Below are 144,179 nucleotides of genomic sequence, written 5' to 3'. Positions count from 1 at the left end.
GAGGGAACCATTCAATAGTCTTATCACAGCGGAATAGAAGCTGTCTTTGAGACTGGTGGTACGTGCTTTCAGGCTTTTATATCTTCTGCCTGATGGGAGAGGGGAGAAGAGAGAATGTCTCAGGTAGGTGGGGTCTTTGATTACGTTGGCCGCTTTACTGAGGCAGCGAAACGTATAGACAAGAGTCTATGGAGGGGAGGTTGGTTTCGTGATGTGCTGAGCTGCATCCACAACTCTCTGCAGTTTCTTGTGGTCATGGGCAGAGCAGTTGCCATACCAAGCCATAATGCATCCAGATAGGATGCTTTCTATGGTGCATCAATAAAAATTGGTGAGGGTCAATGGGAACATGCCAAGTTTCGTTAGCCTCCTGAGGAAGTAGAGGCACTGGTGAGCTTTCTTTGCCATGGCATATCCGTGGTTGGACCAGGACAGGCTATTGGTGATGCTCATTCCTAGGAACTTGAAGCTCTCAATGCTCTCGACCCCAGCACTGTTGACACGGATACAACCATATCCACCGTCCCCCTTCCTGAAGTCAATGACCAGCTCCTTTGTTTTGCTGACATTGAAGGAAAGGTTGTTGTCATGATGCCATGTTACTAAGCTCTTTATCTCCTTCCTGTACTCTGACTCATTGTTGTTTGAGATCTGGCCCACCACAGTGGTATCATCTGCAAATGTAGATTGAGTTAGCGCAGAACCTGGCCATGCAGTCATGAGTGTATAGGCAGTAGAGTACCAGTTAGAGCTGAGGATGCAGACTTGTGGGGTACCAGTGTTGAGAATAATCGTGGTGGAGCTATTGCTGCCCTTCATTACTGACTGTGGTCTGTTGGTCAGGAAGTCAAGGATCCAGTTGCAAAGGGAGGTGCTGAGTCCCAGGTCCAGGAGTTTGATGATGAATTTGCTTGGAATTATTGTATTGAAGGTGGAGCTGTAGCCAATAAACAATAGTCTAACGTAGGTGCCTTTACTGTCCAGGTGCTCCAGAGATGAGTGTAGGGCCAGGGAGATGGTGTCCTCTGTAGACCTTACAGTTAACTGAATTTAAATTCCATAGCTGGTATGGTGAGATTTGAACTGATGGGATTTTTAGTTAAGGCCTCTGGACTGCTGGTCTGTCAGTTTAACCACTGCACTATCATCAGGCTGTTGCTGCAGAGACATTTTATCACATCTATTACAGGGGTGAATTACAGAAAGGTCTAAAAAACCAGGATGTTATGATTTCAATCTTACCAAAACAAATTGTGAAACCAAATTCAACAAATTTGATAATTTAAGGATATAGATTTTGAAAGCTGATAATGTTGAGGGAAGACTTTAAAAATTACTAACAGAAAAAGAAATCTGTCACCCCAACCTCTACTCAGTCCAGCATTTATGACTAAACTCAACAGGATGTGGTTGAATCTTAATCCTCTCTTAAGGTGTTTAGCAGGTTAGTTTTGAAATGATTATGCAAGAAGATATGAAAAGCAATACAGTAGCTTTGTAAAGTATGCCACTGTGCTTCAGGGGCTTTTTATTATAAAATAAATTGTCTCACTTAATGAAATATTATGGCAGATAATCAAAAGATTGGTCAAAATACTAGATTTCATGAAAAGTCTCAAAAGGGGAAATTGGTGGAGGGAGGAATTTCCAGAGTTCAAGGTCTTGGCAACCGAAGGCGTGGATGTCAATAATGGAGCAATTAAAATTTGAGACCATCGAGAAGCCAGAATTAGGGAAGCACAAATATTTTGGAAGGATTTAGGGAGGGAATGGTCGGGAGAGGTTTGAAAATAATGATGAGAATTTTAAAATTGAAGCATTGCTTAACCGGGACACAGAGTAGTTCAATAAGCTGTGGGATGCTGGGTAAAAAGAATGTGTTGTGTATGAGAAAGGTGCAGCAGAGTTTGTAGGATCATTACTTTGCTGAGATTAAAGTGAGGATTAGAAGTGCTTTAGAATAGAAAAATGTAGACAAAGCTGTGGAGGTAGGTTTCTGTATTAGGTTAGCTGAATAAAAGATTGAGTTGGAGCCTTATACCACTTTTTAATGGGAATGGAGGATACACAATGAAGTTACTGATGCTAAGGGATTTCCTTACTAATACACCCTTGTTTGTAGAATCAGTATGAATAATTTCCGTGTGTTCTTACTGAGTTCTCAACTAGTACATCATAACTTCTTGTATGCTAATTATCTTTACACAGACCATTCAATACAAATTTTGTCCTTGATTGAAAACTTATGGAAAGCATTTGACTAAATACCACAGACATGTGCTTATCAAATCAATGGATTGCTTCTCTAGGAATTTACCTCTGGTCAATAGCAATAGCAGCTGGTCATTCTATTCTGCTTTTGAAATTCAGTTCCAAGGAAATTTCAGAAGCAGAATAGAATGTGCACTGCCACCGAATGCTATTTATCAGGGATGAATTCCTTCACAAGAGACTGTTCATTTCTCTCTGCTAAAACCAATCAAAAGTTTATGTTAAATGATTAAATTATAATCATCCATATGTAAGTATCCCTCACACCTACTCTCTAGGTTTGGCCTGAAAAAATCTGGGTTTGATAAAACTAATCAAGGTTTATAGAGCAGCAGAACCCACAACTCTTTTAAAAGTTTATTAAGATAAACATGCTGGCAGAGGTTGTGGGGGCAGATACATTAGGGACATTTGAGAGACTCTTAGATAGCCACATGAATGATAGAAAGATGAAGGGCTATGTGGGAGGGAAGGGTTAGATAGATATCAGAGCAGGATAAGATGTCGGCAAAGGGCCTGTACTGTGCTGTAATATTCTATGTTCTAAGATAGAATAAACATTACAAATAAAATAATACAAAAAGCACTACAAATAATACAATATAAGATTTTACATGACTATTGTGGAATTCAGATCCTTATTTCATCCAATATTATTTCAGATAAGAACAGAGAAAAGAATCAGAAATAAAAGAACATGTGCTGAAAACAGAGGAAAAAACAAAATCTGGGCTTGTGCTTTCCTTCCTCAGAAATATCTGCAAATGTTTCCATTGTGAAAAAAATCTTGAAGTCTCATGTCAAAAAACAAAGGAAAAGAGGAATGAAGGTGAAGCCTCACACAGCTCTCCCATTCATTCACACAACTTCTCAAAGAGATTCTGCCTCGTGAAATATAATAGAACTTGTAATTTTATTTCAGATTACATAATACAGAATCATTCCATTAGTCACATTCTAATCCTTGGCACATTTTAGACAGAGCAATGATTTAATGCAAATATTCTCCCAACACAGGTTTAACAAACACCTAACACATTTTCACTTCCTCTCTCTCTCTCTCTTTCTCTCTCTCTCTCTCTCTCTCTATCTTTCTCTTTTGTTGTGTAGCTAAAAGGGAACTCAGATGTTGCTAGATTTCATGCAACATTTTAATGCTCACAGAGCATTCACACAGGTTAAATTTGTTCAGAAAATATAACAAGGTCCCAAGGGTTAAACAGACAAGACTGCTTGAAACAAAATTATATGATCTTTAAGGAGACTTTTAAATTTAAATCTTTTAAAGCAAACAAATGCTGTCAGATATATTAATCATTCACACACACATATATTCAAACACCCCACAACAACTAAATATATGGCAGCTTTCTGTCTTTCAAATCTCTGTTTTATGACAGATTATAAGACCTGTTTGTCCTACAATCCCAAACTATGTGTCCAGTCTTGCCACATTTAAAACACTTCATTTCAGGGCCATCCTTTATTTCAGACCCTTTTTGATTCCATTTACGTGTGGGTTATGTGTTGAGCTTCTCCCTTATGAGACTTACTTCCTGATGATCACTCAAATGGGTTTGAAGTCTCCTTCCACTTCCGCCTACATGAGGGCTCCCAGATGTCTTGTGGTTTCCTTGAAGCTGGGGGAGTAAAATCTTCATTATGAATCAACACTACTGGGTTTTCCCCATTCACTGGTATTGTTTTCATGTGCTTTACCCAATATCTTACTCCTCCCTCTGCACCCAGTTTTTTTTTCACTTCCCACCAATTTCTCTTCTATCCTCACCCACTGCTCCTCTAAAATATTCCCTTCCTCCACAGCCTCTCCCAGAAGGGTTTACAACTCCCAGTCTTTGTAACTTCTGCTGTGACTGCTCAATCTCCTCTTCACCTGGTGAATGATCAGCATGTGTTTCAGATTCCTTGTGTTGTTCTCACAGTACTTGAACAGCTGGCTTTATATCACTGCACTCCTCACACACTTGGTTATTTAACTTCCCATTCACTAACCACTGATTTGCCTAACTTGCCACACTGATGTTCTAATTCAGCTGTTTGTGCTTCTAAGAAGTTGTGCCTTTTCTTAATTCTTTTCTTCTCTGCTCTCTTGTCTAATCTTTTTATTTTCTTCATCAATCTCGCTATTATTCTATCCTTCTCTGCAACTTTTCATCCTTCATATTTTCCTCCCTAGATTTCTGCACTACCTATCATGTTTTCTGCCTCTACACTAACACAGATTTTATGCATTTTCAGTTTTTTGTTAGCCATGGGACTTTTCCCATTCATCAGCCTCTTTGATGGAATTGGTTACAGCTACAATGACGTGTACCCATTCCCATTTCAACAGCAACTTACCACCTAAGCGTTGCTCTGACCTATTTTCTATTTTACCCCCTATCAATACCACACATTGGGTGTGAAATCTTCAGGTCATTGTCGCTTACACCTATCCTCTGAGTTTGGGCTGAACTCCTTCAGGTGGGGTAGAACCAGTCAAGGCTCGCAAAGCAAAACAACCCAGAACTCTTTAAAAGTTTATCAAGCACGAGAAAATGTCACAAATAAAATAGCATAAATACAAGACTTCAAATAATATACCATTGGATGTAACAAGAAACTACTGAAGATACGATGTAAAATATCATAAAGCATCTTGCACTAATGTGACAGCTGTACTCTAACAACCTGACAAAGCTTTAACCCTTAACTGTAACTTCAATTTACACATACTCTTTAACCCTGAATGTAACCACTGCTGGCAATCACTCAAGGAGCCCAAATATACAGTTGCTCACCCCTGTCCATCTCCCGTCACAGCTGCTCTTTAATTTTAAATCTTACTCATGAGTTAACTCAAGGCCATTTTGAACCACACAGTCTGGTGATCACTTGGAGGATTGTGTTTGTTCATATGCAGGGTCATTCTTGCTCATAGTTTCTTGCAAGTTGCCAAAGTTAGTCCTGAACTCTCTTTATTTTATAACACAAAAATTACACTCATAGCAACTTGATTTGTGTGTACCAACCTTTGATTTTACCATCATCTATACCTTTGCAGTCAGTCCATGAAATGGGCAATTTAGAAATGTCATTCTATTTGATGTTTGGCTTTTATCACAACAAAGGTGTTTTGATGGGGAAAAGTATGAGTTAATAAGCAATCTGAAAAGTTGGCGACTGGGTTTTATGCTCATTATGATTCTGGTGTTTACATCTTTCGAAAGCTGTTGGAGGAACAGATCAGACTTAGTGAGATCATCTTTGTCACTTCTGTGTTGACTTGTAAATCTTGTTGATAGTCAGAGGTTGAGAGAAGAACATCGGTAAAGTTCTAACTGCATTTTGTTTGCACGAACAATGTTTTCTCTCAGCTCACAGCTTATTTTACAAGTCCACTTGGTTTTTCATGGCAAGTTAGGACATCAATTTATAAGTTTTTATCAAAGTTCGTTTACCATAAATTAAAGGCACACTTGATATAAATTGACTATTATGTGCATGTTTTCTTTTTTTATATTCATTTCCCAGTTTGACGGGCATCGCTGGTTGGGTCAGCATATCTTGTCCATTCCTCATTGTCTTTGAGAAGGTGGTGGTGATACACTTCCTTAAGCTGCCGTAGTTCTCCTGGTGAAGACACTCTCACAATGCTTATGGTAGGGAGTTCTAGGATTTTCACCCAATGACGATCACAGAATGAGGATATACTTCCAGGAGGGGAGAATGTGGGACCTAGAAGAGAACGTGCAGGGGACGGACTGCCCATGTACCTGCAATCATTGTCCTTCTAGATAGTTAGTGGTTGTAAGTTTAGAAGGTGGATGGTGTGGCAATCAAATGGACAGCTTTATTGTGGATGGTGCAAAGCTTCCTGAGTGTTTTTGGAGCTGCACTCATTCAGAAAGCTATGTGGTATCAAGGAACTCTGGTAAAACCGAGATCAAAGTGCATCAAAAGGAAACACTCCCATGGTTGGAGTCATACCTTACGAAAGGAAGAAGTTTGCATCTGTTAAGCCCAGGTGTTATGAACCAGGTTGCTACTTGGTGAATGTCCCTTTAAGGCACCTGGATGGTAGTGTAGTAGTGTGTGTGTGTGGTGTTATCTAAGGACTAGAGCGTATGGCTATTGCACAGAGTCGGAGAGAGAGACAGAGAGAGAGAGAGAGACACTGACTGCCGGTCTCTGTATCTATGGATGAAGAACAATAGCTGTGACTGTCACTATACAATCCATGTATGGATTTTTGGAGCAATCTGTGGAGTCCACTTTGTCGTTAACCTGTACTGGAAAGCAGGTATTTCTGTGGGCGGCCACGTATCGAATGCCCTTGGTGTGGCAGATACTTCGGAACAAAGCAATGGAGATCATCGGTGATTGAGGTGTTGTGTGAGTTCCATCGTGGAACATGTGGATTTCGTAAATTCTCTCTACATTCTCTCTACAATCTACCTCGTTCTACCTTATGACTTGCTGAACTGAACTCTGGGAACTATTCCTAGTCTTGGGGTTTGGGAATTTGCCACACACACACACTTCGAGTTTATATTTTTGGGGTCAATGTTTAATTCTCTTATTATTACAAGTAGTTATTAATAAATAGATTCTAACACTTATACATGGCTCGTTGTGTTTCTGTTGTTGCTGATACGTAACACAGGACACCACTGCAAGAGTTCCTCAGGGCAGTGCTCTTGGCCCAGTCATCTTCAGTTGTTTCATCAATTACCTTCTTTCAATCGTAAGATCAGAAACGGGGATATTCACTGATGATTGCACAATGTTCTTTTCCATTTGCTGTTCCTCAGCATGTGAAGCAGCCCAAGCTTGCATGCAGTAACACCCAGAAAACATTCAAGCATGGACTAATAAGTGGCAAATAACATTTGTACCACAAAAATTCCAAGCAATGACCGTCTCCAAAAAGACAGTCTGACCACCTACACTTGATATTGAAAAACAGAAACATAGAAGAATAGGAGTAGGTTATTCGACCCTTTGAACCTGCTTTACCATTCAATAAGGTCATGACTGATCATCTGCATTCAGTATTCTGTTCCAGCTTTCTCCTCATATTCCTTGGTCCCTCTAGGAAAATATCCAACTCCTTCTGGAATATGCCTAATGATTTGGCTCAGCTACTTCCTGTTGTAGAGAATTCCATCAGTTCACCACTCTCTGGGAGAAGAAATTTCTCCTCATCTCAGCTTACTCCTTATCCTTAGACTTGGTCCTGAAGTCCCTGGCAATGGAACTCATCCTCCCTGCATTTAATCTATCTAGTTCTGTGAGAATTTTGTAGTTTCTGTGAGGTCTCCTCTCAGTCTTCGAAACTTCAGTGAATAGAAACTTAATTGACCCAAATCGCTCTTCATATATGTGTCCTGCTATCCCAGGGATCAGTCTGGTGAACAGTCTAGCATCACCATCAGTGAATCCCACACCATCTATATCTTGGGTGTCACCCATTGAATAGAAACTTATCTGGACAAGCCACATAAATGGAGACACATTGAGCAGGACAGAGGCAGAGTATCCCATGGTAAGTTATTCAGGTCATGATACTCCAAGACAGTTTTGAGTGGTTCCACAGATGTGCATACTAAAAGTAAACTGCCTTTCATAACTATCTTTTCTGTAATTTGCAAGAATTAGGTGTTTTCAAACATCTGGTGTCCTTTCTGCAAAGTATGTTAAATTTCTAAATACAACTTAATCCATCACTTTACATTCCATCCGAAGAATAGATTTTAAAAATTTTTACAGTTTTCTATTTCATTCTCTCTCCCTTTATTGGTTCTTCAGTTCATCACCCTCCCTTTCAGCCACATACTAGTTAATGGATTTACCTGTGCCAACAAAAACGATTAAAGCTAAGTACCATTCAAAAATTCCAAGTTTTTCTTAAATGAAGATGACGCAGATGTGTTCAAGAAGTTATGTGTGGAATGAAAAAATCATGGAGAAATTGGGAAAAGGAATAAAAAACTGGGAAAATGGGAAAGAAGAGGCGATTTACAGAAATCAGCAGACGGGTAAACAAACTAGGAATTTATGCCAATAGATTATGTATATAAACTAGTTAGAGAGAAAGGTTATTGCATAATCAAAAATGTTGGACATAATTTATCAGTATGAATGAATAGGGATGAAAATATTAGATTGAATTCCAGATATTTATAGTGGATATTTGCACAGTTTTGTTTTATACAGACAGCCTTGGCTCAATGATAGTTTAAGATGGTGGATGAGGTATATTCAAGTCTCAAGTCAGGTTTAAGCATGTAAGAAGGACCAGCTTTACAGTGCATTACTGAGGGAATGTTGTTTTCCAGGCTGCAGGAGTACATGCTATGGGATACACTGAAGCTCAGTGCAGCCAATGCAAAAGCTCTGTGGGGAAGCACCCCAGTCTCGGTTCCTTCCCCTATCAAACATGGAGGGGCTGAGTCGGGTGGGGAAGCCCCTCAAACAATGAAAGGGTGTATCACCCCAGGGGGCCACGTGAGTGGTAATGGTGCTTTGGTTTTTAAAAAATAAGTTAACAATACTGAATGTAATAATCATGAATGTAAAAGTTTTGCAATGTTTTTTCCTTTGTACATATATATTTCATTATGAAAAAAGTTTATTTTTGAAATATTAAAAAAATGTTGTTTTATTGGAGAGAATTGACTTTGTAATGAGATACTGAAATGAAGCTCCACATGCCTGTTCTCGTCTGCTCAAAAGATTTACTGGAATTATGGCCAATCTCAGCCAAAGAGATTATCTGGTCATTCACCTCATTTCTGACTGTGAAACATTTAAGAGTGAAAATTGACTGAACCACAGTGCCTGATCTTTAAAAGAACTCTGTTGACATTGAATTGCTTTGGGAGGTCCTGAGGGGAGAGTGGTATTGTATAGAAGCAAGTGATTTATGGTTTGTCTATGTAAATGCTGGGGTTGGGTAACAGGGTGGTACCGTGCCCTTAAGTATAGATTTTCACTAAATGCACAGCCTATTCTTGGAAAACTGTAATGTGAGAAGAAACAGATAAAATTTTAGTAGCAGATTTTGAATTTAAAACGTAGAGCCCAATGATATCATTCATATAGCAATGTAGAATTAACTTCAGAGAACTTTTCACATTTTCAGCTGCTGAGCAGCAGATCCAGACGGAGGGTGTTGATTGCCCAAATACTATCTATCTACTCCTTTTAGAATTTCTTGAAGGTCAATGGGAGCAGGAGTGTTCTCTCCAGGTCCACCTATTACCTACCAGCCTCTTTTCCACCCCTCCCCCACCTGGACCCATCTGCCCATCATCTCCTCCCCATCTGGTTCCACCTGTCATCCACCAGCCACAGCCACAGCCCCACCCCTCCCTCAGACTGCTATGGACTGACCGGCTGCTTCTTGGAGTCTAAACAGTAATTTAAATAAATGAATGAGTGTCCTTTCCCAGGCTAATATCCCCACCATAGAGCCCTCAGGTACAGTTAGTTGGCTCCAGATGGCTAAAAATTAAGTATCTACTCCATTTAGAATTCCTTGTCGGTCAATGCTGTCTATATCAGGAGGAAGAGGGGAGCCAGAGAAAAAGTGGGACCCCCTTAGGGACCAAAGGTTAATCTATGTGTGGACAGGTGATATGAGTCAGGTCCTAAATACTTCTCATCTGTATTCACCAAGGAGAAGGATGTGGAAGATAATGACTTCAGGGAGAATTATGTGGATAAGTTGGAGTGAGTCAGTATTAAGGAGGAGAAGATGTTAGATGTTATGGGACACCTAAGGGTTGATAAATCTTCAGGGCTGGGTGAGATCTATTCCAGGTTGCTTGGGGGAAGCAAGGGAGGGCCCTGTTAGAGTTTTGCGTCTTCGCTAGTCACAGGTGAGACACCAGAAGACCGCAGGGTAGCTAATGTTGTTCCTTTACTTAAGAAAGTCAACTACAAGCTGTTGAGATTTTCGTCAGTGGTTGAAAATCCTAAGGGATCTGACTTATGTACACCTGGAAAGGCATGGGCCGCTCAAGAATAGTCAACATGGCTTTGTACGTGGGAAATCCTGCCTCACTAATTTGATGAATTTTTTGAGGAGGTACCTAAGAAGATTGATTAAGACAGGTCAGTAGATATTGTCTATATGGACTTCAGTAAAACATTTATCAAAGTCCCTCATGGTAGGCTGGTCTAGAAAGTTAAGGCACATGGGATCTAAGGTGAGTTGGCTAACTGAATCCGTAATTATCTTGGTGATAGGAGGCAGATGGTCATGGTTGAAGGATTCTTTTTTGATTGGAAGTCTGTGACCAGTGGGGTACTGTGGGGATCAGTGCCGGAACCCTCGCAGTTTGTGATTTATATCAGTGTCTTGGACGTGAAGTATGATTAGTAAGTTTGCAGATGACACAGAAGTTGGTGGTGTTGTGAATAGCAAGGAAGGTTCTCTAAGGCCACAGCAAGATGTAGATCAGATGTAAAGTTGGGAAGAGCGATGACAGATGGAAGGTGATGCAATTTGGGAAGTCAAATAGGAGTAGGACATATGCAGTAAATGATAGGTCACTCTGGAATTTTGATGAACAAACAGAGACCTTGGGGTTCAAGTCCATAGTTCCCTGAAAGTGGCAATACAGGTAGATAGGGTGGTGAAGAAGGCATATGGAATATTTTCATAGGTCAGGGAATAGAATCTAAAAGTTAGTACACACGTTGCAACTTTACAAAACACTGGTTAGACCGCATTTGGAGTATGGTGTGCGGTTCTGGTTGACACACTGAAGGAAGTATTTGGTTGCACTGGAGAAAATGCAGAGGAGATTCACCACGGTGTTGCCTGGATTGGAGGACTTTAGTTATGGGGAGAGATTGGATAGGCTGTGTTTGTTTTCCCTGGAGCAAAGGAGGCTGAGTAGTGACCTGATAGAGGTATATAAGATTATAAGAGGCATAGCTAGGGTAGATCTTTTCCCCAAGGTAAGAGTATCAAAAATAAGACGGCATAGATTTAAGGTGAGAGAGAAGGCGTGCTAAAGGGGATTTCAGGGGAATTTTTTTTTAACACAGAGTTTAGCCAATATCTGGAACTTGTTGCTAGAAGAGGTGGTAGAATCAGATATAATCACTGCATTTAAGATACTTAAATAGGCAATGCACAGCAGGGTACAGACCTATTACAGGCAAATGGGATTAGAGTAGATCAGCAAAATGGCTGGTGTGGAGGCCCCTTTCTGTGCTGTATCACTCCATGACGGGTTACATCATTTGTATGCCCGACACCAAACTCTCAAAACAGACTCTGCAAACTTTCATTTGAAGAGATTAGCAGATGGACAGAGAGGAAGATTCAACAATGTGCTCAAAATGCAATGTCCCCATTGACTCTTGAGAATCCCTGTCCAATGACCACTCAGACTTGAAGAAGAGCATTTAGGATTGTATTGAGGACCTCGAATTCATACACTGGGAGCACTCTGAAACCCTGTCTGTGTTGTTGGCAGAAGGAGTGTACAAACTACTCACCCACCCATCCAGTGATAATATATGTGGCCTCATCAGTCACCTCACAACAGCAAAACTGGATTGGAAGCAATTCTTGGCCCCAAGAGACTAAAGGAGAAAATTTAAAAGAAGCCCTGCCATTAAAATTGGCAAGGCTTCCACATCCCCCTACCAGCTTCTCATTATTTGTCTAAATAGGCCTAACATCATTCAGCTGGTTTTGGAATGTACAATATCCAATGGCGTGTGAGTCTTGGAATTCAGGCCAAATGTTTGAAGTTATAAATTCCCAAACTAAAACAACAAATCCGCCTCTTCTAACCAGGTAAAAAATGTCACTATTTTCACGCAAGCTAGATAATTAGTTTTCACAAGCACTTAGAACCTTATTAACTTCAGTTCTTGGATTCCATTTGAATTGCCATGACAACACAGCTCTTAGAAAGATCCTACTTAACTATAACCTGACCCAGTTTTAATGACAGTGCTTGGTAGGAGGCCAAAATTAATAGAATATCTGATTTACTAAGTGCTCTAGCTACAGTTTATAAGGAAGTTGGAGCAACAATGATTGCAACACCCTTTTAAACATTGGTGGCTGCCAGAGTCATATTTCTTTCAAATAAACAATGTAGATGTTTTTTATGGTGCATGTATATTTAGTTGATGGTCTGCCTATGATTCAAGGTTGCATGTACAAGAGATTAAATTGCTCTACGCATTAGTTGTTCAGAGCCAGGTCCATTGATAGCTTGCTGGAAGCTGCTTATTAGTTACCTGCCCTATTTCACCAATTTGCATTTGTAAAGACCTTCAGGAGATATCATTAGAAAAATTGTTCATTATAATGAGTCAATTGAAATGCTAAATCATTCCGGGACAGTGCCCATTATTATCTGGTTGAAACACCTCTGCTGTACGTTTTGATATCAGAGACTGCGCCCATCTACCTTTATTTAACAGAGTGAAAATGAAGACTGTTATTAAAGTATAAACATTCTCTCGATAAAATAATTTCCTTTCATGGAAAGAGTTCAGAGGTTGGTAGGCCAAGGGAGGAGGCGTGTTGAGGCAGAGATCCACTACAAGATGTGAATCGGGTTTGCTAACAAGAGGATGGGAATACACTAAAACAGAAAATGCTAGAAGCACTCAGCAGATCAGGCAGCATCTATGGAGAGAGAAACTGAGTCAATGTTTCCCATCAAGGATCCTTCATCGAAACTGGAAAAGTGAGGAAACATTTAAGTTGCAGAAATAGGGAGGGGTGGAGAGATTTCCAGTAGCTGCAGTTTTTTGTTCAAATTGCTAGAAGATGGTAATAAATACTCAAACTCGCACTGGTAACTTATTGGTGCTGAAATTACTTTTTCCCTCTCTTCCTTTAAAGTACCCTTCAAAAGCTGCCTCTTCCATCAGCCTTTTAGTCATCTGCTCTAAAATCTCTGCCTATGTTCACTGCTATTTTTTCTTTAATTAATAGTCCTATGAAGCACCTTGGCAAATTTTGCTGTGTTAAAGGTTCCCTATGAATATTGCTGTTGCTTATCCTTGCACTCAAAAGGACTACATCCAAGCATGAAGAAAATTTTTCAGTCACAATCCAACATCCAATGAAATCAAGGAAATGGAAACCTTTTGGGAAGAGAAAATTATTTACCCCTGGTTAAGGTACTCTTTTTGATTTTATGTTGTGGCTCTTTGCTTCTGAATATTAAAACATAAGAAAATAAATCTATGTAAATTAGTCTATGCATGTTTAAGTGTGGTAAGCTGCTTTCCACTTTTAGAGATGACAGGTGAACATTGTGAACATACTGTTAAGCAATGGGGGATGAGTGGACCAGGGATTAAAACCTCAAGAGGGTCTTCAACATCAGCACCCAGGTCTCAACTGGATCTCCAATGCCTGCATCCTACTACAAGGTCCTGTTTGGGTTTCCCACTGCTGGTTGCCTCTTCCCTTATCCCCTCCAGATCTGGCCCAGGATGCTGCACTTTCCTTTGAATGCTTGGGCATTACTGAACTTTGATCAAAACAGCTCACAATTCAAATCATTGGCACAATGGGAGTACCCACAGGGTGGGCTTCTGATGACATCCAGCAACTTCTAGGCCCCAGTATCAATTGATATCAGAGTATGAAACAGTGGCAGAGTGGATCATATGGTTTACAGCAGGCAGTCTACTGAATAGCAAAAGATGTCAATTTAATCAGAAAATATAGTCTATTTAAAGAGCAGTGGAAATGGTCACAATAGCTCTTGTCTTGACAAATGCAAAATAATTTCTCCAGAAAACTGCAATGAGTGGACAATAATTATGTACAAATTATGTGCATAAAATCAATCTCAGTTATTGGTAGCAGTGTGGGTTCCAAGCTTCATTACCCAATTCAACTACCCAATTATCTCCACTCTGGCTGGCTGGTGCTGACACCACATGCAGCCTAAACAGTCTTAATGTAATGAGCACAAAAACGAGCATTATGGAAGAAGCCCAAGTTACATCAAAAGGAGGTTTCAGACTAAAGCAATTCAGTTTAGGGGGAGACTATGTACCCCAGTTTCTCTATTGTCATCTCACACTTAAAGAAGGGATATTGCAAACTGTCATCAGCTGTGACTCCACAACCAAAATAATTAAATGAATTCAATAAACTTCATAACAGAGTTAGAGGATCCAACTAATGTGGCTTTTCAAAAAAAGTGTATCCTTTCAAATGAAGAATTTGAACCTTCCATCACTCCAACAACAATGCCACATTATTAATGATCACGTCGCCATCTCAAACACTTTTGCAAATAAATTAATGAAATGAAAGACCTGGAATTACACAGGGCCTTTTATGTCCCCTCCCTATTTTTCCAAAATTGCTTCACACCCAGTGAAGTACAAAGCCAGTGCAGTTGTAATGTAGCAGCTAATTTGTGCATGGAAAGCTTCCTCAGCCAGCAATGAAAATGACCAATCCAATAATTTTCAGTTATATTGATTGACAGATAAATATTGGTCAGGGGATAAGATCCCTGCTCTTACTCAAGGTAATACCAGGTATCTTTTGCTTCCACCAGAGAGAGAGTTTGTTTCAGCTTGATGCCTGAGCATGGGTACAATAGTAACTTTTTCCTTATTCCACAGCTTACATCAAAAAATCTGTAATAAACTCAGCATCCTTATAATTATAAACAAATTTAGACCGGAATAAATGAAAGCCCTAGAGAGTTTCAATGCTGTATAATCAATCAAGGGCAGATTGCATGCGTTTCAGGATGTGGGATATCTAGCAATAATTTAAATGACATTGTAACACATGCAGGGGAGTGAGCGCAGAGAGAGCCAATGGTGTATAACTTATAGTAATATATGTTACTCTCACTGCTTCTTAAAAATCACTTATAGTTGAATTCCCACCAGTAACTAAGCTCATTATTCATTTAATAGCCATTATTTTTAGGCAAATATTTGAACACTTTGGGATTTATTAACATCCACAGGCATGGTAGATCCCACAAGAAACCTTCACACGGGAGAGAGAATTCAAGGCAGTTTTTTCAGGCATCATCAACAGATTAAACCAGGCATGTATGACTGTCAGTAATTGATTTGAATAAAATGAGGGAAGAAGTCAGTTTTCATATTCAATTTTCTGTCACTTGCTGTCACTATAGTCGACCAAGTGCAGCCATGGTCTGAAATTTAATTTCTAAATCTTACAGAAACTGTGTTATGTAAATGTCACAGTTATAGACTGGCTAATGGTCTGTAGATTGCATCACCACCAGTAGCACAGTCCACACCAGATAAATATTAAAGCCTATTTTCTCATACATCTCCAGAAGTTCTTGAACTGTGCACCTACGGTTGCAGTTGGATTAACCATTCCATTCAGCGGAGAACACACTAACCTTGTTTTACTTTTCATGGTATATTTCTCATTGTGTATTACTTAATCCATAAGTAAAATGGATAGCACTTTGATGATGCTGTCAAATTGTAGAAAAAGACCTTCAATATTCAGGCAGGCACGTCTGAGAGAAATCCTCTTTGCCACAGGTATAATTTAAGATCACAATTTAATATTGTAATAATTTCTACAAGATAAACCTAACAAAATGCATAGAACTGTAAAATAAAATTTCTTGACAACAGTCAAGAAAATGACAGCATTTAGTTAAATATGTCAGAGTTTATGAGCTGAAAAATCTAGGATAATTCTTTTTAAAAATAGGTGACATAAGTCAGAATGTAAACCACCTTAATCTTCTTCAAATCCTTTGAAACCTTCTTCAGGACCTTCCTTAATATCTGGCCCTTTAGCTGTGGAGAAAGTAAAGGCCTGACAATTAAGGGTCACTTATTTCAGCAAATAGGAAACCATCCAACACCACGTAATAGAGGATGAAACTGAATTACTAATTTTAACGGAAGGAACGTTTTATTCTTCAATTTAGTTCTAATTACGGTCTTACACTGACCATTATAGAAACCCATAAGATTTTTATAATGCCCAATAATAGTGACTGCTTAAGAAAAAACAAAAACACAAGTTGCTGAAAATACTCAAAAGATCAGTTGGCAAATGTGGAGACTGAAACTGATCGATCACCTTTCTTCAGAACTGGGGGAAATGAGGAAATAGAGAAGGGGGAGTGGTGGAGAGAACAATGGGAAAATCTACGGAGACCAAAGAGAGGCTGAATGACACTGATGATTATTTAAGGAACAATGGTCTTTACGGTATTAATTTTGTAATATTAATTTTGTTGAGAACATGGTATGTTATAAGGGCATGCAGTGGACTAAGTCAGACTTGTCCACAAATTCTTAATCTAACAGTTGTAAAGCAAAAACACCCAGCACTATATACCATGTTAGAGAGTACAATTCAAAAAATCTTTCTGAATTTCTTTTGAAGATGAATCTTTTCCAGGGTTAAGTAAAATATAATATTTATAATTGGCTGCTCTAGTGAATTCTTAAATTCTCAATGTGGAATAGGGTTTGTACCCATTTCTGGAGCAAGAAATCACTGTTGCATTTAACACCAGCCCAAGTCAGGTCTCCCTGAAAAGATCACAAACTTGGTCAAAAGTATGTTTGCAATGGTACTAGTCATTTATATCTGAAAAGAAATGTTAAAATGCAACCTTCATGGTTAGTGACCAGAGCTCAATAAGTTCAGTGCAGCTACTGACACCATCCAATCAGAGAAGGGCAGTTGCCCTCAAATGCACTCCCCATGGCAGCTTCCCCCCAAAACCCACCACCACCCCTCCCCCCCCCCCCCCCCCCCCCCCCCCCACACACACACACAGACTATTTGCCACAAAGGAGAGAGGAGCTGCATGGGAGAAGCAGAAGACCCTCAGATGCACTGAATGACACATATAAATTCTAGTGAACCAGATACTCCAAACAAAGAATACTTTATGCAGAAGTCATTATGCAAGGTGCCACACATCAGGAAATACAGAAGTGTTGTGAAAAGTCATTCAGATTGTGGGATTAGGGATTCATTTTTATTATGTTGCAATGATTGTAGGTGGACCTGTACTGTAGGATGTGAGGAAATTTTATGTTCCACCCAGGCTCTCCTGGTAGGTTTTTTGTGTAATGTCTTGGTGCTAATGGATGGAGTGTGGAGAAGGTCAATTGGTTTGTAGTGGAGTCTATTACTTAGCAAACTCTTTAGCTATCTCTCCATCAGGGAGTCCCTCCCCCAAAGTAAATATAGAAAATTGATGACAGTTTCTGTGGAAAAGTAAAGAAAGTTAACATCGTGTGTCAATGACCTTCATCAGGAATTCATGTTGCCTGACCTGCTGACTACCTCCAATATTTTCTGTTTTTATTTCAGGTTTCCAGCATCTGCAATTTTTTGCATTCCAGCTGCTTCCTTTCTCTACACGGCTGGGAGATGAGAGAGAGTGGCCAATGGTTGTCCAGCAGAATGTCACATAGATAGATCTGTGATGACAGCCTTGCCAAACCAGAACCTTTGAATACATTGGCCATTGTACACGTCCAGTTAGAACGTGATGTCTCCGAGGAGTCTCTGAAAGTAGGCTCTTCACAGATGGGTATGTCTCTGGCTCCTGCTCAAGGTTCTCAACACACCCTGAGTGATTTGCCACACCTTTTTTGAAAGCCTCCAGCAATGGAATGTTGCCAATTACCAAGTAATCCATTGAATGACTAACTCAGCAGATGAATGGAGAAAAAGACACTCCCTATGAGTTCATACAGAGAATTGTGAAGAAAACGTGCCAAGAGATCCTTCTGAGAAAAAGAAGTCAGGAAATATCAGTTATTGCACACACTGTGGACTTTATAACATGTGTGAGCAGTTTTGAACTGTCCTGTCAGTTCTCCCAGTATTAGCTGAGCCACCCTTTAAAGAGTAAGAAAAGCAAGAACCCTTCTCCTAGTTGTATGAAGACTATTCCATGACGGTTTGGATCTTTGAGTTTAATTTATGTCTGTATAGACAGAAGCACATACAGACATAAATTAATGACCTCACTAGGATGCTGGGAAAATATTAGACACTCTAACCTGGATTGTGCACATTAGTGCCCAGTTCAATTTTGCGATCGTCACAATTTTACCCTGAAATGATTGTTAATGTAATCGTCTCTAGGTAAAATTGATTTTGGATTACATATTTCTTAATAAAACAGCACTACACTATCCATTCTAGGTTATGACACTTGGCATTTGACCAAAATGATTCTTTCTGCATAGATGCCTCAAAGATATCTTCTTTTTTCCCTTAACCATGGCTTCCATTGCAACCCCATTCCATCCTTGGTCACAGGCTTGTGGCTGAGAAACTCCTCTGAGTCCGGACTCAACTGAAGTTTGATGCAGTGGAACAATGCCTCAGCCCATTCTAACTCACACTATATGGTACACTAGAATTTCTAAATAAACTGAACTTGCCCTCCAGATTTCTTTAGCCTCGGCACTGATGTATGTTTTAGCTGTGCACCAGGCTAAACTGTCATCTGTTCAAAGTGACTGTCCTAATTACAAGAGACAATTAACAATTTCACACCAAAGCGAATGCAGATGATGTTCTCTTGCAGACATTCCTACAACATCCTAACATTCCATATAGCAGTCCATTTCTGATTATTACAGGGAATTCAGAATTTCTCCGTTAACCTACTCACAAGTGCTAATCCCAAATTTGCTGTAGGTTTCACCGTATTAAGTTTGGTCATGCAAAATTCTAAATGCAAAATCTTTGCTGGTTTCTCCTGAAGTAATGATCAAAGTTCATAAGGAAAGAGAAAAGTCATCCTCTCTCGAAAGTTGTCTGATGTACCAAGCTGTAAGACAGGGAATACCACACTGGTCTTTCAGGCCACTTAAGCTTAGGGACCGCAAGGAGACAAAATCAGTCTGGAGTCCTTAGACTAAAACCAGTTAATTGTTTCTCTGAAGTAAACTACGTAACATGTTTGTTGCTTTGAAAAAGAATTCAAAAACCTTTGTTTGGTATTTTCCTTTTGATCAAATAACATATTAAAGAGTACCTTGAAAGTAACAGCATTTTTGAAAGAACATTAACGACAATAAAAATCAGAAATGAAAGCATTGCTCAAACCTATAGATCAGAGAGAAAAACTGGAAAAGAATTCAAAGGATGATACTTATTTTGTAATGCCTTGTCCTCTCTCTATGGGATTGGCTACTTTCTGTGTGATGCAATTTGCACAATACTTTATTCTGCCTTCTTTATTTCATCATCTTTGTATTACACAATCCAGGATTTGGCAGATATTTGAGACCTGGAAGCTTATGTTGATCATAAATCTGTTGTGTTAAATGTTTTCTTCTGTGCTGTAAATTGATTGTCAATTCTTTTCATTAATCTCAGACTGAAACAAGGACAAATTTAGCAGTGTTACTGTGAGCATTTGCAGCTGCAATTTGTGGAAGACAATATTTTTGTCATGGTCCTTCCAGTATTCTCCACTTAACATATATATTGACCATAATAATTTTTAGTAGCATTTGATTCATGTACAATTTATGCTTGGTAACGGAATTGTATATAGTTTTCTGTTAAGTAGAAAATGCATTTCCATGTAAATTAACTCAAATTGAGCTCAATGCATTTCCATGGCAACGGAGAGTGTATTAACTCTCTTCATTAGGCTATCTACAATAAAATCTTTACAATTTTTTAAAATGTCCATCTAATTTTGCTTCTGGCATCTGTATTGGAATCATCATCTCCTGGTGCAGCTGAGAAGTTTCAAATTATAAATTTAAACAGAATGCTTAATGAAGATCAACAAGAAATTTTGGGATCGCTAACAAGGGAATAATTTGCAAATAATACCAGATTACACATTGTTTCAAATAGGCAGCTGTTGCCACTGCAGAGGAGATGTTTACATGTGAGGTGAGGTTTGATGCAGATATTTTAAGGGGGAAGAATGTGATTGGCTGTCTTAATTATTAAATGGGAGCATAACACCTTTACCGAGTTTCAATTCTGAGCCTAGAAAGGCAACTTATTAATGCAACTATACACTGTTGATCTGAAGATTAGGTAAAATGCAAAAATTTTGTTCTTGGTATTCACCAGTTCTGTCAATATCATTGAGCAAGACCCATCATTTAGCATGGGTGGTAACATCTCCTATGTAATATTTGTTCTTTACAGGTCCAAGACTGAAGTGAGTACTCATATTCTATCCTATTTCCATTTTGACAAAGGATCCAAACACCTTGGACAAAATGAGATGCAAATTTCTAACCTTGTTCCTGAAAGACCTGTTCAGCTAAATGGATAAATGTTTATTAAACTATACAACTAAGAAATTTACAAATTATTATAATTAAGCAGTGTCACATCTAGTTATTATTCAACCCATGAATAAATCCATATGTTAACTTTAGCATATGTACATTCTGACATGAAGCATTTTTGGCCTTTTTGAAGAATCAGAAACTGGTGGCAATCCACAAAACCTCCAGCATATACCACAAAAAGGGCAATTTTTAATCCTGGTCATTCTACCCCATTCATGGGACAAGGTAGTTTGAATGTTATGGTTCAAAGGAAACATTGCTACTGGAATAATCTTTTGGCTGGATCATCACAAGCTGAAATTAAAAATCTGCTTAAATCTGCATAAAAGGTCCTACAGCCCTTCTTGGAGAGTCCAAGATTCATGTGCATCTCCTCCAACCATGACAACTTCATTCAGTGCTCCTGATGTGGCCTCCTCTACATTGGTGAAACCAAGCGCAGGCTGGGCGACCGACTTGCAGAGCACTTACACTCTGTTCAGAATGGCCATCTCGAGCTCCAAGTTGCACGCCATTTCAATTCCCCTTCCCATTCCCATCGTGACCTGTCCATCCTCAGCCTTCTCCACTGCTAGGGTGAGGCCCAACGCAAACTAGAGGAACAACACCTCATATTCCACCTGATCACAGATTCAATCCTGGCTTTGTGCTAAGTTGATATTAGTTTGAAAAATTGTAGCTATACCCCTCTTGGGCTCAGCACCCCACACTGAGGGAAGAAAGACAGTTGGAAACCTGGACACATTGTGAGTAAGTTGACTTCAGTTTTGATACCCCACTGTGTCTAAATAAATTGTCAACGCTCACTCACTAGACTCACTCACAAAGAGTGGCCATTTGGGAAAGGTACTGCAGGAAATAATTAGCATTATTTAATATTTTCAGCAAAGAACTAAAGTATCAGTTATGGCTCAGTTGGTAGAACTCTTTGCCTGAATCAGCAGGATGTGGGTTCTTTCAGGGACTTGAGCACAAAAGGCTAGGCTTACAATCCAGAAGATCACAAGATCACAAGACAAGGGAGCAGAAGTAGGCCATTCAGCCCATCGAGTCTGCTCTACCACTTCACCATGAGCTAAACTATTCTCCCATCTAGCCCCTATTCCCGGCCTTTTCCCCTTATCCCTTGATATCCTGACTAATTAGATACCTATCAATCTCTTCCTTAAACATCCTCAATGATCTGGCCTCCACAGCTGTGTGTGGCAAAGAATTCCGTAAGTCCACGACCCTCTGGCTAAAGAAATTTCTCCTCATCTCTGTTTTAAATGGGTACTTTCTAATTCTAAAGCTGTGCCCTCTTTTCCTAGACTCACCCACCAAGGGAAACAACTTAGCCACATCTACTCTGTCCAATCCTTTCAACATTCAAAATGTTTCTATGAGGTCTCCTCTCATTCTGTACTCCAATGAGTACAGTCCAAGAGCCGACAAATGCTCCTCATATGTAAGCCCTTGCATTCCAGGAATCATCCTCGTAAATCTTCTCTGAACCCTCTCCAACATCAGTACATCCTTCCTAAGGGGCCCAAAACTGCACACAGTATTCCAAATGAGGTCTCACCAGTGCCCCATACAGCCTCATTAACACCTCCTTACTTTCATACGTTATACCTCTCGAAATGAATGCCAACATAGCATTCGCTTTCCTTACTGCCGATCCGACCTGGTGGTTAACCTTTAGGGTATCCTGCACGAGGACCCCCAAGTCCTTTTGCACTTCCGAATTTTGAATTTTCTCCCCATCTAGATAATAATCTGCCCATTTATTTCTTCTTCCAAAATGTACAACTGCACATTTTTCAACATTGTATCTCATCTGCCATTTCTTTGCCCACTCTCCTAAACTGTCCAAGTCTCTCTGCAACCTTTCTGTTTCTTCAATACTTCCTGCACCTCCGCCTATCTTGGTGTCATCTGCGAATTTAGCCACAAAACCATTTAATCCATAATCTAAATCATCGACATACAGTGTAAAAAGAAGCGGCCCCAACACCGACCCCTGCAGAACACCACTAGTAACCGGCAACCAACCAGAACAAGATCCCTTTATTCCCACCCTTTGCTTTCTGCCTATCAACCAATGCTCCACCCATTCTAACATCTTTCCTGTAATTCCATGGGCTCTCATCTTATTAAGCAGCCTCTTATGCGGCACCTTGTTGAAGACCTTTTGAAAATCTAAATACACAACATCCACAGCCTCTCCCTTGTCCATCCTACTTGAGATTACCTCAAAAAATTCCAATAGGTTGGTCAGGCAGGATCTTCCCTTCATGAAACCATGCTGGCTTGGACCTATCTTGTCATGCACCTCTAGGTATTCCATAACCTCGTCCTTGAGGATTGACTCCAATAACTCTCCAACCACCCATGTCAGATGAATAGGCCTGTAATTTTCTTTTTGCGGCCTCCCTCCCTTCTTAACAGCGGAAACTATATTTGTAAACCCTCCAGTCCTCCGGAACCATGCCAGAGTGTATTGATTCCTGGAAAATCATTTCCAATGCCTCCACAATCTCTAAAACCACCTCTTTCAGAACTCGTGGGTGCACTTCATCCAGTCCGGGAGACTTATCTGTCCTTAGTCCATTTAACTTCCCAAGCACCTTCTCTCTAGTAATCTTGACTGTACTCAATTCTATTCCCTGAGACCCCTGACTATCAGGTATATTGCTGATGTCTTCCACAGTGAAGACTGATGCAAAATACTCATTTAGTTCCTCTGCCATCTCTTTGTTACCCATTATAATTTCTCCAACATCATTTTCAATTGGTCCTATATCTACCCATCCCTCTCTTTTACTCTTCATATATTTAAAAAACTCTTAGTATCCTTTTGTATGTTATTTGCCAACTTCCTTTCATAATTCATCTTTTCTTTCCTTATGACTTTCTTAATTTCTTTCTGTAAGTTTTTAAAAGTTTCCCAGTCCTCTGTTACCCCACGAATTTTTGCTTCCTTGTATGTCCTCCCTTTTGCTTTTATTTTAGCCTTAACCTCTCTCATTAGCCACATTTGTGCCATTTTTCCATTCATAATTTTCTTTTTTCTTGGAATATAGCTATCCTGCACTTTCCTCATTTCTTGTAGAAATTTCATCCATTTCTGCTCTGCCATCCCTGCATCTAGCTTACTTTTCCAATCAATTTGGGCCAGTTCCTCTCTCATGCCACTGTAATTTCCTTTGTTCCACTGAAATATTGACGTACCTGATATCAGCTTCTCCTTTTCAAATTTGAAACTGAACTCAATCATATTATGATCACTACTTCCTAAGGGTTCCTTTACCTTTAGTTCCCTAATCACCTCAGGTTCATTACACAGTACCCAATCCAAAACAACCGATCCCCTGGTGGTCTCATCAACAAGCTGCTCCAAAAAGCCATCCCGTAGGCATTCTACAAACTCTCTCTCTTGAGATCCAGTACCTTCCTGAATTTCCCAATCCACTTTCATGTTAAAATCCCCCATAATTATCTTGACGTTGTCTTTCTGACATGCTTTTTCTATTTCCAGCTGTAACTTGTAGTCCACATCCCGGCTACTGTTTGGGGGCCTGTGTACAACTGCTATTAGGGTCCTTTTACCCTTGCCATTTCTTAACTCAATCCATAAGGATTCTACCTCTTCAGATCCTATGTCCCTTCTTTCTAGCGATTTAATATCGTTGCTTACCATAAGGGCCACGCCACCCCCTCTACCTACCTGCCTTTCTTTCCTATACACTGTGTACCCTTGGACATTCAGCTTCCAATCACATCCTTCATTAAGCCATGACTCGGTGATGGCCACAGTGTCATATCTTTTAATCTGTAGCTGTACAACAAGGTCATCCACTTCATTTCTAATGCTACATGCATTTAAGTACAGTACATTTAGACCAGTATCTGTTACCCATTTTGCTGAATTTCTATTGCACAGCAAATTATCCTGTCTTTTCACCTGCCTGTCCTTCTTGCCATCTTTGCTGCACACTACCTTTGGCTTGTTTCTAGTTTCCTCTTCCTTAACCCTAACACCCTGGTTTCCTTCCCCCTGCCAACTTAGTTTAAACCCTCCCTAACAGCTATATTAAACATTCCACCAGGATATTGGTACGCTTTGAGTTCAGGTGTGACCCATCCTATTTGTATAGGTCATACCTCCCCCAAGATAGATCCCAATGATCCAAGAATTTGAAGCCCTGCCCCCTGCACCAGTTACTCAGCCACGCATTTATCTGCCTGATCCTCCTATTCTTGCCTTCCTTAGCACATGGCTCAGGCAGTAATCCTGAGATTCCTACCCTGGAGATCTTGCTTCTCAATTTTCTTCCTAACTCCCTGTAATCTTCCTTCAGAACCTCTGTTCTTTTTCTACCTATGTCATTGGTACCAATATGCACCAAGACTTCTGGCTGCTCGCCCTCCCCCCTCAGAATACTCTGGACCCAATCTGAGACATCCTGTACCCTGGCACCAGGGAGGCAACACACCATCGGGGTATCCTTATCAGGCTTGCAGAATCTCCTGTCTGTTCCCCTCACTATGGAATCCCCTGTAACTACTGCATTTTTCCTTGCTCTCTGGTCCAACTCAGGTGACAATCCCCTGGACTTTGCGGATTTTGAGGGGGAACTTAATCATGGACTCAGAACAATAAGGACGTTTTTTTGTTTTCAAAGTCCTGCCCACCAACATGAGAAACAGATCCTGGGGGTCTCAATATCATGGGGCTGATGGAAACAATTTTTCACACTGTTTCTTCTGTTTCATCTAAAGATGTAAAAGCAGTGCACTGCCTCCTGTCTTATTCAATGTACTGGTTAAAGTACAATGAGTGGCTTGCTAGGCCATTTAAGAGGCAACCATGTCGGTGATCTGCAGTCACTTATATGCCAGACCTGGCAGACTTTCTCTACTGCATAACATACGACAATCTAGTAGTTTTTGCTCTTATCATTACTACTGCCAATTTTTTCCCTAAAATTCCAGATTATTAATTGAATTTAATTTAGACAGCTACAGTGGTGGGATTTGAATGCAGCCCTCTGGATTACTATTAAAAAGTCGAAAGTCAAAGTCAAGTTTATTGTCATATGCACAAGTACATGTGTGCACAGGTGCAATGAAAAACTTACTTGCAGCAGCATCACAGGCACATAGGATACACAATATTCACAAGAAAAACGTGAATTATAATAAACTGTAGCGACTCACCGTCTGGGCGAGCGAACCAGCTCGGCAGTCAGGTCGCACGGCGTTGGAGCAGCGAGGCCCAAGACGGCGGCAGGCCTTCGTCTTCCCCGAGCGACGGGCAGAACCCGCGCGCGGGAAAGACTTGATGATGTAGCATCTACATCATTGCCGGTTGCATTGGGCGGGAACAGTCTCCCTTAAAAGGCCCGCACAAGGCGGGAAAATAAACCAGTTCTTGTTTGGCAATCCTTCGACTAGCGTCTTGTTTTATTTCACGGTAGCAATCGCTACATTGGTGACCCCGACGGTCCAAACGGATTTTGGACCTGCACAATGGACGGCAACGCAGCATCCAACGCAGTGGCACTCAAGCTGCCCACCTTTTGGACGCTTCGTCCCAGCGTCTGGTTTGACCAGGCCGAAGCACAATTCCACCTTCGGCGGATCACCTCCGACTCCACAAAGTACTACCATGTGGTCAGCTCTCTGGACCAGGAGACAGCCGCCCAGGTCAGTGATTTCATCCAGTCCCCTCCGGAGGAACATAAGTACCCGGCTTTCAAAGACCTTTTGATTCGGACCTTCGGCCTCTCCCGTCATGAGCGCTCCACCCGCCTGCTTCATCTCGATAGCCTGGGGGACAGATTCCCATCCACGCTAATGAATGAGATGCTGGCATTGGCTGAGGGGCACAAGCCCTGCCTAATGTTCGAACAGGCCTTCCTCGAACGACTACCCGATGACATTCACCTGCTGTTGGCCGACGCTGATTTCAGCAACCCTTGTGAGGTGGCTGTCCGGGCAGACGTTCTATGGAAGGTCAAACGCGAGCACGGTTCATCCGTCGGTCAAATCGCCAGGCCGCGAGCCCAACGCCCGCCTGAACCAGTCCCAGCAACCGGGCGACCACACCCCAGAAACACAGACGACGACACTGCCAACTGTGTTTCTACCATCAGAGGTGGGGCACGGAGGCCCGTCGATGCCGCCCACCCTGCAAGTCAGGGATATGCCAGCGCCAGCCACCGCTAACAGCTACGGCGGCTGGCCACTGACAAAGCCTCCTATTCGTTTGGGACAAGCAGTCTGGGTGGCGTTTCCTCGTCGATGCTGGAGCAGAGGTCAGTATTTTGCCCCCGACCAGCCGCGACACTCGTAACAGGCAACAAGGTTCAGTACTCAATGCCGCAAATGGCACAACGATACGGACTTTCGGTACCCGTACACTTCAGTTACAATTCGGCGGCAGCCGTTTCACCTGGACCTTCACCCTTGCCACTGTTGCCTGACCACTCCTAGGAGCTGATTTCCTTCGGGCCCACAACCTGTTAGTCGACCTGCAAGGGAAACAGCTAGTCCACTCCACAACCTTCCAGACCTACGCCCTGGGAGAAACCAACCTACCAGCCCCACGCTTGGACTCCATTTTCCTGTCTGGCAACGTTCACCAAGCTCCTAGCCCCAATTCCTGTCAGTTTTGGTACCTCACTTTACGAATTCTATGCCCAAACATGGGGTCCAACACCACATCATCACCACAGGGCCACCACTTCATGCCCGAGCTCGACAACTACCTCCAGACAAGCTCCGCCTGACAAAGGAAGAGTTCCGTTGCATGGAGGAGCTGGGGATTGTTTGCAGGTCAGACAGCCCTGGGCTTCCCCCCTGCACATGGTCCCCAAAGCCACTGGCGGGTGGAGGCCCTGCGGTGACTACCGCAGGCTGAATGACGCCACCACCCCGGACCGCTATCCCATCCCTCACATCCAGGACTTCACAGCGAACCTACATGGGGCTCGCATCTTTTCCAAGGTGGACCTCGTTCGGGGATACCACCAAATCCCGGTCCATCCGGATGACGTCCCCAAAACTGCAATTATCACCCCATTCGGCCTTTTCGAATTCCTTCGAATGCCATTCGGCCTTAAGAACGCCGCGCAGATCTTCCAGCGGCTGATGGATGCGGTAGGCCGAGACCTGGACTTTGTGTTCATTTACTTAGATGACATACTAATCGCCAGCCGTGACCGCCAAGAACACCTTTCCCACCTCCGCCAGCTGTATTCCCGTCTCTGTGATTTCGGCCTCACAATCAACCCTGCCAAGTGCCAATTCGGGCTTGACTCTATCGATTTCCTCGGCCACAGAATCACCAGCGACGGAGCAACACCCCGACCTGTCAAGGTGGACGCTATCCGCCATTTTGCCCGCCCCAGCACGGTCAAAGGTCTACAGGAATTCCTGGGGATGGTCAACTTTTACCATCGGTTCATCCCTGCAGCAGCCCGTATCCTGCGCCCTTTGTTCACGCTGATGGCTGGGAAGGGCAAGGACATCGCCTGGAACGACAAGGCTGCGGCTGCCTTTGTTAAGGCCAAGGATGCCCTAGCAAACACCACGATGCTTGTACACCCTAGGACAGACGTCCCAACTGCCCTCACGGTGGACACATCCAACACCGAGGTTGGTGGAGTACTGGAACAACTAATCGAAGGCAGTTGGCAACCCTTGGCATTTTTCAGCAGGCACCTTAGACCATCTGAACTGAAATACAGCGCTTTTGATTGGGAACTTCTAGCGCTGTACCTGGCGGTCCGGCATTTCTGGTACTCCTTGGAAGGCAGGCCTTTCACCGCCTTCACTGACCATAAGCCTTTGTCCTTCGCCTTCTCCAAAGCCTCTGATCCCTGGTCAGCTTGTCAGCAGAGACATTTGTCCTATATTTCCGAATTCACAACGGATGTCCAACATGTCTGAGGCAGAGAAGGAATGGCAGGGTGAAGGAACCGTGGGTGACGAGAGAGGTGGAACGACTCGTTAGGGAGAAGAAGGTAACATACGTGAGGTATAAGCAGCAAGGTTCAGACAGGGCCCCTGAGGAATATAGGGTAGCGAGGAAGGAACTTAAGAAAGGGCTGAGGAGAGCTAGAAGGGGACATGAAAAGGCTTTGGCTAGTAGGGTTAAGGAAAATCCCAAGGCCTTTTTCAAGTACGTGAAGAGTAGGAAGATGGCTAGGGTGAAGGTAGGTCCGATTAAGGACAAAGGTGGGAGAATTTGCCTGGAGGCGGCGGAAGTGGGAGAAGTTCTCAATGAGTACTTCTCTTCGGTATTCACCAGGGAGAGGGGTCTTGATGATGCGGAGGGGAGTGTTGGTAGGGGTAATGTTCTCGAGGTTGTTGATATCAAGAGAGAGGATGTGTTGAAGTTGTTAAATAATATTAAGACAGATATATCTCCGGGGCCTGACTGGATTTTCCCCAGGCTGCTTCGAGAGGCTAGGGAGGAGATTGCTGAACCGCTGGTAAGGATCTTTGAGTCCTCGTTGTCTACGGGGGTGGTGCCGGAGGATTGGAGGGTTGCGAATGTTGTCCCCTTGTTCAAAAAAGGTAATAGGGATAGGCCAGGGAATTATAGACCGGTGAGTCTCACGTCTGTGGTGGGTAAGCTGTTAGAAAGGATTCTAAGGGATAGGATTTATGAACACCCAGAGAATCATGGACTGATTAGGGACAGCCAGCATGGCTTTGTGAAGGGAAGATCTTGCCTCACAAGCCTGATAGAGTTCTTTGAGGAGGTGACCAGGAAGATTGATGAGGGCAGTGCAGTGGATGTGGTTTACATGGATTTTAGTAAGGCGTTTGATAAGGGATCCACACAGCCAAGGGATCCAAGGAAGCTTGGCTGTGTGGATTAGGAATTGGCATGCATGTAGAAAGCAGAGGGTTGTGGTGGAAGGAGTGCCCTCGGATTAGAGGGCAGTGACTAGTGGTGTCCCACAGGGATCGGTTCTGGGACCTCTACTTTTTGTGATATTTATAGATGAATTAGATGAGGGGGTGGAGGGCTGGGTTAGTAAGTTTGCAGATGACACTAAGATAGGCGGCGTTGTGGATAGTGTGGAGGGCTGTCAGAGTTTACAGAGGGATATTGATAGGATGCAGAGCTAGGCTGACAAGTGGCAGATGGAGTTCAATCCGGAGAAGTGTGAGGTGGTACACTTTGGAAGGACAAACTCCAGGGCAGAGTACTGGGTGAATGGCAAGGTACTTGGCAGTGTGGAGGAGCAGAGGGATCTGGGGGTTCATATTCACAGTTCATTGAAAGTTGCCTCACAGGTGGAAAGAGCAGTTAAGAAGGCCAATGGGATGTTGGCTTTCATAAATCGCGGGATTGAGCTTAAGAGCCGCAAGGTGATGATGCAGCTTTACAAAACTCTAGTTAGGCCACACTTCGAGTACTGTGTTCAGTTCTGGTTGCCTCATTATAGGAAGGATGTGGAGGCGTTGGAGAGGGTGCAGAGGAGATTTACCAGGATGCTGCCTGGATTAGAGAGTATTGAATATGAGGAGAGGCTTAAGGTGCTAGGGCTTTATTCACTGGAAAGGAGGAGGATGAGAGGAGACATGATAGAGGTATATAAAATGTTGAGAGGAATAGATAGAGTAGACAGTCAGCGCCTCCTTCCCAGGGCACCAATGCTCAAGACGAGAGGTCATGGCTTTAAGGTTATGGGTGGGAGGTTCAGGGGAGATGTCAGAGGGAGGTTTTTCACCCAGAGAGTGGTTGGTGCATGGAATGCAATGCCTGGGGTGGTGGTGGAGGCAGATACATTGAACAGGTTCAAGAGCTTGTTGGATAGGCATATGGAGGAATGTGAGATCGAGGGATATGCGGGAGGAAGGGGTTAAGTAGTGTGAGGGTGGTCTGATGGACGGCACAACATGGTGGGCCGAAGGGCCTGTTTTGTGCTGTATGGTTCTATGGTTCTATGGTTCTATGTCTCTGGGAAGGACAATGTCATTGCTGACGCACTTTCCAGACCAAAACATCCACAGCTTGTCCCTGGGTATCGACTACAAGGCCCTGACTGACACACAGCAAGCCGACGACGAACTGCCCAGCTACAAAACCGCAATCTCGGGCCTGCAGCTCCAAGATTTCTTGGTTGGTCCAGGTCAGCAGACCCTCTTTTGCGACATCGCAACAGGTCAACCCCGCCCTATAGTTCCTGCAGCCTGGCGGAAACACGTTTTCGATTCGATACATGGGTTGGCGCACCTGTCCATCAGATCCACTGTCCGGCTGGTCGCCAGCAAGTTCATCTGGCATGGCCTGCACAAACAAGTCAGAGAGTGGGCCAGGAATTGTCAGCACTGCCAGACATTGAAAATCCAACGACACACCAAGGTTCCGCCACAGCGATTCGAGCCTACCCGTAGAAGGTTCGACCACATCCACGTCGACCTCGTAGGCCCTCTGCTGGTTTCAAGAGGGGCTCGGTACCTCCTTACCATTGTGGACTGGTTCATGAGGTGGCCAGAGGCAACCCCATTATCTGACATCATGATTGATTCCTGCGCCCGGGCGCTGCTCACAAATTGGATCTCATGTTTTGGTGTTCCAGCTCACATCACTTCAGACAGAGGCACACAATTTACCTCCAGCGTCTGGTCTGCATTAGCGAACATGCTGGGGATGCAGCTGCACACCACCCACGGCCTACCACCCTCAATCAAACGGGTTAGTGGAACGTTTTCACCGCCATCTGAAATCAGCCTTGATGGCCCGCCTGAAGGGTCCTAACTGGGTTGACAAACTGCCTTGGTCCTGCTCGGCATACGCACTGCCCCCAAAGAAGACCTCCGCGCTTCGTCAGCTAAGCTTGTGTACGGGGCATACCTAGTTGTCCCAGGGGATTTCATACCTGCCCTTCAAGACCAAGGGGAACAACCCCCAGCAGTCCTACAAAGACTGCGTGAGAAGCTCGGCAACTTGGCCCCGATCCCCACCTCGCGGCACGGTCAAGCCCCATCCTGTCAGCCCAAAGAACTACGAGGCTGTAAGTTTGTTTTCGTTCACAGGGGCACACCTCGGGCGCCGTTGCAACGACCATATGAGGGACCATTCCGAGTCATCAGGAATAATGGTCCACCTTTATTTTGGACGTTGGGGGCAGGGAACAGGTTTTCACGACGGACTGCCTCAAACCGGTCCATTTAGATCTGCAACAACCGGTCGAGGTTTCAACGCTGCGACGCAGAGGCTGACCCCCTAAGCGGCGGCTGGCACAGCCCGCGGACCTTGAGAACTGTATCGCTGGTTCTGGGGGGGGGGGGGTTGTGTAGCAACTCACCGTCCGGGCGAGCAAACTGGCTCGGCAGTTGGGTCGCACGGCATCGGAGCGGCGAGGCCCTAGATGGCGGCGGGCCTTCGTCTTTCCCGAGCGACGGGGAGAACCAGCGCGCGGGAAAGACTTGATGACGTAGCATATACGTCATTGCCGGTTGCATTGGGCGGGAACAGTCTCCCTTAAAAGGCCCACACAAGGCGGGAAAATAAACCAGTTCTTGTTTGGCAATTCTTCAACTAACATCTTGTTTTATTTCGCGGTAGCAATCGCTACAAAACCATCATTGCACCCACTAACCTCCACCAAGCTGTTCCAGATCAGTTACAACAGTAGCATCTACCCAACAATGTGGGAAATTGCCCAGGCATGTCCTATTCACAAAAAAGGACAAGTTGAATCTAGTTAATTATCATTCAATCAGTCTACTCTAAATTACCAGCAAAATAATGGAAGATGTGATTGACTGAGGCCATTAAGTTGCATTCACTGTCTGATAAGCTGCTCACCAATGCCTGGAAGGACCACTCGTCTCCAGACCTCACCACAGTGTTGGTCCAAACACGGATTAAAGAACTGAATTCTGGAGGTGAGGTGAGATTGACTGTCCTTCACATCATGGGTAGCATGTGACTGACTTTGGCATCGAGGATCCTTGTTGAACCAGAAATCATTGGACATCAGGGGAAAACACTCCTATGACTGGACTCATACCTCACACCAAAAAGGATGGCTGTGGTTGTTGGAAGCCAGCTATCCCAGCCCCAGGACACCAGTCCTGGAGTTCCCTCAGGGCCGTGTCCTAGGACCAGTCAACTTCAGCTGATTGACCAATGACTTACCTTCCATCATCAGAAGTGGGGATGTCGCTGATGTTCAATCGCATTTGCTACTCCTCAGCAAAAGAAGCAGTCCATGCCTGCATGCAGCAAGACTTAGACAACAACCAGGTAAAAGTACTGGGCAATGGCCACTTGCACCATATCCTTGTCATTCTATGGCATTACCATTGTCGAGTCTCCCACCATTAATATGTTGGGTGGTCACCATTAACCAGAGACTCAACTGGATCAGCTACATAAATACCATGGCTGTAAGACTGGCTGAAGGATCTCAGCGTATCCTTCATCAAGTGACTCACATCCTGACAGAGCAGAACCTTTCCATCATCTACAAGTCAGGAGTGTCATGGAATACTCCACTTGTCTGGATAAGTGCAGCTCAAACAACATCCATGACAAAGTCACCCACTTAATTCAAACCCCATCCACCACACGAAACTTTCATTCTCTATCGCTAGAGCACAGTGGTTGAAGTGTGTATCATCTAAGTAATGCAATGCAGTTACTCCTCCAGGCTACTGCGACTGCACCTCCTGAACCCACAACTTCTGCCATCAAGAAGGTCAACAGGTTCAGGTACCTGAGAATACCGCCACCTGCATGTTCCCTTCCAATCATATGCCATTCTGACTTGGAAATATATTGCTGGCCCCTGTTTACTGCAGTGTCTAAAACCTGGACCTTTCTCCCCAATGACATTGTGAGGGAATTTTCAATAGAAGAATGCATCAGTTCCAAAAGGCAGCTCACCATCACCTTCTTGAGGATAATTACAAACAGGCAATAAATACTGGTCTTACCAGCAATGCCGAGATCCTGAAAACGGTATAAATAATAAAGAGATTGGTGCTCATGCTTTCAGAGTGATTATTGAACCAGCCTTTGGATTATACCAGGAATATATCTGAAAAAATTTTTTTGTCCGTTTTTTGCCACTTCCTTTTTGAATGGCTGCACTTCTTATGAACAACCTTTTCAGAACTTAGGTTCTCAGCCCCAGGCCTAGTGAGGGTTGAGACTTTAACCGCATAAATTCTAATATCATTCAGACAGCGACCACAGAAAACTTCACACCATAGAGCTCAGCAGGTGTTGAATTTTTGCACCAAGAGTTGTCCTCAAGTGTGTGAAGGAGGAAATGAATTATGTTTACTCATTCTCTTTGTCCCATATTATGTTGCACATAGATGACATTATACCAATACAAAACTTGACTGCTTTTATGGCCTTTATTTGGAAGTAGTTTTTATGCACTATGTTTACACCAAGCTTGAAGTACGATATTGACATTCTTCTATTAATAGATTGATAATCTACATACAACAGTAATATGTGATCAATGCTGCTAATTAAAATAAAGATGTGAAAATAACTTACAATTACAGCTAATTATACAAAAATAAAGTGCAGCAGACATCCGAATAAGGATAAAAATGTTGACCTGAAATTTAGGGTAAGCAGCAAGCAAGCTGGTTAATGAAGAACATTTGGAACTGCCTTGTGTGGTTCCTCCTGGCAAGAAGCCAACTCCATCTACCAAGGTGATGTCCTGTGAGGTGCCGGACATTTTACAATATTATGCATCACATGTGGGTGATGCTTTGGCCACAACACCCATGGAAAGGTCTTTGACAGTGAGATAAGCCTTGCCCTGTGATCTTCAAAAACTATTAACTATGAATATTCAAAAACTATTGTGTATGTAAACAAAGGAAACTAAAAACATTTGAATGAAGTTTTATAAGAATCCGGAATTACTAATACTTATCACTTTGCTGCTGTTCCTCTTCAGTGAAATCAATGGAGAATCAGTCCGTGTGGCTCATCCATCCAAGCACAGCTGATTGAACGGTGATCCAACACAAGCTTGCACTCCCCATGGCTCCAGTGTCAGATCACATTTTAAAAATGCCGCAAACTACTTACTGAAACTAAGGGATGCCGAAATCCCAAAGCTGCCACCAGTCGTGCGAGGAAATGTTGATTGCTACTTGCTTTGCAGCATAACTGATATCGCAACAGATAATCTGAATCATGCATTCCTGGAAATGAATACAATCAGCTCCTTCCTTAACTGATGGAAGCCTGGATAAGATTGACATTCATTCTCAATAAGTGACATTCAAATCATTCTTATTTGAGGAAACAAAGATGGGACCATTCATTATTTTTTCAAATACATAGGGGTCACAGAGTCATACAGCGTGGAAACAGGTCCTTTGGTGCATTGTGCCTGTGCTATCTATCAAGTACCAATTTATATGAATCCGATTTTCCAATAATCTGTCTCTGCTGCTCCAATGTGGAGACAGAGAAGTATTTGACATGTCTTCCCTTTCCTTTAACCATGGCTTGTCCTCTACCATAGTTGACAGAGCCCTCCTATTCTTCTCATTTGTTTCCCCTGCCACCACTCTCACCCCAGCCAAGCAGGGGTGAGATTTCCATGGTCCTCACCTTCTACCCAACAATCCTCCACATTCAGTGGATCATCCTTTGCAACTTCCACCACCTTCAATGAGATTCCACCACCAGACACCTCTTCTCCTCCCCTCCCATTTCAGCATCCCAGAAGGTCTGTTCCGTTTGTGACGCCCTGGACCGCTCTTCTGTCTCCACCAGCCATTCTCCTTCTCGTGGCACTTTCCCTTGCAACACAGGAGGTGCAACACTTGTCCTTTTACCTCATCCCTTCCCACCATCTACAAACCCAAAAAATACCTGACAGGTGAGGCAACACTTCACTCTCACTTCTAATTTCATGTATTACATTCGGTACTCTATATTGGAGAAGCCAAATGCAAATTGAGTTGAGCCCCTTGTAGAACAGGTTTGTTCAATCAGGGTAACCCTAAACTTCCTGGCACTTTAATTCTCCATCCCATTCCTTCCCTGACCTATCTGTCTGTGGCCTTCTGTACTGTTCCAACAAACCCAATGTAATAACGATTCCAACAATTTCAAATAACTTCTGCTATAAGGTCATCCACCTGTAATATTAACTCCTCAGGTAATGCCTGATCTGCTGAACTTTTTCAGAATTCTCTTTTTGGTTTCTGATATCAGGAACTCTGACTGTCTCAATGGGGCACTTCATTTCTTGGTTTCTTGCTGACTTGCTGCAATTCTTTGCTCCCTGTTTCACTGTGAACTCAGATTGTAGATCGTGCCTTTAACACCAAGTTTGGGATGGAGAATAAAAGTGCCAGGAAGTTTAGGGTTACCCTGATTGAACAAACCTGTTCTACAAGGGGCTCAACTCAATTTGCATTTGGCTTCTCCAATATAGAGTACCGAATGTAATACATGAAATTAGAAGTGAAAGTGAAGTGTTGCCTCACCTGTCAGGTATTTTTTGGGTTTGTAGATGGTGGGAAGGGATGAGGTAAAAGGACAAGTGTTGCACCTCCTGTGTTGCAAGGGAAAGTGCCACGAGAAGGAGAATGGCTGGTGGAGACAGAAGAGCGGTCCAGGGCGTCACAAACAGAACAGATGATATCAGTAGATACGCATCTGATGCTGGACAAATGTCAGACAGGCAAAGGTGAATCATGAGAGGAAGTGTCCTAGGCAGATTTCTTGATAGCTGCTAATCAACCCAGAAATGATTTCAAGTGTGATCCGATGACACAATATGACCTCTATGGACAATTTGCATAAAAAGTTCCAATTTCTTGGCTATACTGTCTCATGTCATAAAATTTTAAAAATTGTCTTTTTCTTAACACGTATCAGTAGATAGAAGTGAAAAGATTTCATTTTACTCTATGGCATTGTCCTGAGCTAAGCTGGTGACATGATTACTTATTAAGCACATGGCTATCCAAAGTGAATGAAACCTGATCAACTAACCAAAGTTCTTCAGCAAATATCATTTTGTGTTTCACCGCTCAAGATCTAAACAGGTAACAGGGTAAAAGCAGTACTGGTAACAAAATGAGAAAGTGTACCTGAAGTAAAAACAGAAAATGCTAAACTCACTCAGCAGGTGAGCATTTTCTGGTTTTATTTCAGATTCCAGCATTTGCAGATTTTTTTGGTTTCCATCAAGAAAGTCTACCTGCTGGGTGAGGGTTACAGCAAAGGCCTGATTGTTCAACTTCTTTTGCTTATGGATTTTTTTTGCCATGGGACATCTAATCCATCATAACTAATCCATAATTCTCTAAAATGGCAATTCACTTCTCGGAAGAAAATCGAGAAATTGGATTTGCCCATTGCCTTTCTCCCTGCCTCTCCAAAAATCTTTATCAGTGGTTTAAAAAAAATGCCATTTCTTGCTTGTGAAGGCAGCTTGCCCCTCGGAACCAGCCGTCAGAACAGTTGTAACATGAAAGTGGCAGGAAGCGAAAGCTCAGGCAATAGAATCAACCAATAAAGAGGAAGGGGAATATAGTTTCAATGAGAGAATGAGTACACTGTGGTGAGACTTGAGTTAAAGTCATCAGGTGTTTTCTTTTCTGCAAAGGATTATTTGTTAAACCTTACACTGTTGGGTCACTGTTTTCACCCACTATGGTAAAGGTGAAAGACATTGTTGCATTTTCTGTGAGCAGAAGTAGTGATCTGTTCATTTTTCTGTAATCCCACATCAGCATCTTCAATCTTTTTGAAAGACAAAACCTAGGCCAGGATAATTATTGGTCAATAACAGTATCTTTTTCAGCAACAGCTGCTCCTTCTTACTGAGAAACATAGTAGAAGCCTTTCATCACCTGGGCATCTTACTGAAACTCAGCATCAGGTCAAACTACTGAAAGGAAAACGCAGGTATTTTTGTTTGTCTACAAGGTATGGACATCACTGGTAATGCTGGCATTTATTGTCAATCCCTAATTGTCCCCAAACCAGTTAAGAGTCCACTTCATCGGTGGCATCTGTAGTTATATGTAAGCTACATTGTGTAAGGATGGTAGGTCTCCTTCCTTGAAGACCATTTGCATACCAGATGGGTTTTTATCACAACCAGTTGTTACCAATGTCTCCAACTTGTTTTTAAAAAAATCTTCATGATGAGAGTGCTTGAGTGTAAAAGTGAAGAGAGCTTACTGCAATTAAACTGAGCGTTGGTGAGTCCACGCTTGAAGCAGGTGTACAATTTTGATTAACGTACCTAAAAATGGATATAGTTGCCATTGAGGAAGTGCAACAAAGATTCACCAGACTTGTTCCTGGGAGGGCAGGTTTGCCTTATAAGGAGATATTGAGTATACTTGGCCTGAATTCTCCAGAGTTTAGAAGAATGGGAGATCATGCAAACTTACAAAGTTCTTACAGGGCTCAACAGGGTGGATGCAGGGAGGATGTTTCTCCCAATGAGGAAACTAGAGCCAAGGTCACAGTCTCAGAATAAGCAATTGGTGATTTAAGACCGAAATGAGGAGAAATTTCTTCCTTCAGAGGGTGGTGAACCTTCTGAATTCTCTACCCTGAGGGCTGTGGAAAGTTAAACATTGAGTTAATTCAAAACAGAGGTTGATCAGTCATGGTATTTTACTGCACAGGAGGAGACCTTTTGGCTCATTGAGTTATAAGGAGAAACTGGATAGGTTGGGACTATTTTCCCTCGAGCAAAGGAGGCTGAGGGGTGACCTTATGGAGGTTCATAAAATCATGAGGGACACAGATGAGGTGGATTGTCACAGTATTTTTCTTAGGGTAGGGGAGTCTAAAACTAGAGGGATTAGGTTTAAGGTGAGGGGGAAAGATTTAAACAGAATCTGAAGGGCAAGTTTTTCACACAGAGGTTGGTGGGTAAATGGAATGAGCTGCCAGAATGACAACTTTTAAAAGATATTTGGACAGGTATATGGTTAAGGAAGGTTTGGAGGGATATGGGCCAAATGCAGGAGACTGGCTCAGGAAGGCACCTTGGTTGGCTTGGACGTGTTGGGCTGAAGGGCCTGTTTCTGTGTTGTATAACTCTATGACTCTATAAGAAGCTTGTTAAACTGCAGGGAGGGTGGAGGAGGAGAGATGTCTTTGACAGGGTAATACCAGGGTGACCATGGAGATAAGCTGCAAACAAGGTTATTCCCTGGATTTTGTGCTCAAGCCTTGGATGGTGCTGCCTCCATTTTACAGGGAAAGTGAGAATGTTAACAGTCAAAGGTAACAACTAGGTTGAATTGCATCTACAGTTCCACCTGAAATCTATCTTTCTCACCTCCGGTACGCCTTAATCAACGATGGCTGAACCACTGCAAAAGTTCTCAAAGTTTGGGCAGTCATGGGTTGTTGAGCAGATAACCACAGACTCTCTGAGTGATGCACATTCACCATCCTCCATACCATGCCTTCATATTTTGTTTGCATCAGCTGGAGGTGCAGAGCCTCAGCAGCAGTCTTTTGCTGCTTTGCAAACCAGTGATTGTAAATGAGATAAGGGACTGAACTTCAGCTCAAATTAATCAGTGGGAATGGGTGAGACATTTGGTTAAATGTGCTAAAATTGATTTACTGCCATGTTCCCACTGGAATCTGCCACATTGGCTGTGGAGATGACTCATGTTGGAAAAGCACAGATAGAAAGGAGGATTGAATTCCAATCGATTTTAATTGGATGGGCCAGGAGTTCTAGTCTGACGAATAATGCATTCTAATACATTTCTACCCCTCAGCATTTTCAATACTATTCACAGTTTTGTGAATGGAGATTAGAGACTAATAAAATTTCCTGAGCCACTTAAGGATTGCCAACGTGGTATCTGATGATTTCAGATATAATATCGGCTGAAGTATCAAGTCTCTGTTTCTCACTGCTTAATGACATGGTTCAGATTTAGAACTGACTTTCAAATTAAAACTAAGGCCCCATCTAATCCCACTGGTGTACTAATAGATCCTGTGGTGCTATTTTGAAGAGGAGCCCTGTAGTTATTCCCAGTAACCTGGCCAGTAATTAGGTGGGAGCCAAGTCTAGAGATGTGTCACTTTTGGCCAATAATTATCCATCCCTCAGTGCTACTAAAAGAGCAGTTAAATGATCGTGTTCAAATTGTTACTTGAGAGTACTTGCTCTGTACAAATTTGCTGCCACATTTCCTGGATTTTAACTGCATCCTGAAAAGAATTTAATTGTCTGCACAGCACTTTATGAATCCCTGAAAGGGACACTAAAGGTGCTATATTAATGGGCCTCTTTCTTTTATATTACTAAAGCCTACCTTGTAAACAAAACATCAGTCAGCCAATTCAACATACTTCATTATTTGGACTGTCATTCAGAATCTGCACAGAACACAAGGTACTAATGAGGAATCTATTCAGCTTGTATTAATTCATTTATTCAGCTGGACCTGACTGTTCCCTTTTTGAAGCAAATAATTGTTTTTTAAGTGATTATGATGCTCTGTCTAACTGTCCATCTAAATGTAAATAGCTTGTCGTGAAGAGAAATACTCCTTGAACTTTTTCACCTTGTATATTTTTTACTAGTTTTGAACACATCCTTTTGCACTATTCTCACAACTTGATTTGTATTCCAGGTATTTGTTCCCATTCCTGTAGGTGTCATATGAGCATTCCATTCCATGTAAGAAGGCTCCACATTCCTTTTGTCTTTCCCTATAACAGTCGGCTTGTCACCAATATGTCCATTTTTTTAAATCTAGTTGAAGGACATACTTCAGCTATACACACAAAAAGCTGGAGGAACTCAACGAGTCAGGCAGCATCTGTGGGGGGAAACAGACAGTCGACATATCAGGTAGAGGCTCAGTCCAAATGAAGGGTCTTGACCTGAAACATTGACTGTCCATTTCCCTCCACAGATGCTGACTGACCTGCTGAGTTCCTCCAGCATCTTGTTTGTTGCTCCAGATTTCAGCATCTGTAGTCTCCACACTTCCTGGCAAACTATTTAATAACACATCAAGTTCTTTTGAATTCAATCTTTCTTGAAACTTAGTTGTAGGTCTGACTTTGCGTTCCGTATTAACAATCACATTTAAGTTACACACCAGCAAAATCTGGTTAATGATGCAATGTAACATCAAAGCGTGTATCATCCTTTGTGAAGTGGTTTGAACAAATAAAAACTAAATGAAAAGGGAGACTTTCCTTTTGGAGCCCATGTGTCTTTGTAAATGACCAGTAAAGCCACACTGGTCTCTTACTAAATACTGAAAACATTTTAAACAACCTCAAAGACCTGAACAGATCCTGGACTCACAACCCTCTGACTCAGAGACGAGAGGAACAAAATACACTGGAAATGATTTTGATTTTGCATAATGAGTTTATGATAATTTAGAATAAAATTGTTGATTTGGAACATGTACTTGTGAAATTGCTTTAAATCCTTTCAAAGTGAATATACCTCAAAGACATATTCGGGTCATTTTGAATTTAACTAACAATACTGCATTAAATCTTTCAATTTGTAAATAAGTTTACACGTACATAGTAAACTGATAATCCTAATCGTGCTTTACTGGTTTTTAACTAATTCGTCATTCTAACTGTGGTAATTACAAAGGGTCTCCCTGTTGTCTGTCGTAGAAGAAGCCATACTTCTCCCCTCCTCCCAAAGTCTGAAGAGACCTTCTCAGAGTCGCCATGCACTGTCCATCGAAAGGTACAACGGACTTGATCTCCCCTGTGCAACAAATTTAGGAAGAATGTACACCTCCAACCACTGTACAAGGTCTTTACTGATCACACAGTGAGAGTAATAATAGAGATTCTTTAAATTTGGCCATGCTTGGACTTTCATTATGGTTCTACATAATGACATGCCAGCTTTAATCCAGACTAACAGATTTAGCACATACCAATCCCAGTGAAGATCAGAGTCAAATAAGGCTTTGTAAATAAGATAAGATATCTTTAATAGTCACATGTACATCGAAACACACAGTGAAATGCATCTTCTTGTGTAGTGTTCTGGGGGCAGCCCGCAAGTGTCACCACGCTTCTGGCGCCAACATAGCATGCCCACAACTTCCTAACCTGTATGTCTTTGGAAAGTGGGAGGAAACTGGAGCACCCGGAGGAAACTCACGCAGACACGGGGAGAACATACAAACTCCTTACAGACAGTGGCCGGAATTGAACCCCGGTCACTGGCACTGTAATAGCGTTATGCTCTTTTCAATCTTCCTCACTGCAACACTGCACCTGACCTCCGACAAACCTCATTACCTGTTCCAGAACCAAGACCACTCCAATGTCAGTCATGGAGTTACTGTGCCCAGATGATGCCTGTGTGCATGCACATAGGAAATCAAACTCTGTCATCATTGATTTCTTCAGTGAAGCATCCAGAGGAGGCCCTTACATGAACATTCAGAAGACAAAGTTCCTCTAACAAGTTTCTCCTGCTACATAACACCACTCCCAGGTGATCAACATCCATCACAAGACTGTGAAAAACATGGATCACTCTATATGTTGGGAGCCAGCAAAGGCAGACATTGATGTTGAAAGTTACCACTGCCTCCAGTATGCCAGCACAACCTTGGGCTGTCTGAAAAAGATCTTAGAAGACCAGACTGAAGACCCCCCATCTAGCTCATAGCCCACGAAGCATTAATGATCCACATTAATGCTTCGTGGGCTATGAGCTTTTTCTCCGGTGCTTGAAGATGTCCATTGTAGACCTTCCTGTCTACAATGGACATCTTCAAGCACTGGAGAAAAACAACCAAATGGAACCGCTCTCTAAATTTTTTTTCTCTGATTTTTTTGTGCAGTGAAGAACCTGCCCACTGAACCTCATGATGGAAGGAATCTGCCTTGCAATTCTTGAGTTCCCTCAGTGGGAGGAAGTGGTGAGAAGGAACCATGTAATAAATTTTCCTGTGGTAGACAGCAGAGATCCTTCTGCAATTAGTACAACTGGACCATAGGACTGGTTGAAATCTGGTAAGGTGCATCTGTGATAATTGGTAACCCCGTAAGGTTTACTTTATTCATGTCAATTTATTTACAAATTGAAAGTTTCAAACTTATCAGCTGACTTTATAATGGGTTAAAGATGCTTTCTGAAAAATATTCACTTTAAAAAAAGATTGTAAAGCAAATCCACTGGCAGGATAGACAAACCAATGTCTGCATTCTCATCCAGTGCAGCATCACCAGCACCGATGGTTAGATTGTTCTCAACCACCACTTGGTGAGCAGGTCACATCATCCCTGCCACACGTTTGAAAGGTGGATTGGAATTGTGTAATTCCTGATGTCTAAGTCGTGGAAGAGATCCCAGAAAATGTCTCTCACCTGCAGAATGTAGATTAGAATATCATAAGTTCTATGGTGATGTGCAGTTCCTTAGGGATTCATTAATATAGGTAAGATACAAGAGGCAGGATTATTAATACACCTTCTGCTAAAAAGATGTTTACATAAACTCTAAAATGCCATGAAACATGCCACAGAATTTCTCAAACCAATTAAGGAAAGACTACTGATTGAATCTCACTATTGCATGTGGAAGACATAGAACAGTACAGCACAGGAACACGATATTGTGCTGAACTAATTAAACTAGTAATTAAATTCCTAACTAAACTAATCCCTTCTGCCTACACAATGTCCATATCCTTCCATTTCCTGCATATACCCGTGCCTAGCTAAGATCATCTTAAACACCTCTATCGTATTTGCCTCCAGCACCACCCTTGGCAATGCATTCCAGGCATCTATCACTTTCTGTGTAAAAAACTTGCCCCGCACATCCTTGAACTTACTCCCTCTCACCTTAAATTAATGCCCTCTAATACTAGACATTTCGACCCTGGGAAAACGATACTGGCTGTCTGCTCTATCTATGCCTCTCATAATCTTATAAACATCTATCAGATTTCCCCTCAGTGTCCTCCACTCCAGAGAAAACAACCCAAGTTTGTCCAACCTCTCCTTATAGCACATGCCCTCTAATCCAGGCAGCATCCTGGTAAACCTCTTCTGCACCCTCTCCAAAGCCTCCACATCCTTCCTGTAATGGGGATGACCAGAATTGAATGCAATACTCCAGATGCAGCCTAACTAGAGTTTTTACTGGAGTGGAGTCTACAAGTTCTGGAAAACAAATGTAAGATGAATTGAACTGTTATCCAGTTCTGACAAAGGGTCTTTGACATGAAACATTGACTCAGTTTCCCTTCCCACAGATGGGGCCTGACCTGCCGAGTGTTTTCAACATTTCCTGGTTTTGTTTTATTTGTCTTACAATATTAAGGTCATTGCACATAACTCTTATCACTTAACTCACATGAGGTTCCACATTAAAGTACGTTATGATTTTTTCCATGTGTGTTGTTAAAGATGGCACATCTTATTTTATGTGTTTACATGAAGTAAGACTTAACTTTGGTAAATGATTTTTATATTTCATTAACAAACCAGCTTCACTACAAATTACTTACAAATATAAAACTGAAATACATTGCTGTAAAACATTGCCAGGCCTATTTTCAAGTTGTAAGGAAGACACTAAGCCAAACAGTAAAGTGGTTAATAGAGAGCAAAATGATTCCTTCACTGAGGAAGTGACTGAAAGACAGAACGTGGTAACCAGGGACAGCTGCTAGATGATGTCAATGACAAGAACAAATGCCATCGATAGAGTGCTTTGAATGCAGAGGAAGTCCTCAGGGTATTTCACAGAGTGAAAGGAATGGACACTGAGACAAAGAAGGGAGGGTATGAGGATGGGACTTCATGGAGGGCAGTAAAGATAGCTAGGGAGGTGGAGGACTTTTAGTGAGAGAGGGCAAGGCCTACATCACTGGAAATATGACTTCAGATGCAAAGGAAGGGAGCATGCATTGGAGCCAAGGTTAGAGGAGCAGAGAATTTTGGGGAGTTGTTCCAGAGCAGAGAGAACTGTAGAAATAGGAGCAGACACAATTTAACCTTGAGGACAAGAATTTAAAAAATTTTGAGTTGGGGGATCCATTTTGGATCAAATGAAGAAAGGAGTGAGGCAGTAACCTGATTTATTTACCACAGCCTTTATCTTCAGGCAGTGTCTCAACCCTCGGCTTGTCACTAATCACCATGAATAGCCAGAAAGCAGTTGGTCCAATGCTGCTTCTTTCTGATTTGGAAGACATTTCCCGACAGTGAAAGTACTCTAGTGACTATTTTTGAGAAAAAAAAACTATTTCATATCATTTTTTCCGATGTGGGTATCAGCAGTTAAGCCACCTTCTTGAGCTGCTGCAGTCCTTCTGGTTAAGGTACTCCCACAGCGTTGATGGGTGGGGAGCTCCTGAAGTTAGACCCAGCGACAATGAAGAAACAGTAGTACTGGATGGTGTGCGACTTGGAGAGGAACATGTAGGGGATAGTTTTTCCATGTGCCCGCTGCCCCTGACTTCTTGGTGGTAGAGGTTTGGAAGGTGCTTTGGAGTAGCCTTGGTTGCTTTTCTTAGCTGGTATAAACTACACCCATGGAGAGCCAGTAGTGAAGGGAATGAAAGCTTCGGGTGGTTGATGGGACTCTAATGAAACATGCTGCTTTGTCCTATCCGGTGTTGAGCTTTCTGACTATTGTTTGAACTGTACTCAGCCAGACAAGTGGAGATTATTCTATCACAATCCTGGTTTGTGCTCTATAGATTGTAGAAAGACTCTGGAGTGTTGCAGAGGTGAGTCACTCGCTACAGGATACCCAGCCTTTGATCTGCTATGAAAACCACAGTACGTATGTGGCTACTAAAGTTGAAATTCTGATCAATGGTGATCCCAGGATATTGATGGGTGGTGGTGGTGGGGGGGGGGGGGAATGTTCCTAGACAATGGGAATGCTATTAAATATCAAGGGTAGATGGTTAGACTTTTTCTTATTAGAGAAAGCCATTGACTAGCACTGTTATGACATGTATGTTCCTTACCCCTTACAAGTCTATGCCTGAATGTCACCTAGTTTTGATGCATGCAGGCATGGGCAACTTTATCTTGGGAATTTGCAAATGGGAATAAGCTTGCATAATCACCAGTGAATGTCCCTTCTACTGACCTTATGATGAAAGGAAGGTCAATGATAAAGGCACTGAAGATGATTACACCTTGGGCACCATCCTGAGGAACTCCTGCAATGATGTTCTGGGGTTAGGATGAATGACTTCCAAACTACAATCATCTTCCTTTGTCCCAGGTATGACTTCAGTCATTGCAGTGATCTCCCTTGATGCCCACTGACTTCAATTTTATTAGGGATCCTTGATGCTGCACTTGTTCAATGCTATCTTCACGTCAAGGCCAGTCTCCCTCACCTAACCTCTAGAATTCAGTTTGTGTTATATTTACAGACAATATCATTAAAATCAAAGAGAAATCCAAACTTTATTTTTTAAAAAATACACACATTCACACTTCAATTGATACAATAGTGTAAATAACAGTTATAATAACATTAATACTTCAGATAATTTCATTTAATTAAGTTATAACACTTCGATAACAAAGTAATCTTATTGCAACTACATGGGGATTCTGGTGAAACTGCACCGGAGCATTGCTTTTAGGGACATTCTCCCTACTTGAGCAAGGATTTTCTTGGGACAGTGTAATGAAAGTTCACCAAGTTGATTCTGGAACAGGAGGGGTGGGGCTGTTTGATGAGGAGGGTCTAAGTAGTCTGGGCTATACTTAATTAAGAGGCTTGAGAGGTGATCTCATTGAAATACCCAAAATTCTTACTGGGCTTGGCAGGGTAGATCCAACAATGTTTCCCCCGGCAGTGTGTCTGGAACTGGTGTCACAGTGTAACAATAAAGAGATAGCCAATCAGGACTGAAACAAGAAGAAATTCCTTCATCCAGAGGGTAGTGAATCCTTGGAATTCTGTCACCAAGAAGTTTGTTCAGGCTCAGTCACTGAGTACATTCAAGGCAGAGACTGATGGATTTGTGGATATAAGGGAACTATGAGATATAGGGAAAGTAGGACTGAGGTAAAAGATGAGACACAAACTTATTAAATGGTACAGCAGGCACAAGGGGCAGAATGAGCTCAACTGGCTTCTATCTGTTACATTCTTGTGTTCTGACTCTCAGTTGAAATGGATGTTATTTTCCTGAAGAACCACTAATGCTACATTCAGTCATACACAAATCAATAGTCACTTAGGAGAGATATCACTGGAATTGCAGTGAAGTTCCAGTAACATGGATTGCAGAAAATTTGCTACAACAATATCATTGGTTTTCTTTTGAAGATATATCACACTTATTATTTCCTTCAAGGTTCCCTTTATATCCTCCTTGGGCATTCCAGACCTGGCATTTCCTGCCATTCTTGGGAGGAATGTATATTGTGCTGAACTGTTACTCCTTTTTGAGCAAGACTTGGAAGGCTGTCAGGGCCCAGTGATGATTCGCCATTTTCCACCTCTGTCGCCTCCGCAAGAGGGTCAGTTTCAAATTACTGCCACTCCAATGTATAAAAGCTGCAGTGAAGAGTAAGTGAATTTCTCTTCTTCACACTCTCTACTCCATTGTACAGCATCTCTTACTTATGATGCAAGCTTTGATAATTTAGAAGTTTCATAAGGATATTTTGCTGAAACTAAATATAAAGAATATCCAGCTATAAAACATTTTTTTAAAAATCCTTTGAGTTTACAATAAATCATAAAGGAAAAGCACCATTTCTAAAATTAAATAAGAACAATCATGTAACAAAATTTAACTACATTTAAAAGAACTTTTTAAAAAAATCTATGTAACATATCCATTGCACTGGAAGCATAATTTCTTGGTAGAAGCATCTTGTCATCGGACAGAAAAGCTTTCAATGACACATGGAATGCATTCTATAACAGAAAGATCAAATTAGTGTTTATATAAATAGTTCACTGGATCTGATTTCAGTTTTTATAATTAATCAGACCTCTGCATTAATCATTGTCATAGAGTCATGGAGTTGTTAAGGCAAAGAGGGAGGCTGTTTGGCCCATTAACTCTAGGCCAGTTCTCTATACACCAATCCAATCAGGCCCACCTGCACCCCCCCCCACCCCCCACTGTATCAACATAGCTCTGTATGAGTTTATTTCCCTCAACTGCCTCCCAGTTTCCTTTTGATTGTCAATCGCTTTTGCTTCCATCACATTTGTATCAGGACACAAAGTAGCAATAATGAGTAAGCGCCCAAATTTTCAGGATCTAACCAGAGGCGTCCCACAAGTATGTGTGTTAGGGCTGCAACTACAGTGAGGGCAGATTCTTGCAGCAAAGCTGAAGTCGGAGTGATGACACCAATATGGAGGTTTGACTGTCTAGGACTCTATGTCTAATCACTCTGGCCTCAGCATCAATGCAGTCATTCCAAGCTCTGCGTTGGTGCAATGAGTCTAACTTCACCATTGGTGCAGTCTCTCCATCCTCGTTGTTGACTCAATCATCCCGACATTATTCAGGCACTCGCTCCAAGGTATTTTGTTTGACACCTTGCCACTGAAATTCAGCAGCTCATGAAGCCCATGGTGTCGTTTGTTATTGAATAGGACTTCCAGGTGGGAAATCCTTTCCTTTGTGCATGGGAATCAATAACAAATGGTGGAAATCTGTTCATTGTAAGGGAGGATGCAAAGGAGATAAGTCTGGGGTGAGGGAATCAGTAGTCAGTGGCACTGATTGTTGGTGGGCGTGTCACTAATTTCCAGACAGCAGTAAGCAGGGGATAGACTCTGTCGTGGGGGGAAGTTGTTAGCTCTACTCAGGGGGAAGATTTTGGTTCAGTTGATGGGGTGGAGTGGGGTCAGGTTGGATTAGTGGATTGGTGTGTGGATGGGGGTATGGGGCAAAGACTGTGAGCTTGGAAATGGGTGAGCCTTACCCTGAGGTGGGTGTCTGGACATGGAGATGCACAAGAAGAGCCCGGTAAGTATTTTACTTAAAGGGGATCAACCTGAGGAGGTTCCCAGTGCTGAGGCAGCTCCAACAGCCAGTTGTGAAAGCTCTCCTGCATTTGTGGGCCACACATACATGATCCAAAAAACCCTCAAGTGGCAGTTAGAACAATAAACGCCGCTGTGGGTGCCTGAACTCTGCTGCACATGGGCCAGTAAGGTGACTGAGGACCCAGAAGAAAAAGTGTGGACCTTATATAACTCACATGAAATGCCTGATTGCCATTATGTAATATTTTCAATGAAATGAAAAGCTTGGTGCACAATGGCATAGTGCCATGCAATCCAGTGTCTGACTTCCCCATTAGTGCAATCATTTTAATTGCATCAAGGGTATCAACAGTGCAATCTCACAAGTACCTTTTGCACTCTGAACATGATTAGGAAGATCCTCCAACCTTCCCATTGGTGATGACTCTCTGCACACTGCATTAGTGCTGACAACCCAACAGTGCTGAGACATGAATCCCATTACTGATGCAAGAAATTCAATCTCATATTGGTGGCAACTCTCTGAGCTCACCCTACCAAGCCGCACATTGTATGCTTATTTATAATTCATCCATACATTTTGTTATGTGTGAGTTTGCAACTAAGATTTTGATATTGGAGATCTGTGATCACTGGTGTACTGCAGGGATAGGTGCTGGGACCCTTGTTGTTTGTAACTTACATTAATGACATGGATGTGAACATAGAGGGTATTATTAGTATGTTTGTGGATGACACAGAGGCTGGTGTTATGAATAACGTGGAAGGTTGTCTGAGGTTACGTCAGGATATAGATCAGATGGAAAGTTGGGTGGATGAAATGAGAGCAAGAAAAGTTCTGAGAATGAAACAATTTCTCCTAATCTTGTTTCTCCCAGTTGAATGGAATGGGGTCTCAATGTAGATGGTCAGGTCACTCCCCAGAGTAAAGGAGAAGAAGCAGAGAACATAGAACATTACAGCACAGTGCAGGCCCTTCGGCCCATTTTGTTGTGCTGAAATTTTATCCTGCTCTAAGATCTAAGATCTATTTAGCCCTCCATTTTTCTATCATTCATGTGCCTATCTAAGAGTCTCTTAAATGTCTCTAATGTATCTGCCCCCACCACCTCTGGTGGATTTTTGTGTGTACTTCTCATTCACCACCTTCCCATTTTACAGAGGAAAAACAATTACAGCAGTGTGAATTTTTTGACTGATGCTCCAGATCTTTATTTTGATGAAGTGCTGCAAGGCCTGAGCCCCTTGTCCTCTGAAGAGGGATTTAATGGGAGTGGTGGGTGTGGTGGGGGAGGGAGTGGGGTCAGGGGATGGTGGGGGGTGGGGTGCAGGGTGAGAATCAAAAAGAAGCAGGTTTATTTGTCAGTGAGGAAGCCTCAGTACTACCCAAACAGGAAGCACAAAGCAGCATCAATCTTTTCAAACTGCCTTGTGCTTGGAGCTTTTCAAACAAATCTGAGCACAAAAATACACTTAGGGCTGTGAAGTCTGTTCAGTGCACAGTAAAGTCATTCACAAAGACCATGATAACCTATGAAGAAAATAGAGGCTGCAGATGAATGCTAATTTGTGGATGCATTTGACTCCGACATCTAGCAGTAATAGTGCAGAGGCTGATCATATCACATCAAAGGGTGTTAACAGACTACAGACATACGATCAGGTGCAGCACAATTTTGCCAGGCTCTGAACTGAGGAGCAATAGTGTTTAATGCACAGGGATCAGAATTCTGAACATTACAATGACTCACAACACATGATTGTGGAACAAATGAAAAAGAGATGTAAATTTAATGAATCTACAGCTTACATCTCCCATTACTGCCACACCTTCTGTCTCCTAAGAAGCAAGACTTACTCTTGCTGAAATGTTCTATTTTGAAAACTGTTTCACATGCAATTATTTATGAAGTATACTGGCTTGGGATGCTTGCAGTGTAACAAGTTCTTAATTAGACTGCAAAGGTTACATATGCTGGTAAAACAGAAAATGCTGAAAATACTCAGCAAGTCAGGCATCATCTGTGGAGAAAGAGACAGTTAATATTTCAGTATTGATGAAAGGCTACTGACATAAAATTTTCACTTGGTTTCTCTTTCCATTGATGTTGCCCAGCCTGCTGAGTATTTTCATTAGTTTCTGTTTATATTTCAAGTTTTTAACCAGATTGATTTGTGGCAATTGAGGAAATATGTCTGAAGCTCCTGATATGAGGATTTGCCAAGAGTGGAATAAGGATTGATTCATCAGGTAGTGAATGGGATGGAGTCGTAGAGTCATACAGCATAGAAACAGGCTGCTTGGCCCAACATGTCCATGCGAACCAAGATACCTATCTGAGCTAGTCCCATTTGCTGGTGTTTGGCCCATATTCCTCTAAACCTAAAATGGGCATGAACTAACAGGTGAAGGAAAAAGTTATTGTTCCTTTGATAGCACAGTGGTAGCAGTCTCGCTTCTGGGTTAGAATGGGAAGGGCTTAAGACCCGTTCCAGGAGCGAGATATTAAAATGCAGTTGACCTCTACTGAGGGAGTACTGCACTGTTGGAGGGTTGGTTTCATGTCACTGTCCATCACATGTGATGTTGATCCTCACAGGTGTGGTAAAATGTCTCTATTTCAGCAGTTAAATTTCTTATAATAGTAGTTCTGATGTCGGGTTGCCGAGAGTCCATTATTGTATGGAACTTCTCTTATTTCAAAGTGAGAAAGGTAGTCCTTTACTAGTTTGATATGGACAGTCTTTTCCCCTTATAATTTACCCAAATCAGACACCTCCCAAAAAAGTTCAAGATCTCAATTGATTCAAAGGTAAACTAAATCTTATCAGGCTGTGAGTTTTCCAGTGGGGAACCTGGAGTAGTTGGAGAAACATGCTGGGTGAATCAAGTCTTGCTGCTGATCACAAGCTCTACCCAAGGTAGCAAGCATCATGTACAACCTATCCCTTATCTTTGAAGTATGTTGGAAGTGTTACCAAATATGCCTTGGTGAAATGCTATTGTTCACCTGGTAGTTGTACATGATGTTGAGTGTGAATGTTGAGGGTGGTGGATGGGATGTCAGCCAAGTGGACTGCTTCTGCCCTGCATGATGTCAACCTTCTCCAATGTTATCAGAACTGCATTTCTCATGGAAGAGAGAGCATTCTATCACATTTCTGACTTCCGCCTTATAAATGAATGATAAATGGACGCCTTATAAATGGCTTTGGGAAGTCAGGGGATAAATCACGTGCCACTGAATACTCAGCCACTGACCTGTTCTTGGATCATATTTTAATGTGCCATTGCATGATCAGACCCATTGAACGTCAAGAGGTGCTAAATTCCCCCGGGCACTTGTCAGGCATGAATGTCACTTATTACTGATTTGATCGACGGCATGTGTGTTTAATTGGACTAAAATGACAAAACATTAAGTAACTTAAATCTAGAGAATATCACTTCCTGCGATTGTGTAAAAATGGATGATTGCACATTCTCTATTTCTCCTGATTTCTGTTTGCACTGAGATCAACAGAAATCAATATTGGGAGAGATGGAAAACAGGCTACAGTTTTTTATCACCTGCTTTACACCATAACACAAGTGAAGATCAAGCCACATTTGCTAAAAATTACATTTCTACTTAAATGGGGTTTTAACTAGTTTAAAATTCACACATAGTGCCTCTGTTTAACTTCCAACTTGTTAAGTGTTTGTACTTTAAAACAGATGCTGTAATTTTCAGCTTTGATTTAATAACAGTCTAGAATTATTTTGTAGTCCCCATTCTCATGTATTGATCACTGGTGTGCTTTGCAATTATAATTCCTCTGAACAACAGCAATACTTTTTCCACGTTAAATTCTTACGCAGCTTTAGACCATATTGGTGCAAGCAGATCTCAATCAGTGAGTCCCCAAGTAGTAGCTGAGTTGCCTTGTGGAGATGGAGAGTGAAATGGCAGGGCAAGGAAGCTTGGGCTTGTCACATCTCCCCACAGTTTACGACCAGGCACTACTACAGAGTAAGGTGCCTGACTTGGGAAATTTAATTTATTGCATGGAAGCATCCTAGCAGAGCAGCTGAGAGAGTTGCTGCCTCACAGCTCCGGCGACATGGCTTCAATACTGACCTCAGTGGTTGACTGCATTGAGTTTGCACATTCTCCCTGTGACTGCATGGGTTTCCTCTCGGTGTTCCAGTTTCCTCCCACATCCCAAAGGTGTGTAGGTTGGTGGGTTAATTTGCCACTGTAAATTGCCCCTAGTGTGTTGGTGAGTTGTAGAATCTGGTTGGGGGGGGAGGGGAGGTGGAGTTGATGGGCATGTGAAGGGAATAAGACCGAATTTGTGCACGGTTGGTATAATTGAGTATCTGATGGTTGGCATGGACTCGCTGAGTTGAAGGGTCTGTTTCCATGAGTATGATTTGATAACTCTAAAATGAGAAAGGTGAATAATTCTACAACGAGAGAGTCAAAATGGAAATATATAATAAGTATTTGAGCACACAGTAGATTTTGACTTTGTTCTTCTGGAGAAAGATATTAGACTTCCTAATACTGTTATGTTCTATGTACAGTCACTATAACAAACACTGCCTTATACGAGACACAAGAGACTGCAAGTGCTGGAATCTGTAGCAATAAACAAGACACTGGAGGAACTCATTGGGTCAGGCAGCATTTGTGGAGGGAAATGGACAGTTGACATTTTGGGTCGAGACCCTTCATCTGAACTGAATGATAGAGGAGAGGTAGCCAATATAAAGAGGTGAGGGGAAGGGGTGGAGCAAGAGCTGGCAAGTGATAGGTGGATCCAGGTGAGGAGGGCTGATAGGCAGATGGAGGAAGGGAGAGTGGGAATTGTGCCAGAGGCTGGGAGGTGATAGGTGGAGACAACAAAGGGCTGAAGTTGATGGAATCCTATACGAGCTCCTTTAAGTGCTTTTAACATAGAACATCATCCAAGGTGCTTCACAAAACAAATAAAACAAAAATCCATGCCAAGCAGAAGAAGGAGCAGTCAGCAGAGTTGGGTGGTATTAAGACCAGATGAGAAGGAAATGGGATCAGAGGGTGCAAATCCCAATCTTTAGCTAGCCCTCTTCCAGGTTTCCCAAATGATTGGAGTTAAAATTAGGGACAATTTGTTAGTTCTACGTGCACTATCTGACTTTAAATAAATTGAAAATAATTTAACAAAAATAATTTTTTTCTGTAGATGTTATTTCTGGAAGTCTTGGTGCTGGCAATCACACTGTCAGCAGTGAATGCCAGTCGCTGAGGTTCAGCTAACGTTGTCACAAGTCAGATTTATTGATGAAAAAGTTAAAGGTTCATGCACACTTTGTGACCTTTGGATCAAGAGGTGAAATGGATAAAGTAGTGCTGCAGCGTGGGGCCACAATCTACAGGATCACCTCAGTACAGTGAATGGTGATAAATCTGTTAGACGCTTTTAAAGGGAGGCAGTTCAATTTTCCTCTGAACAGGATTCTTCATGATCTTATGCAGTCAGTGGAAGAGCAAATTTCAGCCCCAAAACTCCTCTTTAAGTCTGATTACACATAACGTTTACTCACCATAAGCATTACGTTTATCAAAAAAAACAAAACAGCACAAAAATCGTACTCTCCACTGATCAGTTTTACTCCAGGTTGTTGGAGATGTTCTTATTGGAATAAATAGTCCAAGTAATGAGGCCATTCTCTGATTCTTTCAACATTATCAATGTTTCAGTGATATATTTTTTAAAAAATCATGAAAAGTGCAACAAATTAGTGAAAAGGAAAATGTAAGAAAAAACACTAACCTATTGCACAAGTCCAACCAAAGAAACAGAATTATGTTCTCCAATTTCAGGAACTCCATATATTGTTGCTCTAAAATATTAAAGAAATGCTTATGTTGTACCAATTATTATTAACAAACTCTTCAAACTAGATTCCATTCCAAGTGTTGTGTTGGTGAAACATTTGTGAAATTGCTGGAAAATCTGCTCATATCTTGTTTGTTAAGAAGTGATAGATGTCAATGACTGCCAATGTCCTCATATAATTGTATCAATCCCACCCTGTGGGATGTGTGGACAGAAGTGACCAAACAGCCATGTAGGTCAAACATTTCCAGCATGTGTGAAATATCTTGCTATCTGTCTCAGGAAAGTGTCATAAAACCAAAGACTACTAGAGTCAAGGGGAATTCATCTTATTGAGCCTATGCTGACTCTTTGAAACAACTATCTGAATTGCTCAATTTTCCTCATTTCCTCATGCTTTCCTCAATTCCCATCTTCCTCATAGTCCTGCAATTGTGTTCCCTTTCAAATATTTGTCCAATTTCCTTTGGAATTTATATTGATGAGGTTAACACTGATTCAGTGTCCTTTCACCTCTTGAGATTTTCTGTTAAATGGATTTGAAAATCTAATGGGGACACACACGTGGGTAAGGCAAATCCCAAGGAGTAAGAAGAGATGTTTATGATTTGGTAACTTAATTTTATGCATTTTACAGAATGTTTCTGTGAACCAGAAGAAGGCATTACAAATATAAAGAAATACTTACTCTGGACTGGTGCTTTCAGGATATAAGTCTACCAGTGGGACAGAGAAATCCCCAAAAACAATTTCAGCATTTGTGCCATAGGGATCGTCAACAGGCTGCACAGGTTTCTGTAGGGTACAAAGAAAGATGTTATTCTAACAAATTTATGTCTACCACAGGTTAAGAATCAAGACAACACTTCTTAAATATCCTTTTGAGATGTTTTAATCTCTTTAGTAGCATGTGCTTATCGAATCGTTGAACTGTTAAGGTACAGAAAGATGGCTATTTGTCTCATTGGATCTTCTCTGGATGTTTGTCAATTACATCTGCTTCTCAACGCATTTACAAAATTTTGTCATTTATTTCAGATACAGATTTATTATCACTGACTTATATGACATGAAATTTGTTGTTTTGCGGCAGCAGTACAGTACAAAGACATAAAATTACTATAAATTACAAAAATAAGTAAGTAGTGTAAAAAAAGGAATAATGAGGTAGGGTTCATGGACCCTGCAGAAATCTGATGGCGGAGGGGAAGAAGCTCTGAATCACTGAGTGTGGGTCCACTTTTTGCGAACCACTTTGCAGTTGCAGATGTTATGTAGCAATAACACACCGTGATCCTGCTTTTCTCTTCCTCTGGTAACAACAACAGCTTACCCAACAGAAATATTTAAAGCGCACTGCTTTATGACATTGGATGACCAGAATCAGATTTCTGCATCTCACAACTCCATGAGGAATCCAAAATTTACATAAAAATATCAGTATACAATACATTGGGAAGATTTCCATCTTGGCACTGGACTATAAAATGGATGCTTTGAACTGATCACCCCTTATAGAAAATGCTCACTTTTTATGTCCATTAAAATCAGTTACCACTCTATCAGGGTGGTTCAGTTTACTCTTGGGTGATAAGTTAAAAAATTATTCCATAAATTCTTAAAGAGGTGCAGACTTTATTCAAAATATATTTAATTGTTAAATGTATCAAGGTCAAATTTTGCTCCACATGACAGAAGAGTTCATTAAGGCAAAAGCAAACTCTGTGGAAAGATCAAATAAACTATTCCTATTAGAACAAAAACCATAGCGATCAGATTTACCCACTAACCAAGGAGCATAATGAATCCCATGTTTGACTACAATAAGATGAAAGCACAATAACTCTGTGACAACCATATTTTCATGGTGAGATAGTGATACGCAAATCTGATTTTCCATCCCTTTTAAGCACAGTAATGCCCAATAAGCCATTAAACACTTGCATTCTATGGCGTAAATCCAAATGTGGTCTTTACCCTAATGAATTGTAGGTTGTGAAACTTGACTTTTAGTACCATATCCACATGAATATTTCTACCAGAATATATTAAATTCAGTTGTGTTTTAAGAAAATCAACATACATGTTGATTTTCATTTCAGATAACAGATTTGTAACTTTTAATTTCAGGTTTATGTTTAGTGATGCCCACCAATTTCAACAAATGGTAACTGCCCTGATTTGGAGTGAGTTTTATTTTGGTTCAACTCTAATATCAGCACAATTTTTAGAAATAAAGATTTTTTTACCTGCACTAGGCTATTAAAAATGCATCTCCTAATTCAGTATTGTTTCTTTATTATCTGCAGTTCATAGATTTTTATCAAAGTGACTGGCATATTTTATCACATTAAACTATCATGAAAATTCATTACCCCATCTAAGGTTATTAAATCCAGACATATAATTAAAACGGAAATAACACCAAGCGAATTTAAAACTACTATTTATTCTGAACCTTTGATTAATAATTCTTAAGTCTAATTATGTAGTCATGGCCATCTACAATTCTGTAGCTGGCAAATATTACGTAGCAACCAATGAAGCTCTATGAAAACATTCTCTATTCATGTTATTTGTGGGTGATGGTCAATATTATTCCAACAGAAATGAGTGATATCAATAAACTTTGCCACAGTAGCATAAGCAGCCTGAGGATTGTGCTCTCCAACCTCATCCAAGGGGAATTGCTCCCCCATTGCTCTGCCCTCAGTGGATTGCTTCTAGAGTAAGTGATTAGTCAGTCTGCTGCTGTGGCATTATAACCAGTGTTAGTGGTCAAAATGACCAGCTTTATGAGGAAGCTTTGTATATGAGCTGTTGGTTTAAATCATGATGTTAAGACTGAGATCTGACTTTACACTAACTGCTCAAATTAATCCAACCTGTGATTTTTCTTTTTCTCATAAAGCTGAGGAGCAGGATTGGGTCACCAAATTTAACCCTGACTAGAAAATGTTGAGTAGATCAGTGGCAGAAGTGAAGGCAACCTAGATACTGTAAAAACCCACAACTTATAACAACAAAAGCATTTGTACAGTCATAGTTAACCATGAAAGGAGTGAAACAATCTAGTTTCATTGAAGATGTTCTCAGGATTATTCAACGTCCTTGAATAGTGAACTGTTGGGGCACAGAAGAATATTTTAGCAATTGATTAGAGTAGTTCCCTGTTTATTTCCTTTGTCAGCACAAACTTGAAAGTTTTAGACAATACAGTCTTCACTCGTTAATACTCTACATGGACAGTAGATTCACAAAGTGTAGCCACTGAATCGGTGTGAACCTCATTAATATAAAAGAGTTTCAAGAATGATACAATGAGACTCTGATTAATGTCATTGTGTGCACTCGGGTAATTTTAAACAAGTTTTAAAATAAATGATTTTATTTAGAGTTGACATAAAAGTGGAGGGCACTTATTTCTTTTCAGAGGGTTTGCCCTTTGAAGTGGGAATCCCCTTTGGTGCATTAAATTGCCTTGGGCTCTTAAAACTTCTGAGATATGGACAACATGAACAACGGTAATACTTTCATATAATATCCATAGAAATTATTTACTTTAAAATGCACCTAAAGTATACCGATTTGTTTATGCTCACAACATAGTCTTATCGCATTTAATGTTGATCACTAACAGGTCAAAATATCACCGCTGCATGTGGTTTTACTTGAATAAGAAAGTTTGATTCAAGCAGAAGCTGCAATTGTAATGGACTTTTAATGGACGCAATATGGAGGTTTTCAACATGAGCTCCTTGGCAGAGAACTGTGCAGCGAGGTAGAAGGCAGGTGAACTGCAGAACTCGCTATGTTCACAATAACTGGATGACCACTAAGCAGCTTTAAGCAGATTCTATGACTGATAAGATATAAGGCCACGGAGACAAACCTTAGATAGTGAAACCTTAAAGCACAAGTACAATGTTTCAAAATTGATCTTTTGTCACAAAGACAATACACATCTTTTATTTAACTTATGTCATACTAGAACTTTCTGATTTCTAACGACCTTAAGCAGAAGGAAGATGGTGCAAGAGTAACACATATTGTACGGTGTATCAGCAGAAAATGAATATCAACAGCTAATTACACACATCTCCGTTACTTTAACATTGTAAACAATGGCAGAATAAAATTATTTACGTCGTGAATATAATTTCTAAGTATGCTGTCAACAAAGTAAAGCATAACCATAGTAATTCTGCAGTGATCAGCAGTATTGTCCTTCAATTAAACTTAGCCAGTTACGATTGCCGAAAAGTTTGGTAAAATGTTTAAAATTACAGACCTCTGAGGTATCGACTTCAATAAATGGTACAGCCATTTTGAAAACCACGCAACAACTAACAACCTCGTGCTCAATTGATCTCATTACATCCGAAGAAACAACTCATGATGTAATACAAAGGCGTGACTTTAAAGAGTCCACCTCAAAACAAGCCAACTGTTCTTGATTTCAGTTTTGCTCATGGTGAACAGTTATCAACATTCCACTTCTTTTGTATTTTATTGTAACTCCTATCACTGTCTGGTTGTTGCAATTGGCATTACTGGTATCCAATACTTCCTTTTAATATGCTATTTAAAATAAACATTAAAATGCTAGAAATAGTCAAGAAGCAGTATCTGTGGAGAGAAAACCAGTTAACATTTCTTGTCGATGGTCTGAGCTGGAAAGAGTGCAGAGAAGATTTCTGAGGATTTTGCCGGGACTTGAGGAACTGTGTTATGGAGAGAGGTTGAGAAGCTTGGGACTTTATTCATTGGTGCATAGGAGAACGAGGGGTGATCTTATAGAGGTGTATAAGATCATGAGGGTCATATATAGGGTTAATGTGCACAGTCTTTGTCCCAGGGTTGGGGAATCAAAAATTAGAGGGCATAGGTTTAAGGTGAGAGGGGAGAGATTTAATAGGAACCTGAGGGGCAAATTTTTCACCCAGAGGGTGGTTTGTACATGGGCTGCCAGAGAAAGTGGTTGAGGCAGGTACATTAAAAACATTTACAAGGTAATTGGGCAGGTACATGGATTGGTAAGTTTTAGAGGGACAAGGGCCAAACGCAGGCAGATGGGACTAGCTTAGATGGGAATCTTGGTCGGCATGGACCAGTTGGGCCGAAGGCCCTGTCTCCGTGCTGAATGACTCTATGACCCAATGTCTCTCTTCAGAACTGGGTAAAAGTTAGAGAAAACCAGAATTGTAAGATGGAAGAAAAGAGGTGGTGAAGGTAAGGAGCTGGAGAGACAACACAAGAAGGGTCTGTGATAGGACAGATGGAAGAGAAAGGGTAGTAGTATGAAGTAGGACAAGTAAGGGAACAAAAGCTTGGAGAGGTGAAAATGAAGAATAACTACCTGAAAAAAAAAATGGAGTGAATGCTGGAAATTTAAAATAAAATGCTGGAAATACTGATCATCTGAAATTATTGAACTCGATGTTGAGATCAGAAGGCTGCAACATGCCAAGTCAAGAGATGAGGTCAGCTTAGTTGTGCTTCATTAGAGCAGTGTTGGAGCTGAGGTCAAAGACATCAATGGAATGGGGAATTGCAGACTGAATGGAAGTGTTCTCAATGTGGCCATCCAATTTGTATTTAGTTTCCACAATGTAGGGGAGAAGGAATTGTGAGCACTGAATGCAGTGCACTAAATTGAAAGAAATACAACTAAATTGCTGTTTCAGTGTCTGGAGTCCTGGTCAATGAATATGAAGGAGGTGAAAGGGCTGGTACTGCATCTACTGTGGTTGCACTGGATGGCATCATGAGAAGAGGGGTGGATATTGGTGACGATGCAAGTGTCAACCAGAGCATTCTGCAGGGATGGTCTCTGGGAACGTTGTATTGGAGGGAAGGGGAAAATGTGTCTTGTAGTGGCGCCTCATTGAAGATCTATTGTCCTCACCTTACAACCATCGTGTTCATTAGATCATCCCACAATTTCTGAAATCGCCACTGGGCTGCCACTGTCTGATACATTTTCTGTACTCATCACTGAGTTTAACAGCTACAGATAATCTGCTTTTCCAGCATTTTCAGATTTTCACCATTCACTCCATCTTCTTCTTGTAACTTCAGATAATTATTTTGTACTTACACCTCCTTCAGCCGGACCTTTATTTTGCGGTCACCTGTCACCACCTTGCACTGTCATCACTTTTTATCACTTAAACTCTTCCTGCCACCCCATCACAAACCCTCCCTTTCATTTTCCCCTCCCCATTTCTCATTTTGTATGTTAAAACTTGCATTACTTCTAACATTTTTCCACATTCTGATGAAAGGTCATTGACCTGAAATGGCAACTCTGTTTCTCTCTCCACAGATGCTGCCCAGCCTGTTGAGTGTTTCCTGCACTTTCTGTTTTCACTCTACAGTATTTTGCATTGGTATTGTATTATCCATTTACAGAACCTTTCAGATATAGTAGCATTGTATTTTTCACCGACATTATGAGCTAAATAATAGAATTTACATTGTTCTTGATATATCCTAAGAATGGACTAGAGAGTTATAGGATGCAACAAAATAATTCAATTCATAATGATGGGAAACCTAAAGCATGTTAGCACTCTGACTTTAAGTTCACGTCTTCTCAGTGTCACTTGGAAATTACTTCCTTTTCTTCCACTTCTCCCAGTCAATAGCTGTACTCTGCTCATAAGATGCCGGTTTTCATTAGGGTATCAGGGCACTTGGCCTGAAGTCACACATTACTTCAAACAATTAGGTTTGTACCTCCATTGAAAAGTGGACCACACAATTTGATGAGAATGATTATCCTATCATGCAGCTTCATTTCAGTAGCTCCAGAGAGTGTTAACTCATACATTGATCAAAAGCAGACACTGCTGCAATCCAATTTATCTTTGTCTCAGAGGCTGCCATTTTGACCCAATGGCCTCACACATCCCTTAAGCTACCTGCAAATTAAATTCAGGTCTTCTCCGTAAATGGGAAATGACTAGCCAGGTTTTACAGTTACCTCTCTGCCACCCACACATTGGTTGGCCTCTTTTGGTCAGTTGGACAAAGAATTTTGCCCGCAATATTTTAAGGACCTTATCAGAAGTGATAAGAGGCCATAACACATTGGTAAGGATTGAGAACATTAACTATAGATATCTTAATGCTTGGGATTGCTGGGTGACAGCGTCAAAGAATGATAATTGCTGGTTTGGTGTTGTGCTGGGAGTTTAAAGGTTTGGCCATGCAGCCAAATATCCAGCTTGGACTCTTATGTTTTAGGAAAAAATTCAAGACCTGGGAAATAATGAGGAGGCGATTTACGGGAATGATACTGGTGAATATGAACCAGTGATGTGGAGAGATTGGAGAAGGTGGGTAGTTTACCTTGAAGCAAGTGAAAATTTAATTCACGTGTTCAAAATTATAAGGGCTTTTGATAGAAAAAGTTGGGAGAAAGTGTTGACAATAGCAAGAAGGTCAGTACCAGAAGATAAAGGTTCAAGGTAGTTGTCAAAAGGATCAGATGCTCTGAAATCACATATAGATCAGATCAGGTGAGATGAGGAAGTGAAGTCTTACAGCAATCCATATCAATCTTTTCCTCATGTGGGACAGATTCCAAGAACCATGGGTCATACAATTACCCAGCACATTTTACAGAATCAGGATGGCAGAACAATCAGCGCTCACTGTCTTCACACAACGGACAACACCTCCACGATTTCCGGGCATGTGCGTTCCAATACAAAAATCCCGAAGGCGCCTTAGTTATTTGCTGTGTGCTTCCTGACAGAGTTTGAATATTGACTCATCATGGAGTGCCAAGAGGGAGTGATAACTTGGACTAATTGCTCACTACTTATGAGGGAATTTGCCTGGAAATTTTGTGACAGATCAGAGGGAAGCACAAGGAATGTTTCCCCCATGAGGTTTGGGTAATAGTCCCTCCATTTGAAAAGGCCATTTCTATGGCACGTAAATTTAAAAGGAGTTCTTGAAACCTTTCCAAGACATTTTGGGAAGTCTCTTTCATGGTTTAATAACTTAGATTTTTTTTAAGTGTTTGCAAGTGTTTTGGCTTTTTAGCAACTTAAGTATTTAAAAGTTTTAGGACATTCTTCAATTTACTTGAATGTTTAAGAACACTGAATGTTTCTGACGTTTTTTGAATGTCTCACAATTATTCAGAGGGTTTTAAAAAAAGTGTAAATTGTGACAGCTCCTGTTCAATCTGGGAATGTGACTTATCAGCCAGCAGAGAGATCCAGTTACTCCTGCCAGCTTGCTCGTTCCCTGTTGTTCTACAATTTTACTTCAGGTATGTATCAAGTTCCATTTTGTAAGTTATTATTTTGATCTCTTTCTACCACCCCCCCCCCCCCCCCCCGCCACCCCTCCACCCTTTCAGTCACTGGATTCCAGATCAGAACAACTTCTGCTGAAATAAATTTATCTTCATCTTCCCTCTGGTTCTTGTAGAAACCACCCTGAATCTGTGACCTTTGCTTACTGACTTTCCACCAAAACCTCTTATTTACGCACTTCCAGTAAATCTCCCCTTAACCTTCTCTGCTCCATGGAAAACACCCCCTGCTTCTCCAGGGAATTAAGTCCTTCATCCCTCATACTATTCCAACAAACCTCCTCTGCCCTCACTCCAAAACCTTGGGATCCTTCCTCATGTGATTTGCCCACAACTACTAAATACTCCAGTTGTGGTCTAACCAATGATTTGCAAAGATTTATCATAACTTATTTCTTTGTAATCCATACTCCTATTTCCGTATGTTTTTTAACAGTCTGACCTGCAACCTTCAAAGATTTGGGATGTGAATTCACAAGTCTCTATTCTTGAAGTTCCTTTCAAATTTTACTGTTAAGTTGAAATGACCAGATTTGCTGAATTAAATTTCTACACTGTTTTTTTTGTGGAATTTGACCCCTGGACTAGTGATCAAGTAGAATAGCTACTAAGACCACCATTCTTGTAATGGGTCACAACAATTAAGTGATACCAGTTGTCTGATAGACTATTACTATTAATATTTTAATTATCCAATTAAAGAATTCTACTTGGACACTGAGTAAATGTTTTGATAACATTTGGTGGGAGAGGTGCATTTAGGGGATGTTGTGATTCTACTGTTTTCATCCCCCTCTGATGGTTAGATAACGATACAATAATTAAACATAGGGAAATTCATGGCAAAATCTGCTGAACTGTGAGTGCTCTTTTTATTCAATGTTTGCACCTCTTAACTACCCATTCCCTTCCAATTCTGCCAAGGTGAAAATCTGGTGCAGAACACCCAAGCTGTGATTGGCCTAACACGCCCCAACATGTCTGCTCACATGGGCCTGATGTCCAACAGATCTTGCTCTTAGTAGAGCCTTGCATCTGGAAATAGTGGGGTATATCCTGGTACCATTGAGAGGCAACATTGGCTGTTGGTTGTTGAGCCCTCTGCTCTAAAGATAGCAGCAATTACCTTTCCATTTCTGCTTCGCCTCCGATCTTCCAACATGAGCAAGTCTGGGCTCAAATCTTTGTTGTCAGATTTATAGATTTTGCTCTGTGCTTCTCCACATGTGGAGCCATGTTGTTTTGTGTCATCATTTGACTACACAAGGGATTTGGTGGGGTGGGAGGTGCAAACATTGATTAAAAGCCACTCACAACACCTACTAAGGAACCTCTCCAATCGAGAATTAACACAAGAGGTATCAACAAGGACAAAGGTGAGGTGGGAAACAATGTTAAGTCTCTCTTTGTAATTCAATTCACGAGTCAACTTGATTAAACTACTTCCCCCTAATGCAATCTTCATGGTGGATTGGAAGCCTGGCATCAGATCATGGTATCAGGAATACATAGTGTACTGAGGTTCTGCGACACCTCCACAAAACTCTGGTGAGACCACACCAGGAGTACTGCGAGCATTCAGCATGTGCACCTTAAGAAGGACACATTGGCCTTGGAAGGAATGCAGCATAGGTTTATCAGAACGACAAGTGGATTCAGTTATGAAGGGAGATCATGCCAAAGTGAATTTGATGAATGTGAAGGCTGTTGGTTTACTGCTTAAACAGTGGATTACCCGAGGACTCTTGCTATGGTTATTCAAGAAAACCCGACACAACTTTTGACCCTCCTTGTACCTATGTGCAAGTGCTTCATTTCTTGACAAATGCCTTATTAATCAGCTGTCATGATAAAAATTCAGAATGGTAGTGAAGGTTATTTATCCACCACGATACTGAAGTGCAAACAGGAAGCATTGAGTAATGTAGTCTCAGGTATATCCTCACCACTTTGAACAATTACCACTCAGTCTCAAAGGCACAAGGCAGATTATGTCCCATCTGCTGCAAGAGCCATTTGAGCTATTTAAATACATTAAACGTGCAGTTTAACTGATGTTCTTTACATGGATGTGTCAAGGGTGATCATGCCTGGGGAAGCTGATCAAACACTTTGAAGAAATCATTAAAGAGGCATTCAGTTGGATGTGATCTGGATGGATTCCAGAAGGAACTTAATAGAATCCTTTGTAAGAAACTATTTGTTAAATTTACAGATTATGGAATCAAAGGAAAACTTATTGATCTGGCTAGAAAATTGCCAGGAGACATAGAGTAGGGAGAATGAACAGGTAATCGATGTGACGGATATATACCAACATCTGACCGAGCAAACACTGAATTTTGCGAAACAAAAAAGGGAACAGACAGGGGTGGGGGGAGGGGTGGGGAGAGGGGATAGAGGGAGGGGAGAGAAAAGAGAAAGGGGGGGGGAAGGGAGATGAGGGTACCAGGTTTAATATATCCAAGTTTGCAGATGATACAAAGATAGATAACAATGTGGCTGTGAGCAGGATGCAGAAACAAGTTTGGGGATTACATATAGGCCACGTGAAAGGGTAAGGACATGGCAGATGGAATCTAATGTACAGAAGTCTGAGGCCATCCGCTTTGATAGAAGTGATAGAAAGGTGGTGTAATTTTTAAATGGTGAGACTTTGAAATATATTAATGCTCCCAGGTGTCCTTATACATGAGTCTCTGAAATGCAGGTTCAGCAAATAATTGGGAAGGCAAACACTATGTCAGCTCCTATTGCAAAAAAATTTGAATACAGAGAGAAGACATTGTGCTCCAATTATACAGACCCCTGGTGAGATGACACCTGGAATATTATGTACAGGTCTCCCTACCTAACAAAAGATACGCCTGCAACAAGGGAGTGCATCAGAGATTCATTGAGTTGATCCTGGGTTCCCTGTATAAGGAGAGATTAAGCAAACTGTAATCTCTCAAGTTAGGAAGAATGAAAGTTATCTCACTGAAATGTAAAAAAATATTCTTTTGGGACTGTAGAGAGTAGAGGCAGAGTTGTTGTATTTCCTGGCTGGGGGAGTTTAGAATCAGACAACAGTCTCAAAATAAGAGGTCATTCAGTTCAGAGAGGTTTCTTCACTCAGAAGGTAGGGACTGAATTCTCTACCCAGGAGTAGAGTTGCTGAGTATCTTCAAGACAGTGATTGATAGATTTCTAGAGCAGGCACGGAGATCTGAAGGGTCTATTCCAGCTTCTATTTCTTATACATCCTTGGACTGGGAAATCACAAGGAGGGGTTAGAGAACCAAGGGCAGCACTCGCCAGAATTATGGCAGGACGTGTTTTGATTGTAAGTTTTGAGGTACTGAGGGATCAGATACAGAGGAACTAAACTCTGGTGGATAGAAAATCTGGGACCATTGGGGAGATCCCAAGAATTAAACGCAAGTGATTATGGATCGAAATAAGAAACATTTCCACATGATTTTTAAATTTAAATTTAAATTTTATTTACAGCGTGGTAACGGGCCCTTCCGGCCCAAGTCCGCGCTGCCCATTTTAAACCCAAATTAACCTACCCGTACGCCTTTGCAATGTGGGAGGAAACCGGAGCACCTGGAGGAAACCCACGCAGACATGGGAGAACGTACAAACTCCTTACAGACAGCGACGGGAATCGAACCCCCATCGCTGGCGCTGTAATAGCGTCACGCTAACCGCTACGCTACCGTGCAGCCCACAAATTTGCGAACTGCCTCGACAAAATTCAGCTTTTGCCTGGTCAGTTGTTAATTTTAAATCAGGTACAATAAATTAATCAAATATATTAAGGGACATGTGGTTACATGGAGTTAGGTCACTGAGAGGCCATGACATTATTGAATGATGATGCTGGCGTGAGGGGATAAATTTGCCATCTGTTCCAATGTCATTATGCCCCAGTTCTCAATGTAGGAGCCAGGCTAGGTTACTGGTGCTCATTTGTCTTTCAGAGACAGTTCACCCATGTGGCTAGGTGAAATATCATGAAGGGTGTGGGACTGGAGGAGATAAGAAGTTGAAGCTGGGGGGAGTTGATCAAGGTCTCCTGGAAGCCCCCAGAACAACAGGCTGAGGGGACAGACACTTAAACAGGCAAGGCTCAGAAGGACACAGTCCTAATGTGGGCAAATTGGATTAGTGTAAATGGGCAAACAGGTAGCACGGATGGGGTGGGCTGAAGGACCTATTTCTGTGCTGTACAGCACCAGGACATACCTGCTCCATCATTGGCTCCGCATAGAGGGAAAGTTTAAAAGAAAAAACCCAGATTCAGCAAAGCTCTGTAATGGTGACACAAGAGACTACAGATGTTGGAATCTGAAGCAACAAACAATCTGCTGGAGGAATGCAATGGGTCAGGCAGCATGTGTGGAGGGAAATGGACAGTCAATATTTCGGGTCCAGTCCCTTTATCTGGACTGGAAGAGAGAGGGTGGGTAGTAATGTCATATTTCGCCTGGGCAGTCTCCACCCTGGCAGCATCAACATCAAATTCTCAAACTTCTGGTAACCGCTCCCCCTCTGTCCTTTTCTCCCTTTTTCTCTCCTCCTGGCCCCCATCACCCCACCTGTTTCTCCTCCCCCACTGTCTCCATCTCCCCATCAGCCACACACTCCTCCCACTGGTTCCCCTCCCCACCTCCCTCCCTTTATTCCAGGCTCCACCTTCCTCTCCTATCAGATTTCATCATCTTCAGCCCTTTGTCACCTATCACCTCCCAGCTTCTGACATCATTCCTACTGTCCTCCCTCCCTCATCTGCCTATTACCCACCCCCCCCACCCCCGCTCACCTGGATCCATCTATCACCTGTCAGCCCTTCCCTTCACCTTTTTATATGGGCTGGCTCCCCTCTTTCTTTCGGTCTAGATCCAGCCACAGGAGGTGCAACACCCTTCCATTCACGTCTTCCTTTCCCACCATCCAGGTGCCCAAACAACCAAACCAGGTGAAGCAATTGCACTTATTCCAACCTAGTCTTCTGCACTTGGTGTTCACAATATGGCCTCCCCTCCACAGGAGAAACCACAGATTGGGTGATCGCTTTGCCGAACACCTGTGCTCATCCACAATGGTGATCCTGAGCTTCCTGTTCCCAATCCCTCTCTATTCCAACCTCTCCACTGCTAGAGTGAGGCCCAGCATGACTTAGAGGAACAAAGCTTTATCTTCTGACTGGTCACTTTGCAACCCTCTGGAATGAACATTGAATGTTCCTACTTCAGATAAACTGCTCTCACATTGTCTCCCATTATCATGTTTAATCCCTTACTCATTTTAAAATGTCTTGCTAATGGTCAGTCCTCACCCTCTTCATCAGCTGATCTTGTGTTAACCTACCTCTATGTGGGTGTTTGTGTAACATCTCACTCCTCCCTCCAGCTCTGCTTTGAAAAGTGTAACCCCTCCACACTCCTCCACCCCAGTTCTGAGGAAGGATGACAGACCCAAAACGTTGACTGGGGTTCCTCTTTCCATAGATGCTGCTTGACCAGCTGAGTTCTTCCAGCATTTCTATTTCTGTTACATGACTGGTGTAGGTTGTTATCCCTTATAATTATTCCTTGTGTTTAGCCTGTACCCAACCATGTCAAGGTTCATAGAGCAGCACAAGCTAGAGTCCTTCTAAAGAGTTAATTAAAACCGAGCAAATCCCACAAATAAGTGCAAACACTATATATAATACAAGATAAGATGTTAAATGAAATGACCAAACATGTGCAAAATACTGCAAATTGTCGTGTTCTAATATGACCTCTATATTCTGTACCTTAAAGAGATTTAACCCTTAACTGTAGCCTATGGCATATATATCCATACACCCTTTGTACGTGTGATCAGCCCTTTCTGTAGTTTCCTTGCAACCTATTCTTCAACTTTACACATTACTCATTCTTTACCTTGTGATGATTTTGGACAGAAATGACACTGGGTGCATCACAGCATATTGGCATAGGAACTTAGGTCAATTGTGGTTCACCATGAGTTTGCATTCTTACCGTAATGTTTGGACTACGCAGAGTAACATGAGGGAAAAATAATCTAGAACAGTGAAACAAAAGGGTGAAAGGGTGGCTTTGAATATATGGATATTATTAGTGTCATGACTAATTTATTGGTATTGACATTGGTTTATTATTGTCACTTGTACCAAGGTACAAAAGCATGTCTTGCATACCGTTTGTACAGATCAATTCATTACACAGTGCAGATACATTGAGTTAGTGCAGAGTGCATTGAGGTAGTACAGGTTAAAACAATAACAAAGTACAGAATAAAGTGTCACAGCTACAGAGGAAGTGCATTGCAGGTAGACAATAAGATGCAAGGTCACAACAAGGTAGATTGTGAGGTCAAGAGTCCATCTCATCTAATTTAGTTGCAGGTTATTGTAGAAACTGAAAGTTGATGCATTTCCCTGAATTTTTTTTAAAATGATACAATGATAATAACTGAAAAACATGCCTGAACCAAAATATAAATATTGAATTGTGCAAACATATATAATGCAAAGCTTTATTAATGTGAAAGTGCAAAGAATGCAAATTTGAAAAAGGAGTAACTTATATTTATAGATCACCTTATCCAGATGATCCAATTAAGCACCCAATGAAATATATTTTCAAAGTCCAGTCATGGCGCCTGTGTCTGTAAACAAACAAGGCAAACAATTTTCCTCAAAGGAAACCTCCACATGTGTTTAATGAGATGAATGACCAAACAAAATACTTCTAGTGAGATTGGCCAAAGCTCAAGAAGAACTCCCTGCTGATCTCATCGGGCAAACAGCAGCTTCATTTAACATCTTAAAGAAGGCAGCTCCAACATTGTACCATCCCTACAGCACTGTGCTCAACGCTGATAGCTGAAGCTCAACCCACCACCTTCTGACTCAAGGACAAGAGTGCTACTAAATGAGCCAGACAGATACTTAATAACAACAGAATGATTCACTTCAGAAATCAATTGACCAACATTAGAAACTGGAATGTAAGGCCCTTTTTAAAACTAATATGGAAATGCCAAATAAATACCAAATAAACAAAAGCCTTGCCTCTGAGAGTCTTGCTGTTTGACCATGAGAAGAGATGTCTGGGGAGGGAAGATTAATTCTCTGGATATATAAAGAATGAAAGCTCATCTTATTGATGGAGAAACTCAAAAAGAACTGGAGGTTGATTCCTGAGGTTGGAGACTGTACAACATGGGGTCATGTCTCAGGGTAGGCAGAAGTTCTCAAGTTTTTGTGAAGGTCATAAATGCTCATTCATTGTGTATATTTGAGTTTGAGATTGACCAGTATTTGGGTATTAAGGCTATGGCCATGGGAAGACGGTGAGAAAACGTAAATGGGGTAGAAGGGGATCCATGTTATGGAACAGTGGAAGGCCAAATTGCCAACTCCTGCTCAATTTCTTAACAAAGTAGAATTTACTAACCCTCTGAATGGAATTATTTCCAATGACTCAAGTCACATCATGAAGCTGGAATCGAGCCACTGACATTAGACCAGCAATTACATTGTAAAATCTCTTGGTGAGCTCTCAATATTCTTACTTCTGATTGGTGAACGGGTTTGTTTGTGCAAGAGAGGAAATCGAAGGTGTAGAAAATGCGCAAAAAATGCAGCTGATCAGGCAGCCGCCACGGAGAAAGGACACAGTGGTACCAATCAGATCCCTTCCCTTTGGTCTGAAACATCAACCTTGTTTCTCCTTAGACTGACACAGAGTAGCCTGACGAATGTTTCTGGTAATTTCTGTACCTGTACTACATCAATGCACGCTGCACTAACCCAACGTAACTGCACTGTGTAATGAATTGACCTGTACGATCGGTATGCAAGACAAGTTTTTCACTGTATCTTGGTACAAGTGACAATAATAAACCAATACCAATACCAACTGTAGCGGTCCCCACTACTTAGCATTGAAAGGAAGGAAGCAGACTTGGTATCTGTTGGATTCTTGTCGGAGGTAGAAGAAAGGTTTCCCACAAACTGCCACATTCAAAGAACGGATTGAAAGATTATTGTGGACCAAAGGCTCTCAGGGGAAGGGTCCGTGAATCTTTGCTGAGCTGCACTTTAAGATTCCTTGTGGGTTTTGACAATTGGCACAGGAAGTACAGCTGGTGGTGAAGAAAAATCGCCGAAGCAGTAACCGGGTGCAACAATGCTTTGGAAAGAATGGGGAGCATTTTGACCACACATTCTAAAAGCCAGTCGAGTGGTTAAAGAGCCTTCACATATCTTGCATTTTATTTGCAAAAAAACAGACAAGGTCCAACATGCACCTCGAGTGAATACTGAGTTAACGAGATGGGGAAAATGCTTGGAAAATAAAAAGTAATTAATACCAGAAAAAAACAAAAGCTGTTGTTAAATGAGAAGAAAAATATTTGGAAGTTGGTCTGGAGCTAAAGAAACAGTGAATCCACAAAATATGCACACAACACTGAAGTCTTCCGAGGTTATGATGCCTTACTGAGTGCTCTATAACACTGTAGTTACCTCACTGGGTTGCCAGTCCAGAGGCCAGGACTGATGAACTAGGCAGATGTCCAAATCTAAATTCAGTTCATTAAATAAATCAGCAATAAAGCACTTATTTCAGGAACCGTGGCCATGAAACTTCTGGATCGTCAAAGGACCAGATCTTCCAGACTCACTTCCCATGGTGTCTTTCCCTGCTGTGAAGGACCTAATGAGATGACCCCCACAACCAAAACCTGTCCAGTAAGGTAGATGGGGATTGAGACAGCAACCAGGCAGTGTACTGCCCCTAGAGAGCCTCAGCAGCCATTGAGTACATAACATGGCTGTAGACCTGACACAAGTTTATAAAATTATGAGAAGCATCGATAGGGTAGACAAGTCATAATCTTTTTCCCAGGGTAAAAATGTCAAGTACTAGAGGACATGTATTTAAGATGAGAGGGGGAAAGTTTAAAGGAGATGTGCGGGGCAGGTTTTTTTACACAAAGAGTGGTGGGTGCCTGGCATGGCTGCCAGGGGTGGTGGTGGAGCAGATACAATAGTGGCGTTTAAGAGGCTGTTAGATAGACACATGAATATGCAGGGAACGAATGTGCAGGCAGAAGAGATTTAGTTTAATTTGGCATCGTGTTTGGCACAGACATCATGGGCCGAAGGTCCTGATCCTGTGCTGTACTATTCTATGCTCTATGCCATGTCCTGAACATATGATTTGAACAGTCTCTTCTTGTCAAAACATAGAGGCTGCAGATTATCTGGGGGATTGGAAGAACAAAGGCTCAGTGTTCTGATGTCAGATTTATAATATTCATAACAAGTGATGTGAAGCACCTGGTCTAAGACCATAAGACCATCAGACATAGGAGCAGAATTAGGCCATTCGGCCCTTCGAGTCTGCTCCGTCATTCGACCATGGCTGAATTATTTTTCCCTCTCAACCCTATTCTCCTGCCTTCTCCCTGTAACCTTTGACACCCTCATTAATCAAGAACCTATCAACTCTGCTTTAAATATACCCAATGACTTGGCCTCCACAGCTGTCTGTGGCAATGAATTCCACAGATTCACCACCCCCTGGCTAAAGAAATTCCTTCCCATCTCTGTTCTAAAGGGACATCCTTCTATTCTGAGGCTGTGCCCTCTGGTCCTAGACTCTCCCATTACTGGAAACATCCTCTCCACATCCACTATATCTAGGCCTTTCAATATTCGGTAGGTTTCAATGAAATCCCCCCTCATCCATGGTCTGGTGAGAAGGCTTATCTCACACAGTCCAGACCCACAGCAATGTGGCATCATCAACTGATCTCACCTATAACTGGGATGGGTGCATCTATTTCCAGAGATCCCCAGCCTGGGAGGAGCAGAGGATAAAATTCAGCTGTGGTGGAAATAAAAAATGTCTGTGATACGCAATGGGAGGTTTTTCAATGCTACCTGACTTTGAAAAGTTTAGCATCCACAGCAGGGTGTTGAGGAAGATCCCAGGTAATTATAACGATTCCAACCACTACGTTTCACTCAAGGGAGACTGGTGTTCTGAGGGTCTTTTTAAAAGACTCGTCTGATTGGCAGCACCAAAGTGATAGGTAGTTAATCTCCACTTTCCGGGTCAAAGGCAGAAAATGACGGAAACTCATGAGGGAGCAGGGAGATGAAATGTTGACGGGGGCAGGTAAGCACTCTGCAGATGCTGTTTGGCTTGTATAGAACATGTACAGCATAGGACAGGCCATTCAGCCTACGATGTTGTGCCAATCTTGATACCGATTTATACTAAATGCCCTCCTCCTGTGTATCATCCATATCCCTCTGTTCCCTTCATATTCACGTGCCTATCTAAAAGCCTCTTAAACTCCACCAAACTGCCTGCTCCCACCACTACCCTAGGCACCTACCACTCTCTGCATAAAAAAACAGGCCCCTCACATTGCCTTTAAACTTCGCCCCTCTAACCTTAAAAGCATGTCATGTATTCCCAGCCCTGATGAAGGTCTTGGCCCGAAACATTGACTGTTTATTTTCCTCCATAGATGTTGCCTGACCTGCTGAGTTCCTCCAACATTTTGTATGTGTGATATATTCCCGGTATTTTGATTTCAGATTTCCAGCATCTACAGGATTTTCTCTGCCTCATCCTATCAGGAGAGGCTGGATAAACTCGGGCTCTTTCCTCTGGAGCGGCGGAGGCTGAGGCGTGATCCATTGGAAGTGTATAAAATTATGAGGGCCATAGGTAGGGCGGACAAGCAATATCTTTTATCCATTATTGAGTGATCCAATACCAGAGGGCATGCATTTAAGGTGAGAGGAGGTGGTTCAGAACAGACGTGAGGGGTACGTTTTTTACTGAGAGAATAGTGGATGCCTGGAATGTGTTGCCTGATAGGGTGGTGGAGGCAAATTCATTGGGGGCTTTTAAGAGCGGCTTGGATGGGCACATGAATGAGAGGAAAATAGAGGGATAAGGGCATTCTATAGGTAGGAGGGATTAGCTATGTCGTCACAACATTGTGGGCTGAAGGGCCCGTTCTGTGCTTTACTGTTCTATGTTCTATGTTCTATCCGTCTGGTAATTTAAGTGACTGAACTGCACCGAGGCTGTCAGGAAGTCAGAGTTATTCAGATCCAAAGCTGCCACAGTGTGCAAGAATTGAACAATGCTTTGAGAATCAAGTGAATGATGGGAGGCGATAATGCAGTAGAAATGCCTTTGCTAATTTGATTATTTCAAGAAAAATATTGAAGTTAATGATTATAGTTCGGCCAAGGCACTGTTTGTTTACTGAGCAACTGAGTAACTATTCATTAGCTGCAAACTGTATAATCTTCCAGCTGTAACACCATGAGGGTTACTCAATAGGTTTTACAGTGACAAGGGTTCATCGCTTAACCCGTGAGCCTGTTAACCCCACCTAGGTCCCTGAGGGCAAAGAAAGAGGTAGAGTTATTGCTGGTAAACCCAAAGGTTGCAGGCTGACACAGTGATGCAGCAGTGCCTTCTCACCCCTCCAGTGACCTGACTTTGATCCTGACCTTGCATGTTGTCTGCGTGGGTTTTCCCCGGGTGCTCACAGGTTTCCTCTCACGTCGCAAAGGTGTTCTGGTTGCGAGGTTAGTTGGCTGTGGTGAATCACCCCTAGTGTGACAGGAGCACTGGGGGTGGTGGGGAGTGGGGAATTGATGGGCATGTGAGAGAGAAGAGGTTACAGGGTAATAAGTGGGTTATGGGACTGATAGGTTATGGGACTGAAAGGATCGGATCGCTCTGAGACCTGGCTTAGATTTGATGGGCTGAATGGCCGCCTTCTATGTCGTGAGAAAATATGAAAAAGCTAAAGGGAAAAATAAATAAACAGGGAACTGGTGCAACTGAATGTGCTTCACAATGTTGCCCACAAGAACAAGAAATAAATGACCTGTTGTCCTGCTTTCGTGACTGTTCATGAGGATTAAAGTGATAGGGTTGGTGGAGGCACATTCATTGGGGGCTTTTAAGAGGGGCTTGGATGGGCACATGAATGAGAGGAAAATAGAGGGATAAGGGCATTCTATAGGTAGGAGGGATTAGCTATGTCAGCACAACATTGTGGGCTGAAGGGCCTGTTCTGTGCTGTACTATGTTCTATGTTCAATCCCTCTGGTAATTTAAATGACTGAATTGCACTGAGGCTGTCAGGAAGTCAGAGTTATTCAGATTCAAAGCCGCCACATTGCGCAAGAATTCCAGACCCGCTCTTCTCTATCTGCCGTCACCTTCAAATGACGTAAGAGTTGCTATGGATACAAGGCAGTGTCAAATGGATCACATCGAGTGGTGTGGAAAGGCACTGAACATTTCTCGCTCTCTGCCAGAGACTGGGTTGAGCTAACAGTTAACGGCAGGTGGTCCAAGATTCACAGTAACAATCAGTGAGCCACGTGTTCTGAGGCATGCAAACCACGGAGCAGAGCAAAGTAAGACCTTTGTTAAATTGACTGTGGCCAATTTGGAGCAATTATGATACCCGCTGGAAGCCAGATCCTCACTTAGATCTGTTGAGGTCTGAAGTTGGTGCCACAGGTGAGTTAGGAGAGAATGTCCTGGGAGAATTTCAGGAAAGGCAGGACTAAGACAAAAACCAATTCCACGGATGAGCACATGCAGTCGGGGGGATTGGAATATCCTACCTACCACCTCAGGGAGTGAGCTATGGTATGACTTAGCACAGTCATTTGGGAGGTGTACGGAGGCTGAGATTTCCTCGAACTGTCACTTTGTCCTCTGTGTTAGAATTAATGGAGAATCCAAAAATTGGATTTAGATGGGAGAAAAAAGCGGAACTACTTTCCTGTCTCCGATAATGCGAACCTTGTGGGCACATTGAGTACGAATTGTATAAATTTGGTGAAGATGTTATTTAATGGGTGAGTTCCTCCACATTCAGAGAATTTACCATATTAAATCAGACCACAATTCAGGCATTAATCCCTTGTCCCTCTCACCCAATGAGAAGAGGGCTTTAGGCGGTGGGGGGAGGTGATGTTAAAATCCTTGCAGTGGGTTTCTCACTCAGTTCTTGCGCTGCCTTTAGCAAATGTTTTCTGGCCAATCGCTGACGGCCTTACCAAGTTCAAGGACACAGGAAAATAGCAGCAGGGTAGGCCACTCGGCTCCTCCAACCTGCCCCACCATGTGACATGATCATGGATGACCTGCCCTCGGCCTCAACTCCTCTTCTGTCAGAGTCCCACATGGTTTCAAATCCCGGACCTTTCAAAAGCGTATCTGCTTCTACTTTAAATACTTTCAATGATCTAGCCTCCACAAACCTCCTGGGTAGAGAATTCACCGCCTTCTGCAAGTAGAAATTCCTACCCACCTTGTCTTATAACTATTGGTTTATTGTTGCCACTTGTACCGAGGTACAGTGAAAAGCTTGTCTTGCATACCGATCGTACAGGTCAATTCATTACATAGTGCAGATACATTGAGTTAGTACAGAGTGCATTGAGGTAGTACAGGTAAAAACAGTAACAATACAGAGTAAAGCGTCACAGCTAGAGAGGAAGTGCAGTGCAGGTAGACAATAAGGTGCAAAGTCACAAGGTAGTGTCCATCTCATCATATAAGGGAACTGTTCAATAGTCTTAACACTGTGGGATAGAAGCTGTCCTTGAGCCTGGTGGTACCTGCCCTCAGGCTGCTCTATCTTCGGCCTGATGGGAGAGGAGAGAAGAGAGAATGACCTGGGTGGGTGAGGTCTTTGATTAAGCTGGCTGCTTCACCAAGGCAGTGAGAGGTATAGACAGAGTCTGCAACTGTCTCACTGGTGGAACATCTCAATGCCTACCTTTAGAATTTTATAGATTTCAATAAGATCACACCTCGTTCTTGCAAACTCCAAATAATACAGATCTAACTTTTTTTAGCCATTTACGATAGGACTCCCCTTTCTAGGAACTAGCTGATGAACCTCTTCTGGACTGGCTCCAGAGGTAGCGTATCCTTTCATAAATCAGGGGACCAAAATCGTGCAGAGTACCCCAGGTGTGGCCCCTCCAACAACCTGTACAATTAGAAAAAAAAAATTATCCATTTCTGAGCTTAACCCACTTGCAATAAAGGCCAATATGTCATTTGCCTCCTAACTTCTTGTACACCTGTACCCGTTGCTATTCTTGGCAGGACACTCGTTGTTGAAGAGCAACAGGACCAGAAGAGGAACAACAAGGCAAGACTCCTTTTTAAGAAATTCTCTTGTTTCCTTGTCAGCCTGAAGGAGGCAGTAGCGTTCCTGCAGCCCCTCAAGGAAATCCATGGGCTCTGGCTTCAATCTCCTGACCACCGCTATCCTATTGTGGGCTGAGGGGCTGAGGGGCCTGTGCTATAATGTTCTATGTTCTACTGATGTTTCACTTACCAGGAGACCCTGGCTCTTGAGTTCACCCAATTTTCATTGATACTCTGGACTGGACTAGGGCTCAGGCCAAGTGCTCGTAAAGTAGACCTGTGCAGAAAGAGGCCCAGAGTTAAAGCCTGTGTCCTGGGTGGGCCTGAAGCTCAGGCCAATGGCCCTCACCATTATCCGACTGGTGGGGTTGCTCCGGCAGATCCCTGACCTTGACCTTGTAGCCCACCTACTTTCTGGGCTGGTTTGACTCTGGGTTCGGCCTGGCCTCTCTAATCGGCCGGGTCTTACCCTGATGACGCTGATTAGCCTTAAGTATATCATAGAGTCATGCAGCATGGAAAATGGCCATTTGGCCCACTGTGTCCATGCCGACCAGTGGGCATCCAGCTGTATTAACAAACAATCTGCCGGAGGAACTCAGAGGGTCGAGCAGGATCTGTACTGGGGAAAGGAACTGTCGATGTTTCGGGTTACGCTGCTTCAGAGTCCTGATTCAGGGTTTCGGCCAATTCCTTTCCCCCAACAGATGCTGCTCGACCCACTGACTTCATCCAGAAGATTGTTTGTTGCTTCAGATTCCACAATCTGCAGTCTCTTCAGTCTCCAATCCCATCTTCCAGCACTCCGTCCGCAGCTTTCTATACCTGGGTGATTTAAGTTGAGCGAGCTCGGGCTTTTCTTTTTGGAGAGAAGGAGGATGAGAGGAGACTTGATAGAGGTGTACAAGATGATAAGAGGCATAGATCGAGTGGATAGTCAGAGAATTTTTTCCAGTGCGACAATGGTTAACATGAGGGGACATAATTTTAAGATGATTTGAGGAAGGTATAAGGGGGATGTCAGGGGTAAGTTTTTTTACACAGAGAGTGGTGGGTGTGTGGAACGCACTGCCTGCAGAGCTTGTGGGGTAGATACATTAGGGACATTTAAGAGACTCTTAAATAGACACATGAATGATAGAGAAATGGGGGGCTATGTGGGAGGGAAGGGTTAGATAGATCTTGGAAAAGGATAAAATGTCAGCACAACATTGTGGGCCGAATGGACTGTACTGTGCTGTAGTGTTCTATGTTCTAAGTGTTCGTCTGGACAATTCTTAAACGCTACTAGTAACTCTGCTTCCATCCCTCTCTCTAGCAGTGTATTACAGGTACTCACCACTCTCTGGGTGAAAAGGGTCCCCCTCAGTTCCCCTTCAAATCTCTTACCCCTTACCCTAAAACTATGTCCTCTAGTTTTATTCACTTCTGAATTTTATTCACCTATGCATCTCAATCACAGTTTAATCTAATGGAATGGCATAGCTCCAGTCCATTCCTCATGTCACATATTATATTGTGACTCTTAAAAGTATATTTCCAGAAACATGCTTTATTTTAGATCTGCCCTTCTCCCATTAGTAACTGGGCAGCTGCACTGCCTTTTATCTCCACCTAATGGCCACTTCCACAATTGCAACCATTCAATTTCTTTGTCAACCTTTCTGTATCCTCCTCCACCAAATACAATAGGCCCTGCCTGATTTAGCCTGACAGCCTATTTGCTGGTTTCGTCTCAGGTCTACAATAGAGTGAAGACTGGTGTCAAATCAGGCTGTCCTGGCTCTGGCACTTCACTCAATCTCTCTCACAAAATGTCCAACAAACTTCCTGTGTAAGTAGAATGAATCCCTGGAGCTCATGGGAAACTCTTCAACCAGTAGTGACTGCTGTCCGGAACCAGAGTCATCCAAAGCTCAGTGGTCGAGCTAGTGTTGGGTGTGGTCAGAGGCCGAGTCCATTGACTCGTTCACTGAAGCATACAAGAGGATGGGCCTTACACTGCAAGACCAAAGTCCTCGAACAACCTGCAACCCTTCCCCCCACTGGCCCACACTGCCCTCCAACAATAAAAGTTGATGGTGAGGCCCTGGAGAATGTGGACGATCTCCTACATCTCAGGAGCCACCTCTCAGTGAAGCAGACAGGGATGATGAAATTCATCAATGAACTCAATGGCTGATGCAGCCTTAGACGATTGAGGAAAAGGGCAGTTGAAGCCCAGGATCTCGGATCAGGCATAAACCTGATGGTCTACTGGACAGCAGTGATTGCTGCCCTCGATTTGATTCAAAGCCCTGGACATATCTCGGGACATGCACCTGCCCAGGACTGCAAGAAACTGCGGAGAGTTGTGGACACAGCCCAGCGCCTCAAGGAAACCAGCCTCCCCTCCTTGGATGCTGTCTTTACCTCTCGCTGCCTTGGTGAAGCAGCCAGCCTAATCAAAGACCCCACCCACCCGGGTTATTCTCTCTTTTCTCCTCTTCCATCAGGTAGAAGATACGGGTGCCTGAGGGCACATACCACCTGATTTAAGGACAGCTTCTATCCCACTGTGATAAGACTATTGAACGGTTCCCTTATACGATGAGATGGACTCTGACATCACAGTCTACCTTGTTGTGACCTTGCACCTTATTGCACTGCATTTCCTCTGTAGCTGTGACACCTTACTCTGTACTGTTATTGTTTTTACCTGTACTACCTCAGTGCACTCTGTACTAACTCAATGTAACTGCACTGTGTAATGAATTGACCTGTACGATCGGTATGCAAGACAAGTTTTTCTCTGTACCTCGGTACAAGTGACAATAATGAACCAATACCGATACACTGGAAAAATACTTCCTCCTGTCTCCTCAAATGCATAAAATCCTCTAAATTCACCAGAAGTATGAGAGACTAACTTGTGTGTCCCCTCTCAGACCAACGCCCCCAGCACTGAGGCCTCCATTACACAGAGTAGGCTTGTTGGTGAGGCCTTATTCCCCTGCTCAACACCAGACTCCTGAAATGGACACTTTAGTTGTGAGCAATTACCAGGCAGATGGAGGAATTGATTCACGGATGTTCTCTAAGCCTCCTTGACAACCCTTGGCAATTCCTGATGCATGAACCCTCAGGTGGAGAAGGATGGTGTTGAGAACCTTGCATTGCACAGAAGCCCTGTGTAAGTGGGAGAGGGTCCACATCATCTCACAAACTACCCACCTGCCCATCCCTGCGGCCAGCTCCTGCCCCACATGGGCCTCATTACACGCCCCAGAACACACAGGACCAGAGTGGAAGCAAGTCATCCTTGATCCTAAGGGACTGCCGAAGGGGAAGAAGAAAAAGACTTTTGCTAATCAATAATAAAATCAGAAAATGCTGGAAACACACAGCAGGTCAGGCAGCATCTGTGGAGAGAGAAACAGAGTGAACATTTCAGCTCCAAGACTGAGTGTTTCTTGTATTTTCTGCTTTTATTTCAGACTTCCAGTGCTTGTAGTTATTTGATTTGCGGTAACTTGTGATCCTGTTGCGCTGCAGTTGGTCATCATGGTGGAGAGCTCCATCTGGTGGACACATTTGTAACGTCAGGTTTTCAAGCTCTGTCCAACTTCTTTCCCAACCTTTCTCTGCCCTGCGCTGGCGAGCATAAGAAGTCCTAGACTGATTCAAGAGTCTGGACTCACAAGAGACTGCAGGTACTGGAATCTGGAGCAAAAAAAAACAAACTTCTGGAGGAACTCGGCAAATCAAGCAGCATCTGTGGAGGGAAAGGGAGGGTCAATGTTTCGAGTCAAGACCCTGCATCAGGACTCCAAAACGTGACCATCCCTTTGCCTCTACAGAAGCTGCTTGACCTGCTGAGTTCCTCCAGCAGTTTGTCTTTTGACTCAAGAGTCTGGTTGCCAACCTGAGCCCCAAAGGATATATCCTCAGTTGTTCTCTCTCATCACGACCAAGTGATCAACATTTCTTTAGGTTTGTTGCCAGTCTTCCAGACAGCTACAATTAGAAACCAGACCTGCAGTCAAAGAATCTCAGGGCTTTAATCTCATCATTCCTAAATGCATCAATGAATGACTATTTAGTGCAGATAATATGTTGTGTCTGTCTGGTAACTTTCTGTTTGACCATGTAGCGAGCTTAGCACCACGTATTTATACCACCTTTCCAAACTCTGTAAAGTTGCTTGAACCTGCCCCACCTCAATTCCCCTGCTGCTGAAGTTTTCACTTAAGGTGGTATCACCTCCAGACATGACAATTATCCTTCTGAAATTAAAACACAAAATGTTGGAGACACTCAACAGGTCAGGCAGCATCTGTGGAGCAAGAAACGGAGTTAGTGGCTCAGGTCGACGATCTTTTGTCAGATTGCGACCTTTCGTCAGTTCTATGAAAGGTCATCAATCTGAAACATCCATTTGGTTTCTCTCTCCACAGACACTGCCTGACCTACTGAATATCTCCAGCATTTTCTGCTATATTTAGATTTCCAGCACCAGTAGTTTCTTGCTTGTTGTTCTTTGCCTTCCTGAATGGTTTCACCCATCAGTATTCATATTGGTATTGGTTTATTATTGTCACTTGTACCGAGGTACTGTGGAAAACTTGTCTTGCATACCGTTCATACAGATTGATTCAGTACACAGTGCATTGAGGTAGTACAATACAGTGTCACAGCTATAGGGAAGTGCATTACAAGTAGACAATAAGGTGCAAGGTCGAATAAGGTAGGTTGTGAGGTCAAGAGTCCATCTCATCGTATAAGGGAACCGTTCAATAGTCTTATCACAGTGGGATAGAAGCTGTCCTTGAGCCTGGTGGTAGGTGCCTTCAGGCTCCTGTATCTTCTGCCTGATGGGAGAGGGGAGAAGAGAGAATGACCCGGGTGGTGCTGCTTCAACCAAGGCAGTGAGAGGTAAACCTGCTGCTACCTGGGTCCTAACTTGGCCCCAGTCCCAATGATCGTTCCCCCTGCTCCTCCTCACCTGCACTACTTTTCATTTACAATGCCTCAATGTTAAACTTCTCATCCATGTTTTCAAATCCTTCCCTGGCCTCTGTCTTCCTTAGCTTTGGAATCTTCTCTGGCCCTACAAAATCCCAACACTCCTCCAAATCTGGCTTTCGGACCCAGTTCGATTTTAATCAATTCCAAAATTGGCGGCCATGCCTTTAGCTACCAAGCACCAAACTGAGCAAACCCCTTCCTAGTTCTCTTCTTCTCTCTTTTCCCCTGCTTAAATCTACTTCTTTGACCCAAATTATTGGCCAATTATCCTTATAGCCTTATGTGATTCATTGTCAAGTTTTGTTTGAAGATGTTCCTGTGAAGCTCTATGGCATATTTCACCACCATTTGCAGAAGGTCAGCTTCACTGCTCAGACCTCCAGTTTTTTACATAACCCTAGTAACCAAGGTGAGGTCTTGAACTTGTGTCTCAGTATCATTTTCTTAGCCCTCTATTAACATAACCACCATTGTTCTGCTGCCTAATCTGGTTGTCCGGTACTTCTGAAAATCTTAAAGATATGATCAGATTTGGCAGACTGTTAACATTCATAAAGATATTGAAATAATATTCATTCAGTAGATGCGGAATGAGATATTTCTTTGACAAATCAACTACAGTAATTGCCTGCGTGCAGTAATTGTGGCTTGGTTTCCCACTAGTGGGCAGTAGAATCACTATTGACAAGGGATCTCCCTGTAACTCCATCCAATGCAACCAATGTAGCTCTAGCAATGAAAAGGGGTTGAATTGTAAGATCTTGGCATTTAACATCCTCTGTGTTATGGGTGCTTGCTGTGAGCAAGAGAGCAGCTAAGTTTCCCACATCACAAATTACACATTGAAAAGTGCTTCATTTTTTGACAAGTGTTTTGGGATGATCTCAAATTGTGAAAGGTGCTTTACAAATGCAAGCCTTTTTTCTTTTAATTTGCACTGTTGCTGTGTGACATTCACAGCAAACCTGTGGGGAAGTTTCTCTCTGTTATTATAACAAAAACACCGACCCCAATAGTGCATTAATGATAATAGTGCAGCCATTAAAGAGTAAATCGTGACAGAAGCCACTGGAACCCACACGTGTGCAGTTAAATATGGAAAGCCAGATGTTGCTGGCATGAACACCTTGCTCCTGGACAGTATGTGCTGTTACAGTGTTTGTGATTGACTCCGTCCTGAAATAAATGCAACAACTTGGGATTTCTGTCTACAAGCACATGATATTACAACCCTAAGAGAAAAAATGGAATTTCACACAACAGACAAGCTGAATAACAAGCCTCAAATGCAAAATGAAAATCAGAAATAAACCCAGAAAATGGTGGAAGTACTCTGCAGGTCAGGCAGCATCTGTGGAGCGAGGTACAGATTTAATGCTTCAGGTCAATAATCTTTCATCAGGATATTATGTCTCTACGACGTTGTCAGTCATGCTGAGTATTTCCAGTATTTACTGTTTCTATTCTTGAAATCAAGCTTATTTGCGTCAAAGGAGGTGGGTGTGGCTACTTTGTGGGCATTAACTCCTGCAATTATTGCCTATCTAGGACCACAAGGCTGAATGTTTTCTTGCCGACATCAGCAGATGTGTGCAGAAATTCACCGGGCTCTACCAGGGGACTGAGCTGGGATTGGGGTAGGGAAAATGAGTAAGTGGAACTGATGGGCTTTCATGGACTTTCTTGTTGGAGAAGGGACAACTTTTACTAACACTTCTCAATTCTGCTGGGTACTATACTTGTGAGATTGTCCCCAGAATGCTTTACTTTAGGACAGGAGTGTTTCCAGGCGTAAGGTTGTCCAGGTATATTGTTAAGCTACTTCCCTGTGTTTGTCATTGTCTCGTGACCTTTAGGGAAAGAATATGTCAGCTTTTAAAATGTGGAATGGACAAACTTTCCTTCACACAACACGTCTAATATTGAATGAAAAAAAAGATCTTTCAAATCAGCAAATTGTTATGTGATCTGTGATAATATGGGATGTCTCTGATGATTATCAATGAGTACATTGTGTACCCAATCTCGACTCCTGTTGTATCTACACCCCAATGAGAAGGAGTAAAGGCCATTCAGCCCTTCAAACATATTCTACCCTCCAATCCAACTATACCTAACTTGCACCTTAACTCCATTCCTTTACTTTATACCCCCTGCCAAACAAGACACAACCAATCTCAATCTCAATAAATACATTTGTCCCCAAATCTGTAGCCTTTTGAGGGAGGAAGATGTACAGTTCTTATGAGAAAATACTTTCTGGTTCTGCTGTAATTTTCATTTGTATTAATGCCTCATTTTCTGGATTCCCCACAGAAGGAATTGCCTTTCTGTCTGGAATCCCTTTCTCATGTGATAAACAGCCTCCTGTGTAAATTTAAGGGACCAGACATTGATTTTTTTTTGCATATGGCCCTTATCATTTAATCCATAACTTGGACCATTCTGGACGGTTTGTTTTCGACCCCCTACCTGAGTTTTAATGTCTAAAACTGTAGACGGCCCTCCAGATGGGATGCAGCCAATATCCTGCACAACTGTGGCAAAACTTCCTCGCTTCCGAATTCTAATTTCTTTTGGATGAAGGTCATTCAGATTTGATTTTCCTCTGTTACTCTTCATGCCTCTATAGTCCCTACTAGTGATCTGTGTAAATTGCACCCGAATCCTACTGCTCCTTCACACTCTCCAGAAAATAATTCCAGATCATCCTACTTGGAGCGGTTGAGCCGACACTCCCCTCGACTTCCACAGTTATGGATTTGCCCACTCTCAATGTTATTGCTTTGCTGCTTATCTTCTTTGCAACTTCCTGCTCTCATCCACATTGGGCACGTTGCCTCGAACTTGGACATTCCTTTACAGTGCACCTTGGAAAACCTGAGGTCCCAATACTGACATCCCAGGCACACCACATGTCACACCCAGCCAATGACAGAGTGAAACACTCTTCCCTTCTCTCTGCCTCCTTCCTTCCAGCTAATTATTGACCCAATATACATGGCTGCCATCTCTTCCCTGGTTTCTCCGCATTGTTGACAACCATTTGTGTGCTCGTTTATGAAATCCCTTCTGAATATTCATAAGTGTGACACAGACACTGCCAAATCCACTGTGCTAGTGATCTCCTCAGGATGATGACTCTGGATTTGTCAGACATGAGCTCTCCCATTAACCAGTGCCTGTGCAACATAGGGCTTGATGATCAGTTGTGATACCTTCTCCACATACAATGTTAAACCAGCAGGTCTGTATCTGTTTGGTTTCCCCCATTTGCTCATCCTAAATGGAGCAAGAGTTTGCATTCCTAGGGTGTAATTCTTGAATGCAGAGGACTTTGGGAAATGACTAACACATCTGCGATTCCCTTACCCAGGAGAGAAGGCAGGAATTTAAATCTGACCACCTTTGCGGACCACTTTACACAGACACACATTATAAACGTATGTAGGTATTGCTGGTATGCACGGTGTTCATGATGATTATGGGGGGGAGACAGAGCCTGTGCCCCAGTTGCCTTCATCCTGGCCTTACCTTAATCCTAAATCCCAGGGTGGAAATGTTCAGCCTCTGCAGGTTTGTCTGTCTTAACCCCTGGAAAGTTGGGAACAATCAGCCAAAGTTCTGGAAGTGTAGAGACTCTCTCCCGCTATATATTGGGGGGATCACAGCTGGGGCCTTTAGACTCAGCAGCAGCCCCGAATCCCAGAGATCCCCCTTCTGGCAACAGTCTGAGGTGGAACAATCCTGTTTGTAACCTCAGTGGGCTGCTCGAGCCAAACTTGTATCCAGACCCTAACCAAGAGGGCCCCGCCCAACTCCTGATCAGCCACTGCAGACGTTTCTCCGTATCTTTGCACCCCTGGAATTGACTGTTCCAAAGCTGTCCTTGGCTAATCAACTCCTTCACCCCTGTGTAAATGTGAAGTCAGCCAAAATTCTTCCACGTGCTAAAACATCCTGTTCACCAATCTCCCTTTCGTTTGCTGCTTGGCTCCCAGTTAAGCAAAGCCTCGACTTCAATCGTCATCTTCATTTTCAAATCCCTCCAATGGCAGCACCTCTCCCTACCACGATAACCTCTGTTCTGGCCTCAGTCTTAATCCTTGGACTGTTGCTGGCCATGCCTTAAGCAGCCAAGGCTATAAGCTTTGAAATTCCCTCCACAACCACTCTGCCTCTCTCCCCTCTTTTTCCTCCTTCTAAAACACTCTGCCTCAGCACCTCTTTATACCTTGGTATAACATTTTTGTTTGATACTATTGGTGTGAAGCACGTGTGCTGTTTTAGGATACTAATGGCGTTAGATAAATACAAGCTGATCGTGTTATTATTCACCACTAAACAAAAGGTAGCATGTTTCCTTCTGAAATAATGCATTTGAGAAATGCCTTCCCCTTATTGACTGAGCTGTTCCCAGTCTATGCGAGAAGTGAACTCTTCCATTTGATCACACGAGGATACAGTCCTAATGCAGGCAATGGGATTGGTGTAGAAGGGCACAAAGGTTGATGTAGACGTGGTTGACCAAAGGGCCTGTTTCTGTGCTGTGTGGCTATGCGACTCTATGACTCTAGGTGCAGATGGGCAAATTAAACTTGGTGCACTTGATATTGAGCTGCTCCCTCTCACCCCCATAATCCCCTCAGTACATCATAACTGTTAGATTGTGCTAAACATAACCTGTGTTGCTAATGTGTTTTCATTAATAGTGAAGCACTGTTCTATAGAATCCAGTGCAGTTGGTGAATAAAACCACAGCAAGTATTGCTGTGCCTGGAGATATACTAATGCTCATAATATTCTGTACTGTGCCCTGATGTTTCTTTCAAGAGTCTAAAAGTTGAGAAATATGGTTAAAAAATGGGCTTGTGTGAGAACCTTCAAAGCATTGCCAGTTGGGGGGTAATGTCCTGGCGTGGACTGAGGATTGGTTAATGCACAGGAAACAGAGAGAAGGGATGGATGAGCAATCCTCCAGTTGGACATTGCTACCAGTGGGGTGCTGCTGTACTGGGACTGGGACTCCAGCTGTTCACCATCTGTAGCAATGATTTGGATAAAGAGATCATGTGTAACACTTTGAAATTTGCTGATGATGCAAAGGCAGTTACAGGACAGGCAACTGGGGAAATATTCTAGATGAGAACCTTCAGCGGATAATGCAACTTGGTTACAAATGGGTTGTGAACTTGCCGTCCTTGTGGTAAAACATTTTCTATAGTTAACAGGCTCTTGGTGCTTATCCTCTGTTTTACATGCACAATCTACTTTTGGTAAGCTCTCCAAAATTGAATGGAGTCCAGCCCAATAGCATTGGGGATGTATGTGACCCAGAGAAATACAAGAAAATAGTTGATGTTCTGCAAGGGTGAGATTGGGTCAAATTTGATCTGCCCTGACTCAAAGCCCTTGCTGAATTCTAACTGTGTATGTTTGGAGTCACAATCCTCCATAGTCTAGGCTCAGAAAATAAAATGGGCTGGGTTGGCCTCGGCCCAATTCTGACACCATATTTGGGGGTGGACATAGGAACAGATGTAGGCCATTCAGCCCCTCAGGCCAGGTCCTTCTTTTTATGGGTGTTAATGGCATTTGCATGAGAGCTCCCATGATGTGTGGACACCACATTGCTGAATTGGTGACAAACCCCCAAATGTTACTTAACTTTGTTCTCATAGTAGTAAATACCTGACATTTTGGGCTTTTTTTATTACTATTTGATCACTCCAGTCATCTTTTACTAGAAGCCCAGCCTTTAGTTTGGTTGGGTTGTCTGTTCTTTTTTAGTGGAACTCTGCTTTCTGATGAGAGGGCCGTGGATGCTTTAGTTTGGTTGGGTTGTCTGTTCTTTTTTAGTGGAACTCTGCTTTCTGAGGAGAGGGCCGTGGATGCTTTGGTGACCCTGTGCTCCAACCAATCCTACTCCCTTGTTCGAAATAAAAGAAGACACTGCATTGCCAACGGATCAAGTTCCAGTCACAAGAATATGGACACACATTACTCTCTAATGAAAGACACCAGGTAGTGCTGTGTGACCTCCTGGAGTGAAACATTGGCCACAGGCTGGTGACCAAAATCAGAGTCATATATGGCAGCAGCTATTTGGAACCAAGCAAGTAATCTCACCTAATGTGTTCAGCAGAAGGTATGAAAAATAAATGTATCCATTAAAAGAGACCCTTGCATTTGTAAAGAGCCTTTACAACCTTAGGTTGGGCTGATTCTATGTCATATGTAAAGAGGGAGAAAGAGAAACCAGAGAACTTTAGACCAGGAAATTACCCGAGTCAATGATTGAAGTTAAATTCACTAAAGACCTTGAAAACATTCATTTCCTTGGAAACAACGCACATGGAGTTGTAAAGGGCAGGTCATGACTAATGGAAGCGATTACATATTGTGAAGGGGTGACTGAAGTAGTAGTGGGGAGGAATTCCAATGGATGGTCATTCGGTTGACCTTCCAGAAGGTGTTTGATGAAGTCCCTCATAAAAGACTGTTAGCTAAATTTGAAGTTCAAGGATGTGAGGCCAAATTATTATCCTTATTTGGAGACTATCTCCTCCAATTCAATCAGATATTAAAGATAATGGGGAGAAACCTTATCCAAATGTCTTTTAAATGTTGTTATTGTACCTGCTTCAAGTACTCTCTCTGGCAGCTTGTTCCATACGTGCACCACCCTCTGCATGAAGAAGCCCCTCAGATCCCTTTTAAATCTTTCCCCTCTCATTCTTAAACCTCCGCAGATGTTGCTTGACCTACTGATTTCCTCCAGCAGTTTGTTTTTAGCTCCAGATTCCAGCAACTGCAGTCTCCTGTGTCTCCTGTGGTCATGTACCAACTTTCCTTACAGTATGACCAGTTGATGGGGGGGTTCCCAGCAACCGTTTTCTATCTTTTGGAAGCTGGATGTGGCCAGCTTTGAATGGATAACCTCTCTGCTGCCAATACAAGCCCGTCCATTCTATGGATAGGTATAAGCAGCATGGCAATTCTAGGCTCCCAGCTGAAGTGGCAGAGTTATCTGAGAGAGGGTAATCTTTAACCATATAATAGCACAAGAAGTACGCCAACTGCACAAGATAAGTGAATATCAACTCTTTTGATATTAAATGTTCTTTGCAATATTCAAAAACTATTCATATGTTTTATTAATATAATTAAAACTTCATTTCTCAAGTTTCAAAGCTGAATTCATAAAGCAAAATATTCTTTGGCAAAACCACTGATTAACCATTCTTGAAATAAACTATTTAAAGTAACCACAACTGTGCATATTTTTTGCTGCATTAACCTCCATTCGTTAAAGGTGGTGTGAACTGGGCCTGATACTCTAAACTTGGGGGATTCTTAACTGTTACTTATCCTTGAGTGTGGAGTTTTCAAGATTTTCAGAAACACATTTGTTGGTAAAAACACCTCCTGAATGTATTTATGGCACATATTATGAATAAAATATATTTTACGGAACAAAAATCTGGAACACGTGTGTTCTAACATCATGCACTTTCCTACTTTTAATCGTTCCATCATTGGTTGCCTTGGCTCCAGCTGGGCAGGCCCAAGACTCTGGGATTGAAAAACGGAAAATGCTGGAAACACACTGCAGGCGAGGCAGCAGCAGTGGAAAAAGACACAGAATTAACATGTCAGATCGAAGATCCGTACAAGTTGTGATGAAATTGTGTTGGTTTTGTTGCAGAAATCTCTGACATCTCCAATAATCAACAACATTTCTAGCACGTGGATATTCTGCATTTTTTTTAAAAGCACACAGGTAACTGGTTTGTGAACTATGCTGAGTTTGATAGAGGCTATCTCAAATTAACACGGAGAGATAGAATAGAGGTTTATATCGTTCAGCCGCTACTCACTTTAAGCAAGGAACTAAGAAACAATCATGTATTAATCCAAAAATTCAATCAGTCTGGTTCATTTTCCTAACCTCAATGAAAACTTTACTAAAGCAATTAAAATGTTCTCTCTGCCCATAGGTTCAATTAGCAATGGAATCATTATTGCATGTTCTGCAAGGTTAATAGCACTGGGCCTCTTGTGTTATTTTACCACGTTATTATTCCTACATCTCAATAATCCTCCATTAAAACATAGAAGAAAAAACAAATTATACCTATTAAAGATTTGAACAGTACTGCCTGCTGCTCAACCATGCATTGCAGACCCCAATATTCCTGACTGAATGATTATTATTTATTATTAATATTGGTTTATTATTTTTACATGTACCAATGTATAGTGAAAACTTTTGTTTTGCATGCCATCCATACAGATTATTTCACCACATCAGTGCATTGAGGTAGTACAAGGGAAAAGCAATATTCATGTTCAGTTTACACCTGATTGTCAAACTGATTTTATCATATTAAGGTAACATCTCCCTATTCTCACAGTCAGGTGGATCCGTCATTAAACTCTCATTATTCTGGGGTACTTTTAAATACCAAAACTGTTGTCAAAACCTACTGCATACATCAGCTGAAACAGAGTGCAGTATTAACAGGGAAGTTATTCCTGTTCCTCTACCTTCTAAATATGAGATGACCTCATTGAACTTTTTTAAAGTCCAGGAATCTGAGGGAGGGCTAACAGAGAAATGCTTTGATTCCTGTTGAGGGTGTTTAATGGTTAAGTTACTGGGTTAGTCGTCAGAGACAAGGATCATTGATCCAGAGGTATGTTCAGATCCCAACATGGTGGGGTCAGATGAGGAACAAAGTGGTGAGTGAAATTTACATTCAAATAGTTAAATAAAATCAGAATTTAAAATAAAACCAGCACCAGTGGCGGTAATCATGAAAATATCAGAATGTCATGTAAAACTCCATCTGGTTTACAAAAGACCTTACTGGCATCCTCATCTAGTCTGGACTATTTGTGACTCCAGACCCACCAAAGTGGTTGGTACTTAGCTGCCTTCCCAGTTCAGGGTAGTTAGGGATGGAGAATGAATGCCATGTCGCCAGAGACATCTCCATTCAGTGAGTGGATAAAGCAAAAACTCCAGACCACAAAGGGTTAAATGACCATAAAGATGTGCATTGCCTTTTGAATGAAAACGGGATACACTCCTCCTTTTCACTGTGGTTAATTGTAGGTGAAATCACATTCATATATCTGATTTTCCACATTTATTTCAACACTAGTGTAACTAGTATTTTGGGTTCCTTCCCCTGGCAGACACTGAGGCTATCCTTGTGGCTAGCCAGCTTATTTCTAGGCTTGTCCCCACTGCTCTGAAACAGTCCCAGCAGTGTAGAAGGGATTCTCTCTTCTTCTTCGGTGTGAGTGAAGGTGCCTAATGTTGCATAACATCTCCTCTAAGGGAATGGTTGAGTGGAACCCTTGAAAGGCAGGTTCTTACTTTCTGTCAGCAGCTTCACTTCAGAAAGTACTCCATTTGTAAAGATGTGAAAGGCATCAAATAAATGAAACTCTTCCTCAATTCCCTTTCTGTCTCTTTAGGGCAATAGGTATGTTGCTCTAACACATACAGCATCATCTACAAATTAAAGTCAGCATCCAGCTCAGATTTATTAAGAACAAGATATTAAACCTTGCACTTACAGTAATTAGTAGTAAATATTCCAGAAAATTGCTTTCCCATTATTGTGCAAGTAAAGAATAAATGCTCACTATTAGACATTATGCACTCCAAGCATCAATATCCTTTAAAAGTCCATACAAGTGGTTTATGATTCAAAATTGAAATCTTACCTTTCACTGCAATGTTCTGTTGGTATTCAGTTCCAACATGAAGCAATTCCTGAGTACATACTGTAATCTAATGTCAAAAGATCTTGATTTCTCTCCATTCATAATTCAGGTTCTCACTATATGCACAGTTGAAAAACTGAACAGTTTTGAGATTCTGTGAATGCACTGATTAAAAACAAAATCAATCACCCACAATTCTCAGCCCATCTTTATATATAACTATTTCCATGATGTGTGCAAGAACATGAGTTGAGGTGAAAATTACACCCACGCACTACTCAGTGATTCGCCATTTCAGCTCATGAGGAAATTAGAGGCATGATTCTAAACCGAAATAAATGTTTGACATCTCCTTGTTGATCATTGCAGTAACGTTGTGGTTTTGTTATAATGTCAATGATATCTGTTTGGCTCTGGCCTTTCTTACACAGCTGGCTGTTACATTACATTGTTTTCTCATTGTGTAAATTATTACTCTTTTTCCTAAACTTTGATCATTAAAGAAGCTTTTCTGGTTTCATTCCTGTCTATCCAGTTGTAGAAAGAGGAACTCTTGCAAGGGCATCAAACAAGTATCTGGATGAGCACTTCAATCTCCAAAGCATAGAAGGTTATGGACCAAGTGCTGGTGATTCGGATTGGTGTAGGTGGGTACTTTTAGAAGCCAAGTTCAAGTTGGTTGGCTTGGGCATACATACCCATAGTATAAATGTCATGCAAACCAGCAGCAGCACAGTAAATTACAAACATGGCAAACATAAACTAACATAAATGAACTTAAATCATACATAGCTTACATGACAAAATAAGCAAGAACAAACATTATGACATTAGTGCAAGCTGAAGAAGAGAGAAAAGAAATATAGTCTGAGGTAGAATTAAGGTTTTTCAGGGCAGTTCAAGAACCTGATGCAGTGGGGAAGAAGCTGTTGTTGAACCTTGAGGTGTGGGTCTTCATGCTCCTGTACCTCCTGCCTGATGGCAGTAACGAGAAGAGGGCATGGCTCGGATGGCTGGGGTCCTTAATGATGGATGTCGCCTTCCTGAGACATCGCCTCTTGTAGATGTCCTCGATGGTGGGGAGAGCTGTACCCGTGATGGAATTGGCTGAGCCCACCACTCTCTGCAGCCTCTTGTGTTCCTGTGCATTGGAGTTTCCATACCATGCTGTGATGCAACCAGTCAGAATGCTTTCCTCTGCACATCTGTAGAAGTTCGGCAGGGTCTTCAATGACATGCTGAATCTCCTTAAACTTCTAGGACAGTAGAGACATGGGGCACCTTTTTCATGGTTGCATCTATGTGTTGGGCCCAGGATAGGTCCTCCGAGATGTTGACACCCAGGAACCCAGAAAGTTGCTCACCCTTTCCACTGCAGACCCTTCAATGAAGAGTGGTGCTTGTTCTTCTGATTTCCCTTCCTAAAGTACACAATCAGTTCCTTGGTTTCGCTGATGTGGAACGCAAGGTTGTTGTTACAGCAGCACTCAAACATCTGACTTAGCTCACTCCTGTATGCCTCTTCGTCACCATCCGTGATTCTACCAACAACAATGGTGTCATCGGCAAATTTGTAGATGGTGTTAGAGCTATGCTTAGCCATACAATCGTAGGTATAGAGAAAGTAGAGCAGGAGGTTAAACACTCAGCCCTGAGGTGTGCCTGTGGTGATGGTCAGTGAGGAGGAGGTGATGTTTCCAATCTGCACAGATTGTGGTCTCCCAGTGAGGAGGTCGAGGATCCAGTTGCAGAGGGAGGTGCAGATGTCTTGGAGCTTGACAGTCGGTTTTGAGGGGATGATGGTGCGGACCCCCAAGCTGTAGTCAATGAACAACAGCTTGGTGTAAATGTTCCAGTTGCCCAGGTGGTCCAGAGCAGAGTGGAGAGCCAGCGAGATATCATCTGCTGTGGAGCTATTATGTCGATAGGCGAATTGAAGTGTGTCCAGGTCCTTACTGATGGGGGAGTTAATTCGAGCTGTAACAAACTTCCTGAAGGACTTAATTACAACGGATGTAAGCGCTACCAGACAGTAGTCATTGAGGCAGGTCAACCTGCTCTTCATAGGCACTAGTACTATTGATGCCATCTTGAAGCATCCATACTTGATGGTTGGCATGGACATAGTGGGCTAAGGGGTTTGTTTCTGTGCGGTGTCACTCTCAGGCCTAATGAATGGCTTTTCATCTTGTCCTACTTCTTGGAAACACAACATTGGTCAGGGGCATCATTCAAAAAACTGATTAGCTCAGCTGCAACAACAACACTTGGCACTAAATTACCAGTGCCTTTCGTGTCTCCTCTCCGTCTCGGTAATGTGTCTGACTCCAGTCCCAACTCATTTTCATTGGCTCCAAACCCCTTCATCCATTTCTTCATTACCACTGGCATCGTTTATTTCAAGATCTTCAAATTTTCTCGCTACTGGAAAGCTCAGGCCATCCAAAGCTCTGTTTTCCGTCTCCTGAACCATTCACCCATCACTTGCTGTACATTGTTTCCCGGTTAAGCAATGACTCTATTGAAAAATTCCCACTCTTGTTTGCATTGTGTACTCCTACCCTCTCACCATCTGTAATCTTCACCAGCACCATAACCCCTCAGACCTCCGCAAGTCTGGTCTGCTGAGAATCCACTGACAGCTGTGCATTCAGCTGCCAGGGCTCTGAGCTCTGGAATTCCCTCCCTACACCTCTCCACCTCTCCTTCTTTCTCTAAAATGCTCCTTCAAACCTACTTCTTTAAGCAGCTGCCCAAATATATATATAGTGTAGTATAGTGTAATATATATAGTGTAGCATCTGATCTTGTTTGATAACACCCCTGTTGAAGCACTGTTTTTCTCCATTAAGGGTACTCCATACGACGAAAGGTTTAGTTGCTGCTGTTATTCTAGTCAATATTAAGCTATGTTTCCTCCAGACTGAAGTAAACAGCTCCTGTTTTGAAAAATTTCCACAGCACTTGCAATTTTGCTGCCCTTTACCACCACAGCTTCTGAAAAGCCAAAGATATGATTTTAATTTTGGTAGTTAAAAGGAAACCACATCGCAATGGAAAATCTGCTGCACCAACGTCTATTTTTGCTTCATTTCCTGTCTGGGTTTCTTTGAAAACAAAATGTGATGAATTTAAGATAAATATCTTGAATTCAAAAAAAACAACTAGTTTCCCCCACATTGAGGATCGAGTCCTGGGGTTTAGGTGGATGACCCATGAGATGCCCTTGAACCGGGAGTCAGGTGTAAGCAGACAGCGCAGCATTGGGGTGGATGAGATCCCAGGAACCTTAATGGAATAATGAGAGGTGGGATGGAGATTGTGCATTGGGAACAGTTGAAATTTAACCCAGCATCAAATGAGAAGCTTTTAGAATTTAGGCTGAATACAGAGGATTTATGATGTAGGCATCTAGTCAGAAGCGATAACTGGCCAAAATATACTTCCAGTCCATATAACTAAAACCAAGTCCTTATGATCTTAACACTACAAGTGATTCACCTGTTATTTCATTGCTGTTTGCGGGACTTTCCCACATTACAGCAGTAACTACGCTTTGTATTTTGGACATCCTGTGGTATTTCCTAACAGGAGTAAACGAACCCTGACATAAATGGAAGGTATTTCATTACTGTATCCTGAAGGCAGGTTTGCAGAGCATCAGAGGGGGAGGCTGTCAGGACACAGATATGGATCCAGTGAATGAAACTCTGAGACAGGCAGGACATTCAGTAGACGAGGTAAGGTCTAAGGAGTAGGTGGAGGTGGAGGGAGATGTCTCTCAGGGAAGAAGTGGAGGTGGATGCAGAGTCTCTGAGGGAGGAGGTGGAGATGGAGGGTGGTGTCCCTAAGGGTGGAGATGGAGATGGAGGGGAGTCCCTGAGGGAGGAGGTGGAGGGGAGTCTCTAAGGGAGGCACATGGACCAGCAAAGGAAATGGAAAAAAGTAATCTGACAAACTGTGTTAAGATTTCACTCATGAGAGGGAGGTGGCTACTTAGTGCACACGGAAACTGATTTATATTCCCCACAGACTCCACCACCCCCATGGTCCTGTCCTTTGCCTATTTCTTCAGTAGATAGCTCGCTCTCAGAACTGAGTTTTGGAGTCTGACACACTTCAGGTTCAGCTCAACTGCTCAAGCTGTTTTAGGTTACCTCATGTTTCACGGAAATTTAACTTTTTTTTCTTTTTCAAAGAGATGGTTGAACTTACATTCACCTCAAAGTCAAAATTCAAAGTCGAGTTTAGTGTCATATGCACAAGTACATGTGTGCACAGGTGCAATGGAAAACTTACTTGTAGCAGCATCACAGGCACAAAGCACCTGATACACAACATTCACAAGCAAAACATAAATTAAACAAAATTGTACACAATCTTTACAAGAAAGAACGCAATTAGAACAAAATAAATTGTAGTGCAAAGTGATCAAAGTGGTCACAGTGTTGCTATACTGAGGCAGTGGTTAGGATTGTGCAGGTTGGTTCAAGAACTGAACGGTTGAAGGGAAATAGCTGTTCTGAAACCTGATGTTGCAAGACTTCAGGTGTTTGTGCCTCCTGCCCGATGGTAACTGTGAGAAGGTGGCATGGCCCAGATGGTGGTGATCTTTAATAGATATTGCTGGGCTTGAGGCAGCGTCTCCTGTAGATACTACTGATGGTGGGGAGGGATGTGCCCGTAATGTATTGGGCAGAGTCCACTACTCTCTGCAGCTTGTTATGTTCCTATGCATTCGAATTGCTGTACCAGACCATAGTGCAACCAGTCAGGATGCTTTCAACAGTACATCTGCAAACAATCCAAACCTCCTTAACCTTCTAAAGATGCTGGCGCGTCTTCCTTGTGATTGCATCTATGTGCTTTTCTGTTAGATTACACACATATATTCTGACTCCGCACACCTTGGTCTCCATTCGCATAGCTGGGTGGCTGCATTTGCCCGTATTGCCAAGATGGGTTCAAGCTAGGAGAAAAAGAAAGAAAGGAAGACTTACATTTCAATAGCTCCTTAATTGTCCTCCCAAAGTGTTTCACGGCTAATTGTATACCTTTGAAGTGTGGTTGCTGTTGTCATACAGAAAACACAGCTGCCAATTTAAACCCAAATAATAACCAGGTAATCTGCTTTTGATGATGTAAATTGAAGGATAACTGTTGGATAGGACACTGTGAATAACTCCCCACTTTGCTCTGAAACAGGACCACAGAATCCTTTACATCCACTGAAGAGAATAGGGAGGACCCTGACTTCACATTCTGAAGAAAGCTCTAGCAATGCATCACTCCCTCAGGATGCACAGAAATTTCACCTGGGGTTTAATCTAACACCAGCAGAAAAGCTTCTGTAGATATGTAAAATGGAATAGATTTTCAGAAGTTTACTTGAGTCCCTCACAGACTGAGACTTCATATTTTCCTTCTTTGTCTCAGTCTCTTGACATCGAGGATGATTTGTTACCATTCCAGTTACACACACACACACACACACACACACACACACACACACACACACACACACACACACACACACACACACACACACACACTCTCTCTCTGACTCCACACACCGTACACACAAACACATGATCTGACCGCTCTCTTTTCCTTCAGCTCCTTTCCTCACACGTCCAACCTGATAACTTCCCTCAAACCACCACGTCGGACTTCCCTAGCTGTTTCCCTCAGGCTCACTCCTCCCCTGGTCCCTGTCCCTCTCAGCTTCTTCCACTTTCACTCGCCTCCTTCCTGCTCAGCTCCTCTGATGGTCGTCTCAAATTCAGGGTCTCTCTCTCTCTCTCTCCCCCTATACATCAGAGGTAGGGAAAACATTGATATCTATTATTGATAACAGAAAATAATAATTAGATTGAGTAGAGTCGATGTGGATTTATAAAAGGGATATAATTCTTAATAAAGTTTTTTGGTGTTGAAACTAGCAGGATAGATAAGAGGGAACAAGAGGATCGGGTGCATTTGGACATTCAGGAGATCTTCAATGAGGTGTCACACAAGGGATTATTAAACAAAATTAGAACACATGTGATTGAAGATAGGAGATAATGTACTGACATAGATCGAGGACTGATGAATGAACAGAAAACAAAAAAAGTAAATGGGTTGTTTACGGGTCAGGAGGCTGTGACCAGTGGATTGCCACAAGGATCAGTTCTTGGGCTGCAGTTGTTCACAATCTGTATTGATGATTAGATGAGGGGATGAAGTGTGGTAAGTCCAGGCTTGTTGATGCAAAGGTGGGGGGAGTGTGAGTTGTGAGGGGGATGCAGAAAGGCTTCAGCAGAACACAGAGTGGCTAAGTGAATGTGTGGGGACATTGGCAGGTGGAAAACGATGTGAAAAAAGGATAAGTCATTTGCTTTGGTGGAAAAAAAAATAGAAATGGGGAGAACTCTTTAAATGGTGAGAGATTTAAAGATGTAGATGTGCAGAGGGACCCAGGAGTCCTTGCACACCCCAGCCAGAAAAATCAACATTTAGGTACAACATTCAGTTGGGAAGGCAAATGGTAGGTTGGCTTTTATCGAAAGAGAAGTTGAATACACTGGTAAAGACACTGGTGTGCCTGGAATATTGTGAATAGGTCTGGTCTCCCTTTTCAAGGCTATACCTCTGATAGAAAGAACGCAACAAAGGTTCGTCATATTGACTCCTGGGTTGGGAAATTGTTCCATGAGGAGATATTAAGCAGACTGGGCTTAGACACTCTTAAGTTTTGAAAATTGAGGGTTGAACTCATGGAAACGTGCAAAATCCATACTTGTTTAGTCAGGGTAAATGCAGGGATGACGTTGCTCCAGGCTGGGGTGTCCAGAACAGGGGGTCGTAGTCTCAGAATAAGGATTCAGTCATTCAGAGCAGAGGTGAGAAAAAAATCTTTATTTAGAAGGAATGAATCTTTGGAATTCCATGTCCGGAAGGCTGTGGAAGCTCAGTCACGGAGTATATTCATGTCAGTGGTTGAGAGATCTTTGGATGTTGAGAGCAGCAGGGGATATGGGATTGGTGTTAAAAGTGATGCCAAGGTAAAAGGTTGCCCAAGGTCTGAATGATGCGAGCACAAAAGAAGTGGTCTATCCTGCTTCTATTCATCATGTTCCAGTTCTTTGTGTTTTAGGTCCTTGGAGTGGAATTTAAATCCATAACCTTCTGACTACCTACTGAGCCACAATTAACACTGGAGCCTGCCAGCAGGTGAACATGTGACCTGTGCATCAGTCATTTTATAATTAGCCATGCGAATGTGGTGAATAATCAGTCTTTATAACGGAGTCATTCCAGGAAGGGAACTGATACTTCACAGTGATGTAAAGCAACTTCTGGACTCCCAAATTACAACAAATTCTTCACCTGAGAGCCTGAAGGTAAAAAATGCTTAGCAATTCTACAAGGCTAAGATATTAAATCCATTGCTTGCAATTAAAGATAAGGCACAGGAGCAGAAAGCCAGGCCGGATACTTTTCAGAATGGTTGTCTAGAACTTGCAATGAGGATAACACTGGGGCAATCACTGGGGGGATTCTTGTTTAATGTGCATGTCTGGAAGGTGCAGGCAGTGCATTGTGCTTCTTCACAGGGTGGACTATTGCAGCCTTCCCAGTATAATCAGTGAAGTATGTACAAACTCTCCTGACTGTAAGCATAGTGTATCAATCTGCCTGAACATATTGTACTCTGTGTATCTGTGTACTGTGATTTTGCTGGGCAGGAGAGACAGCTGGTGTACCTGCTTTGAATTGGCAGTGGAGTGCAACTAGCGCATGGTAGTGTAGTGGTTAACGTAACGCTATTACAGCGCCAGCGACCCAGGTTCAATTCTCGCCGCAGTCTGTAAGGAGTTTTGTATGTTCTCCCCGTGCCTGCTTGTGTTTCCTCTGGGTGCTCTGGTTTTCTCCCACATTCCAAAGACGTACAGGTTAGGAGCTGTGGGCATGCTACGTTGGTGCCGGAAGAGTGGCGATACTTGCGGGCTGCCCCCAGCGCATTCTCAGTAATGCAAAAAGATGCATTTCACTGTGTGTTTTGATGTACATGTGACCAACAAATAAATATCTATCTAATATCTACTGAGCTGTGTGACTCTTACATAATGCTAGTAAGGATTAGATGGGCTGGGTGGTCTTCTTCCATGCTGTGGCCATTCTTTGATTCTGAGAAAATATAACAATACACAGTCTGGATCCATTTTTATTTTAAATTTATTCATTTGTGGACATCACTATCAATGTCGATGTTATTTCTTCAACTCTAATTGCCGCTGAACTAAGAATTAACCAGATTGGTGGTCTGGAGTCACGTGTAAGTCAGACCAGGTAAGGACAGTTTCCTTTTCCAAAGGTTGTCAGTGAGCCAGCTGGGTTCTTACTGACAGTCTAAAATATTCCCAAGTCATTTTAAAAAAACCTTACTTGAATTTAAATTCCTCACTAGGGACATGAGTGGGATTCAAACTCATAGAGTTCTAGAGTCATAGAGAGATACAGCACAGAAACAGGTCCTTCAGCCCAATGAGTCTGCACCACCCATTTACCCACTAATCCCATGTCTTTTCTTCTCCTCAACTCCACACATTCTTTTTAACTCCCCCCAAATTCTACCATTCACTAACACATTGATCAAAGACCCAGAACTCTAACTGCAGCTACAGTAACTTCACCACCGGCCTAACAAGCCCTCGTATGAGCATGTGCAGGTGATAAGATATTTCTGTGACTAATATCCTACTCAGATTGACATCCAACAACGTTGCATTATGTCTACTCAGCTTGTCAGGAAGAAGAACATTCACTTCAAGTGGTTTATCCAGCCTGGGGTGTGTAACTCCCTCCTGGGAAGGTGCATAATATTGAGGTAATTTATTAGGAAGTTAAAATGAAAGTAAAAATAAACAAAAAATAAATTTGGCATGTTTTCCTCCTGGGTTGTAGGGCCGCTAATTGTCTTTGGTAGCTCCTGGGGCGGCCCAATTCCTTAAAAAGAGCCGCCTATGACATCAGCAGCTACTTATGGTGATGGGGTGGGCGGGTGTATTTCACTGAGTTGGAACAAGTGGGGTTTCATCCTGTATGGCTGGGAACCAGTGGCCAAGCTGTAAGTAACCAGAAGTACTTATAGAGCTCAATGAGTCAGTGCAACCCCTTGAGGTTGCAAAATGCTTCATACTCCCTCATCTATTGTGAATACATGTTGGCTATTGAGTTGTAGTGAATCAGCCAGGTATATGTGTCTGCCATTTTTGCCATTGGACTGATGACTACTCAATACCATCTCTCTTGCCAACTCTCCCTTCTGTTGTATGCATTCAAATTTGAGATCATTTGAGCAGCACAGTGGCCTAGCTTGTAGAGCTGCTACCTCACAGAGCCAGTGACCTGGGTTCAATCATGACCTCTGCCAGTGTCTGTGGGAAGTTTGCACATCCTCTCTGTGACCATGTGGGTTCTTTCTGACTTCTCTGGTTTCCTCCCAGGGTGCGTGGATTGGTGGATTAATTGGCCAATATAACTTACGCCTGGTGTGTAGGTAAGTGGTAAAAACTGGGTGGGGTTGATCAGAAGGTGAGGTGAATAAAATGGGATTAGTGTAGGGTTAATGTAAATGGGTGCTTAAAGTCAAAATCAAAGTCGAGTTTATTGTCATATGTCAAGTACATGTGTGCACAAGTACAATGAAAAACTTACTTGCAGCAGCATCACAGGCACATAGCATCATATAAGTATTCACAAGAAAAAACATAAATTAAACATAAATTATACACAATGTTTACAAGAAAGAACACAATTAGAACAAAAAGAAACAAGGTCCATTTTGGTGCAATGTGATCAAAGTGGCCATAATGTTGCCAAGCTGCAGTGATTAGGGTTTTGCCAAATGGTTCAAGAACCGAATGGTTGAAGGGAAGCAGCTGCTAATAGTCATCGTGGACTCTGTGGGCAGAAGGGCCTGTTTCCATGCTGTATGGCTATGACTCTCTATTTTATACAGGATTCACGCAATAATATCGTGCTTACTGAGAGAATTATGCAGATGGGTGAAAAAGTTCACCCAAAGCCCTGTGGCTTTCATCAGCTTTCTGCTGATGTTGTGCAGAAGGTACAGTAGAATGCTTGTGGGGGCTGAGTGAGCAAACTCTATTGGACCCAGAAAATAAACATAGCAATGAATAGGTTATCCAGCCCCTCAATCTTCTATTGTTATTGTTAGATCATGGTTGACATGCTCAACTAATAAAAATATTAATCTTGAAAATTTCAAAAAACTCAATGAAGAGGAATCTTACCAAAATATTCTTTTAATATTAGATGACTGAAGGGAATAACTAAAAAAAATGCTTCAAATCAGTAACTAATTATAGGGTTGATTGGTTATTTGTCCTCTGTTAATATAATGGACTGTGACTTGATGGTAAGCAGTGTGGGTCCACTCTCAGGTGCTGGAAGATCAACACTTCATAACATGATATCAGGAATGGATGATTGTAGTTATAATGAGAGATTTTAAAAAAAATCTGAAGCAGTGGAAAAAGAGAAAATGAAAAAGGCTTTCAAATACATTGAAAAGTTTGAGTGCAACATAATTTCTGACAATGAAGTGGCAACGCAATAAATCATTAGTGGTGGTGCACTGAGTTGTGGGAATAACATGCAAACCACGTGTGGCATGCATCAGTATATTCAGGTTTCGGGAGGATGGTAACTTAGAATAACAATACTGATACGGAGAAAGAAATGTTCTTTTCGGCTGTTGGTTCAGGTTGGACGGCCTGTCGAAAAAGTCTCTCATTGAATGTAGTTCACTGTGCCCTCTACTGGTCAGAGAATATCTTTCAGTTGCTCTTTCTTAGGCATATTCCAATGACAACATTTAGATTGATAGGTCTTGAGTATTGTTGATTTTTATTTTTAGGGCAGTTGGCAGGTTCTTTGGCTTTTAGTTTCATATTTCTTTATGACATCAAGTCCTGGGAGCAATACCACTAATCCCATTGTCCCACTTATTTCCCTATCTCCTATTGTCTCTCATCTATCCATCATCTTCACCTCGATACTCCCACCACCCACCTACACTAAGTTACAGAAGCCAATTAACTTATAACCAACTCATCTTTGGGGTGTGGGTGGAAGCTGGAATCCCCAGGGGAACCCCACACGGTCACAGGGAGAACGTGCAAACTCCACACAGAGAGTACAGGAGGCCAGGATTGAATGTGGACCACTGCAACTGTGAGGCAGCTGCTCCTCCTACTGCACTACTTTTAGTATTTGGCAAAAGTTGGGTACCTTTGGTTGTTAAAAAGGCCGGTCTTGAGCCAACTTTCCCCATCCATAAAGCACAACTACATTTAAATCTGTAATATTAACACATGGACATCTATATTGTTAAAATTTACCACCGTCTGCTAGTTTACTACAGTTACACCACCAACGAGCATGTCTCACAGAAAGGACCAACCCAGTAACCTATCCTCACATTTTGAAAGCCACCTGCAAGATTCTGAAAGCAAAACGAATGAAAGTGTAAATTCTGCATGGTTAATATTTACTGCCAGCATAAAATTTTACTGGGTTGGAAAAAAATTTTTTCCCAATAGCCATTGAGGGATGTGTTTTAAAAATATTTTTATTGGTTACAACAGGAACATTACAGCCATAAAAATAAATTACCACAGTCTTCCAATGATGGTAGTGTAGCGGTTAGCGTAACGCTTTGCAGCGCCAGCGACCTGGGTTCAATTCCGGCTGCTGTCCGTAAGGAGTTTGTACGTTCTCCCCGTGTCTGAGAGGGTTTCCTCCGGGTGCTCCGGTTTCCTCCCACATTCCAAAGACGTGTGGGTTAGGAAGTTGCAGGCATGTTATGTTGGCGCTGGAATCGTGGCGACACTTGTGGGCTGTCCCCAGAACACTCTATGCAAACGATGCATTTCACTGTGTGTTTCAATGTACATGTGACTAATAAAGAAATCTTATCAAGTCAGTAAGAAAGGTGAGAAATGACCCAATCCTGCAGGAAAAATAAATAAATATTCAATTCTTAAATCTAGTTTCCAATTTCTTCATCTCTGGTGTTCCACCCACCCCATGCTTAACAACAATGAAAGGTCATCGAGCTAAAACATTAACTCTGTTTCTCTTTCCATGAATACTGCCTGACCTATTGTGTGTTTCCTGTTTTATTTCAGGGATTATGGTTCCACTGAACCTTCGCAAATTAAAATAAACGCTATTAGGTGAACAGTTTTAAAGATAAGTTTTGGAGTTTAGCCAGGATAAAAGACCGTTTTACCCTCTGTTGGCCTGACTCTTTGTATTCCTCCTCATTTTCAACCTTACATAAACAGGGTGAAATTGCTGTCAAGATATTTTTGTAATGAAGTATCAGCTGTTATTGTTAACTCATTTGACAAGATTTCAGGGAGAAGTGCGCCAGTTTTCCACGTGGGAAATCAAAGCTAGCTGGTTGGAAGTAACCAACTCATTGAGCTGGACTTAATTCACATTTTGACAGTGTGCCTGTTGACCTGTGTTTTTACCGCACTAACTAGTTGGAGACTGGCAGGGGAGTTGTGTCAGGCTGCAGCTCAGACCCAGGACTCAGTCTGTCATTCTTCTGTGCTGAGCTCCCCAACAGCAGCAGAACACTGAAGCACTTGGAACCAATGGGCAGTGGATGATAGAAGGGCAATGCTGGATTGCTCACTGCTAGCTTGGACTATAGCTCACTCGACAAAGTACAAGTGAAGTATAGAAATGATGCCCAAGTTATATATAAATTCCAATTTTAACAAAAGCAACGTAAACAAGACAATGATAACAACCTTGACATGAATTATAATTTACTGTTTTGTAATCAAAAAGTTAGTGGCCAATCAATGACATGTAAAATGACAACTTTGGGCATGCAAACTCCAATAAATTGATCAAACTTGCCTTTCCTTTCACAAAATCATGTCGACTCTGCCTGATTACCTTGACTTTTTTCTAAGTCCCCTGCTGTAATGACTTTAATAATTTTTTCTAACATTTTCCCTATGGTTAAATTTACTGGCCTGCGATTTCCCGCTTTCTGTCTCTGTCCCTTTTGAATAAACAAGTTACAATTTATTACTTTCCATTCGAATGGAACTCTCTCCAAATCTAGGGAAATTTGAAAATGAAAACTAGCACATCAACTATCCCACCATCCATTTCTTTTGAGACATTAGGATGAAGTACACCAGGATCTGGGGACCTGTCAGCTCACCAACAATTTGCACTCTACCACTTCCCCCATAATTTTTCTGAGTTCGTCCAGCCCTTCCTCTGCTGCCAAGAGCAGTATCGATCTTCCTCAATCGACCATCAGCACCTTCTTGTTTACTTCCCCGACCTTAATGGCTTCCAGGGCCATGGTCAGTGAGCTCATCCACCCTGCAGCCCCCACTCTCACCCAAACAAGCTGAAAGAACATCAAACTGATTGGAGAATTACAAAGGCTGAGGCTCCTGCACTGATGTCCCCTGGGTCCTCTTATCCACCTTACTTACAGTCACACTGACCAGTGACCAGATCAGAAGACCCTACCTTAAGGAACGTGTCTACCTCCTGATATTAAGCATTCAGATTAAAAAAAAGGTCAGAAGTCAAGTTTATTGTCATCTGCACAATTACATGTATGCACAGGTGTAATGAAAAACTTACTTGCAGCAGCATCACAGGCACATAGCATCAGAGACATGACATTCCGCCCCCCCACTGTGAATTGTCACAGTTTCTGCAGACTGACCATCCCCCCCCCCCCATTGACTCTGAACTGAAGCTCCCCAAGTCATGAACCCTTACCACCCATATGTTTGCCTTGGATCACTCTGGCATCTGGGGACTCCCACATGCTGCAGCCATGATACATCACTTGTCCATCCTCAATGTGTATTAATTAACTACTTAAGTATTTTATTTCATTAGTTATTTTCCTTTTCTCTATACATTTGTTTATTCTTAGCAGCAGTAAGCCTTAGTGATAGGCACCTGCTCTTCTCTCTTTCTCTCCCCTCTCGCTCTCTTTCTCTCCCCGCTCGCTTGCGCTCTCTCTCTCTCTCTCTCTCTCTCTCTCTCTCTGTCTCTCTCTTGCAGTGGTTTTGAGCTGCTCCGACTCCCAAGTTTGCTTGAAGAATCTGACAGGGAGACTCAGAGTGTTGACTATCTTTCTGCCTCCACAGATGCTGCTCGACTCACTGAGCAGTTTTGTTTTTTTACTCCCAATTCCAGCATCTGCAGACTCTCTTGTATAGCCATTCTTAGCTGTGTCTTGATAAACTTTTCAAAGGCATTCTCTGAATAGTCACAATCTAGTTATTCACAGCAGTAGTCACATTTTATTCATGTGTTAATTATTGACGTTGTAGTTAAGTTACTGGTTCATAGGTAAACCTCCAGACCAAGAAACAATTTCACAGTTGGATTGGCCCATTTGGTGAATTGCAAGTTCCCAGCCAAACAAATGGGTCTTTTTCTGATAATTAGCTGAAGGAAGCAAATCCCTGACAGGCAGTTTTCCTGCTCACAAACCACAAAGTCGTGTTGGCTTCCATGGCTAAGATTCGTTGGAGCCTTGAAACTTGTTAATATGTTTTTATAGAAGCTGCAGTTTCAAACACATCCTGCACCTTGCCGATACCAAATGACACAAGATGCTCTTTATTGGTATTGGTTTATTATTGTCACTTGTACAGAGGTAGAGTGAAAAATTTGTCTTGCATACCGATCGTACAGGTCAATTCATTACACAGTGCAGTTACTTTGGATTAGTACAGAGTTCATTGATGTAGTACAGGTAAAAACAGTAACACTACAGAGCTACAGGGAAAGTGCAGTGCAATAAGGTGCAAGGTCACAACAAGGTAGAATGTGAGGTCATAGTCCAATTCATTGTATAAGGGTCCTTAAGTCTGGTGGTATTTGCCCTCACACTCCTGTATCTTCTACCCGATGGAAGAGAGAAGAGAGAAGAGAGAATGAGCTGGGTGGGTGGGGTCTTTGATTCATTATTCATGAAAAACCATTTCTTACAAATTTAAAGCATGCGTCATCCTGTTTTCTAGGGTATAAAGCACAATTTCACACATAACTACACTGTAAAAATCCATCCCATCTGGATGTTTGGAATGGGAATTGGAATATGATTGCCACATGTACCAAGCTACAGTGAAAGGTTTGCGTGCCATCCAGAGAAATTATTCCATACATAAGTACATTGAGGTAGTGAAAAGGAAAACAGAATGCAGAATATAGTGTTACATTTACGAGAAAGTGCAGAGCAGGCAGACAAATAAAGTGCATGGGCCACTACAAGGTAGATTGGGAAATCAAAAGGTCATCTTTTTGTGTATGAGAGGTCCGTTCAGGAGTCTGATAACAGTGGGACAGAAGCTGTCCTTAAGCCTGGTGGTATGTGCTCTGAAGTTTTTGTATCTTCTGCCCGATTGTTTGGGGGGAGGGTGAAGAAGAGAGAATGACTGGGGTGGGAGGGGTCGTTATCGAGCAGGTCTGAAATAATGCATGCCCTCCCTCACTCAACCATAAATAGTCCTCACTATTCCAAGGACTGTGGCTTTAAGAGTCACCTGATGTTGGTCACCTTGGCAACATTACTTCTGGTAATGTATCTTGCATGCAGACATGAAGTCACGTTCACGAGTTTTTTATGTCTTTACTGCTGCCACAATACAACAAATTTCACATCATATAAGACAGTGATAGTAAACCTGATTCTGACTGATGGATTGATCTGCAGGGAGCCAGCATGGATCCAATGGGCTGAATGTCCTCTTTCTGTGTGGTAATGAGTAAATAAGTGGTCCTTCCAAAGCTTTCTTCTGCACCACAATGGACTTCAACCATACAAATCTTTTCTTCACTTACCTCTGGCCATACAACTCATCCAGTCAAAATAACACTACCAAATCTGTTTGACCTATAGTTATCTATTCAGTAAGGACTGAATTCAGATTGGCCAACATCAAGCCAACCAGCAGAAAGACTTCCCTTCTGTTGGTCTGACTGAATCTAATGCAGAGGTGAAAGGTCATCTCCTGACATAGGGCACCATCAATCGTTCTTCATCCAGTTTTAAACTTAAGGTATAGGTTGCTGTAAAATTGTAGTTACTTTACAGGACTGGTAACCCAGAAAGCTTGGCTGTTTACCCATTGACACAAATTCAGATCCCACTACAGCAGCTGGGAAATTTAAATCCGATAAATTAACAAAATTTGGAACAAGATCTAATAACAGTACTAGTGGCCATGGAAGTACCTGATTGTTTTGAAAACCCATTGGTTTCACGGAGGTTATTTTGAAGGGGTAATTGGCTCCATTTAAAGCTGTACAGTTACTGCTATCTGGTAACTCAGAACCACAGTTATTTAATTGGTTCTTAAATGCCCTCTGGAATAGGCTAGGTAGTTGATCAATTCATCAGGAGTTAGGCATGCTCACATTGTGTAAATGAATGGAATAAAAGCAGCTTCCTTGGTCCACAGGTTAGGGTCCTAAACTGGAGTAGTGCTAATTTTGAGGGCATTCAATCTCAACCCCAACAATCTCATTCTCAACACCCAAAAGACTAAAGAGATTGTGGTGGATTTCAGGAAGTCAAGGAAGATAGATCTTGGTCCAGTGTTCATTGGTGGCAAGGCTGTGGAGAGAGTCTCCAGTTTTAAATTCCTGGGGGCATACATCACTGAGGGCTTTTCCTGGGCAATACACACCTCAGCTGTCATTAGGAAGGCACAACAATGCCTCTATTTTTTTTGAGGAAATTGAGGAGAGCCAGACTGTCTCAGAAGATTCTGGTGGACTTCTACCTGTGTGCGGTGGAGAGCATCCTGACATATAGCATTACTGCTTGGTATGCCAGCTGCACTAGGAGGGAGCAGAAGGCTCTGCAGAGGGTCAAGATGGCCCAAAACACCATTGGGACTCAGTTACCAGTGATGGAGGACATCTATCAGGCTCGATGTCAGAGCAGGACTTTAAACATCATTCGAGAATCAGCTCACCCCGCTCACTACCTTTTTAAACTACTCCCCTCTGGTAGGCAATACAGGACAATACATGCACACACTACAAGACTGAAACACAGCTTTTTTTTCCCCAAAGCTGTTAAATTGTTGAACATGGACTGACACCTCCTATACATACACATGTTATGTCTTCCCCCCTTTACCAGCTGGACTCATCATGGTGTTATTTAATATATTGATATGCTGCTGATTATCATTATTATCATGGTTCATTTGCACACTGCCTTTTTTTATACTTTATATTTGTGTAAGTATGTTTGTTTTATTTTATAGTTATAATTGCTCTTAGCAATTTACTGTTTTGGTTTTTATTAGGCAAGGGAGTGCCATTGTAATCTCGTTGTGTTGTTGTTGCAACAGTACAATGACAAAGAATTCTTGAATCAGACAGGGTCTAGCAGAGGTCAACTGGGTGAGTCTGTTTAAAGGGAAAGGAATGAATGGCAAGTGGGAGGCTTTTAAGAGTATCTTCCTGTTAGGGTTAAGGGTAAGTCTGGCAAGTTCAGGGAACCCTGGCTGATAAGAAATGTTGTCTATGGTCAAGATAAAGGAAGCATACATTGGGTTTAGGAGGTCAGAGACAAGTGAATCCCTCAATGATAATAAAAAGATTAAGAATATGCTTGAGAGGGAAAGCAGGAGGGCAAAGAGGGAATGAGATCGATGTGGCAGGTAAGGTCCTATATTTTTTTCATCACTATCTTAAAACTAATAGAATCATTGTCACTAGAGCCAAAGTGCTCCAGTTGCCACTTCAGTTTCTTGTCCTACCTCATTCCCTAAAAGGAGGTCTAGTTTTGCACCGTGTATATAAACTTGGGAAACCTTCCTGCACACATTTCACAAATTCCACACCATCCAGACCCTTAACACTCTGGGTGGCCCAGTTAATACTGGGGAAATTAAAATGGAGAAACAAAGGACAGCAGATGCTGGAATATCTAGATGAAAAACACTGATGCTGGAGGAACTCAGCAGGCCAAGCAGCATCAGTTTGGGGGGGGGGGGGGGGGGGGGGGGGGGCACGAAAAGCAGGTAGTCAATACCCTTCTTTGGGACTGAAGATAGGAAGGAAAAGGAGAAGCCCAATATATAGAGGGAAAAGCAGCAGTGCTTGGTGGTGAGGTCCTTTGGAAGTGGTAGAGAATGAGGTGTTGGATATGTAGGCTGGAAGGATGAAATGTGAGGACAAGGGGGCCCTATCCCTGTTGGGTCTGGGAGGGGTGGGGTGAGAGCAGAGGTGCAGAGATGAGGGTATGAGCTCTTTCAACCACAGGGTGGAAGCTAGACATCTGATGACCTGGAGTGGAAAGCCTCATCATGGGAGGGGATGTGGCAGAGGTGGAGAAATCGGCAAAGAGTGATTGTCCTTGCAAGAGACAGGGTGGGAGGGCTGTAATTGAGGTAGATATGGGTGTCAGTGGGTTTGTAGAAGATGTCAGTGGATAAGCTTCTGACTGTTTGATAAAGAAGCAGAGGGCAGTGAGGCAGTCATGACAGGGAATGCAGGTATATAGGGACTAGACATCCCTGCTGAAGATGAGGTACATGCCAGGGAACTTAAAGCCATGGAAGAGTTGGAGTGTGTGATGTGTCAGGGACATAGGTGGAAAGGAATTGGACTGGGGTGATAGGATAGTGTCCAGGTATGAGGATACAAGCTCAGTGGGGCAAGAACATGTGGAGACAATAGGTCTGTCAGGATAGTCATTTTGATTTTGGGGAGGAGATGGAAATGGGCAGTCCTAGGTTCTGGAACCATCATGTTGGTACCTGGGGTGGGGGAAAGAGATTTCCCGAGGTGATGAGGTCAGTGATGTTGTGGGAGATAATGTCTTGGTGGGGCCAAGCACTGGCAGCATCCACTGTGGGCATTCCTTCTGCCAGCCTTCCACTATCACACAGCCCTGTGCTCCACTGCAGCCTGGTCTGTCCCACAGGCTCAGGTCCCACTCTGCTGTCTTGGGGTGCTCTCTGGTGCATCTTGCTCCTTTTTGTCCCAGTCACTTCTGTCATCGCGCGGCCTTGCGCTCTGCTGCGGCCTGGTCTGTCCTGTGAGCTCAGATTGAATTTTTAAAAAATTAGGTAGATGGAACTCGTCAGCCTGGGAAGGCATTCCATCTAAGAGGGAAAACTGATTTCAAACCTCTGCTGCCTTGTGGTCATGCCTACTCATGGTAAAGGCTACAGGAGTAAACCCTGAGGACAAATCTGGAGCTGGAGTCCCTAAGGCAGTCTGATGTTGTCTTCAAACTTGTTCTGGCAACTCCTGTGATGACACTGGTGCCAAGCTGTATTGGCCTTTTGCCCTTTCCTTGGACAAGTGGTGTGGAGAGGGGAGACCTACTGCATGGGCCACTACTAGTCTTCCATATAAACTTTGCCCAGGCCTGCACCCTGGAGAGGACACTCCAGCATTGCCTCACTGCATTGGCACATGGAAAGCAGCAGACTACTGGTTATAAGCCTGCACTCAATTGGTGTAGAGCAAGGCACCAGGGGTTGCTTTTGATGGAGGGAGAGACCATTGCATCTCACTGGATAGCTACTGCCTGCCTTAAGCTGGGCAGTCCCCAGCCAGTTAGGTGCTGTCCTGCTACAGTCCACCTGCTCTACTGGGGGTGTGGGGCTTAGGGAATACAAGTATCCCAAACTGCAGACTAAACAGCACCAGGCACAAGATGACAAAAAGCCAGCACTCAGACTAGGATACTGGAATGTATGGATCATGACCACTGATATATCAGATGACCTTCAGGAGATCAGCAATTCATGCAAGACAGCAGTGATTAATGAACTGCTGAGACCCCAAGTGGACATTGCAATGCTCCAGGAGACATGTTGCACAGGATTGGGAACCCTCCCTGAGAGAGACTATCTTCTGGCAGGGCAAGGGCTCAGATGAGACCAGAGAGCATAGTGTCGGCTTTGCAGTGAAGAACATGCTGCTGAAGCCTAGCAAGAGGGACAGTGGATTTTCTCACTACAACTCCACACATCTGACAGACCCATCAACCTTATCTATGCCCCAACCCTCTACTCTACACAAGACACAAAGGACAGTTCTACAATCAGCTCAATGACAATACAGGAAATCTCAAGTCAGGAAGTTGCTGCTACTTGGCAACTTCAACACTAGAGTAGGCACCAACCATGACTCCTTGCCAAGCTGCCTTGAGTGGTATGGGTTTGGCAACATGAATGACAGTGGGCAATGACTGCAAGCTTTGCATGCTCCACGAATTGTCATTAACACCTACTTCCAGACCAAAGCTCAGCATAAAGTGTCTTGGAGATATCCCCACTCAAAACATTGGCATCAGCTAGACCTGAATCACAAGACACCACCACCTGAGAGATGTGCTCATGACTTGGTCCTTTTAGAGTGCTGACTGCAAAATGGATCACTCTAGTTTGCTGCAAGATCAGACTCCAGCCAAAGAAGACGCACTACACCAAGCCTCCAGGCAAGCAGTGCATTGATGCTAGTAAGACCCAACACCCAGATAAAGTGGCAGAATTCATCAAATCATTGGAGGATGCTCTCCTTGCAGACCCACCAGAAGGGGATGCTCTGTAGAGATGGGAATCTCTCAGGGACACTATCCACAGTACTGCACTCAAGGCCTTCAGGAAGTGGGGCAAAACAGGACTGGTTCAAAATGAGCTCAAGCAAGCTCACCACTGTCAAGACAATGTGTTGCACTACTAGAGCACAAATGCCACCTCACCCAGGCAACAATGCAAGTGCTAAGGACAGCAAGAAGCAGGGCTCAAAGCAGCCGGACACTGTGCAAATGACTACTGGCTACAACTCAAAGCATCCAGTCATCATTTGACACAGGCAACATCCATAGAAATGTACAAGGGAATCAAGAAAGCCATCAGTCCAACCCAGAGCAAGTCAGTAGCACTGGAAACCAAAATAGGCGAGACCAAAGAAAGGCAAGCAGACAGATGGGTGGAACATTACTCTGAACTCTACTCCAGGGAAAACAGCATCTCAGACATCTAGACACCGTGGAATGTCTGCCTATCACGGAGGAACTGGATGCATTGCCGACTGCAGAAGAGCTGAGTAAAGCCATTGACAGCCTGCCCATTGGGAAGGCACCTGGATTGGACGGCATTCCACCAGAGGCCATCAAGCATGCAATAGGTGTCCTACTAAACCACCTAGATGAACTACTCTGCCGGTGCTGGAAAGAGGGAGTAGTTGTGCAAGACATGAGACTACAACAGTGTCACCTTATACAAGAACAAAGGGGACAGAAGCAGCTAATGACTACAGGAGGATCTGAGTATCGTCAGGAAAGTTTTCACCTGTGTGGTCCTGAACAGACTGCAGAAAATCACCAAAAGGGTATATCCTGAATCTCAGTGTGGCTTCAGGTCAGAATGCTCTACAATTGACATGATCCTCCCCCTGCGACAGCTACAAGAGAAATGTCAAGAGCAAAGACAACCACTCTATATTGCTTTCATTGATCTCACGAAGGCCTTAAACCTTGTGAGCAGAGATGGCCTGTTCAGAATCCTCACCAGGATTAGTTGTCCCTCAGGATAGTTCAGTCATGCCACACAGATATGAAAGGCATTGTTCAGTTTGACAGCTCTTCTTCGGAGGTCTTTAACATCAGCAGTGGTGTGAAGCAGGGCTGTGCACTTACCCCCCACCCTGTTCGGCATCTTCTTCACAGTCAGATAAGCACACCTTTGGATCATCAACAGATGGTGTCTACCTCCACACCAGATTGGAGAGAAGGCTGTTTAGTCTGTCCTGGCTAAGGGCAAAAACCAAAGTTTGTGAAGTACTTAGGGACATGTTATTTGCAGACAAAGTGGCACTGGTAACACTGAAGAGCAACTGCAAAGCCTCATGGACAGCTTCTCAAGAGCCTGCCAGGACTGTAGGTTGACCATCAGCCTGAAGACAAACATTTTGGGTCAAGGTATCGAGCACCCCCTGCCACTACCGTCAACTATGAGCTGGAGGTAGTCCATGAGGTCACATACCTTGGCTCCACCATCACAGAGTGTATCTCCCTAGACTCAGATCAACAGATGGTTTGGACAAGCAGCCTCAACATTCACCAGGTTGGCAAAGTGAGTCTGGGAGAACAGAAAGCTGACAACATGCACCAAGGTTGCAGTCTATAGGGCCTACATCCTCAGCACACTACTTTATGACAGCGAGACCTGGAGCCTCTACTCCAGAGGGGAGTGGCATCTTAATGCCTTCCACCTTCATAGCTTGAGACACATCCTAGACATCAAGTGGACTGAGAGTCACCAATGAGGTCCTGACCAGCACTCAGATACCCAGCCTCCTCACCCTGCTTCAACAACACCATCTCTGCCAGCTAGAGCATGTACATCACATGCCAGACAGGAGGATCCCAAAAGACCTGCTGTACAGGGAGTTGGCCTCCAGCAAGAGAGGGCAAGGACAGACCCATCTTCACTTCAAAGTGATCTTTAAGAGGTATGAAGTCACTGAACATGAATGTGAAGAGGTGGGAAGAAATTGCAAGTGATTGCTCTCATTGGAGGCTGGAACTAGGTAGAAGTCTGAAACGAGGAGAAGTTGAGGCTAGCTGCTGAAGAAAAGCACATTTGTCAGAAAAACAGCACCAAAGCAACACAGGAGGACAGCACCTTCAAGTGCAGTCACCGCAGCCAAGACTGTCACTCCTGTGTAGTCCCCTACAGTCACAACAGACACTGCTCTACCACTACCAACTGAAGCAAGACTCTCCATGCACAGATCCAGTCTTGCAAGACTAACAGATGCCACCACCAGAATACTACAGCTGCTGTTGTACTCACTGAACATATCCCACCTACAATCCTTGCTTTTAACACATCATGGAAAAAGAACATATTTTCATAGATTTTTGTTAAAGCTAACACCCCTTAGAATTCAGAATCAATTGGAATCAGCTTTTGTCACAATGTCAAGCAATGACTGAGCTTGTGGCAAACCCAAATGCAGCACACTGGTACAAGACTGGAGTCAGGATGCTTCCTCAGAACCAAACACAGGCAGCAACCAGAAGGAATCCTGCCTCAGGGCTCTGTGGAGTCCCAACACAGAAACTGGATATACTAAGAGGACCAGTGAAACCAGGAATGCTCTAGCAGCCAGGAGACAAAGTATACCCAAAGGTTGACCTAGTAACCTCTGGTAACTAGTGCTCATGAAACCAGGGTTCTTATGCTAGTCTCCTGATGGGGGTCAGGTGTGTGTCGTTATGCGATTAGTGGTGCATGGAATCCATGTGCTACACAACAAGGCACCATCAATGGAGCCGAATCGAGGGCCAGCACTTGGAATCATGACAGCTTTATTCAAAATTCCAAATGTAGGATTCTGATGTTTTAGTGTTTAAACAATCTTGGTGGTGGCCTTAGGCTCATCATGACGAATGGTAGAACCCTGAAGGAATGGGCAACCAAGTAAACCAGAACCATGGATGGTAGTCTCAGATATTGGGTCTTGAGTGGACAGCTTCAAAGTACCTTCTCCACAAGCAGCTCATCAAAAGAACCTATGGATCTCAGCCTGGTTTGTGGCAGAGAATTTTCGATTTTACCCACACTCAGTGTGAAAATGTTTCTCCACACCCCTCCTGTCAGCCATTTTGTAAGTTTGGGCTGCCTCATTACCTACTAAATGCTCACAGGAAACAACATTTTACTATTATTTTTCAACCTATCTCACATATTTGTGTACGGTTCTGGTTGCCACACTATAGGAAGGATGTGGTCTTACTGGAGAGCGTGCAGAGGAGATTCATCAGGATGTTGCATGGATTGGAGGATCTTAATTGTGGGGAGAGATTGAATAGACTGGGCTTGTTTTCCCTGGAGAAGAGGAGGCTGAGGGGTGTCCTGTAGAGGTATAAAAGATTATGAGAGGCAAAGATAGGGTAGAGAGTCAAAATCTTTTTTCCCATGGTAGGAAGGAGAATCAAAAACAAGGGGGCATGTTTTTTTTAAGGTGAGAGGTAGGAGATTTAAAGGGGATTTGAGGGGTAAACTATTTATACAGAGAGTGGTTGATATCTGCAATGTACTGCCAGAGGAGGCAGTGGAATCAGATACAATTCCTATGTTTAAGAGGCATTTAGACAGACACAAGAATAGGCAAGGCATAGGAGGATATGGTCCTACTGCAGGCAAATGGCATTAGTATCGATGGGCGGAAGGGTTAGCGTGGACCTGGTGGTCTGAAGGGCCCGTTTCTGTCCTGTATAACGCTGGGACTCCATGACTCTAAATTAGAAGATTTCCACAGCGTTGTACTGAAGCATTTACAGTCCAGAGTGCTTTTGAAGTATAACTATTGTGGATAGCACAGTGGAAGCTGGTCGAGCTGCTGCCTCATGGTTACCCAGCTACCCAGGTTCAATCCTAGCTTCCAGTGCTGTCTGTGTAGAGTTTGCATGTCCATCCTGTGACTGCTTTCTCCAGGTGCTCTGGTTTCCTCCCAGGTCCCCAGAGACATGCAGGTTGGTAGCTTAATTGGCCACTGTAAATTGTACCTTGTCTGTAGGTGAGTGGTAGAATCTGGGGAAAGTTGAGGGGAATGTGATTAGTGTAAGATTAACGTAAATGTGCACTCGATAGTCAGTGCATACTTGATAGGACAAGTGACCTGTTTTCATGTTGTATGGATCTATGGCTCTATTGTCTTGCATACCTCATCTAAAAAATATGTTAATCAGTTAGTCTGCCCAGCACACACTTACCTCCTGTGGATGTCCCTTTGTCAACTTGCTCTCCCAAGTCTGCACAAGCTGGCTTGGGAGTGAAAAACTACCAAAAATTAATCTAATAAATGCATTTAAAAGTGACCCAAAATTATAAAAGTAAACAAGTCCTGTGTAGTAACACAAAAAGCGCTGGAGGAACTCAATGGGTCAGGCAGCACCTACGGAAGGAAATGGACAGTTAAGGTTTCAGGTCAAGACCCTTTGACTGTCCGTTTCCCTCCACAGATGCTTCTTGACCTGCTGAGTTCCTCCAGTGGTTTTTGTATTGCTCTAGATTCCAGCATCTGCAGTCTCGGGTCTCCAAGCTCCGTGCAGTGCAGATTCAGTAACAATGTTCAGAAGTATTTAGAAACCATGACTAGAAATTACAACTAGGCCTGGATTATTGATCTGGAGACATGTGTTTGAATCTCGTTGTGGCAGTTGTGTTATTTAAGTTCAGTTAGTTAAATATATCTGGAATAAAAGACGGGTACCAATAATAGTGACTGTAAATCTACCAGTTTGTCACAAAATCTCATCTGGTTCACTAGTGACCTATGTCACTCATCTCTGAAAGTCTATTGAGAAGGAAATCTTACCCAGTTAGGCCAACATGTGCTTTCAGAACCACCAATAAGCCTTTACCATAGTCCGAAATGGCTCAACAAGCCTCTCAGTGAAGAGGGCAAATAAATAAGGATAATAAAGGCAGGGCTTGCAATCAATACTAAACAACCCACGAACTAATACATAAGCACACCCAAATTACATCCAGTGACTGTTGATGGGAGTGTGGATGTGTGGACAGGAACAGGTTCTCCAGGGAAGCCTTCACAGTCAAGCAGCTGACTGACCTATATTCCACTAACATGCACAGATAACAATAATGACAAGGGATCTAAGTGTTGAATGGCAACCACTATCTGTGCAATTGCTCCCTGGCAAAGAATATATTCTTGATTACCCATGGAGGTTGTTTTAATTTTGTGAAACACACCCAAAAAAATTTACATCGAACGCCAGGCTGATATGGACCCACAGACCAATGACATGATCTCCTTAGATAAAAACAAATATGTCGTTCCATCTGTCACAACAGCCGGGACCTCCTGGTGGCCACCCACTTCAATTCCACTTCCCACTCCCATACTGACGTGTCTGTCCACAGCCTCCTCTACTGCCACGTTGAGGCCAGGCGCAGGGTGGAGGAACAACACCTCATATTCCACCTTGAGAGTCTCCAACCTGATGGCCTCAACATCGAGTTCTCTAACTTCCGGTACCCCATCCCTTCTTTTTCTTCCCCCCCCTCCCCCCACCCCAATCCGTCATCTTCCCTTATTCCTGTGGCTCCCTTCCCCCGCCTTGTTGACCTGCCCATCTCCTCTCCTCCCCTCCACCATTCTTTATTCCATGGTCCACTGCCCTCTCCTACCGGATTCCTTCTTCTTCAGCCCTTTGCTTCTTCTACCTAGCACCTCTCAGCTTATTACATCTTCTGCCCTCTTCCTTTCCAGTCCTGATGAAGGATCTCAGCCAGAAACGTCGACTGTTCACTTCCCTCCATGGATGCTGCCTGACCTGCCGAGTCCCTCCGGCACTTTTTGTGTATCTGCAGAATTTGTGTCAAATGTTGGAAATACTCAGCAGGTCAGATTGCGTCTGTGGGAGGAGAAACAGAGTTAACGTTTCGTTTCGAAAACCCTTCACAGATGTGGCCTGGCCTACTGAGTGTTCCGAGCATTTAGATTTCCAGCATCTGCTGTTTTGTTTGGATTTTCTCTGACACATGCAAGCAGATGGGATCAGTTTAAATTGGCACCATGGTCAGCAGAGACATGGTGGGCTGAAGACACCTGTGCTGTCCTGTTCTATGATCTCCTTGGTTAATCATTGGAACTGAAGCAAAGCCATCAAAGTTCCAGTGTGCAAAGCATCAGCACCAGCCTTGGCAACACAGCTGGGAAAGAGTGACATTGCTGAAAAGGCATTCATTGTTATAATTTGTTTATACTAAGCTGCTGTTTCTCCATTCCTTATCTGTGCAGTGCAAAAGCCTGCAGGAACATCCTGCTACCTGGACCGATTCCAGGGTTTTAGTTGGCTGGGTTATGTAAGCAGCATTTCAGACAGCATCATTTCTGGTCATGTTAGTGTAACTACACATAAAAGAACAATAAAATAGATGACAGAATCCATTAACCTATGAATATTACTGTCTTAAATGTTACCCCTGTGTGATTCATGTCACTGCGTTGCACACATTTTGGCTCTGGACAGTCAGCTTGTATCTCTTGAGCTCAAAATACACGGGGATTAGATGGGAGAGTGGAGTTGAAATGAAGGTTCAACCATAATCTTTCTGAGTGGTGATGCATATTCCATCCATAACATAACACTCATGGTAAGACATTTAGAGGATGAAATATCCAACTCAACAAGGAATAATTATGGACTATAATTTGGTGGAACAGGGCATCTTACTATTTTCTTTTTCCTTGGCAGCCCCTTGAGGTCAGAGATAACTTGCTTCCACTCTGGGTTAGTGGGTTCTGAGGTAGTTAATGAGGGAATCACTGATTCTCCCACAGATGGGCTGAGCAAGCGGATTGGGTTGCTTGTGCAGGACTTTTTCATGCTCCCGCTGCATGGTGTTGACTTCTCAATTTTCAAACAGTCATGGGCCAGAGATTCCCAGGAGTAAGTCGGGAAGTTACATGTCTTCAAGCTTTGAATCTTACCCTCTGTCCACCTGGTCATCCCTTCCTCTGACAGGGCTCAGAATAGAGTGGCTGTTTCGGGAGTTTGATGTTGGGTAGCCTAGCTAATGGAGCTGACTCAGGGTGACAAGAGCCTCAATACTTGGGATGTTGGCTTGGGGAGAAGGCACTGACATTGGTCTGCTTATCCTTCCAATGAATTCAGATGATTTTGCAGTGACAGCATTGGTGGCATTTTCCCAGTAAAGTTCTTCCCCAGGTTATGACAGGGTTCCCTTCCTGTGAACTGCTCGTATCCTGGACAGTTTGCAAGTCGGAAGTGCGTCCACGAGCCGAGTTCCCAGGAGGCAGGAGATGCCTGCAGCCCCGCAGCAGCCGGCAAATCCATCCCGCCGCTCTCCCAAATGCATGGGCTGGACGTAAGTCAGGCATTCGTAACTTGGAGGGTCCTGTACCTTGAGATGCCTGCCATAGGTCTCAGATTCATATGTATGCTTCATCCTGCCGTGAAATGACACAGTACAGAAGGAGGCCAGTCATGGGACAATCCAGTTTGTTCCATACCATTATTCTTTCCCCACATGCCTGGAATGTATTTCTTCTTTGTGTATTTATCCAGTTCCCCTCTAAAAAGCTACTATAAGGCTGTATCAACAGCCCTATAAGGATGCTCAGTAAACAAGGGCCCCTCCTACCCCAGTCATTCCCTCCTCTTCCCCCCTCCCCTTGGGCAGAGGATACAAAAGCTTGAGAACAGGTACCACCAGGCTGAAGGACAGCTTCTATCCCACCGTAATAAGACTCTTTAACGGACTTCTTATCCAATAAAGATGAACCCTTGATCTCTCAACCTACCTCACCCTTGCCCTTTATTTGTCTCCCTGCACTGCACTTTCTCTGTAACTGTAACACTATATTCCACATTCTGTTTTGTTTTCCTTTTGTACTACCCTGACGTACTTATGTAGGGAATGATCTGTCTGGATGGCTCACAAACAAAAGCTTTTCACTGTATCTTGGTACATGACAATAGTAAACCAATTACATTTAAAGTTTATACTTTATTTCAAAAATATATTTAAATTTTTTTGTAATTATGAAGTGCACTTCAACTATTTCTAAATTTATTTAAACTTTGGAGATACTTAGAGTAGAAAAGGCCTTCCTTCAGCCTAACCTGTCAGTCGGCCATCAGGGGCAGTCTGGCAACAGAGACTCAGGATCCACTATTGTGCGGAATGGCTGCAACGGTGCCACCCGCAGGGCTTTGGGGGGCCACATGGCTGCTGAAGGTCAGTGCAAGCCGCAGACATCCGACGGGAAGAAAACCCCAAGGTCTTAATAAGTCTCAATAATAATCAAATATACTTAAGAAGCCACTTTAAAACTGTCCTAACACATTAGCATTCTTTTAGTTTGTAAGCGGCAAGTTACTGATAAATGTTATAGTGGACGCAAAGGGATCCCAGAAATAGGGAAAGCAACTGAGTATCTTCTGAGTCAATCAGATTAAAGGAGTGTGACACTAACAGTGAAAGGACTGAGGATTTGCCAGTATTTACTACATGCCCAATGAAAAATAAAGATAAAGATTGGATTAAAGAAAGAAAAAGGAGACCCAGAAAGTAAAGTGAAAAAGTTCAATTTTATGTTTTACAAAACATTATCAACAATTAGATGCCACAGGGAGTAAAACAATGTTAATCAGTGCTCCGATTATTCAGGATTGCCATTGATTCATCCCATTTGTCTCGCTGGTGTCAGCTTCCCCAGCTCCTGTAAGCTCACCACAGCCCACTTCTTGTGTTTTCTTCAAACTCTTTGGGTTCACATGAAAATTTGTTACACCGTGTAACATCTAATTAAAAAGTGAATTAAAAGTGTGTTGGGATTTTAATAGAAATAGCATCCAGCAATCCAGAAAATCTGCCAGTCCAGGAGCCACAAAGTCCTGAAGGTGCCGCATTACTGGAGTTTTACAGTAATCAATTTTCAGTGCTGGAAAGGCAGATTGGCAGTAATTAACTTCTAACATGTTATTAAAGTGTACCTAGGCTGAAGCTGAATTTTCTGAGTTTAGTTAGCAAGTACTGCACAAATATTGTAGCTTCATGTGGGGAACTACATTTTATTGGTGATCCAGACAGCGAGGTACCCTTCCCATAAAGTTAACACTGGAGTGGCAGTGACTTTGAGATGTTCATGTGTAACCACAGATCTGCCTTTAGCCTCATTATTCGTCTCACTATTAACTTAATACAAGATTCTGAAATATTAAATTCAGCATTAAGGAAAAAGATCTTCAATTGTTACCAGTCGAACACCCATACAATGTTGGCATAGAGAATACAAGTGATATTCAAATCCTGTGATGACTCTGTGTTAACATTGGCTTTTTCTTTTAACCTCCCAATGGATGGTGCCTATAGGATAGGAGTAAGGATCATCTCCTGGTAAAAGCTGCTGAAACTTCTGTTGATTGGCTCTTTAACTTGGGGAAGTAGGGGGTTGCCTGCAGATCAGTAAAAGCAAAATAGTTAGTATATCTACCACAGTTTTTGTATCTTTTCAGACCATGGATAGGTGTGATTTGTGGGCATTTTGTACAGACAAGGGAGGTGGAAGCCATTAAATTAATTCGTTTATATAGCAACAGATGAATTATTTTAAATCTGACTGATGTTTGGCACAAGAATTTGTTAAATCCAACATGGCCTTTTATAAAGAGATAATAGACTTGCATTTATACAGTTCCCTTTACATTCCTTGCAGGATATTCCAAATCCTTTTACAGCCGATTAAGTATTTTTGAAGTGTAACTACTTCTATGGTGTAAGAAACACAATTTATGCACAGTGAACTGCCACAAACAGCAGCGTGACGATCACATGATAATTTATGTTGATAATGTAGAGTGAGACATTGATACTCATCAGGGCATCAGTGATATATCTCCTACTTTCTTAGTGTCATAGTAGAAGAGAACAAATGTTGGCCCAGTTCAATGTCACATCTGAAAGATGGCACTTCCAACAGTGTAGCACTCCCCCAGTACTGCATTAGAGCACCAAGCTAGCATATTACAAGTCTCTGGAATGAGACAGGGACCTACAACCTTCTGACTCCCTGTCAAGAATGCCACAGTTGAACTTGCCATGATAAAACATCATCTTATAACAAAGTATAGCATTTTGAGATGTCTTAGGTTTACTAACTTGTAGAGATAATTTATTTTATATGAAAATGATGCAATGATGATAAATTTGGTTCACTAAGAATTAGCTCCCAGGAATACACAAATTATTCAGTGTGTTGACCAGCACTCTCACTGTGGAGTCAGAAGATTGTCCCACACCAGAGACTTGAGTACAATAAGCCAGGCTGGTTCTCCATGTAGGTGCTGAGGGGGAGCTGCATTATTTGAAGTGGGACATGTAACCAAGGCAACATCTACTCCCTCATCCCATGACACTAAGTGAGCTTCCAGGAACAGAGAAATTATTCCGTGAACTGATTGGGACCTATGCTGGATAAAGTGAAAATCAGAGTTGTATGTGCTAAATTGGCGATGCATTAACATGCATGCACTGAACTCTGCTTCTGAAATCTGGTTCTGCTGAAGTCAAGGAACTGAAATTCAAAAGCAAAGTTCAGTGTGCATACATTAGTTCCTTGTGTATTTGGCCTGTACAACACAGAACAAATGTTGAGTTTCTTGCTAGTAGTGTAGAGGTTCTATGATCTTCAAATGAACCTACATGCGTGAAGGATTGAAAGAAGTTTATCGATAGTTCAATGAAAATTCAGAAGTGTTGATTTCCCAACAGATAGCAATTTCAGTAAGACCCCAGGAATCTCTGATATTCCCCGCACATTTCAAAAGAAGCATCTGAGATGAAGAATTGGAAAAAAAAATGTTGTGCTTTCTTCACTCTCCCTCTCACCTGCTCATCCACTATAGGGACAACACAACATTAATGCAATTGCTGTTTAACATTGCAGTACTATTAATCGGATGGCACCAATTTGTTTAGAAACAAGTTATAAGCTCAGCCACCAAGCAGAGTCGCGCTGCGAGATAATGTGGTTTAAAATACATTGGAAAGTAAAAAGTATGGACACTTAATAAGGTTTTAAATTAGAACTGGTGAATCTCTGTTCCCTTACAGAGGACCTGGAGAATATAGGATCCGTTTTATAATTCAGAACTTCCAAAACACAGGGCAGTATATAAAGAGAGGCTGGTGTGGCTGCTGCAGAATTTACTCTCTTTTAGTTCATGAAACAGCATGCAACAAATCATCAAAGTCATCAGGAGGATGAAACCAGATCACAGCTTGGGCAAACAGTGTGTGTGTGTGTGTGTGTGTGTGTGTGTGTGTGTGTGTGTGTGTGTGTGTGTGTGTGTGTGTGTGTGTGTGTGTGTGTGTGTGTGTGTGTATGTGTGTGGTGTGTTTGCATAGTGTGTTCATGTGTGTGTGTATGTGTGTGTATGTGTGTGTATGTGTTTGTGTGTATATGTGTGTGTATGTGTGTCTGTATGTGTATGTGTGTGGTGTGTTTGCATAGTGTGTTCATGTGTGTGGTGTTAGTGTATGTGGTGTACTATTTGCTATTTCTATGCGTGAACGGTATGTGTGTGCATGTGCGCACGTGTGTGTGTGCGATGTGTGTGGTGCGAGGTGTGATGTGGAGATTTCAGACTGAAACATTTTTACGTGCAGATACAATGAAATCAGTTCTTCGATTGTTTGTGACTTGATTAATGAAGCTCTGAACCTTTAACATTCTTCCTCCTTCTGGGTCTTTACAATTCTCTAATTCTAAACATAAAGTGTTAGAAGAACTCAGCAGGTCAAGGAGCATCTGTGGAGGCAAAACACAGATGCTCTGCAAAAGGGTTGCCTCGTCTACACTTGGTCTCACTGAGGTAGAGGAGGCCGTATCGTGAGCACTGAATGCAATAACAAGGTTGGAGAAGGTGCAGGTGAACCTCTGCCTCACCTGGAAGGGCTGTTTCGGTCCCTGGATGGTGGTGAGGGAGGAAGTGTAGGAACAAGTGTTGCACCTCCTAAGGCTGCAGGGAAAAGTGCCAGGGGATGGGAAGGGGTGGGTGGGGAGGGATGAGTGGACCAGGGAGTCACGGAGAGAGTGGTCCCTGTGGAAAGCAGTAAAGGGGGGGGAGAGGGGAAGTTGTGGCTGGTGGTGGGATCCTGTTGGAGCTGGCAGAAGTGGAGAAGGATGGTAGGCTGGATGCGGAATCTTGCAGGGTGAAAGGTGAGGGGAACCCTCTCTCTGTTCTGACTGGGGAGGGGGGAATCAGACATGTGAGAAATGGAGGAAGGGAGGGCTCCATCAACTATGACAGAGGGGAAGCCATGTTCCCTGAAGAAGGAGGACATTCCAGAAGCCCTAGAGTGGAAAGCCTTGAAAACAGATGAAGCAGAGACAGAGGACCAGAGGGAGGGGGATGGCTTCCTTACAGGAGGCGGGAAGGGGGAGGGCTGGATGTGGGAGGAAGGTAGCTGTGGGAGTCTGTAGGTTTATAGTGGATATTGGTGGAGAGTTTGTCTCCTGCAATGGAGACTGAGAGATGGAGAAAAGGAAGAGAGTTTGATGTCAGAAATTGTCCAGGTGAACTTGAGGGAGGGGTAGAGGTTGGTGGCAAAGTGATGATTTCCGCACGAGCCTGCGATGGATGGATCCGGCTTGATGGGAGCGGCAACGTCCTTCCCTCACTGTACAGTTACTTCTTGCTATTCAACATGGTGCCATCACCAGACACCTGCCTCTCTCCCCTTCCCTTTCAGCATTCCAGAGAACTGGCTTGCTGCAGTAAACTCTGGTCTGGTCTTCCATCCCCACCAATGCCCCTACTCTCCTAACTCCACCCTACAGGAGATGTAACATCTGCCCTTTTATCTCCTCCTTTTTGTCATCATCCAGGAACCTAAACTCTCCTTCCAGCTGAAGCAGAACTTCACCTGTACTTCTTCCAATCTGATGAACTGCATTTGGTGCTCATAATGTTGTCTCATCTACACTTGGGAAACAAGAGGAAGATTGGCTGAGCACTTCCAGAATCCTACAAGGGTGACTCTGAGCTTCAGGTCCCTGTCACTTTTAATTCTCCTTCCCACACTTACTCTGATCTCTCTGTTTTCTGTTTTAGTCTTCTCCACTGACGTTATCGATTCCAGTTCTGGTGAAAGATCATCTATGTGAACTGTTAGGTCAGTCTCTGTCTCCAGAGGTTCTGCCTCACCTTCTGAGTATTGCTATTCTTAAATCTTGGGTTGCAGCCTTATTTAGTTTGAACACAGGTTTTGGTTCTATATTTCCATATGATATGGAAAGAGGTTATTCAGCCTATAAAAGTAATGTCAGCTCACAGAGCAATCCCTTCCCCGCCCCCCTCCCCAATTTTCCTTGCAATCCCTTCCCATCAGGGACAATTTACAGTGGCCAAACTGCATGTCTTTGGGATGTGGGAGGAAAACAGATTATCCGGAGGAAACCCACGCGGTCACAGGGAGAACGTGCAAACTCCACACAGACAGAACCACAGGTTAATATTGAACCTGGGTAGGTTGCTGGAGTTGTGAGACAGCAGCTCTACCAACTGCATTGTCAAAATTGACTTCTCCCACTGTTTCCTACTGATTGAACTGAGCCTATCTCAGGCAACGACCTGTTGGACGAACTCAGCAGGTCGAGCAACATCGGTGGGTGGAAAGGAATTGTGACCTTGCACCTTATTGCACTGCACTTTCCCTGTAGCTGTGGCACTTTACTCTGTACTGTTATTGTTTTTACCTGTATTACCTCAATGCACTCTGTTCTGACTCAATGTAACTGCACTGTGTAATGAATTGATCTGTACGATCAGTATGCAAGACAAGTTTTTCACTGTACCTCGGTACAACTAACAATAATGAACCAATACCAATACCAATATGTTTCCGGTTGAAACCTTGCATGTCTCCTGAACCTACCTCAGTGAGTTTAGCTCCTTGTTGCTAAAGTTGGAAAGATTATTTACCATTAGGTCTCTCTTTTAACATTCCCACATATTTACCTCAAATGATTTCTCCATTGTCTCCAATGCTCCAGGTCCATTTGGCACATTGTCATGTTGCCATTAGCAGCTGCAGCTCTCCTGCCATCTGGTGCAGCTCCTATTGGTGGCTACGCAGAAGAGACAACGCATAAGGTGAATTATTTTACACCCTTGCCCTATTAGACCTGCGAGAAAGATTAAGCAATTATTTCCTGCAAAGACATCAGAAAGCCTGTACCTCCTTGTAGACCAGTTACCATTCCAGCCGTCACAAACCCTTCTCCATCAATCAGAACAAATAATAATAAGAGCAAGAGGAGGCCACTCAGCCCCTCAAGCCAACCCCACCATTCAATGTGATCATGGCTGATCTGCCCCAGGCCTCATCTCCTCTTCCATGCCAGTTGCCCAGAGCCCTTAATTCCCTGATCTTTTAAACACAGGCACAGTAGTGCAGCAGTTAGCATAATGTTTTAAAGCGCCAGTGACCCGGGTTCAATTCCGGCCACTGTCTGTAAGGAGTTTGTACATTCTCCCTGTATCTGTGTGGGTTTCCTCCGGGTGCTCCGGTTTCCTCCCACAATCCAAAGACGTACAGGTTAAGAAGTTGTGGGCATGCTATATTGGTGCCGGAAGCGTGGTGACACTTGCGGGCTGCCCCCCCCAGAACACTACGCAATAGATGCATTGCACTGCGTGTTTCAATGTACATGTGACTAATAAAGATATCTTATCTTATTTCCTCTTTAAGTATCCCCAGTGATCGAGACGCCACAGCCTTTAGGGGTACAGAATTCCACAATTGGTTATGGAATCAGAATTTCCTGCACATCCAGAATTGCACATCCAGAATTTCCAATTGGTTATGGGGCACCAGCGGGACTCAAATTGGAAATTCTGGATGTGCATTAGGTCCCCTTTTAACCCTGGCCTCTTGCCCTCCACAGATAGCGACCTCAGCATTATCTCCTTCCTGCCTCATTGTGTCCCGTGTGATATAGGGAAGGGACAGTTTGGCTCATTTGATGGCGCTGTTCCCCTCAAGCTCTGGGGGTAGATGAACACTTGATCAAAAATAGACCAATATTTTGTTTTCTCTCTTGCTGATGATAGACTCGTGCAGTCACACGGCACAGAAAGAGCCCACTGAGTCTCAAAGCAATCCCATTCTCCCGCTGATCTTCCCTGTAACCTATTCTCCCCATGTTCCCCTCAGGTCTCCACTGCTCCAGATTCTGCCCCTCATCTAGGCGCTAGGAGCAATGTACAATGGTTAACGTCCTTGGGACGTGGGAGGAATCCACAGCACCCAGAGGAAACTCTTGTGGTCACAGGGAGAATGTGCAAACTCCATTCAGACAGCACTGGAGCTGTGAGGCAGCCACTGTACGAGTGATAAGGCTGGGATCTTGCTGTGCACTTGTCTACTTAACAATAACAACTACGTTTCAACAATAACTAATTGGTTGTAAAAGGTTGTTTGGGATGTCTCTTGAAGTGAAGGTGCTACAAAAGTTCAAGCTCCTTTTTCACATTTTGAGGGATCTTGGGTTTCAATCACTGGACAAGAGGAGGCTGCAGGTGAACGACGGGCTCTGAAATGATGGGTCCAGAGTCTTCTGGGGCTCACTTACTTAAAGAACAAGGGGAGTATTTAGATGGACACAGCCAAGGAAAATGAGTTTGATTTGTTCAAAATTCTTTCACTGGACGTGAGCATTGCCGGCAAGGCCAGGTTTAATGCTCATCTCCAATAGCCTTGAGAAGCTGATGGGAAGGCACCTTTGTTCACTACCCCTTACCTGCTGGGCCATATCAGAATGTCTTTCTGCGGGTCTGGAGTCACATATACATCAAATAAGTTAATGACAGCAAACTTCCCACCCAAAGGACATCAGTGAACCAGATGGCTTAATACACTGGCAGATACTCCTCATTTCTTCAGACAATGCAGGGGAGCTTCCAAATCCACCTGAGCAGGCAAAGTGATGTCCCACTCTCGGATTTAGTGGGAACACCAATGATCATATGCCAGTCAGATCCCACCATACTATGCCAAGTGGTTGACAAGATGTGCTTTCATGGTGAAAATTGCTCTTTCTCTGCTTCATACTAAAACCTCACCTTTTCTAAATCTTTATTAACACTGCGTCCTGTGACCAGCCTGGTCCATTGATGCCATTGTTCAAAGTTCATCAAAGATCCGTAATCCAACACTGAGTTACTGGTCAGGTCATCCTCCGCTTGAACTGGAAGCTGAAGCACAAACCAGGTGTGTTACTAATTGAAGTGGGAGCTGGATTCAACTTGTGCTCAGATTGTTCGGGGAGCATGCAGTTACACCCTATGCATCAGAGGTGGTCCCAGTGTCAGCTGTGTTTGTGGATCCCAGACAGTGAAGGCAGTGTGTGTTAACCAACAGATTCCACTGATTAGAGGAGAAACAAACCAGTTAACACCCTCCCACTTCCCATCCCCACCCATTGACCTCTGCTGAAAATTAAAGCCTGTATTTACACTTGTTCCATCTCCTCAGCACAAACCCCAGTGCTTCACATCTTTGCTTTGGATTGTACTCATAGTAAGTACAGCAGTTACTTTACACATTGCATAATCCACAAACGATGAGCTGGATAACCATTTCATCAAAGTACTATTGGAAAACCAAGCCTGAACTTCTCCTGCTTTAATTGAAAATCAATGAACTGCAGATGCTGGCGACCTGAAATAAGAACAGCAAATGCTCGAAAAACATGGCAGGTCGGGTAGCATCTGTGGAAATAAACAATGTTAATGTTTCAGGTCCAAGATCCTTCATCTGGAATGGGAAGGAAAGAAAACAAGTTAGTTTTAAGTTGAAGAGAGGTGGGAGAAGTTGGGTTCAGTCAAAGAAATAAATCTGGTGAAGTGAGACCAGGACTGCTCAGTTCACAATCCATCCAGTTAATAGATTATTGATTAATCAGTGCACCATAGAAGGCATCTTATCTGGATACATTACAGCTTGGTGATGCATCCAGATAGGATGCTTTCTCTGGTGCATCGATTAATCAGTCTATAAGTCCATATCTCTCGCCCATGACCACAAGAAACTGAAGTGAGTTATGGACATAGCTCAGCACATCACGGAAACCAGTCTCCCCTCCATGGACTCTGTCTACACTTCTCGCTGCCTCGGTAAAGCAGCCAGCATAATCAAATACCCCACCCACCCCAGACATTCTCTCTTCTCCCCTCTCCCATCAGGCAGAAGATACAGGAGCCTGAAAGCACGTACCACCAGGCTCAAGGTATCGCACTGTAATAAAACTGTTGAACGGTTCCCCAGTATGATAAGAAGGACTCTTGACCTCACAGTCTACCTTGTTGTGACTTTGCACCTTATTGTCTACCTGCACTGCACTTTCTCTGTTGCTGTTACACTTTATCCTGCATTCTGTTATTGTTTTCCCTTGTACTACCTCAATGCACTGTTGAAATGGATTGATCTGTATGGATGGTACGCAAGACAAGTTTCTCACTGTACCTCGGTACATATAAAAATCATAAACCAATTTACCAATTTACGAATTTAATCTAAATTGGAAGAAGTACATATGAATTGCTGTTGCACTGATGTTTGGGTCCCTGCATGGCAGTAGATTAGGAAATATAATGCATAATTTATGCACCTGAGATCAGCTAATGGTGCAGGCATTGGGCTTTAACCTGAGCACCAAACTTAGGGCTCAGCTGTTGCTCACGAGCGCAAACCCAGGATCAACAGCAGCGAGGGACGGAGCGATCATCACACCGAGAACTATCTGCCTCCCCCAAGGTCCTTCTCACACTCACTCTCCAGCGAGGATACCGCCGGATTAATGTGCTCACACGGGACGTTCGCAGTCCATGGGCATGAAACCAACAAGCCGAATCCAGGCACGGTGCGAGGGTACCTTAGTATTCCTGCGAGGTTATTACATGCTGCTATTAGAGAGCTGAGTCATGAAGCAGATCTTGGCTTGTTTATTTTGAAAAGTGAAAAGCAAGCCTCGATAATAGTGGTAATACTCTGTGGAAATTAAAGCCATTAAAAAATGTGTAAATATTTTCACCTTCATTTTATTTCTGGATTGGTCCTTCCTCACTGAAACCTCTGCTTTGCTCACTTCTCTTCCGGGTTGTGTAACTTCTATCAGCTTCCTATCAGCTGCTACAGGCTCCTCACAGATGGATGGAAACTTGTGAAGGCGGATGTGCACAAACTCATGGCTGAGGATAGCACTCTTTCACTTCACAACTCAGTGCTACCTCACTACGTTTGCTTTTAACACCATCTTTCTCAGAACTTGGGGACTGCAGGGAAGGCTGGAATTCTTCTTGCCTGGGAGTTCTTGAAGGTGTTGGTAAACCTGCATTGCTTAACCACTTCAGCTCGGGAGCCACTGCTGAATTCTTGAAGCTGACAGCAATTTCCCAGGCGCAAGGCATCTTTCACACAGCTTAATAGCCAAGGAAATGCATGTGAAGTAAAAAGCAAGGTTGCTGAAAATTCTTAGTAGGTCAGATGACATCTGTGGTGAGAGAAACAGAGTTAAATGTTTCAGCTCGAGCCAGCTGCTGCCTGACACGTCCAGCATCATCAGTTTTCTCCTCCAGTGTTCAGATTTTACTTCACTCCAAACACCTTGGAAGTGCCTCCAAAGCTGTAATGTAGGAAATGCATCAGCTTATACTCTCACAAACAATGACCTAATGGCCACCTGAGGTAAACTGTTATTTTTAAGGAATATTGACTGAGGAATAAATATTAGCGAGGGCACCAGGGAAAACTACCCCGGTGAGATTCAAGCCAACGCAAAGGGATCTTTTATGTTCATCTCAGAAAACACAAAACAGGGCTTTGGTTGAACGTCTTGTGCAAAAGAGGGCACCTGTGAAAGTGAACCACTTCCAACAGTACAGTAGCATCGTAAATTATTAGACCAGTCATCTAAAGGTATGGTTGCTAAGTTTGCTGATGACACGATGATAGGTAGGAAATTAAGTTGCCAACAGGACAAAAGGAGACCACAAAGGGATGCAGATAATTTAACTGGGTGGCAAAAATCTGGAGGATGGAATGTAATGCAGGGACATATGAAATTGTCTATTTTGACAGGAAAAATGAGATCTCAAGACTTCAGCATTGGCTCCTGAGCTGAAGTGGTTAGGATTCAAGTTTACTATCCAAATGGCAAGAGATTGTAGTGCTCTGAGATACCGAGGGATCTGAGTGTTCTAATGCAAGAGTGGCAAAAGGCTAGAAAGCGGGTGCAGCAAGTATGTTGGAAAGCTAACATTATCATTTATTGTGAGGGGAATCAAATACAAATGTAGGGAGGTTATGCTTCAGTAATATAGGGCATTGGTGGGACTACATCTGGGGTAGTGTGTAAAGTATTGGTCTCCTTATTTCAGGAAAGAGTTATTGAATATTTTCATTGATTCCATTATTGTATTCTGACTGGTTGCATCACTGCCTGGTACGGAGGCTCCAATGCACAGGATCACAAAAGGCTGCAGAGGATTGTGGACTCAGCCAGTTCCATCATGGGCACAACCCTCCCCACCATTAAACACATCTTCAAGAGGCAGTGCCTCAAGAGGGTGGCATCCATCATTAAGGACCCCCACCATCTGGGACATGCCCTCCTCTCATTACTACCATCAGGGAGGAGGTACAGGAGCCTGAAGACCCACACTCAACGATTCAGAAACAGCTTCTTCCCCTCCACCAACAGATTTCTGAATGGTCCATGAAACCCATGAACACTACCTCATTATTCCTTTTGTTTTCACTGTTTATTTATCTTTGTAAATTATAGTAATTTTAGGTCTTTGCACTGTACTGCTGCCGCAAAACAACAAAGTAAGTCAGTGATAATAAATCAGATTCTGATTCTGAGTCGGGAAGTGGTCGGGCAGGTTCAAGCAGCCAACTGCTGCTCCTATTTTCTGTACTTTCTCTGTTCAATACCGACGTAGATAGATTCTTGATAAGGAACGGAATGAAAATTTACCACAGGTGGGTGGGAATGCAGAGTTAAGGTTGCATTTGGATCACCCATGATTTTATTAATGGTGAAGCAGGATCAAGGGGCTGAGTGGCCTCTTCCTGCTCCTAATTTGTATGTTTGTATGTCAAGGAAGCAGGAAGCATGGCCTCCAGTGTTACAGTGATCGAAAGGCCAGCATTAGAGGTGTGCCAATAGCTTGGAGTGTTGTCAGATTCAAGGACATTACAGAGATGGTGAAGGTGAAGGACTTGGAGACACAATTAGAACTATAAAGTCATTGGTATTGGTATTGGTTTATTATCGTCACTTGTACCGAGGTACTGTGGAAAACTTGTCTTGCATACTGTTCGTACAGATCAATTCATTACACTGTGCATTGAGGTAGTGCAGGGTAAAAACAATAACAGAATACAGAGTGAAGTGTCACAGCTACAGGTAAGTGCATTGCAGGTAGACAATAAGGTGCAAGGTCAAACAAGGTAGATTGTGAGGTCAAGAGTCCATCTCAATGTATAAGGGAACCGTTCAATAGTCTTATCACAGTGGGATAGAAGCTGTCCTTGAGCCTGGTGGTATGTGCCCTCAGGCTCCTGTATCTTCTGCCAGATGGGAGAGGAGAGAAGAGAGAATGACCTAAGTGGGTGGGGTCTTTGATTGGTCATTGACAGCAAGAGATGCACCCATAAGAAATCCCATCTGTGAATGTGCGTGCCAACATGCTGTTTGAATTTGGGACAAATGAAGTGTGGGATAGTTTGAGTGGGGTTGGCGGTTGGACCGTGGTGGGGATCAGATCCACTTAACATGATCTTGCCTTTATTAATGTGCAAGGAGTTAAAGTGGGGGCTCTGATGAATGATTCCACTGAGAGCTTCAAGGGACACCTGCTTCAATATCACTGCAGCAGGAATTCTGTTCCATTTCCGCTCAATTTAGTGCCATATGCACCACTTATGGGGCTCCCCTCTTCAGTTTAACAATGCAAATGATCAAATCTCCGTTATTACACACAGTAATTCATATGAGGTGAAAGGGTGCTGCAGAGCTCAGTGATGTCACAGTCACCCTGCCCTTCACGTGCTGCTGGTGAACACCTTTACCTGACGCCTGAAGATTCTGCGCTGTGGCAAGCAGTTGGAAGCTCTGATATTTCTCCCCCCCCCCCCCACCAGCTACCCTTGTGTTCACTGACCATGGCTGGCACAAGAGAGCTGCAGTATCAGTTTACTCCATTAGGGGGGGCCAATACTCCATAGTTTGCTGAAGGTAGTGGGTTGGATTTTTGCTCCCTCACCTCCTGATGCCCGAAACTTGCCCTCGGCATCAGAGTCAGCACAGCTCCTGTACATATTAAAATGGCCTTTCCTCATGTGTCAGCTTGGACAGCAGCATCAGGAGGCAGAGGGAACAACACTCTATGGGCGGCTTTGTAGAGTGGCTGCCTCACGGCTCCAGGGACCAGGGTTTAGTCCCGACCTCTGTCTGTGTGGAGCTTGCAAGTTCACGCATGGGCTTCCTCCAGGTGCTCAGGTTTCCTCCTACATCCCAAAGATGTGCGGGTTGATAGGTTAATTAGCCACTATAAATTGACCCCTTGAAACACTGTGTCAGGACACTCTCAGGGTTTTGACTGAAACTTTGACAATTCCTTCCCCCCCCCGCCCCCTCCCCCCCACAGATGCTGCTCAACCCACGAAGTTCCTCCAGCTTTGTTGCTCCAGGTTTCAGCATCTGCACTCTCTTGTGTCGCCGTGACGGGCACCTCCTGCCCCAGTTGTGGAAGAACCCACGATTCCCACATTGGCTTCATGACGCACACCAGAACCCACAAAACCAGAGTGGAATCAGGTCAACCTGGATCCTGGAGGTTCTTCCTGAGAGAAAACTGGGGAGGAGCAGAGGTTACATGAATTACAGGAGAAACAAAGGACTGCAGGTGCTGGAATCCAGAGGAAAATCACGATGATGCTGAAGGAACTCAGCAGGCCAGGCAGCATCCGTGGAGAAAAGCAGGCGGTCAATGTCTCTGGTCAGGACCCTTCTTCAGGGCTGAAGATGGGAAAAGGGGAAGCCCAATATATAGGAGGGAAAAGCAGAGCAGTGATAGGTGGACAAAAGAGGGGAGGCGGGGTGGGCAAAAGGTGGTGATATGTAGATGCAGGTAAGAGATAGTGATAGGCAGGCGTGGGGTAGGAGGGGAGAGCAGACCCACCGGAGGATGGGTCACAAGTAAGGAGAGAAATGGAGAAAAAGGGTAGAAAAAAGAGATGGTGGCTAGGAGAGGGAAGAAGAGAAGAAGCGTGGTGGGGGAGTGGTTGTGGGGAAGTGGGGTGGGGATTACTTAAAGTAGGTGAGTTCATTGCTCACGAATTACATGTGAGAACATGCTGTCAGTAGGTCTGGGACCCTGACTGTTGCTGACCAATTTAGGTGGAAATGATGCAGGACTCTGGTGAATCTAAGCAGGCTATGTGCACGATGTGTATAATCAAAGTCAAGTTTACTGTCATATACACAAGTACATGTGTGTACAGGTGCAATGAAAAACTTACTTGCAGCAGCATCACAGGTACATAGCATCAGATAGAACATAGAACATAGAACATAGAACACTACAGCACAGTACAGGCCCTTCGGTCCACAATGTTATGTCGACATTTTATCCTGCTCTAAGATCTATCTAACCCTTCCCTCCCACATAGCCCCCTATTTTTCTATCATTCGTGTGTCTATCTAAGAGTCTCTGAAATGGCCCTAATGTATCTGCTCCCACAGCCTCTGCAGGCAGTGTGTTCCACACACCCACCAACCTCTGTGTAAAAAACTTATCCCTGACATTCCCCCTTATACCTTCCTCCAATCACCTTAAAATTGTGTCCCCTCGTGTTAGCCATTGTCGCCCTGGGAAAAAGTCTCTGACTGTCTGCTCGATCTGTGCCTCTTATCATCTTGTACACCTCTATCAAGTCACCTCTCATCCTCCTTCTCTCCAAAGAGAAAAGCCCGAGCTCACTCAACCTATCCTCATAAGCCATGCTCTCCAATCCAGGCAACATCCTGGTAAATCTCCTCTGCACCCTCTCTAAATCTTCCACATCCTTTCCATAATGAGGCGACCAGAACTGAACACAATACTCCAAGTGTGGTCTGATCAGAGTTCTATAGAGTTGCAACATCACCTCGTGGCTCACCTAAGCAGCATTCACAAGAAAAACATAAATTAAACATAAATTATGCACAATTTTTAAAAGAAAGAATTAGAACAAAAAAAAAACAAAGTCCATTTTAGTGCAAAGTGATCAAAGTGGTCATAGTGTTGCTAAACTGTAGTAATTAGGATTGTGCCGGTTGGTTCAAGAACGGAATGGTTGAAGGGAAGTAGCTGTTCTTGAACCTGGTGGTGTGGGTCTTCAGGCTTCTGTACCTCCTGCCCGATGGTAGATGTGAAAAGATGGCATGGCCCGGATGGTAGGGATCTTTGATGATGGATGTTGCCTTCTTGAGGCAGCGCCTCCTGTAGATACTACGGATGGTGGGGAGGGATGTTCCCGTGATGCATTGTGCTGAGTCCACTACTATCTATACTAATAGTCTATAGCTTGCAGTGGAAAGGGTTAAACCAAATCAATTAGTTGTGGGGGTGATGATATCGGATTGGGGCACTACAGGCCAATATTATTCCCTTCCCACCTCCACTCCCTGATCTGGCCCACTTGTTCAATAGAGGTAAGATCTCTCAGCTCCATAGGGACTGAATTTGGCTGTGGAGATTTCTTGTGTCAGCTTGGAAATCATAAAGCCATTACGAGGTACAAACACACAATGGAGTGCTCCCTTCAGCTGCTCTAATTCTTGGCCTGAGTGTCTCATGCCATATGCTGGGGGTTTGCCAACTGGGCAGTTGTGACTTTGTGCACTCTCCCTCCTGTTACTTTGACCGTGCTGGCCAATCGAGCTCCAGTTGATGGTGCCAGTTTTCGTCTGACCGGTCAGAATGCAGCTAGAGTAAAATAAATCACCACTCCGGCCATCAACATGTGCATTTTATCAGCTGCTCCTGTGTCGGCAGGTCCAACACTGATGCATTTCTGTAATTACAAAGCCTAATGTTAAGTATCTGCCCTCCTTAGTCACCCAGAGGTGCTGGCCTATGTCATCTGGTGCTGCTCACTGTGAAATGGGATCACTGTGGAGGTGGAGGAAAGTGGTCACAGAATGGGAGGCCTTTAGGCCATTTGCAAAAGCAACACAACTAATTCCAGTCCCTTTCCTTTCCACATGATCCTGTATTTATTTTCCTTCCAAATGGAACTGGTATTGGTTTATTATTGTCACTTGTACCGAGGTACAGTGAAAAACTTGTCTTGCATACCATTCGTACAGGTCAATTCATTACACAGTGCATCGAGGTGGTGCAAGGTAAAACAATATAGAATGCAGAATCAAGTGTAACAGCTATGGAGGAAGTGCAGTGCAGGTAGACAATAGGGTGCAAGGTCATAATGAGGTAGATTGTTAGGTTGAAAGTCTATCTTATTGTATTAGGGTACCACTTGATAGTCTTATAACAGCGGGATAGAAGCTGTCCTTGAGCCTGGTGGTACGTGCTTTCAGGTGGAACGTACTTCTGCCTGATGGGAGAGGGGAGAAGAGAGAATGTCCCAGGTGGGTGGGTGGTAGCTGATCCAATTCCCTTGTGAAAGCCACAACTGAGTCTTCCTCCATCTTGCTGGCAGTACATTCCAGATTCAAATGCTTTGCTGCTTTAAAGAGAACAATTCCAGCTTCTCGCGACCTATTCTTGCAACCCAGGTCTCTCATCCTTGGGACACACTGGAAAGCAGGAGCAGGAGTAGATCACCTGGCCCCTCAAGCCTGTTCCATTATTCAATATGACCATGGCTGATCTACACTGGCCTCAACTCCTATTCTGTACCAGTTCCCCATAACCATCAGTATCCCAGTCTTTCAGAAACGTATTTACCTCCACCTTAAATCCTTCTAACGATCTGGAATCCACACTCTCCAGGGTGGAGAATTACAGAACTAACCATCCTCTGCAAAAAGGAATTTCTACACACCTCAGTTTTAAATAACCAGCCCCTTATATTGTCGCTATGTCCTCTTGTTTGAGATCCTCCCACCTGTGAAAACATCTCAACCTCTACCTCGTCATGTTCCCTCAGGATCCTGTCCATCTCAGTAAGGTCGCCCCTCATTCTTCTAAACTCCAAGGAGCACAGATCCAAACTGCTTAGCGTCTCTTGATACATCATGTTTTCTGTATCCTCTCTAAGATCTTCACAAGTTATTCATAATTGCACCAGTGGGTTACGCTGTTCTGTTTGGGAGTTACCAGTGGAGGTTCTGCTGTTGACTGGTAGATACATAGCATGTGGTTTGTGGTTACGGGAAGATACCCTTAAAAAGCATCGGTTATGCCACTACAGCACCCAGATCTAGCTGCCACACTTTGGGAAGGATGTCAAGGTCCCAGTGAGGGTACAGAAACGATTTACTAGAATGATTTCAAGGATGAGGGACTCAACGATAAGGTTAAGCAGGAGAACCCTATTTTTTCCTTGCTGCATAGAAGGTTGAGAGGAGATTTGATACAATCAAGAACATGATTGGTTCAGACGGGGCAAAAGATACAGAGAGATGTGAGGTTTTTTTATGCAAGAGTGGTTCAGATCTGGATTGCATAGTCTGTGATGGTGGAGGAAACAGAGTCGGTCAGGGCTTTCCAAAGATAAGTGGGTGGTAAAGAAGGCATACAGGATGCTAGCCTTCATTAGCCGGGTCATAGAGTATGAGAGTAAGGAAGCTGTGGTACAGCTTTCTAAGACAACTGGAATATCGTGTGCAGTTTTGGTTGCCTCAGTATAGGAAGGAGATGATTGAACTGGACACGATATAGGGGAGGTTCCCCAGGATGTTGCCTGGGATGGAGTGTCTCAGTTAAGCGGAGAGACAGGGTTTGTTTTGTTCTTGGAGCAGAGAAGATTAAGCGGGGAGTTGATAGAGTCATAGAGTTGCACAGCATGGAAACAGGCCCTTCGGCCCAACTCGTCCATGCTGCCTGTGTTGTCCAGCCAGCTAGTCCCATCTGCTGGCATTTGGCCTGTAGCCCTCTAAACCTCTCCTATCCATGGACTTATCTAGATGGCTTTTAAATGTTGCTAATGTGCCTTCCTCAACTACTATTTCTGGCAGCTCATTCCAAATACGCACCACCCTTTTTGTGAAGAAGCTGCCCCTCACGTCGCTTTTAAATCTCTTGCCTCTGATCTTAAACCTATGCCCTCTTGTTTTTAACCCTCCCCCCCTTGCTGGGAAAAAAAAATGATGTGCTTTCACCCTGTCCATGCCCCTCATGATCTTATATACCTCCATCAGGTCACCCCTCAATCTCCTATGTTCCAGGGAATAAAGTCCTGGTCTACCCAACCTCTCCTTGTAACTCAGGTCCTCAAGTCCAGGCAATGTCCTGGTAGATCCTTTTTTCACTCTTTCTGGTTTACTAACATCTTTCTAATAACAAGGTGACCAAAACTGTACACAATACTCCAAGTGTAGCCTCACCAACGTCTTATATAACTGCAACATAACTTCCCAACTCCTGTACTCATTGCCCTGACCGATAAAGGCCAGCGTGCTAAACTCCTTCTTCACCACCCTATCTACCTGTGATGCTACTTTCAGCGAACTATGCACTTGCACTCCTAAGTCCCTCTGTTCCATAACATTCCCCAGGGCTCTGCCATTCACTGTCTAAATCCTACCCTGGTTTGATCTCCCAAACTGCAATGCCTCACAGTTATCTGGATTGAAAGCCATTTGCCAATCACCTGTGACTCTAAATGCCATCTATGTTCATGCTCCAGCTTCAAAATAAACCATGCAGAGTTAACATTTACTAATAGAAAGAAGTGATAAAGGTCAACAAAGGTATGAGGGGCATTGATAGAGCATTGATATAACCCCATAGTAGAGGTGTTTATAACTAGAGGGCAAAGATGTAAGATAAGTGGTAAAACGTTCAGAGGGATATAAGGAACAATTTTTTTTTCACTGAGGGGGTGATTGGACTTTGGAATACACTGCTTGAGCAGGAAGTTGGGGCAGAGACTCCCACAACACTTACAAAGTACATAGACAAACATTTGAATCACCAAGTCACAGACAGCTAAGGGCTAGAAACATAAAGGACTGCGGATGCTGGAATCTAGATGAAAAACACGATGATGCTGGAGGAATTCAGCAGCCCTGACCCGAAATGTTGACCGCCTGCTTTTCTCCATGGATACTGCCTGGCCTGCTGAGTTCCTCCAGCATCATAGTGTTTTTTCAGCTAAGGGCTAAGTGCTGGTAAATGACAAGATGACAAGATATGATAAGATAAGATAAGATATCTTTATTAGTCACATGTACATTGAAACACACAGTGAAATGCATCTTTTGTGTGGAGTGTTCTGGGGGCAGCCCGCGTCGCCACACTTCCGGCACCAACATAGCATGCCCACAACTTCCTAACCCGTACGTCTTTGGAATGTGGGAGGAAACCGAAGCACCCAGAGGAAACCCACGCAGGCATGGGGAGAACGTACAAATGCCTTACAGACAGCGGCGGGAATTGAACCCGGGTCGCTTGCACTGTAATAGCATTACGCGAAACACTACACTACCAATGGGGCAAAAAACAAACTGCTGGAGGAACACAGAGTCTGTGCTGTTCCATGACTCAATGAGGAATGGGCAGGCACGTAAGGGAAAATAAATTGCAAAACTATGGGGAAAGAGCAGGAGAATGGGGCTGACTGGTTTGTTCTATAAAGAGATACCAATGGATTCAAAGATTTTACAGCACTCCTGTGCTGTAAAAATTCTACAATTCTAGGAGGTGCTCCAGCTTCATTGAAAGCAAGCAAGTTCCCAACCATTTCAGAACTTAATTTCCCCTGCACTTGACAACAACCCCTTCATTGGTTGTGTTATGTCAGGTCACTTAATCTTCTTGTACCACATCCTAAGTAGTTCATTGCTCTGTGTTAATGACCTGAGGTCTTTCTAAATATGAATTAGAATGGAAACTTCTGCAAGATTGCAGATAAAAAGTAAAGAAAAGGACACTAATTTATTCCATTCCAGGGTTGTTACAAAGCTGTTTATTCTGTTTGTTAGCCGCAGAACGCCCATGTTGTCTGTAACATAGCTGGGCTGATTTGACTGAGATCAGAGAGCGAGAGTACAAATTCATCTTCTGAAAATTATTGGGAGCCTGCTGAAGTATCGTGACATTTACTGACAGGAAAATAATAACCTTCCTCTCCTCTGCTTGCTTTCATTAAAGAGAGCACCAGTACAATGTTGAAGATGTGGAGCCTTAAATTCGATAACCCCTGAAAGACAGTGAGGGATGGCAACACACAATCCATGCATGTCTGTTGATTGCAATGGAAGCAGTAAATCTCTTCTAGCTATTTATTAAAATAATTTCAGACACCAGGTAGTGCTATTGCATTGCTGGTTGGTTGGCTGCATTCGTAAAGGAACCAATAGCGTCAATTGTATTTAAATCTATCCTGCACTTCTTAAAGGGGAGATGCACATCAGTGTGGATGAATAGCCTAGACCTTTCGTGCTTTCAACACCAAAATGATGGACACCTTCCACTAGTGCACCTCCCAAAATTATATTGTTGCAGCACAGAAGGGAGCCATTCAGCCCTTTGAATGCATGCTAGCTCTTTATACAACAGTATTGGAGGAAGGCACAGCTAATAAAGCTGTTTCCAGGGACCTGGGTTCAATCCTGACCTTGGGTGATGTCTGTGTGGAGTCTGCATGTTCTCCCTGTGACTACAGAGGTTTCCCCCAGATGCTCTGGGTTCCTCCCACTTCCCAAAGATGTGTGCATGAGTAGGTTAATTGGCTGTTGTAAATTACCCCTAGTGATGGAATTGGAGGGGAGGAGAGTTGATGGGAATGTGGGGAGAATAAAATGGGATTAACACAGTATTGGTATAAATGGGTCCTTGATGATCAGTGTTGTCTTGGAGGGCTGAGAAGCCTGTTTCTGTGCTGGATAACTATCTAGTCGGTCTCATTTCCCTACTCTTTCCTCAATGGATCTGAGCTGGGAGACACTGAAGAACAGTGCATTGTGGCACAGTGAAGATCCCTGGGCTTCAGACGTTGCCCTGGAGGCTTTGCTCCCCTTTCTCAAGGTGGCACACAACCAGAGTCAACTGGAGAAGGCCAGACGTCTTAACCCCTTAGAAGAGAGGGTTCTGTGCCTGACTGGGACATTCACTACAGAGAAAAAGGCTGCTGGCTTAATTGTAGTCATCAAAGACAACAGTGTCCTCACACCTGAGTATGGCAGTGAACCAGTGGGTAAGTTATTCAGTTATTGCACTAGTGATCCAGAGGCCTGGACTAACAATTCAGAATCCCCCAAGTCCCAACAGGAGAACTGTAGAATTTAAATGTAGTTAATAACCTGGAATTTTAAAAAAAAGTCTAGTTTTAGCCACAGGATTCTTGTAAAATCCCATTGCTTGTATCCTCCAGGGGAGCTGTGGAAATCTTCTCTCCTTACTTGATCTGGCCTACAGAAGATTCTAAACCCAGGCAATGTTGGTGACTCCTCAGTGCCCTCTACAATGGAAATTAGAGAAAGGCGATAGATACTGGACTTGCCAGCGATGGCCACACCCCAAAAAATGAATAAAAATAACGATTCCTCCACTTCTCCCACCTCCCTCCTTCCCAGCCATACTTGTCCTGGTCCAATCACATAGATGCTAAGGCCAAGAAAGCAAACCAGTGCCTCGGTTTCTTCAGAAGGCTAAGGAAATTCGGCATGTCCCCGCTGACCCTCACCAATTTTTATAAATTCACCATAGAATGTATGCTTGGTACGGCAACTGCTCTGCCCGAGACTACAAGACACTGCAGGGAGTTGTGGACGCAGCTCAGCACATCACAGAAACCAGCCTCCCCTCCATGGACTCTGTCTACACTTCACGCTGCCTTGGAAAAGCAGCCAGCATGATCAAAGACCCTTCCCGCCCCATATGTTTTCTCTTCTCCCCCCTTCCATCAGGCAGAACATATAAAAGCTTGAAAACATGTATCGCCAGACTCAAAGACAGCTTCTATCCCGCTGTCATAAGACTCTGGAATGGAGTTCTTGTACGTTAAAGGTGAACTCTTGACCTCACAATCTAACTCATTGCGGCCCTTGCACCTTATTGTCTACCTGCACTGCAGTTTCTCTGTAACTGTAACACTATGTTCTGCATTCTGTTATTGCTTTTCCCTTTGTACTGCCTCAATGTCCTTACATTTTGAAATGATCTGTATGGATGGCATGCAGAACAAATTTTTTCACTGTCCCTCGGAACATTTCGAATTTGAATTCCCTGTCCCCACTCACTTTTCCTACCAAGCGACCTGACTCCGTGCCACAGGCTGTTGCCTCCCCATGCTGTGGAGCAATAGCAAGGAGGCAGTGAAGGTGAAGACTTCAGCTCAGGTGACATGGTGTGTAGTTTAGAGGAAGGCAAGGAGACGTGATGTGCAGCTGGTGAGCCACATGATGGCCAGGGCAGAACACAAGTAGCAAAGGTGTCAAAGTTCTGCTGAGGAGAATACAGTTGGGGACTGTTACGGACTAGGTGAACGTTCCTTTAAGATAGAACTAGTATTGTGTGTGTGTGTGTGTGTGTGTGTGTGTGTGTGCGTGCGTGCGTGCGCGCTTACATCAACAGAAGATAAAGGACGTAATGATGTTGTTGAAGAGGTCAGTCGAAGTCAGTCAGAGGAGAGAGAGAGAGAAAAGAGATAGAGACACCAGCCTGCTAGTTTTCTCTATCGATGGATGAGAAACAATAACCGTGTCTGTCACTACACTCCACGTATGGATTATTGGGAGTAATCTGGTGGAGTTCACTTTGTTGCTGACCTGTAGAGGGAAACAGGTATTTGTGTGGACGACCACGAGTCGGATGCTTTTCGGGGTGAGAAAGTCACTAGCGAGTAAACACTGAGGAGGTGTTTGGGTTCCATCATGGAACATTTGGATTTCGTAATTACTCTCTATGTTCTCTCTACATCTACATCTTATCTTCAGACAATGGAGGTTGTTGAAGAAGCCTTTGCTCATGTTTCACCTTATGACTTACGAAACTGAACTTTAATAACCATTCCTGGACTTGGAGTTTGGGACTTTGCCACACACACACGAAGAGTTTAGTTTTTGGGGTTAATGTTCAAGGTTTAACATTTTTACTTCTAACATACTAACATTTTTACTTTTATTTTTATTATTATCATAAGTAGTGATTAATAAAGTAGTTTTTAACACTGAATCATGACTCAGTGTGTTTCTTTTGTTGCTGGTTCGTAACAGGACTTCAATGGAGCCAGATGGATACATGATCAGAGGTGCTAGAAGACTTGTATACAATGCTCAGGAGTGCAGAGGAGTCCAACACTAATGCGGCACAGGGCACGAAACCCATCCTCTCCAGCCTGTGATTGACAAGTAACTCTAACCGCCCAACAGTGAACCCAGCCACGTCTGAAGATCAATGTTGCATCTTCAATCGCGACACAAGCAACATCTACCTTTGAAGAGCAACAGAGGATCACGTTGCTGAGATCTTGATACCAGAGAGGAGCCACAGTCCTTTCTCAGGAAGAGAACGTTCCTTCTCTCTCCTTCCAC

At 43.0% G+C, this 144,179-nt stretch overlaps 1 long non-coding RNA gene across 1 annotated transcript; it reads right to left on the bottom strand.

The window, feature by feature from the left end:
• Positions 1–46,166: 46,166 nt before the first annotated feature.
• LOC127581378 (uncharacterized) lies at positions 46,167–91,901 on the bottom strand. The gene is made up of 4 exons (XR_007957945.1): positions 91,785–91,901; positions 55,162–55,268; positions 54,408–54,477; positions 46,167–47,516 (listed from the first exon to the last, which is right to left on the bottom strand). It is a non-coding gene; the product is annotated as an uncharacterized LOC127581378 (long non-coding RNA).
• Between the last annotated feature and the right edge of the window lie 52,278 nt (positions 91,902–144,179).

This window comes from Pristis pectinata, chromosome 21 (assembly GCF_009764475.1).
Source record: "Pristis pectinata isolate sPriPec2 chromosome 21, sPriPec2.1.pri, whole genome shotgun sequence".
Classification (NCBI taxonomy): Eukaryota; Metazoa; Chordata; class Chondrichthyes; order Rhinopristiformes; family Pristidae; genus Pristis; species Pristis pectinata.
Note: the sequence above shows the minus strand (reverse complement) of the source record. Positions and strands in the feature narration are given on the sequence as shown.